The 144,179-nt window shown below is 34.8% G+C and overlaps 7 protein-coding genes, 1 long non-coding RNA gene and 1 other non-coding gene across 10 annotated transcripts in view; 6 read left to right on the top strand and 3 right to left on the bottom strand.

Moving 5' to 3' along the window:
- The first annotated feature begins 6,120 nt into the window (after positions 1 to 6,120).
- On the top strand, positions 6,121 to 9,977 carry LOC120773368 (innexin inx7). Its single transcript, XM_040102195.1, has 4 exons — positions 6,121 to 6,354; positions 6,438 to 6,618; positions 8,913 to 9,444; positions 9,501 to 9,977. The coding sequence occupies exons 1-4, from the start codon at positions 6,121 to 6,123 to the stop codon at positions 9,832 to 9,834; spliced, it is 1,281 nt and encodes a 426-aa protein (XP_039958129.1). The 3' UTR covers positions 9,835 to 9,977.
- A 26,348-nt stretch (positions 9,978 to 36,325) lies between these two features.
- LOC120773374 lies at positions 36,326 to 37,221 on the bottom strand. The gene has a single exon (XM_040102203.1). The coding sequence runs from the start codon at positions 36,922 to 36,924 to the stop codon at positions 36,499 to 36,501; it is 426 nt and encodes a 141-aa protein (XP_039958137.1). The 5' UTR covers positions 36,925 to 37,221; the 3' UTR covers positions 36,326 to 36,498.
- Positions 37,222 to 53,740: 16,519 nt separating this feature from the next.
- On the top strand, positions 53,741 to 86,792 carry LOC120773370 (innexin inx1). 2 transcript variants are annotated; one of them, XM_040102197.1, is made up of 6 exons: positions 53,741 to 54,442; positions 72,194 to 72,798; positions 77,645 to 77,752; positions 85,605 to 85,760; positions 85,828 to 86,180; positions 86,248 to 86,470. In XM_040102197.1, the coding sequence occupies exons 2-6, from the start codon at positions 72,550 to 72,552 to the stop codon at positions 86,468 to 86,470; spliced, it is 1,089 nt and encodes a 362-aa protein (XP_039958131.1). In that variant the 5' UTR covers positions 53,741 to 54,442; positions 72,194 to 72,549. The 2 variants fall into 2 exon arrangements, with proteins under 2 accessions (XP_039958131.1, XP_039958132.1); XM_040102198.1 differs by lacking the exon at positions 53,741 to 54,442 and having other exon boundaries at positions 72,550 to 72,798; positions 86,248 to 86,792.
- An 830-nt stretch (positions 86,793 to 87,622) lies between these two features.
- LOC120773371 (ras-related protein Rab-21) lies at positions 87,623 to 88,975 on the bottom strand. The gene has a single exon (XM_040102199.1). It carries the CDS (start codon positions 88,773 to 88,775, stop codon positions 88,092 to 88,094), a length of 684 nt encoding a protein of 227 aa, XP_039958133.1. The 5' UTR covers positions 88,776 to 88,975; the 3' UTR covers positions 87,623 to 88,091.
- Positions 88,976 to 89,320: 345 nt separating this feature from the next.
- LOC120773780 lies at positions 89,321 to 96,603 on the top strand. Its single transcript, XM_040102869.1, has 8 exons — positions 89,321 to 89,521; positions 90,858 to 92,219; positions 92,302 to 92,693; positions 92,750 to 93,026; positions 93,620 to 93,787; positions 93,852 to 94,850; positions 94,903 to 95,273; positions 95,337 to 96,603. Exons 1-8 carry the CDS (start codon positions 89,405 to 89,407, stop codon positions 96,178 to 96,180), a joined length of 4,530 nt encoding a protein of 1,509 aa, XP_039958803.1. The 5' UTR covers positions 89,321 to 89,404; the 3' UTR covers positions 96,181 to 96,603.
- On the top strand, positions 89,817 to 90,635 carry LOC120773373 (protein CutA homolog). The gene has a single exon (XM_040102201.1). The coding sequence runs from the start codon at positions 90,009 to 90,011 to the stop codon at positions 90,534 to 90,536; it is 528 nt and encodes a 175-aa protein (XP_039958135.1). The 5' UTR covers positions 89,817 to 90,008; the 3' UTR covers positions 90,537 to 90,635.
- Positions 96,604 to 107,810: 11,207 nt separating the features above from the next.
- Trnam-cau lies at positions 107,811 to 107,883 on the top strand. Its single transcript has one exon. It is a non-coding gene; the product is annotated as a tRNA-Met (tRNA).
- Positions 107,884 to 128,107: 20,224 nt separating this feature from the next.
- On the top strand, positions 128,108 to 128,629 carry LOC120773377. Its single transcript, XR_005705153.1, has 2 exons — positions 128,108 to 128,265; positions 128,348 to 128,629. It is a non-coding gene; the product is annotated as an uncharacterized LOC120773377 (long non-coding RNA).
- Positions 128,630 to 130,461: 1,832 nt separating this feature from the next.
- Positions 130,462 to 144,179, bottom strand: part of LOC120773779 (protein ANTAGONIST OF LIKE HETEROCHROMATIN PROTEIN 1-like) — a 33,705-nt gene continuing 19,987 nt past the window's right edge. Inside the window, exons 2-3 of the mRNA XM_040102868.1 lie at positions 131,099 to 131,285; positions 130,462 to 131,040 (exon numbers count right to left, since the gene is read on the bottom strand). Of these exons, the coding sequence (XP_039958802.1) occupies positions 130,462 to 131,040; positions 131,099 to 131,285 (766 nt within the window). The remainder of the gene's footprint in view (positions 131,041 to 131,098; positions 131,286 to 144,179) is intronic.

Below are 144,179 nucleotides of genomic sequence, written 5' to 3'. Positions count from 1 at the left end.
TATCGGGTGATTTTTTAAGAGCTTGATAACTTTTTTTTTAAAAAAAAACGCATAAAATTTGCAAAATCTCATCGGTTCTTTATTTGAAACGTTAGATTGGTTCATGACATTTACTTCTTGAAGATAACTTCATTTAAATGTTTAATCGCGTAATAACGTCAGGTGGTCCATCTCGGAATAAAACGATCTTTTATGTAACTTTTTCGAGTATTTTCGGCCGGAATAGCCCGAATTTCTTCGGAAATGTTGTTCTTCCAAAGCTGGAATAGCTATTATTTGTGACTTTGTGACTTCACAGCCCCACAAAAATAACAGTTCAAATAGCGTTAAATCGCATGACTTGATATTAACTGCTCACAAAACTCTGGTAAAAACGTACTGGTTTATGTGGTTTGCACGCTGGTGAATCATTGACTGCATTCAAAGATGCTGTTGGACGCAACGTTACGGTGAATGGCGATCGCTATCGTTCGATGCTAACAAACTTTTTGTTGCCAAAAATGGAAGAACTGAACTTGGTTGACATGTGGTTTCAACAAGATGGCGCTACATGCCACACAGCTCGCGATTCTATGGCCATTTTGAGGGAAAACTTCGGAGGGAAAACTTCATCTCAAGAAATGGACCCGTAAGTTGGCCACCAAGATCATGCGATTTAACGCCTTTAGACTATTTTTTGTGGAGCTACGTCAAGTCTAAAGTCTACAGAAATAAGCCAGCAACTATTCCAGCTTTGGAAGACAACATTTCCGAAGAAATTCGGGCTATCGCCGGCCGAAATGCTCGAAAAAGTTGCCCAAATTGGACTTTCCGAATGGACCACCTAAGACGCAGCCGCGGTCAACATTTAAATGAAATTATCTTCAAAAAGTAAATGTCATGAACCAATCTAACGTTTCAAATAAAGAACCGATGAGATTTTGCAAATTTTATGCGTTTTTTTTTTTAAAAAAGTTATCAAGCTCTTAAAAAATCACCCGATATAATGTCTTAAGAGATCGTCTGAGTGTGAAATTTTCGAAAAATCGATTTTTCTTTTGTTGCATTATCGCATAGTATACACCGTAATAAACATTTTCTCAAATTTTGAAATCGAAATTCAAATTATTACGGTCGCTATAGCGTTTCTTGCAGAAAGTGGACAGAGAGTCTTTAAACGCGTTTTTCTCAGTTCCAATTTAGAAAGAACATTTTTAACATTATTCTCTATAGCACTATGGAAGCTTCTATTTTTTTTGAAATCTTCCTATTTTTTTCTACGAAAAACTTTCGAAAAAAAGGTCCAAATTCGAAACTTTTTGTTCAAACTGCCGCCATTTTGTCAAATTTCAAAAAAAAAATTCTCCATATCTTTTTCCTACAGATTAATAATCTTTTTGAAATTTTTGTTTTACGTGTCATTTCAACGATATATTTAACTATTATACACCCAATAAATAAACATAACAAAAATCATTTTGTATTCTTCATGAATGTATTTATTTATAAAAATCCAAAACAATTAGTTAATTTAAACATTTAAAAAAAAATCGCGACAATCAATGATTTTTAGCAGGGTCACACTAAGACGATCCCTTCAAATGAATACCAGGTATTCATCAGTGGTTATTGAATAAAAAAGTTGCCATGTGTATGACTTGCTTTTCGATGGTATCTTGTCTATTTTAGGAATCAATTTACAGGTTCAATACTTTCTGAATACGTTCACCATGTTCGAATTTAATTGATATTCGTATGATCAAATTAATAATGGTAAATTTAATACGATCGACTAAGCAATAAAAAGGGCAAACGTGAACAGCACGACTAAATTTTGACTAATGCTTCGATCGTTACTTGATTTCATTTATAATTATAATAAATTGTTTTGAGTTTCTGATTTGAGATAACTTTAAGCAGAAAAATCTTTCTCGCCGCCAGGTCTCTTGGAGGACCTCCTGAATATCGGCTATGCCATAAAGAAAATCCTAAAATGTTAAAGAGCATTAAATTCTGCAAATACACATTGTTTTCAATTTTAAATTCACAAAAATGCATTTTTTCTGACTTGCAAGGGGATATAATCCTTTAAGCAAATTGGAGCCTAAGAATATGATATTGAGAATTTAATTGGAGTTGAATTGGTGCTGATGTGAAATTAAATTATTCCGATAAGGATCCAAAGAAGCTGTTTATCAACTTAAGCAGTCGTCCTTCGGCAGGCTGTTAAGCAAACCTTCTTTGCCACAAATTAAAGAAGAAGCTGGGCCAAGCAGATAAAATAATTATAATTATACATATAATGTTGTATATAATTGATGAAATATTATTTAAATGAATTATTGCTGTTATTGCCAACAGTAATGGAACCAAAATAATTTTTTGTGGTCTTTTTTCATTCATTGTGGTATATAATTTTTAAATAGGTTTCCTTTGATATGGTGCCTATAAAAGCGAAATATTTGTCGGTAATGACCATTGACACAAAGAGGTTGTAACTCACTTTCGTTCCATATTTTCTACACTCTTATCATTTCAACTACAAAAATTACATTTATTGCTTTATTGGAAAAAGCTGGGTGAGTGCATTAAAAATATTTGATTGTAAGTTTTTATTCCCTATAATTTCACGTTTTTCTATTGAATTGATAGAATTGAATAGCACTTGAATGCTAACAAAGACATGAGGACTTTAGATAATGCAAAAGTCAACAATTGTTTACAACGTTTTATTATATTATAAACTATATTCAAGTACCATTTATATGTATGTCAATACAAACATACAATATTTGTTCAAAACTGCATTAAGGTGTGTAAGTGTACACGAGAATTATTTGCAATGGCATATAGTAGAGTAAATTAAATGGTCACCTACGAGCGACCTTTGGTTTCTATGACAAGCTCTTTTTGATAAACATATGACAGGCTATTAGAAAATAATTTAACTATTTTTTGAGACAACTTTCGAACGAACGTGATAGTGCGCACCACGTACTAATATGTTGGCCCGTAAACTAACTGGTTTCAATGGAACCACATTTTTTATACGGCAAATTTACAATTATTTTAGAATACAGAGAGTGTTTAAAGTTATTACATCCATTAGCCTTCTAATATAAAATTTTATATGAACTCAAAGATGTATTTGTATTGCCAATCTACCACCACACATAAATAAGATGAGGTATCTGTGTGATTAATATTTGCTATTTCTATTGTTTCAAGAAGGATAGCAAATTATTTCATTGCTGATGTAAGGTTTTAAGTCGTCATGCATGTCTTTTACCACCAATTATGTCGCCAAATACCCAGATATCGATACAGGCTATCGCTGGATGTGAATAAGATGGTAAAACATCCACACCATAACTTTGGTTCAAAATGTACTCAGGGATTTAATATGTCATCAAATGACGTATCATCGAGGAATGACAAAGCAATTTATCAAAGCGATGGATGCCGAAGGATTATGTTTTACTGAGGTATGGGAAAGCTGAAAGATGGAATATTTGATACAGCAATTACTGAAAGATAAAGATTTTATCAAAGTTGTGCAAAATATGCAGGCAAACCGTCAGACTTTAAGAACAAATTGAGTATCAAGTTACATTATCTACGTAATAATCTGGATACATTTTCGGCTCATTTTGAAAATTATAGTAAAGAGAGCGGTTCAAACTGGATGCAAAAGTGATGGTAGGATAACATCAAGATAGTTGAGATTGTCAATCATGACTGCTTACTGCCTATTCTGTAACTCGATTTGAAAATCAATTTACTCGAATTCGGATTTTTTATATTCTGTAACTCGATTTTCGGATTTTCAAGCCAATTTTCGAATAAAATATTCGTTAGCTTTTGAGTTGTAGAAAGCAAAAACGAAGATTGTACGTATTTTTTCTGGCACAGGGTGGTACAACTTTCGCATAATGATAAAGTAGATCCGAATTTCGAATAGAATACATTTTCGAATCGAGTTACAGAATAGGCCCCCTGGTCCATAAAGGGATATTGCTGCCTATAACTCTTCTTTCAATAGTCTGTTTTGAAAAATCACGCGTGAGTCATATCAAGCTGTCATGTTATTTTTGTTTAGTATTGTTAGTCATTTGACTAAACAACGTTTACAAATCTTTCAACTTTATTACGAAAATTTACGTTCTACAGGGTTTGTGCGGAAAGTAATAGGAGTGATTTTCGTCCGCTGCGACTGTTCTTTAAAGCGTGCGCGCACCGACTGGATTCGGTAGAGGACATTTCTAGCTAACGAACGAGCGGTTGGTCAGTTGTCTCCGAGCACCTGGATAGTCAGGACAAACATTTTCGCGCAACGTGTTTCTGTAAGTGGTGCAAGCCGAAAATGCAACGTTCGTTAGAGCAGAGATAGAGATTAAATTCTGTGTGAAACTAGGTAAATGTGAGACAGAGATGTTCGATATGATCAAGCAGGCTTACATAGATGTTGCCTTAGTATGAAGTGGTATGTTTTTGTTTCACCAGGCCCTTTTGGAGGGCCGGGAAAAGGTCGCTGATGAAGACCGTGCTGGGAGACCTGCGACTTCGACAAACACCGACAATGTGATTCGTGTGCCCAAAGTTTTGAACTCAGACCGTCGACGAAGTATTCGTTTAATTGCCCAGATGTTAAATTTATCAAAATTCGTGGTTCATGACATTGTGACGGAGCACTTGAAAATGCGCAAAGTGTGCGCGAAGATGGTACCAAAAGTGCTCACTGACGACCAGAAATTACGGCGGGTGGAAGTGTGTCAAGAAAATTTGAACATGTGGCATCTCAAATGCCACGAAGTTTGTAACACCCAGAAGGAATCGTCGGAGACCCTATAAAATATATATATAAATGATCAGTGTGTTGAACTGAGTCGATTTAGCCATGTCCGTCTGTCTATCTCTCCGTCTGTCCGTCCGTCTGTCTATATATATACGAACTAGTCCCTCAGTATTTAAGATATCGTTTTGAAATTTTGCAAACGTCATTATCTCCTCAAGAAGCTGCTCATTTGTCGGAACGGCCGATATCGGACCACTATAACATATAGCTGCCATACAAACTGAACGATCGGAATCAGGGCCTTGTATGGAAAACTTTCGCATCTGACGTTGTATCTTCACGAAATTTGACATAGATTACTGCTTAAGGTAATAACTTCATCTCCGAAGAAATTGTTCAGATCGGATTACTATAGCATATAGATTCCATACAAACTGAACACATAGTTACTAAAATAAATGCACCTGTGAAGGGTATATTAGCTTTGGTGCGGCCGAAGTTAACGTTTTTCCTTGTTTTTTTATTCAATATTCGACTTATGGACTAACTTCTACTAATAACTGTTTATAATATAGCTGATCACTATAAGCAATTTGCATATCAAAACAAGCTCTAATCGATATTTTAAATAGATCCTTCAAATTCTTCCAAAGATGTTAATTATATAACATGTGAATTACTAAATGTCAAAAATATAAATTGTATGCGTTATTTTTCATTTAGATACATATGTCTTCATTTATTTATAAATTTGGCATCAATTGCCAAAATCGAGCTAACTTTATTGGCAAATAAATCAAAATATATCAATTTTGTTAAATTAGCACCTTTGTGCTACTTTCAGCTGAAGCACTCATCAACTGGCTAGCGGTTAATTGGACTGATTTATCACTCAATTTTATCTTATCGCCGTGTACAGTATGAATGAAATGTGTAGCAGAATGAAAGCAGCAATGATAACACGTACACAATTCGACTCAATCGAAGCAGAATTGATGATAAGGTGTGATTTTCTTGGTAGTAAATGAAAATATGGCTAGAATAGCTGGGCGAACAAAAAACTCCGACGTAAGTCTTCAGTACAACATTGGCAATAATATAATGTGGATTGCGCGCATATTGCTTTGAAACAAAAAAACGAAACGCGAGTGTGTTGCAATATCAACGACGACAAAAAAATATTGTTTGCGAAAAAGTGTTCACACGAAATATAACGGTACAAAAATGCAAGTGAATTGATGTCTACGTCGGCAGTACGCGAATTTAGAAACTTTATATGCGCTATTTGATGCTTTTATTAGCAAAAATCGAAAACAAAAAAACAAAAAAAAAAATAGAAATCGAAAATGTTGAGCGCTTTTAGTACGGTTGCACCATACTTGAAATTCAATCCGACATATGTGATCGTCGATAATTTTGTTTTTAAATTGCATTATCGATGGACATTCATAATTTTGTTGGTGGCCACCATTTTGGTGAGCATGCGTCAATATTTCGGTGAACATATCAAATGTATATCGGACACCATACCGCCGCATGTCATAAACACATATTGCTTCTTTACGCCTACCTTCACGCTGGTGAGTGACGACGTTTAACTCTACTGCTTACGAAAATTTGTTGTTAGTATGTGCTTATGTCAATTGTGTGTTATTATTATCAGGTGCGTCATCTGAATAATAGCGCTTTGGAGAAGGGCATCATATTTCAGCCTGGCATTGGACCCGAAGAGTCGCAACATGAAGAAATCAGACGGCACGCTTACTATCAGTGGGTGCCCTTTGTACTCTTCGGTCAGGCATTGCTCTTCTACATCCCGCATTTCTTGTGGAAAAGTTTTGAAGGTAAGCAGTTTATTGAAATACAATCGGTTGGTCGTAGGTCAATTCACTACTCACTTTATGTGTACCCGTTCGGTCACTTATCGCTAAAAACAGTAAGCAGCTAGCATAGAATGAATGAGTGAGAATGATATCTTTATAATAGTTCAACAATTTATGAGTGGTTTAGACGCTCAAAGGCTTCAACCTTCTCACTACAGCAACCTTATGGCTAGCTCTCACATGTATTTATGAGAATAAGTACTGTAGACTCATTCTGAGGTAGAATGACGGAATTTTCTATAACAATTTGTAAGCTATTCCTAAAAGTCTTGGATTATTCAGTTGATAAGAAGAATCTTTTAACTACTTTTATAGCTATTGCAGCTAGTAGAGTCTGTACTCCATATACCGTGGTTCATGAAACATGGCATTCTCTGTACCATTTTGACAAATATGAGCCGGCCTGAAAAAGGACAACATTTTCATTTTTTTAATACACATTTTTACCATCTCCTGCTTTCCAAATATGCTCCTTTTGAGCCAATACAAGCATGCCAAGGCTTTAACCAATTTTCCCTATACTTATTATAGGCCTCGGCTCGGATGCCTTACAACAGCATATAATTTTTAGTGGCTTCAATTAACTCATGGCACGATACTCTTTTAGTTTTGAAAACAGCAAAAAATCACAGGGCACCAAGTCTGGCGATTACGATAACTGAGCTGTGATTCTCGCTTCATGTTGAGCAACATCTTTGGCGTGACTTTTTCAGTTTTTTGCTTATTTTTGGAGCGCCTTCGCTAGAAAGTTCTATCATTTCGACATCATCCTAAATTATTTCGTTGGTGTACGGTTCTTAGCCACGGTATTTTATGCGACTTTTCCTAGACGTCGTTTTTGAAAAAGATTCAGGTCTTTTGTTCGAGTTCATCATTGATCCGTTTAGTACAATGTGTTGAGCCGATCCAAAACGAATGTTGAGACTTTCTATTATCTTTTTGATGCCAACATGACGATTGTTTAGCGCTGTTTCCATCATTAACAGAGGTGGAGGCCAGTTTTCGATGACTTCACGATTTTAACTCAATGCTTTGTGGCACTCAAACACTTATTTTCGTCCAGTGTAGGAAAATTAGTTTTAACTATTCAGTTTGCGCTCGCAGTTTAAATGGTCCAGTCGGGGTCAAATTTGATCAACCGGTATATTTTGGTTAAGAAAGAATATTTTTGAATTAGATGGCATAACTACGTTAGGAAAGCAGATTTCTGAACTTTGAGTACAGTCGTATAAGAAAATTGATAAGTCCGGGTCAAATTTGATCAAATGGTATATTTTGGTTAAGAAAGAACATATCTGAATTAGATGACATATCTTCGTTTGGAAAGGAGATTTGTAAGCTTTGAGCTCTAAATAATTTAGAAAATTAATAATACCAAAATATGTAACTATATGTAAAGTACTGGATATTTTTCTTAAGACAACTTCAGGCAGACACCACTTCTTCCAATGGCTTCCTTTTATCCCACCTACTACATAATCATTTGAAGAGCTCTAAGCGAATTCATCACATTTTGCCATATTCGTCTAATAGAAAATTTTTTTAGAAAATCTTCTTTACCAACCCCATCAATGCATTCGAAATTTATATAGATTAAGACCACGCTTTTGTTTTATGAATATGAGAAAGAGGAAACCACTTCAATCTTCAGTAAAAATAAATCTTAGCCAAATTTGGTATGAAATAAGAATAGGAATAGAATTATCCTATTCTAACATAAGCTCTGAATACCTCAAAAAAAGTCCAATTTCACTACCGCTTTTAGGCTTTTATGAAATGACTAGAAAGTAACAGGAAGATAGAAGAAACGATTTCTAATTTTAACCCACTTGTTTGTATGCTATATGTATCTATTTATTGGGAATAAAAAAAAACTGAAAAATCGCATATGCGGGAAATATTCTACGTATAATTCAGTACAACTTTGGAAACGATGGGTGTAAAATCCATCCAGGCAGACATTTTTAAGGCGAAGTTTAGCTTTCAGGGTGAAAGCGAGTTTTAGCGTTAGATATCCGCACGAAATTTGATTCACAGATGCATTTCATTATTGTATTGATTATTTCTCTGAATTGGCTAAATCTGAAAAATATAATATACATACATATATCTGTCAAACAAACGATTATTTAGATTTCTTTTGGAAAAATTCTAGCCGACCTAAGCATCATAATTATTCTTAGTGAACATACTAAGCAACAAGTTGAGCACTTAGTACTCGTATTAACTTTTTGTATTCCCCAACATTTATTTAGGTGGCCGTATTAAAGCACTCGTCTTCGGTTTGCGTATGGTCGGTCTCTCACAGTATTTAAAAGATGAAAGTCTTAAAATTGGAAAAATCAATATACCTTCTATGGAGGAGACGGAGTCACGTGTGAAGAATATACGTCGTGCCATGATCGATCGTATGCGCATCAATCAATCGTGGGGTGCACATCTGGCTTTTACCGAATTCCTGAACTTGCTGAATATTTTACTTCAAATTTATTTGACAAATCGTTTTCTTGCCGGCGCCTTCTACAGTCTGGGCGTTAAAGTTATACGAGAGCGTTGGACCGATCAAATGGATGCGCTCGATGTGGTGTTCCCGAAAATCACCAAATGTCATTTCCGGAAATTCGGTCCGAGCGGTTCACTACAAATGCATGACACACTCTGTGTTATGGCATTAAATATCATCAACGAAAAGATTTATGCGGTCCTATGGTTTTGGTATCTGTTCGTGTTGATTATGACGATAATGGGACTAATTTGGCGTTTGAGCACATTTTTGTTGTATAGAAAGTGAGTATATTTTTCACATTTTTTATTTATTATTACTCATTTGTTCTTCATTTCAGTGTTCGTTTTACAAAATTAACTTTCGCCTACTTTGCAAGGCCCGGTCGCATCGATGAACAGGAATTGGCCGCTGTGGTGGCAAAGTGTAATTTCTCGAATTGGATGTTCTTATTCTTTCTACGCAGCAATATTTCCGAATTTCTTTTCAAACGTGTGATTTTCCATTTAGCCAGCGAGATGCCTGATCCTGAGAAAGACAACAGTATCAACGCTTTCCTGGATAGAGAGCACTCGGCAGCCAAGGCGGGACCAAGTGGAGTAGCACATACAATACAACTTGATGAAGTCGATACTCCGCTACTGAGTAGTAAAGTTGGTGCTAAGATTGATTAGAACTCCACTATATTGATTTTTGTATGACACAGCAATTTAGATATAACCTTGAGGTCAACGACTTTCTTATAAAGTGTATAATTTAAGTTTTCCATGTTTTTTTATCTCCAATAAGTTACTGGTTTTATTTCTAAAACTAATCGAAATTAAATAAAAAAATGTAATCTAAAGCTGATAAGAGATTTTTTTTAGGGTTTGAAATATATATTTTAACTGGTTACTGTTTGGTGGCGACACACGCTCGCAAGATGGGGCTAACAGATCGAGAAAACTGCAGGAAATGCCTAGAATAAGATACCAGATAAACAATAAAGCATCTCTTGTGCACTTGTCCCTCATTGGTAAGACTACGCTGTAAGAATCTGGGGTTCCCACAGTATGAAACACTGGAGGAGGTATCGACAGTGCGGCCGCAGAGTCTGTTAAAATTCGCGTCAAACGCAGACATCCTAAACGATAACTACTCCTCTAGTACTTAGCAAGTAAACTACATCTGGTATCGCAAATGATCAAACTAGTCTATGCGTGGCTTATTAGCCTACCAGACTAATCTAACCTAACGATAAATAATGTTAAAACGCAAGGATAAGCCTTACTGCAATGACAGAAAGAGAAATCCTAGCACCGTTTAGAGTGAATCCTCAAGATAGCTTCAGATACTGACATAGTTCTAGAAGATAAGGTTAATGAATGCTCTAGCTGCCAAATTTCTACGACTGTCGAGTCTCAGTAACCGGAATAGACTTTCATCTAGCCAAAGACGGGCAACTCGGTGGAACTTTTAAAAACTATTTGGGGAATCAGTAACAAAAGCAAACATATTTTTTTATGTGATACAGTTAGATGAATCTTCTCTATACGGAAAATACATTGCCGAGTCCACTTTCAAACCAAAAAATAATAAGTTTTGTCACAAAAAAACTATGAATGAAAGTATTTTACTTCGTTCAAGTATAATATATAACCTTAATGTCCAAAATACTTTGCAGAATGTTTCGTTCGTGTTCTAAGCTGTTAACACATTTATTCATATTTGTTATCACAAAACCTGCAGAAATCACCAAATTACCTTGAAAATGGACCAATTTTTGTGCAGATATCAACATATCTGAAAACATTACCAAATGAATGTAAAAAACCATGACAACTTTGAATTGAACGTCGGATAACACCTGTAACACAATATCGTGCGGCGTGGTTGCCCATTTGTGTTAACAGCGAAAAAATATTAACTGACCCAAGAAAATATAAAACTAGTGTGGGCAAAAAATAGTAAAACTTTTTAATTTAAATTTCGCGCGAAAACCAAATTAAATATTCATACGCTTGTCTTTCTGAAGTACATAAAGTGCATTCGGTGATTTTTATAATGAGTGAAATTATCCAACAAAAATGTTCCATTAAATTTTGTGTGTAGAATCACATTTCTGTTGCCGAAACATTTAGAATATTGGTAAAGACCTTCGGTGATATTTGTCTGTCGCGAGAAAGTGGTTTTGATCGTTAAAAATTATTCAAAGAGAGTTGAGAACGCATTGATGACGAACCATATCTAGGACGGTCATCAACATCAACTAATGATTAACACATCAATAAAATAAAGGAATTGGTGCTTACGAATTAGAAAGATTAACAGTCAGAGCTATTACTGGCATCGTTGGAATATCAGAAGAATCAGTGAAAATCATTTTGAAAAATCATTAGGGCCTAAGGACGATGAGAGCACATTTGGTTCCAAAATAAGTAGATTTTTTCGAAAAACAGGGTCGCATTAACGTCAGCAAAACAATGCTTTTCGACTACCAGGAAGTCATGAAACGTATTATTACTAGCGATGAGTCTTGGATCCATGCTTACGGCCCGGAAGCAGAATCAATCGGCCAAACATCGTGGCAAAGGTGAGGCGAAGCCGAAAAAACAACCCAAGGTAGGTCAAAAATCAATGTTGACAGTTTTCTGCTATTATCGAGGTGTGGTGCACTCCGAATTCCTTCCGACCGTAAAAAGAAGCCGGAATTATGGGGCGATAACTCTTGGTTTTGTACATCACGATAAAGCACCGTACTGCATTGATTCTTCGTGTTCTTTGCCAAATTTTCAACCAATATCCTGCCGCAACCACCGTGTTTACCTGATTTAGCTCCACGTGACTTTCAACTATTCAGCAAACTCAAACAACCGTTCCGGGGAAATTGTTTGGAGTCTATTGAAGACATTAAACGTGATTCTCTATGCGCATTGAAGGCTATTCGAGAGTTGGAAAGAACATTGGCACAATTATTGATTACTGAAAGGAGGACGACATAGATTTTGAAGAATAAATTGAGAATTTTAAGATTATGAATCAAGACTTACTGTTTTTAGCTCATAGTAGTAATTCTGAAATACTCCATAAACAAAAGAGATAAAAGAACAACTGAGGTCATGACTAAAATTTTCAAAGTTTTGGTTAAAAACGCCTTAAAGAGTCGTTAGTAAACCTATATGTATACATAATGTTTGTTGGAAAGAACCTAAAAAAATCCGATAAAGTTGTGTTTTGTGAATCCCCAGTACAAAATACAATAAATCAAAAACCAACTTGTACACAACTCTTTTACCGAATTTGCCACTTTTTACAGAAACGAGTTGCCTCAAATCTGCAATCAGTTAATTTATTATTTACAAAAACTGTTTTGTTTTCTTTTTCTTAAATCTTGATTTATTTGTTTATTTAAATACCTATCCAGTATTACTGCTATATTGCAATTTGTTTTATTTTCTTGGCAATTGAATTTGGCTGTTTACCGTTTCCAAGCACGTTCCCAACTTGAGTGCCGGACTCAGCAATTCAGAGAGCTGTCTTTTTGACAGATCGTTTGAACGCGCGTGACTTGCATTTTTTGCACTGTTTACTTCAAACTTTTTTATTATAATTTTTAAGGTTTTTATGGCCTGTAATTACATTCGCAAAATGTTAATTGTACATTTAAAGAAAACCCATTTGCAAATGAAACCGGTTTTATTTATTAATTTACTTTATGGATGGCATTTATAAGGGTCAAGTCATGATTTTGATTCTGATGGACAAAAAAGTATATCTAATTGGTTCGAGAATCATGTTGTTTTGAAGAGTAAAACAAAAATAAAATATAAAAAATATGCAAAAATAAATCGAGACTTTTTAGAAATATTAAGAAAGAGAAATGTTTTTAAAATTATGGCTGATTATTTTGTTCATGTGCTTTTGAAATTCTCAACAGGCTTATAAACAAAAACTAAATTTAAAACTGTTCCCTTACGCTAAGTAGGTGTGCTGCGAATGGCAGGCACCTTGAAGTAGTGCATGATCTTAGGATGCACGACATTCTCGACCCGTGCCAACCGGTGTGAATGGTGCTGCACGGTACTCAGGCAGATCAATAGAGAACGTAAGTATGTTTACGACTACTAAGATATAACTGCCACCTTATAAGCCAGGCGTTAGGCGACTTCCATGCGTTTTCGCCTGCATTTGAATGGAGCCTTTCCAACAGCAGCCCGCATTGGAAAGTAACGGCCTTAATGCGTCATGGGGTTCTGATGAGGATGACTTTTGCGTTCCTTGATGACCCAACAGCACATCGTTATGAACCATACTACTACAAAAACAAAAACTCCGATTCAGCTAAGAGCGGCCCAGGATCTTAACGAATATTTAGCTTTCTGAATGCTATATGGTCTGAGGAGCGTGCGTTGTTTGAGGAACATGCCAGGAACGACGAAGAGCTTCTAAGGAAGCTGAGAAGCTCTCTCGAAACAGGGCTACAGGCAGTAGTGTTACCACTTTCCCTATCTTAAAGAAACAGAGAAGTGGTAACGCGGCACCCGTTACTAAAAGGAGGATAGATGACGTCCTGTTAACGTAAAACATCGAAAAGGGGGCGCTTCTACCTACACAATCAGAACAAACCGCGAAGCGCAAGAACAGATTGATAACACCTCAGGAGATACCGAACTCCAAAAGGCGGAGAGGCAACATTTCGCAGGCGACTGTAAGTCAACACTCCGCCCCAAATAAACAACCCCAAACTTATCCGACGGTTAATAAATATAGGTAAAACTATCACCTCTTTAGATTAAACACCTTTCCGAGTTCCCTAGTTAACTAAACAAGCTAGGCTCGAAGTTTTTCACATTGAAATTAGATCGCCAAAATATTACTTCTAAAAGAACGCAAGCCTTTGTTAATGAATGGGGTTAGAGATAATCCTTAGAAAAATATTTTGTTTGACGATTTAGGAATAAATTTTGTAAACCTACTTATTTCAATAAAAAACAAGTACAACTTTCCTATATACCTAGTCTAAAAGTATGTCTAATGCTATCAGCACTAATACATACGTACAGAGGATCAACCAAAGCTACAAGACTCAATATAAGTTAAATCCACACTTTTCAAAATGGTGTATTTGTAATCAAAATAAAAATAATTGTATATGTAAATATGTGCTGGTGTAGGTAAAACTGTCTGAATGTGATTGCAATGAATTTTGAAAGCTGTTTCCAGTACACCATAGCAGCTTTCGTAGGCGTTGTAAAACTAGCTTTGTCACACCTGCGAAATATTCATACTTCAGTTTGTCATTTTGACTGTCTTCTTTTTATTAGTTTTCAGTTTATAGCAAACTATGAATTCGTCTGTTCAGCGCTACATTTTACGGTCAATGGCAACTTGTTAAGCAAGTTTTTATATCACCCAGGCGATTGTGGTTTTAGAGTAAAATAAAAATCTGAAATCTGTGAAAGTAAAAACAAATAAACACAAAAAAAATATTGCACATTAAAAACAAGCGGGACTATAACAAGACAAAAAGCTAGACGAATTAAAGCAATAAATTTTTACAGCTTATCTAAGCAAATCGAAGCACTAAAAACGAGTTTCATTTAATTTTTGCATAAAAATACATGAACTGAGTATTTGGTCAAGTCTATTGTCAATGTATTGATGTCTTTTGTCAATGTATTGATGTCGAATTCAAATTAAACAAATTTAGAACTGATCTTATAGGACGGAGAGAACTTGAACATTTTTTTATTGGTTTTCTGTATATGTAGTTTCTAATATATGTAAATGGTTAGTCAACTTTGGATTAACTTGACAATTGCTACGATCTGATATTATAACAGTGAGACAGATCTTCGCCAAACAAACCTGATATCAAGTAAGTAAGGTAAAAGTTACAATTCACCATCTTTTCAATATTTTCCACAATACAGCTCTATTAACAAGTAAAAGAGAGCAAGGATGCCAGGAATTTTTCTTATCCAGTGGTATTTCCTCCTTAATTGATGGCCCATTTATCAATTTACTTGAATTATATATGATTCATCAAATCTTATAGTATATAAACTATCAGTCAATAATTTCACTCAATAATTGTATTCAATTGGCCGCTCAAATGATTTGTTTCCAATTTGTGTTAGTACGAAATATATTCTTATTTCACCCGAGCCTCCGTTTATTTTACTATTAAATTAAAATAGAAAAATTATAGAAAGCTATTTTGGTCACTGTTCGCAAGATGCTTCATTTAGGTGAGTATTCGGATTTAGAAAGAACTTGCTCTTTACCACTCCAATTAATTTGACCCCATGGATGAAAAAACAATTGTCTAATTGAACGCAAGGTGCTCCATAAACCCCTTAGCACATACATATAATGGTTCAAAAAGAGCCTGGATCAACGAAAGCTTTGAAAAAATATTTATCTCACTGACGAAATATTTTTCATAAACCTCTCCATACCACTTTACCAACTTCTCAAGACTTATCCCGACCCCGAGAAACCTTAATATCATACCACCTCACCAACTTCAAACGCATGGATCAAGAAAAGTTATGGAAAAACATTTATCTCACTGAGCGTAATATACTTCACAAGCATCTCAAAACTTATTTCGATTTTGGGAGAACTTGATATTATACCACTTCATCAATTTCGACAGCATGGATCAGTGAAGGTTTAGAAAAAGATTATCTCAGTGAACGAAATATACTATATAAACCTGTCCATAATACTGTACCAACTTCTTAAGTCTCATTCCGACCATGAGAGACTTTGAGTTCATACCAGTTGACTGAATTCAAAAGCAGGAATCAACAAAATTTATGGAAAAATATTTGAGTCACTGAACAAAATATACTATAGAAACTTCTTGGGACTTATTTGGATTCTGAGAGAACGTGACATCATACCGCCTCACCAATTTCGACAGGATGGATCAGTACAAGTTTTAGAAAAATTGATCTCACTGAACGAAAGATACTATATAAACCTCTCCATACCAACCCACCGGCTTCTCAGGACTCATCCCGACCCTTAGAGACCTTGAAATGATACCTGAGAGACCTTGAAGTGATGCATGGAAATTTATTGAAAAACATTTGCCTTACTCAGCGAAATATAATCCATAAACTTCTGACCTATTTCGATCCTGAGAGAACTTGATACCATATCACTTCACAAATTTTGACAGCAATTCAATAGCATGGATCAGTGAAAGTTTTAGAAAAATATTATCTCACTAAACAAAAGATGCTGCATAAAACCTTTCAATATCACTTCGCCAAATTCGACAGCATGGAAGGAAACAAATTTTAGAAAAAGTCTCTTTTTTTTTGAAAACGACATGCTCTATAAGCCTCCCCATACAATTTAACCAACTTCAGCAGCATGATTCAAGGAAAGTTATAACACAAAAACAAATTATCTAACAAAGCAAAAATCAGCATAAATCTCAGCATTAGTCTAACACCACTAACTCCTTTTAGACCGTTTAGAACTCATCTTGATCCCAGAAGAACTTGCGCAACACCATTTCACCAACTAAGTTTGAGAAAAAGTCAAAAAATTATACATTTTGAATTTCATAGAGGCATATCTCATTAAACCGATCCAGAAAAACTTTGCAACCACACTATTACTGATGAATATTAGGGCTTGCTGAGTTTATGTGCGACTTAGCCTTGAAAGAAAGAAGGTGGACCTCAAGGGTTCCAATAATACGACGATTCCGTTTCTTGTAAGCTTCTTAGCATTGCTGTTTACAGCGAATATTTATGAGTTAACTACGAAATTTTCAATTCAGTAAAATTTTATACATATATATTTTTTTCTAATTCTGGTCGTCTTAGGTCATCGCTGCTTTAAACCGGGTCACCTCAGCTGGTTTTGGCGGCACTTGATAGGCTTGGCGCGTGATTTTTGATCTTGAGCATTGTGAACTATATATGTATGTACATGCTGTAGAACACGTAAAGCCTATTTATATAAATTCCGCACGGTTTTTGTTTCTTGCTTGACTTCAGAAGTTGTAAGTGATTTGAAGTTTTCATGATTTCATCGACAAGTTTTGTTATGCTGAAAGCAGGCCAACACGAATAAAATAAAAAATAATAAAATCACGAAAACACGCGAAGAAAAAATTTACAAAATTTGTCACATCATCAAAAAATGTTGGAAAAAAATATTAAGCAGAGCTTTATATTTTACCAACTGCAAAGACATGCTAACATTGCAAAGATATACATACATGCTTACATATTTATGTATATAGAAACCTGGCTTATACACCGATGACTTTTGTTTATTCGCTGGGCATACAAATAAGGTACTTTAGCAGTGTTTTTGTTGTTTTTTTTATTTTGTAAAGCGCTTAAGAGTAGTAGTCGTTTTTGGCTTTTTTTTCTTTTGAGTTTCACGAAGTGAATGACCGAGTCATCAAATTTCTGGCTAAAATAGCAAAACGAAGAATGAGCACATGGCATAAATACTATTTAAATACAGGTAGTATTTAGTTGTTGAAATGGTTTAGTGTTTGGTCTTATAAGCGGCTGCGAAAGGCATAAGATTGAGCTCGTGCTGTGCTCGAGCCTAGTAATTTATTTTAATTAGACACGAAGGAATTGCTAACAAACTGGCTAGACTAATTGGTTGTGGGACTAATTCGTACGCCACATTTAATTTATATATCATCAGCAGAAGAAACTTTGAACTTTTTAAATTAGCGCTGGAAATAATACAACAAACACACGCACATAAGTATGAAAAACATATTAGGACTCGCTCGTGATCTGCGGCGAACTTGCGCTCGCAGAAATTAATTCATTTCTGCAGAAAGTATCGTAGCTGTAGTGACAGTGGCAGTTTTGCTGTAGCATAACTAAATTAGCATTATCAGAAGTATGCAATGCCAATGCAAAGTACAATTAATTGTCCCACATTTCGTTATGAGATCGCACACACAGCACACATCAGCGCGAAAGGTGCATCTTGGCAACGTTCTCAGACCCACATTTTAGAGTGGCGACTCATAAAGAACGCCAGTGATGATCAGCTTATGTGCCCTCATCCAATACAGAGTGCACTTGTGCCTTGTCTGCAGAGTTCTTATGCAAATCTAACGCTGCTACTTGGCTCAATTAGCTATGTAGATTAGCTGCACTCGGCTATGGCTCGTCTATGGCCCGTCTGTGGCGTGTGGGTGTGCGTAGTTTTCTATTGGCTTTATTGTAATTTATTGCAATTTATTATCAATTTATATGTAATACGCGAGTATATGTTTTTGTAGTGAAATATTTGCATAAGTTGCAGCTTTGGCATGGCTAATTGTCCCCAATTACTCGAAATACTCAATTTGCATCCTAAATATACCTAATTCCAAACATATGTAAATTCATTTTATTAGTTTCTTCAGAGGTGAGCAATTCATTTGAGGTTAATTCCTTCATTAACCTCTTGTAAAATGAGTGAAATGGTGAAAATAGTAATTAGTGGCGATTGAATAAGAATGCAAGTGTTTTGAATTGCAAATTGTTCACGCCAGTCGTGGAATTTTCCATGGACTGCTAATGAACTTGGTAATAAATCAGTGAGTGGAACAGCGCACCATTGTGGAAATATTCACGGGCAATTATTTCTTCAAATACAATAATTACAATAAAGAATTATGATTTTCATATTCAAAAATAAAATACGAATATATTAAAGATACCTCATCAAGTAAAAAAATTTTCTAAACAAACTCTTCACTTCGATCTTTCAGTTTGTATGGCGGCTATATGCTATAATTGAGCGACATCGGCGGTTCCGACAAATGCACATTCAGAAAAGGACGTTTGCAAAATTTCAAATAAATTCTCAAAAACTGAGAGACACAGAGAAGACTGAAGGCCACAAGAGAAGAAGCTCTTCTTAATTGGCGTAGACACCGCTTACGCGATTATAGCCGTGGTAACAAACTTAGAGACTAGTTCTTTATATATTGACAGACAGACAGGCATGACTAAATCGACTCAGCTCGTTGTGTTGATCATACGTATATATATTTTTCATAGGGTCGATGAAGGTGCCTTTTGAGTATTATAAAAATCGTGGCAAACTTAATATACCCTACTTACAGTATAGAAATGAACCCACGGGTCAATTTAAAAAGGTTAAAAATAATTTTCAGCTGAGCTTTACAACCATTTTAAATAGTTCGGATAATTTGGGAATTTTAAAATTCAACTAATTTCTAATGGATGAATACATCTGAATTTTAAACTGTAAACTTTTAAGAGCGGATGAGTTTATTTAAAGTAAAGAAAAACGGTTTTATAACTGAGTACGAATAATGAGATCGAATAGCAAACCGTTGGACTATAGCTGACCTGCACAAATTCAGCGGCTCAGCGGTAAACGATCACAATATAAGTATCCTGGCTTGACACATATGTAGATGCCGCTACTAAAATTAAATCTATATAAGTTTTAGTTACCCTCAACTTTGATAAGGCGCATGTATAAGTTTGTCTGCTGCCTGAACATTAGTTTTGAATTATATCATTTTCAGCTGCAGTTTGTTTGTTATTGTAAAAAAATTTAAAAAAAGAAATGACGAAAACATTAAAAAAGTCCACAAAATAATTTTGGATGGCCGTAAAAGTGGAGTTGTTCGAGATAGCATGCATTCTAGAGATATCAACTGAACGTGAATAACATATCATTCAGAGTTTTTTCGTCGATATGTGGCCATGGATAAAACATGGTTCCATCATTTCCTTTCGAAGACCAATCGACAGTCATCCGAGTGTACTGTCTGTATTTTGGGATGCGCATGGAATAATTTTTATTGATAACCTTGACCAGGAAGGATCATCAACAGCGACTGTTACATAATGTCTGTTTGAAGGACGAAATCGCCGAAAAAATCGGCATTTGAAGAAAATGAAAGGGCAGATATTCATGAACTGGCCTTCGAGTGGTTTTCGGTGATATAATATATACATAGATCTGGCTTACGGCGTCTATTTCAGATCTAAAAAAAATGCTCACTAGGAAAAAAATTTCGTCGAGTGAAGGGATAACAGCAGAAACCGAGGACTATTTTGAAGCAAGGATCAAATCAAAAATGGTATCGAAAAGTTAGGGGGTCGATATATTATAATCAGTATAGCACCTTTAAAGGGAACTACGTTGAATAAAATAAAAAAAACTTTCCCACAAAAGTCTGCGTTACTTTGGTAGGCCGGGGACTTTTCAATTAACCTGTTATCTTTAACAATCTTCCTGATAACTCCGCCATCTCAACATCATATCTCCTATCAGTTTACAATTTATTTTTTCTAAAATGAAATCGAATAACTTTAGAAAACAAATAATTTGGAGAGACCAAGGTGCTGACAACAGATTGCTGCCAAACGCCAAACCAAATTGTTGCTCAAGGGATTCGAACTGATAATTAATTAATTGGGCTCTCGGAATTTATTTGCCCAAAATCATTTTTAAAACGCAATGACAAAGCATTATCATTATAATAAAACTAAATGCTCGGCCATAACATAACATTATATGCGTTTGATTTGTACTTACAAACAACATGTCTAAAAAAACACCCTTTATAAAAGATACGTTATAAAGTATTATCTGAAAATAGATCTTATTTCTAATGATACGAATCTTGAAATTGCCTCAGAAACATATGCGTGCGTGACGCTCACTTATAGATCGGCCTCAACCAGAAGCTCCCAAAATTATGCTACAAATAATGGAACCACCGTATCTATGCAATAATAACCAAACGTAAAAAAACAACTACATTTACTAAAAGTAGTGAAACCTTCTTCGATTCCAAAAAATAAGGAAGCCAAACTGATCAACAACAGGATAATTAATGCTGCATATTTAAATACGCTCAGTAAGTGCTTCACTGCCAGGATAATGGACCAATAAAGACCAAAATGCACAGCACTATTAAAGTTAATTGTCTGTCTGACCCAAATTCAAATTCTAAGAAATTGAATTCATATGCAAACATATATATGTACATATATAATATACATACATATACCCAACTATTTCAACATAATGTTTTAATAGAGAAGGAAGTGCCATTCATCTCTGTTATGTTGTACACATTTATCACGTAGGCATAAAGTATTTTTCTTTGGACAAACAAAACCGTCAGCACATCTAAGGAAAACGGAGTACATATGCGCTCAAGGTCAGTGTCAGCACCGCTGTGTAGACGAGAGAGAGCAGGCAGCCAGCGGGATGTTGGCAAGCAGCCCATAATCCATGTCGGCCTTTGAGTGCATTTTCGGACTACGGATACGTGCATGCTTCCTGCTTTCAATGCAAAGAGCATGCATTTATGTATACTTATTTAAATGTATGTGATGTATGTGTATAATGGGAGCTTTCCCTAGCCATTTAAAAATAAATGAATGTATACAAAGTCAAACAAACGTTGAAGTAAGAAATGTGCATACATAAAATGCTGGAGAACTGAAACCCGCATGCATTTAAAAATCATGCTGCCACCAGCATTTGGAACACCCCACAATTGTATTCACAATAGAATATGCTGTTTGAAAAGTTCCTTGAAATTTGGAAAATGAAAGATTGGAAATGCAAAGGTGATACATTTTCCAAGTAATTGTCTTTTATTTCTTGGGACAATTTCGATTTTATGGCTATACAATGATTTCAAACATCTCTCCAAAGTTTGAAAATTCTACCAGCAAGTTTGTCATATCCCTCTCATAGATTCAAAATGCTTTCCAAGTAGTTTTGATTGAAGTTTAGAGACTGTAAAACAATTACAAGGCCAAACAAGGCATCTTAGAGTCCCTTAGTGCCTTAAAAGGAGAGATAGTATACCTTTTCGAAAATCGTATATTTACAGATTATCTTCATAACTCTAAATAAGTATACATATACTGTTTGTTCTAGGTTAAATGGAGCTCAAAATTTCACCTTTTCAACACTATATGGTATGACACAATGTGATTGGTAGCACTGGGGATATTCGACTTCAACGACATCTATCGACAAAATACGTAAATACTTTTTGACTACTCAATATATCCCAAAAGTACATACAGCAAAAATGTAATTTAAGACATCTGTAACCAGAAATTTCAGGCACTTTTCCAACAGAATATACATACATAAGCATAAAAATATTTAGAATATGTGCAACGTTCGTTTTCTCTATTTCTCCCTTGACATTGACAAGGAAAATGCGTCGCTATTTTCGTACTTCAGAAAACACATTCAAATGAACACTGATGTGAAAGAGAGTATACATACATATACTTATGTACGATATACATACATAGATCCACACATTCAAATGTCTGTGGGCAACAAATTTTATGCTGTATTTACGCTGTCTGCCCGGAATAACGCTGGCAATTGACACGGTGTGCGCTAAATATGTTTCTACTTTGAAATAGTATGCATTTGCTTCTGGATAGAAGACACTAAGTCGAAATGCAGACGCATTAGCACATTTTCCACTTCCCATTTCCACGAAAATGCGCGTCATTTCCCTCTACGAAGCGTCGAGTAATTGCACCAGCGATTTCTACGTGAAGACGTGACGATGTTGCACGTTGCATACATACAAACATAGGGGATGTTTGGTATTTAACATAGTAAAGGTAAAGATGAAACGCACCACTAAATCTGGCATAAAATAAAATGCGTTTTCAAAAATAATGCTGCATGTGCTCAGGCTCTCTCGACGGAAGTATAGAAATAGAAGAATCAAATATTTCAAGTTGACAAGAGTATTTATCTGTTGAGTGGAAATGTCTTCAAAGGAGTGAATTTGAGTTAGGCAATGGAGTGCCTGTTGTTATCTTCCTGAACAGTTTGAAAATGACTGTATTTATAATATAGTTATATCAAGTAAGCAAAAGGGTAAGAGCAACAATAATTTTAAAATATATGATTATAATTATTTAAATCAACAGATCAGATTAGAAACTATAGATGAGGATGTAAACACGGTTTAGTTAACTTGCGTACGAAAACTAGGATTTTTTTCAAACTTTCTTCGTCCCAAGGACTTCTTCAGCCTTAAGCGGAAAGTAACCGAAGACTTTTATAAACATTTATTCTTTACTGTCTTAACAATTAGGTACATTTTATATGAAAATTATTGCACAATTTCAAAAGTCGATCTTTAACTTGTGGAAGTTATGGCACTTGAAAGTATCTGGCATCGAACCGACCGACCTTTAACAACAAACTTTAAACGGCTTTTTCAAAAATTATTTTTTGATAGCCAAATATTTGAAAATTTGGTCACATAACCCAAATTTTTTTAAAACCTCATTTTCATAGTACCTTTTGAAATAAATTATATTAATTTGTATTTTACTTAATCATATATTTAGGAAGACATACAGAAAATTTTGTATCATTCCGGTGAACATTTTCGAAATTACAAGCAAATTTGAAATAGGCGTTTCAGAGCGCTTGGAAGTACAAGGCCAAATGTTAAACGCGTTTTTCTCAAAATCGTGTTTTCCAAGTCGGTGACCAACGTTACTTAGAAACGGCTAACCCGTTTAATCTAAAATCTTAATACGATTTATAAATGTATTTTTTAGTAATTAACCGAAGATTTTTTCTCACCAATAAATATATTTTTTTTAACAATTTAAGGCCGAAATTTTGGTCAAAAATCGATTTTTTTAGAAACCGCCACTTTGTCAAAAATTGTATATTGCTTATATAGTACTGAATGGGAAAGTAAAACAAAAAATTCAGAGTATCCTCCGGAGAGACAAATTCCAGCTACTCTTAGCATCTTATAGTGAGAATTGCAGGCTCAAGAAGCACCCGTTCAACATGGTTATAACCTTTTGTGCAAAGAACCGGGCTTCCGACATGAAGCCACAAATTCATTAGCACCTGATTCTAGACGGCAAATCAGTATCCAGTCTATATATCCGAATAGGAATTACATGTACCTTAGGTCACAATGCCAAATGCTCTTACATAAACATAGCTCATATATAGGGAAGAAGAGCATATCTTGTTAGTAAGGTAACTTTAAGAGACTCGCATACCCTACCACCGTGGGCAAAAAATAGTAAGGCTTTTTAATTTAAATTTCGCTCGAAAACCCGTGCGTCCAAATATTTTTTTTCTAGGTTATTATGACTGTCAGTGTCATCTGTGCCAAATGACACATTAAAACACTCTTTAGTGTTTAGTATACGCTTGTCTTTCTGAAGTACATAAAGTGCATTCGGCGTTTTTTACGATGAGTGAAAATATTTTATAAAGAAGTTCCATTAAATTTCGTGTGCGGAATAAAATTTCTGGTGCCGAAATGTTCAGAATGTTGGAAAAAAATTATTCAAAGAGGGTCGAGAACGTGGTGACGTCAGCCACACGGCCATCAACATCAACTGCTAATCAACACAACAATAAAAATGGAAAGGAATTTGTGCTTGAAAATCGACTATTAACAGTCAGAGATTTTACTGGCATCGCTGGAATATCGGGAGGATCAGTGAAACCCATTTGGGCCTAAAAAAAGTGAAACACGATTGGTTCAAAAACCACTAGATTTTTTCGAAAGACAGAGTCGCGTTAACGTCTGCGAAACAATGCTTTCGGACTACCAGGATGCCACGAAACATATTATTACTCCCGAAGAGTTTTGATTCTATGTTCACGACCCGGAAACAGATGATCAATCGGCCGAACATCATGGCAAAGGTGAACCGAAGCCGAAAAGACCACGTCAAGGCAGGTCAAAAATCATGGTTAAGTTGACAGTTTTGACCGATTATCGAGGTGTGGTGCATTCCGAATTCCTTCCGACCGGTATTCCTAAAAAGAGGTCGGAATTATTAGCATTGGCACCAGGATAATGCACCGCATTCGCCTGTTTTAGCTCTGTGTGACTTCTGGTTATTGAAACTCAAGCTCCGGGGAAACCAGTTTGAGCCAATTCAAAGGATTAAACGAGAATCGGTACGCGGATTGAAGGCTATTCCGGAAATTGACTTTAACAACTATTTCGTAGATAGGAAAAAACGTTGTCACAAGTGTATTGGGGCCAAGGGAATTACTTTGAGTGGGATGACAAGAAGAATAAATTAAGAATTTTAAAATTATGAATAAAAGCTTGCTATTTTTTACTAATATTTACATAAGAATATGACCAATTAATGCAGTTTAGACGACTACGGTTGAAAGAACTAAGCTCACCGTCCACAAAATAATTAAATAGTATGTATAAGTAGGGCCTTTGAAGAGCGTATAAATCATTCACCAACTACCTTTTTGAAATCATGTTCCATATTATGTAATATACCAGAAATATGTTAATTTGTTGAATTTAAGCTAGCCCTAGCACAAGTCCTAAAAAATATACATATGTATCTCTTTTAGAAAGAACAACAGTAACAAGATTGGACCAGAGAATTTAAAAGTACTTAGTAAAAGTTATATGATTTTGTAAAATAACAACGCTATTTAATTATATTTACTCCCTACAAACATACATATGTCGGATGTATGTATGTATGTATTCGTACTGTCATCTAAATAAGAAAATTCCATAGTTTATAAAAACATTCAACAAACAAATGTCATCAACTAAGCAATTGGTTACAGTTCGTACTTGGTCGTATCATCGCATTTAAATAAATAATTATATGATAATTCCCTAGTTCCACAACGTACAGAACATAATCTGTTTAAGTATGTGTTTACAGACATACTTTGTTGTTTTTTTGTTTTTAATTAATTTCACGAAAAATTCTTGACCTTAACGGTCAAGTACAATTAATTGCGACAACATAACGGCAGCACGTTAATCAATCTAACGCTAACGAAAAGTATATATAAATACATATGTACATATATTTACGAATACAAATAAATCGAGGTATTTACAATATACCACGTAGATCACAATCAAATAGGTCAAAATGAGCCGAGTTTAGGAATTTGAATGAGTAGGCAATAGTACTAGATCTAAAAAAAATATATTTCTTTACGAACGTTTACATAGAATTATTTTGAAAATAAAATGAAGTGAAATTACAAATATGCGATTTCAAAAACAAAATTCCACCGATACAAGAAACAACCACGCGTATTATCAAGCGAATCATGCAAACTTAATTAAACAACAAAAACAACAAGTAAGTTGATATTAAGTTAGTAGAAAATCACGAAAATAATGACGCAAATATAAGTTGGTGTGGTGTCGTCACTAAACGTCGCACATACATAAGTATGTAGGTACACCGGACAAGATCATCAACGGGCATGTCTGTCCGCCTGGCTCATACAGCACACATCACACAATCACATAATCGTTAAATGCAATCAGCATCGCAGAGGCCGTGTTGTGAATGAGGAGCAAGTGAATGTCAAGCGTTCGTAATTACATAGATTAAATGTGATATAAATGTTTGTTTGTATGTGTACTCATATATAGTAATATTTATTTAACAGCATGTGGTAGTTAAAAAATAATATATATTATATGCTAAAAGCAAGACTGTAGTTAGTTTGAGGATTTTTTGAGGGGTAATGAAGGGTTTTAAATTATGTAGGAGTGACACATGTAAAGATGGTGAGAAAAGACATTTTAAATACCCTCTCCACTCGAAATATTCATCTCTATCTATCTATGGTAGAAACATAATACTCTGAAGAAATATAAGTAATAACAACTCCTACTACCGTTTCTCGAAAATGTTATATTGAAGACAAATCACTCTAATATAACTCTTACTAAGTATATTGATATAACTATAGTGATCTACCTATATTGATCCAAAGGAGAATTAAGAATGGTGGATTTCAATAAATGAAATATATTTTTAATACTTTAATTTTAGGCCTTATAGAACACAACTAGAAATTAGAGATAATTTATTTATGTACATACGATAGTGCTTCCGAATTGATCGGAGATCAACGACATGAAACACCATGTAAGGCAACATAACCTAAAGTAACTCCAACAAATGCGAGAATATATCTAAACTCTCGACGTAAAATTAAGGCAAGGATTGAAGATCATGTATTTGTTGAATCTTGTTGGTTAAGATATGTATATACAAATAGTAGGCCCCCAAATTAAGATTGACTTATCTCGATAAATTTTATTGCTCAGGCTTCCAAAAAGAACGATGAAGGATCATGCCCAACAATATTTGCAGCTGATCAGTCAGTATAAACTTAACTTTCATGTCAATGTTTGTCAACATGTTTCCATTATTTTACTCTGGATTTGAATCGACCGCAATTTGGAGTGGACATGATACCAAAAACATAGTCCAAATCGAAAAAGAAAGTGCTGTTTCATCGAGACAATCCATAAACCTTACCGCAATATAATCAGTGAAAACCGGAGCAAAATTGAAAGGATTGGGCTTCCGCATACATTAGTATTCTTCGAATCTGGCCTGCAGTAACTGATCTCAGATCGCTAAAAAAAAGGTAGCTGGAGAGCAATAACCGAGATCCAAATCTTTTTCGAAGCAAAATACCGTTCATACTATAAAAATGCTATAGAAGGGCTTTTGACTTTGTGGTGAGATTAGGTTGAAAAGTTGCTCAAAGCCTTTGTGTTACCCATAAATTCCTGAAGGAGGATCCCGATATCCTTATGGAGTCACGACCGAGTTTTGAGCTTATTACAACTTTATAAAAGCGTTTATTAATATCTACCTGAGTCCCTTCGCTAGATTCGACTAAGGTATGTCCAACGAGATATTTTAATCTGAGTCTGGTAAAAGCCACAAGATAATTCCTTTCACCTTCCGCCATACAGTTTTGGCAAAGAGTATCCGTCCCGCCTATGAACCTATTGAACATAGTCCAGTCCTATAATTATGGCGAGATTGACATTGCTAAGAGCATGTAGTTCGGAGAACCGCTTTTTACTCTCGGTCGGCAGAACCTCGCACTCGCACAAGTTCTGGTTGTTGACCAGCGCTTGCTGAGCGCACTGGAGGTTCATAAGTTCAAGTCTAGAACACATGAGGTCATCGGAAAACAGACTAGCCATCCAACGGATGAAACTGGAGAATGCATCCTCCCTACCAAACACTCAATTATTGTGTTGTATGTACTGACATTAGACAAGCGGTCTTTGAAATATGAACAAGAAAAAGTCTGATAAGATTATTTATTTATTGGCCACTCCAAAGGCGGGAAATTTACTAACTGCAATTATTTTAAAAATATGGGAATTGTTGAATAATACTTTTGAACAAAGCTTCAAGTTTGAATTCCAAATTTTTTATGACAAAATTATAAACTCCTTTCTTCAATTGTTCACTATTTTTAAAAGAAAAAATAATTGCTGTTTATAATTCTATGACCAGCTACTGTATTTGAGCAGATAACCACAACGATATAAAACAAATAGACGTAGGTACACATGTAGATATGGTAGGTGCATTCGCATGTGTGCGTTTATGTAACCCAATTGTGGCTTTTATATCGATTGTAATTTCTAATCCGATTGTTTAAAAATAGCTCAAGGCAACTTTAATTGATTGCAGATTCGTTATTTTTATTACCTTACAATTGGGTTTCAATTATTTTTTGCTATTCTCTTTTTCAGCTCTGGAGTGTGCAGGTAGAAATACATATAGACATGTATTTTCACTAATCCGCCTGAAGGCAATTCTACACAAACAAATATTATTAATTTTTGCTTTTATGTTTATAGGTCGGAATAAATATGCATGAAATAACATTTTTTGAACTGAATTTCTCCCCACTGAGTCAGGCTTTCATTACTATAAGCACAGTTGCATTTTCTCTCCGATCATAAGTATATCTGTATGTATATTAGATCTGACTGATTTTTTTTATAAATCGCGTATGCGGGAAATGTTTTACGGAAATGTTCATTCTGAACAACTTTGCCTAAGAGAATTAAGCGAAATTTAAAAATTTGAAAATCGCTGGCCCGAAATCGGTTCAGACCCTTAGTATATTAGGCAAAGCTGTTCAGAATGATCCATAGAACATTTCCCGCATTTTTTCGTTTGTTTGGCTTTCTGTAAACCAACCCGCTCTAATGTATGAGTACTCGGTTTGAGAACATTTTTGCGAATTTCCATTTCAATTATCTCAAAGAGATTGAGTGCATAATTGTCCGGAAAATTGTCATTTATATTAATGAAGTGATAATTAACAAATTTAATTTAATCTTTTAAAGCACCAGCTGTTGATGGAAAAAATATGAAGTATTTTCTGTTAAATAGTATTTTCTGTTCATAAAAATAATGAAACGTTATAAATAAATTGCACGTTGTGCGATAAATCATAATTGACAACTTTATGAAGTGATAAATGAGTGCCGTAAGTGGCAATTGAAGTCGGTGGAACAGAACAGCATACAAATATAATAACGCCAGTACGCGATAATAATATATGGACGAAATTTGCAAATACATGGATCGAGAGCAATCAATCAATTGTACCAAATCTGGGGTTATTGCATTATGTGCCCTACAAGTTGTGTTCTGCTAGTTTATACAAACATACACTTACATTAATTTTTTAACTTTTTATATTATTTTACATAGAATCTTAGAATAAAAAATACAGAAACTAGTTTAATTTTTTCACCTCGCCGATCCAATTTGTGGTAGAAACTCTACTAATAGTAACCCATATATCATAAAACATAAGTAGCCAATATCAAAAACATAAAAAAAAGAAACTTTGTTGGCGGTGAAGTAAGAACCTCAGATTATAGGGAAGAAAAGGACGTAGATGTCTTAGGGGTAATATACCCGGCCGATCGGACCTAGACAGCAATGAAGACGGATCGTCAATTGGCAAATCCGTCTTCAGTTTGGAACGGCCGTTCGACGAGAAGTGGGACGCTAAGGGTAGGACGACGAACTGGCGCTGTTGGAGATGAACCGGAAGAATGAAATTTCTTCAGATTAATAGCCAGCATGAAAAGGCGGCATCCGCAAACTTATGAGCAATTATGGAATTTCTGGAACTAAAAGTTTTACTCTTGGCTAATCTTCGCAACGGCGACACGGTCACCGTCAAAGTAGACGGCAAAAAAGGAGATTTCTGGATAATATCAGCCTATGTACATGCCGCACGAGAATGAGGCGGAACCACCTCTCATGGTGCTGAAAAAGTCTTTACAGGAAGTACGGCTAAGGGGAACCGAGGATATTATCGGTTCTGATGCAAAAGTGCGTAATACAATATTAGCTCAGCGAGCGGCAGAGGAACCCCCCAGGTGGACATTGGAAATCCGAGCTTCGTGTAGACGACTAGTTAGCTAAAGTGATGCAACTAACGATTGGGCGCTATATAAGGCCGGATTGACCGAAAGTCAGAAATAAGGACGGGGACAGTAGCTATACTTTGAGCAGCCAGGACACTTTTAAGCTTCTTCTGGACGCTCACTTTCAGAGCAAACTTTCTCATGGGATCGCACCTCTCGGAATGTCAGGGACGGACTGCGCAACCTTTTCGAGCCTTTTGAATGAACGTTTCCTGACATGGGTGATCACCTGAATCGATTCCTGAATGATGGACTAAAGAAAGAAGGCAACACCCGCACAACTGGATAATATACATATATTTTGAAATTTCATACACAAAATGTAGTTTCGAAAACTGTAGTCATTATTAGGATATAAATTGTAGTAGAAAATAGTAAAATGCTTCGGATAGATGTATTTGGGCTGGCGTTGTGCTAATGGAATAAAAATTCCTCTCCTATTGGCAAAATCTGGCCGTTTCTGAGCGATTGGCTACTTCTGACGGTCCAATTGGGGACAGTACAGTCCAATTGTAACAATCCTGCAGACACATCACAAATCCTTCCAGACCGTCAACCTTGGATTGGCCACCATTTGCGCCCGCTCCCCACGTTGCTATCAGTTCTTCTTGGAATACGTTAGCATCAAGCAAGTGAAACTAAAACTTGTTAGTCGACAAAGAAATCCTTTGTTTGTTTAAAACTCTTACTAACCGCATGAAGCGCTATTATTTAAAATCACCGATACTATTTGTTTTTCGTCAAAAAAGAATCGAACTAGCACCACAAAAAATTTTAAAATATTCAACGAAATTTCCCAAATTTGTAATGTAAAAAAGTTTTCATAATAATTACAGTAGTTTCATAAACCCTCCTTACCACACTATATTAAACGATCAGCATATTGTATCAATATTTTTATAAGCAACATCGAGCCATTCATAAGCGATTGCGAGTGAAGCCCAACAACTGTCACACCAGTACAACATATTTGTGTCACCTTTGCTTGGACTTGATAACTTACACTTTTACCCACAAACATGTGATCTACAACACACACGAAAGCACAATCAAAGCGATCAGTATGTAGTAAAATTAAAATACCACATTTGCTACAGCAGCGGCAACAATTTAGTGGCAGCAACCTAAATGCGAATTGGAGTGAATTGAATTGGAATGTCATTGTATGTACTCACTTATGTTTGTGTGAGCAGAGAGTTGATCGGCGCTGCCACCAACGATCGTTTTACATGATCGATTTTGCTGTGACAGTGCGACATGAAGCATTTGTTGTTTATTCATTTGTATGTAGGTTATAATGGCAAATCGAAATTGTTGCTATGTTACTGTTTGCTGTTGCTGCTCACATTGTGGCAGCGACGGCTGACAACTTTCAGCTCGAATCAGCATACAACTTTCATACAACAAATGCACTTTAATGGGCGGCGATCCACGCAAAGTTTTTGTGATTTTCTGTGATTTATTTTATTGACTTCTTTTCAATTTATTGTTTGCTAAATTAGCGTCAAGTTTAATTAGCAATTTTTGTTTTTTTTTTTGTAAAATTCACAAGTCAGCAAAACGAAAATTTGAATACTTTTGTGCTGTTTGTATTTTTGCTCAACTGCCGTCATTATGCTAAGCAGCTGTGATCTTGCTAAACCGTAAATTAGCTAATAACAAAAATAAACATGACAAAAGTTGAGAACAAAAAGCCTTCTAAAGACCAGCGAAACAAACGGCTAGGTTTATTGCTAAAACTATTTTATAATCCTAATTTATTTTCGAAGTTTCATGAAAGCGGTGAAAAAATCAGGTTTACAGGCAACAAATTATCAAATACACGTATATCAATTAATTTATTTATTTATTAATTTTACGAATTTAAAGATGTAATTTTAGTAAACATTTTTTTTTTCTTCAATTTTAAAATCAGATCGCCTCGCTATGCTTGAAAGAAAGATGAGTTAATAATATGGAGTTAACCAGTTCTTTACAGAAAGAATGAAATTACTTGAGACCTAAAGAAAATTTGATTTTTATTTCATTTATATAGTTTCTGTGAGGTCCAATTGAAAATTATGAATTGACAAGAATCACCCTAACTATTAGAATGGGCTGCTTTAAATATTGAATATTTGAGATAGTTAGGTTAATTCGTGTAAAATCAGGCAAGACTGTGGAAGGGTCATATACAGTTAGAATTTTCAAAAAATCAATTTTTTTATCTTATTTTCTCAATCGTTTCGGTGAACATTTTCGAAGTTACACGCAAATTTGAAAAAGCATTTCACAATAATTGGAAGTTCATTCCTAACTTTAAACGAATTTTTCTCAAAATGGTGTTTTCAAAGTCGGTGACCAACATTATTCGAAAACAGCTAAACCGATTAGTCTCAAATTTTAATACGATCTACTTAAATACATTTTTTAGAAATTAATCGAAGATTTTTTCCCACCGATAAATATTTTCTTATAGACTATTTAAGGCTGAAATTTTGGTCAAAAATCGATTTTTTTTTGTGAGAAACCGCAACTTTGACAAAAAAAAAATTATTTTGCCTATTCCTTCGATTAATTACTAGATTTAAAATTACTTTAACAAAATCTGTTTGGTTTTTTTTATTTCAGAGAATTCAGTTCAGAGGTACAGTGGTCACCCAAAACGTCCTTTTCGAGAAGAACTCCCAGAGATCAGAGATAGTTCCTTTCAAAAAAATATTTTTCTAACACTAAGTCTTAAAATACAGCTAAAAATGCCATTATCTGTATAAATTTTTAGATCAATAAATTTAAAAGTTTTCTCAGATAAAATGCTGGAAAATTCGCCTTCTAACTGTATGTAACCCATTAAAAGTTGGCGTAAGTACGTGCAGGATCGCCACTACATGTGCAAGGGCCCTGCAGCTTGTCAATCACACGGTCTCAAAAAAACTGCTGAACGATTGTTCGCCTCTTGACAGGTCACAACCTACTGACATCACATGTATGTCATATGGGCATAAGTAACGACGATACATTCAGAAAGTGCAGAGAAGTAGGTGTGAACTCGACTTAGGTATCAGCAGAATCGCAGTCTAAAGGACTAGACGGAGTATCAGATATCAATCGCTTTTAAAGGACGTAAAAGGGGTTGACGTTCTGTATGACTTTCACCCCAAATTAAACAGAATTTCCATCTCGCATTACTAAGGGCAAGTAGTTCTATGTACATATATATACCCAGTCAGTATAACCTAAGCTAACCTAATATACCGGGCATATTCAAGGTATACAAATAAAAAACAAATTAGAAACCTCACAATTACAAACCAAAACTTTTAAAATAAGTATGTACATACATAAGATACATAATTAAGTGAAAACCCCATAGCATCTTTTCCGAAAAGCTCCGATTTTGGTTCTGCAGGACGTACGAGCATTACTTACAGGATTAGATTTAAACTTGTAAAAAAAAGTCTTGGTTTTACGAATACTTTGTACATTTCTGATATTTATAACGAATATGTGTATGTATGTATATCTACCTCATTTTTCAAAAAAGTAACCTACTTTTCAGCGCGAAATGATGACCAACTAGAATAGAGCAGAAATGTTTCTAATATTGTGATACGCAGCCACGTAAAAAATACTTAAACTTTATTTTATGGCCCAGAAATTTAAAGCTACTATCGCCCTAAAAAATAAGCTTCAGTTTCAAAATAAGGTAGGCAATGTTTTGTTTCAGTGTAGTAAAAAAAATTTCGAGTAATAATTAAAAAAGTATATGTTACCTGGTCTACGGAAAGGGGGCTTAGGTGTCAAAAAATCAATTTTCACTTTTTAGTCAGTAAACGAGTTGTTTATTTTTAACAGCTGTTTCCCAGAAAACTAGTTTTCGCACTTAGCTCCCTTTGCGTAGACCAGGTCACATATACAGTATTACTTATTTTTGATAGCATTTGTCATATTTTTCAAATATCTTGATATTTAAAATAATTATAAAACCCTTTTATATGTCAAAAAGTTGCCACTTCTCTGAGGAACGTGATGACTGATGAGAATGTAGCCTTAATACTTCTAATAGTGCCTTATTTTGGCACGTAAACAATGTATTAGTATATAATTTTGAGCCTTAAAATAATGTATGACTCATCTAAACAAAGATTTAATCTCAAACTAAGGCGAAAAATATTCTGATTGTATGTATTGAAACAGATTGATTTCTAAGAATTATTTGTAATCAAAAATTGAACACCCTTTACTTTAAAAATATTCCTATAATCTGATAATCTTTATCAAAATAAATAAAATTAACAATATTCTTAATCATGTATATTGTGTTTTGGAAATTAAAAATATATGATTAAGAATATTTCTAAGAAATCAATCTGTTTCAATTTAACTTTGTAAATATTATTAGATTATAGGCATATTTTTAAAGTAAAGGGTGCTGGTAAGTATCATATTACTATATCCATAAGTTTAAGCACTGATTTAAACTTAATTGAGCGTCTAGTGGAAAAATTTTAATCCACGGGCAAATCAGTCTCTCTCACATCATTCTCAAGCGTTGGGCATCTCGGTGACGTCGTTGTGGCGAATTTTGCGAAAAGATCTTGGCCTACATCTTTACAAGATCAAATTGACGCAAAAAGTAAAGCCGCTTGACCACTAAAATCGTCGTATATTCGTGAATTGAGCACCAACTTGAAAATGATCCCAGATTTTCATCAAAAAATTATCTTTAGCTATGAGGCTCATTTCTGGCTGAATGGCTTCGTCAATAAGCAAAATATGCGTTATTGGTTAGGCAGCAATCCACACGTACTCAATGAGTCCCCATTGCATCCTGAAAAAATTACGATTTATGAGCTGACGGAGTCATTGGACCGTATTCCGTGATGATCAAGACCAGCAAGTTAATCTGAATGGGAATCGTTACCGCTCACTTATAACCGAATATTGTATTTTTGGCCCGAATTGGATGATATAGACTTGGACAATATGTGTTTCCATCAGAACAGCGCCACAAGCCACGCAGCGAATGTCACAATCGATTTATTAAAAACCAAGTTTGGTTAGCGTGTTATCTCACGAAATGGCCCACTCAATTGACCTCTTCGGTCGTGCGATTTGACGCCATTAGACTATTTTCTGTGGCGCTACGTCAAGTCTATAGTCTAGTTAACAAGACAGCGACGATTGATGAACTTTGTACGAATATCGAACCTGAAATTGTAGGAGTATCGGCCGATTTATACTTGAAAACCATCGAGGCTTCTTCAAGCGTGCCCATGATGGCCATGCAAAAGAAATCGAAAACCTCGATATAAAACAACTTCATAATAGAATTCTACCGCTAATTTAAAACAAAAAGAAATACAATCTTCATATAGCAGTGCAACACCCTGTTTTTCGTATTTTTCGTAAAGAACATTCTATAGTATAATAAAGGGCACAAGCATGAGCCAATTAAAGCAGCAATCAACAATCCGCTCGAGGTCAAACGTTCAAATAATTAAAGATTGCGTCAATTGAGAAACCTTAAGTCAGCAAAAGCATCTCTGATAGTTACAAAGTTTTAGCATTTTTATAAGAACCAATTCATAATACAAGTGTAATGATAAAGATTTAGAAGTGACGAAGAGAAAGAGACTGAGTACCGACAAACGACACACTGAGCTGGCTAAGAGAGTGAGCTGAAGAGCGGCACAGTGGTTGAGTGATTGAGTAAACCCGGCTTAAGTCAAAACGCACGCCTTACACAGAACTACAAGCCTTACATTGACATGACGTCACTGAGCGGGAGTTACAAGAGAGCTAAGTAAATCTAGGCGTGTACAACTAAGCGAAGAAGAAGATAAAATATAGTAAAAATAATACACAAAAAATTTCAAGAGTAAACATTTTATTTAAAACAAATTTAAGTATAAATTTTTGTTTACTGTAAACTAATTGTACGTAAGACTTGAAAAATAGAAGGCACTTTCTTACAGACCACAAATTAATTATAAAATAGCTAATTACAAAGATGTGGAACTATGAAGCTTAAAACTAAATATTTCGAGTTACTCATGCGCATAGCTTAGCGCCAGCTTACTCAGCAATGCCAAAATCTGGCCAAAAGTAAAGTCCCGACGATTACAGCTAACCACGGTCTCATGCCACCCGCTGCATTGCAGCCATCCGTGTCGCAGGTAAAGATGCAGGAGCGATAATCCATGCGATCGCCTTTGTTCTTCACATAATCACAGTAGTTGCCCAAATCCTTGGAAGAGCAGAAGCGTTTCGCACCGATGCCACCCTCGTAACGTCCAATGTGCTTAATGCAATACTTTGCCTCGTGCACATTGGAACAGTTCTGTGGCTGAATATCGGGATCGTCGAAGCGTTCGAACCATTCACCACACTGGAAGGGTGTTTTGGTGTCAGAGGCGTCGCAGACATAGCAATTTATAGCCAACGCCGTGCCACTTAACGCGACGCAGATTAGTAAAATTTGTACCACGATTTTAATTGAACACATTTTGTTGGTTTTGTTTTTGTTTGTGAATTTTATAGCACTAGCGCGTAAAGCAAGCAAAGGTCAACGGCAGCTCGAATAATAAATTTTAAGTAATTAACTAAGCACTGCACAACAATAAATAAGACAAATATTATTACGAAACTTTGGAATAAACAAAACAGCACAGCTTGGCTCGGCTCACAAAGCAACACACACAACTCGCGCAAATGATGGACGCAATGGGCACGGCGATGACCGTAGAAAACGTCAATAGCAAACCTCAAAACGTCAAAAGTAAATGAAAACACAGAGTAAAACCGACAAATGTCAATTGGGAACTGACGTTTCTGGCCGTTTGCTTTTCACCTACATTCACATGCTGGCCAACCAACCATCCGACCGACTCCCTACCAAACTCGGTCTCCCTCAGCCTGACTTAACGTCACTTTATTTGGTTCCAGATTGGCTCATTTGTGTTTGTGTGCATTTCACATGACTTTACTCTCTTGCCAAACACATGCATTTGGGTCAATGTAAAAACCTGGCTCTCACTCTGGGCTTCGCTGTGACCACCAAACCACTCAACGCCGCTTGCCAACTTTGCTCGGAGCGACTTAGCGGTATATACGAGTGCACCGTGCTATCGTTGTGTGTGTGATAGGCGGCTAGAAACTAGCATGCGCTCGCTGCTCTCCCTTACTAACTTCTAGTGTTTAGCATTGAAAAGAATTAGCTGGTCTAGCGGCACTAAAAACGGTGTGCATAACAGTGTTGCTGTGTATGCTTAAATCAACAGATTTTCATTTAAATTTTTATTTTATTTCATCTATTTCTGTTATGATTTTAAGATCATTGATGCGGTTTGTTAAATTTTCTGAAGACATTTATAGTGAGAGGATTATCTATTATCAGTTAATCAGTTAGTAACTCGATACGATACAATAGATCTCCTAAAGGCCATCGCCACCCACTCTGCCTACCTATATACAGTACCTTCAGTATATTCCTCCACCTCTTCATTTTCATATTAAGAGTGGATTATACAACATTATGGGTCCAATTACTGAGTACTGGTTGCCTCTAGTAGCTTTTATGTATTGCTAAGTTCACCAGCTTGAGCGAAAGGGTTACTGTCCTATAATAATAGTACTAACTTTTTCATTTTTATCCTAATAAATTTAACAAAACGGTTTGATCTGCGTTAGTAACAGTTATGTCAGGCAGTTCGTGTCATGTATACTCAATTTTCAGATCAAATACTGCCGATTTTTCCACATATTAAGAAATAGTTGAAAGAAAATAGTAATTTCGATCTCAATGATCTCTCGTAATGGAGCTGGTGCTCAACCTCTATGTATGTTTACTAACCTTCTTAATGATTTTTGTCGATTCTTCTCATATTTTCTACTCCTCTACAGTATATTATGATTACATGACCTAAGCTCTGCTCTCTGTTTTAAATTTACCACAAGTCTTACTTTGGATTTCAATGCTGACATCGGTAAAGGTTCTGTATCCGAGAAAAAGGATTGCGGCATTTAAAAGCAGTGAACTATAATACTTGCAAGTGGCAGTTGAAAATAAAAAAAGTCAGTCCTTGAAAAATTTAACTTAAGTCTTAGAACTAAATGTAATCATTAGAGAAATCGATGCCTGTATTACCAATTAAAAGCTTCTTTAAACACTTGATGAAATCTGAGCTAAATGGTAACCCTCATTAAACCAATCAAGTAACCACAGCACGGTGAAGAACATGTTTACATACCTTTTGTGTAATCATTTCTAACACGGTCATCTTAACCATAATTGGCATATAAATACCTAAACTCTTTGATGTATCAGCGATACTATAAATTGGCAACAACTTCATTAAAGCAGACGCATACCAAGTTATTCTAGTAAGAATTCTAGTAAGCTATTACTTATACTTATATGCGCTTAAAGCAGCTTGAAAAAGGTTTTATTGCCAAACATTTGAAAGAGATAATCTTCAAACAATAAATGCCATACTCGTATAATGTACTTTTGAATGATAATAACCACTTCCCAGTGAATTTGAAGTTTCTGTGTTTTTTCTTTAAAAAAGTAGGGAACCTCGAAAAGGATCACCTTTTACATAAAATATGTTATAATTATTAATAAAACAAAAAGTCGCCATAATTATAAGGACTAACTTCAAAGAATGATATACTGGATAGGATACCGTCTTATCTCAATTCCTTCTGTAAAAACTTTTTAACTAAACTGGTCCTTGTAAACTGCGAAACCTTGAAGAAATTGTAGAAGGAGTCAACTTTATCATAACACAAGCATTTAAGTGGCACAAAGTGTTCAGTAACGGTCGTGAAGTCATCGAAAGCTTGCTTCCTCCATCCTTCTCGGTTAATAATATAATAACATCGAAAAACTTTATGAAATACTTCTTGAGAATTTTTTTGGAATTCCATAATATTTAACCTAGTTTATAAAATTTCTATGTTAACAACCCCCTTTAGCTGTTACTGTAGCATACCTTTAACATAAGTTAGACCCTAAGGGAATTTCTATCATGAAAATACTTCATATATGTAAAATATTATATATGTGACCTGGTCTACGGAAAGGGGGCTGAGGTGTCAAAAAATCAATTTTCACTTTTTAGTTGATTCGGATGGAAGATGAGATGTAACAGCTGTTTCTCAGAAAACTAGTTTTCGCACGTTAGCTCCCTTTTCGTAGACCAGGTCACATATAATGAAAATAACTAGGATGTCTAGGTTTAATACCTGATCTTATGTGTCAACTCGCGGCCATCGCTTTAATCAGCAGTTTTGAGTACTAAACAAAACTTTATTATACAATGTGACAAAAAAGTATTTTGCTAAGATAACAGGACTATCCTTAATTACTGTACAAAATTTGAGCTCGATTTGCCAATCAGTTTGTTTACAGCAGCTGCTTAAGTCGTTACCCCTCAGTATTGATTTTTACAATGGATAAAAATATCGAACAAGAATTTATCTCAAATTTTGTATTTCTAATCAAATTTCGGGAATTTCAGTCATTCAACCTCTTCAACTCATGAAAATATTGAAAAAGTGAAGGATATGGTGCTTGAAAATCAACAGGCAAGTGTTAGAGTGAAAACAAGAGTTTGAATGATTTTGGTGGATATTTTGGGTATGAAACGTATTCTTGCTCGACTCATCCTGATCAAATTTTTTCAAAAAGAGTACTATAAACAGTTCTCTTTGGGCATGCTTGATCATGTGAATTTCGTTCCCACATTAATGGAGAACATTTTAACTGCCAATAAGACATGGGTTTATGAGTTTAACATGCAAACAAGTCAACAGTCATCGGAGAAAACACGAGCCAAAACCAAAAAAAAAAAAAAACAAAAACACGAGGTCATTATAAATTTGTTCAAGAGGGAGACAGGGTCAATAAGCCGTATTGAGGCATTTGCGTGAGAACATCCGTCGAAAACGGCCGGAAGTTGTGGAAGAATAATTCATGGATTTTACATGATGATAATGTACCATCGCATCGAGCTACGATTGTGACCGAATTTAAAGTCGAAAACGCAATGAATACCATCGATCAACCAACGTACTCACCAGACTTGGCGCCGTGTGATTTCTTCTTATTCCCCAAACTGAAACTGCTGCGCCGTGGAACCCATTTTCAGTCAAAGATAAAACAAAAATCTTTGAAGCTGAGCTGAATTTTCACAGATGGTACAGTGGTAGACATTCGTATAAGCGCACACATATATTTTGGGTTTTTAATAAATAAAAGCTTTAATTGTTGCATTTAAATATTGAAAGTTATTCATTTTATTGTCTTACAGTTAATTTAAAATTTTTATCAACTCAACAGTAATTAGTAAAAACTTAACATAATTTTAAAGAAATCTGGATTTTTAAGGAGACATTCATTTAAGCGCACTCCACATCTTATGGAAAATAAAATAAAACTCGATACTTTAACTTAATCTTAGTACTTGGTATGGCCACCCCGGTTTTCAATAACAGCAAAAATGCGACTTGGCATAGACTCAACAAGAGTTTTGAGCAAATCTCCGCTCAAATCAAGCCAACATTGCTGAATTGAAGTTTTAAGCTCATTGACGTTGCTGTATTGACGCCCATTGCCGTAAACTTTCCCTGCCATTACACCCCACAGATTTTCTATGGGGTTACAATCCGGACTGCATGCCGGCCAATCAAGTAAAGGCACTTCTTGGCTCTCCAACCACGCCTTTGTTTGCCGAGAAGCATGTATCGAGGCATTGTCCTGTTGGAATACATATTCGATTTCCGTTGCTTGCCTTACAAATGGAATAAGGTTTTGTTGGAGTAGATCTGTGTACGCTGTGGAGTTCATGCGGCATATTATGGGTACCAGGTTAAGCCTAGAATCATAGCAAAATGCTCCCCAAACCATGACGCTCCCGCCTCCGAAATTTCGCTTCGATCGCACCACATTTTCTATGGTTGGATCGTGCCAGTAACAACTGTAGCAATCGGGTCCGTCTAAATTGAATTTTTTCTCATCCGAAAAAATAACCCTCTGCCACTCCTTTTTCCAGGACATGTATTTTTTAGCAAATCTTAACCGTTATTGCTTGTGTTGTGTTGTTAAACGTGGCTTGTTCTTCAATTTCGTCCATTTAACGTTCGGGGAAGTGTTGAGCACCCTGGCGATTTGACGAGGTGTTACGTCGATCTCTAATTTTGCTTTAATTTGGCTGCAATTTAGTTTATTTTTTGTTGCTTCATGGAATATTTGCCCTTTTTGACGGAGTGTCAGTTTTTGATTACCCTTTGTTGACGGTTTTATTCCATACTTACTGCCTTTTTTTAAAAAATTACGGATTACGTTCTCAGACCTCTCTATTCTCCTTGCAATCGCACGATTTGAGTACTTCTCTTCCTTTAACAATTTAACTGACACCCGTTCTTCTTGCGTCAAATAAGATCCTTTAGGCATGATCTAAATTACCAATTAAATACATGTAAATACAAAATTTTACACTAAAAAGCCCACTTTACCTTTTATTTATTATCTACCGTCTAATGAAAAGCAAAAAAAATTTACGCTGCAGCTACTCTTTTAAAAAATATGTATTTTTCTAACATGCGCTTATACGAATGTCCACGTTACTACTGGGATGCTTCTTTTATTGTGATTTGCCTACTTAAGCAAGTACCGTTACATGCCGACTTACTGGCGCCAGTCATTGGTATATAATATAGCATTACAGTAATTGACATATCAAAATCTTTTTTTCGAAATAATCTGCTTTAAATATGCTTTTTCGAAAAATTTCATTGTGCGCTTATACGAATGTCTACCACTGTATGTAATAAAAAATATTATAAATAAATAAATAAAAAATCTATGAAAATTCCATATAGACTTACATAAAAAGCCAAATATCTCGAGAAATATTAGTGACAGCGATTTTGAGAGCGGATCTTTTCTGTAGCAAATAAAATTTCCTACAAGTTTGTCATGAACATTTTTTCTATAGCTCTTGTCATTTACGAGATATATACAAAAAAAATCCGAATTTCGTGGAAAAATCAGGTTTAGAGCCCTGTACTACCTCGCCGGTGTGAGCACTGGGCACTTTTGTAGAGTGAACAATTCTGAAAAATATGCGCCTAAAGTCAAAGCGATGCCATAAAATACCTCTAATCTGTAGGAATTTAAAGATAAAAAATCACGATTGTAGTGTATTTTCTATGGAAAATTTTTACTAGCCTTAGTCCAGTTCTTAATGTTAATATTAAGGGCTAAAATTTTTAGGGAATTTTTTTAGGGTATTTCCAAGAAAATTTCGTGATGGGACTGAAAAAAATTAATAGTTCAAAAAAAAATCCTAATATACATACGTACGAACGTTTAAAGAACGTAAGAATGCAGACAAAAGTTGAGCCTGTTGTATGTATCTGCCGGCTGATATTTGGCAACTTGTTGCTGCCACATACAAGCAGCAGACTTTTGGGACCTGTTGTACTTAAATGGCTTTGTCAAACTAACATTAATACATACGTACAGTGTATACATGCACCGAAGACTTTGTACCTTTTTGTAAGTGTTGGTCTTAGCCCAAGGCGTAACAACGAGAAGAGAGAAAAGTAAGGGAAAGACTTGCAACCGGTAAAACTACATTCCCACCTCTTTTCTTCTCTAAATCTATTATTTTATTTATTTTCCAAACTATTCGTGATACGTGACTGCAATGACATTTTTGGCTAACGAAGCCAGAAAGAAATAACAGACCTAACTCGACGCCAGACAACTGTTGAATGCTAATGGTTTTTCACAACAGCAACCAGCATAAAGATTCTTTCTTCTGTATATTGATATTTATCGATTGCGTTTCTGTTTTGGTCGCTTATTTATTACAACACATTTTTTGGAGCGAAACAGACCAAACCAATGCGTCTTTTTTAACGCACGACTGGGTTTGTTTTGATATTGTATTTCTCGTCAAATGCAAGACAACATTAAACTCTATCAATTGAAAATACCAGCAGTTTGGTGTTGTAATGTTTGCTTTAACGACTGAAAATAGTAAAACATTTGCTTTTTAAAAGAAGTGCTAAAACTTTAGCTTTCAAGCATATATACACTAGTTTTTAGCAGAAGTACACTGAGAGAAATGTAAGTGAAATTACAAATTTCAAAAGCACTGAGGTTGGTCACAGTAGATTCGGGAATAATTTTTAATTTCAAGGTTACTTCGTACGTCAACCCGCATTTTAAATAATTTTGCATGTCAAAAATGATTTTCCAAAACGCAATTTTCTTAGAAAATATAAATACTTTTTGTCGATTCTCAAAAATTAAAGTATTTCTACATGAAAAAAGCGCAACTCAATTGCGCCTACGTTAGAAGACATCTATCGCCCTGTTGGGGCGTAGGTGAAATCATTTTGTTTGAAGAACATAGACAACGACAGAAAAATAAATTGAACTAATTTTCTGGAAGGTATGATAAAAAAGCAGAACAGTTCCATAAGTCGATGAAATTATAGAAAAGCTTGACCAGGACCGTCACGTAAGCAACCAGGACATCGCTAACGAACTTAACATCTATCATCAAACGGTTTTGATTCATCTGAAAAAAGCTGGCTACAAATAGAAGCTCGATGTCTGTGAAAAATTTAATGAACCGAATTAACATCTGCGAATCTTAGCTGAAACGAAATGAAATCGAACCAATTCTGAAGCGAATGGTACCAGGAGACGAAAAGTGGATCAAATACGACAATAATATGCGAAAAATATCATGGTCCAAGCGTAGTGAAGCTCAACAAATGATCGCAATGCCAGGATTGACGCCTCGAAAGGTTACGCTGAGTGTTTGGGAGGATTGGAAAGGAATCATCCACTTTCAGCTGCTTCAGCCTGATCGAACGATTGATTTACATTCTACATGATCAACAGAAAGGGCTTCGTCTTCCATCAGGTCAACGCTAGACTACACACATCTTTCATGACTCGGCAAAAACTGGGAGAGCTTGGCTGGGAAGTTTTGATGCATATGCCATATAGTTCTGACCTTGCACCATCGGACTAACATTTGTTTCGGTCAATGCAGAACTCCCTTAATAGAGTTAAGTTGGCTTCAAGAGAAGCCTATGAAAATTACTTGTGGCAGTTTTTCGCCGAGAAACCAGAAAAGTTTTACACAGAAGAAATAATGTCTCTAGCGGAAAAACGCCAAAAAGTGGTCGACTAAACTGGTACATATTTGGTTCATTAAAGTTCATTATAAATAAAAAAATTAGTTGTAGTTTGATTTGAAATGCGAAAAGACTTTTTCGACTACCCAATATATTGTGTTATTACTGGCAACGCACCCGAGTTCTTTGTAATGAGCATCTCTATCTCATACATCCCAGTGGTCTTTAATCTAAAGAAAGGCTCGCTAAAAATATTAATTGAAAAAAAAAATGTCTTTCAGTGATCATTTCATGAAAACTGCTGGCAGCTTTTTTAACAAATTGAATGCAAGCTGCGTTGCCCACTTCGTTACACGGGCACTGTAGCAGACAGATCGTGTAGTCGGCTCTGTTCTTGAGTTCAATAAACTATCTGAAAGAACAGTACGTACAAGTTTTCTTGGTTCGATTTTTAAAAGCATACGCCGCTGTACATATTTATATATACACATAAGTATGTGGGTATATCTGTGCGGATATTTACAAACAAGAAACTTGTGCTTCTAACTACATACTATATATAAATATGTATGTACCTATAGAACATGTAGCATACATACATACCACGAAAGCGCTGGCATTCGTTGTCACTTGTACGCGTGCAGCATCCATCGTTCATAAGGATTTTTCCGAGAAATAACTTGCAACTTGAGAGTTTGGCGGGTGTCTGCATTTGCCGCCATGTTTTTGTTGTTGTTGATATGTTGATGAAGCTGCTGTTATTGCTGTTAATGCAATTGGCCGTGGGTGCATCTTGTTTTTCCTGTTTTCCACTCAATCGCTTTTGGTTTTTATTTATCTCGTCGACACTGTGTGTACTCTCGTGTGTGTGAGGTTATGTTGCAAGCGTTGGCATTGCAACTTTGCTGCTCACTTTTTATAAAATTTAAAGTTTCTGAATGCCACACCACTGTTCGCTGAGTTATGAATTTGAGTGCATATTTCATATAAATGCTTTTATTATCCAATATATAAGATATTATGATTTTGTTGATGCGAGGAAGAACTTCAAATGCAGCTGGACACACATGCCGACAAGCACAGGCGCATGAACAAATATCAGTTCATACAAATATAGGGTCCACAGCAGCCGGTTTGTTCGTTCGCTTTGTTTTGTGGTTGGGTTCTACGTCCTGTGCGTCTGTTCTTCTGTCTGGTTTTGCGTCTGCGTGCTGTGTCTGCTGCTGCTACTACATTGCATGTGGCATGTTAGTTGGTTTATAATAAGTATGTGTGTATGTTTAAATATGCTTATAGCATAGCCATGCTCATTCTCATGTGCGTCTGCATATGTACATACATACATATGTATGTTGCCCCCCACTTCCGCTGTCAGCATATATGAATATTCCTGCTAATGGTGTTGTTGTTGCTCTTATAATTCATTTTATGCTCAATATGCTCATTCATGCATCTTCTTAATTCTTGATTATTGCATTTGCCGCCGTGCCCACAGCAGACTATCACTCCTTTATTTTTATTAATTTTCGCAGCTCTCTTGCAGCTGTTATTGAAGCGACGGGCTGACTTGCATTGTGGCATAGACACGGTTCCTGCAACTTAGTGTGCAACATGCCATGCTGGAAAGTGGAGAATGTTGTGAAGTGGCATTGAGTGCTTTTTTGAGTGATTTTGGAATATATCTTGTGGAAATTCTCTGGATATTTTTATGAGTATTAAGGTTTTATCGAGGGTGTTATGTTAACGATTAAAGCTCACCGTCAAGAAACTAATTGTACCTTATCAGTATGGCTTTAGACCGGAAAATCAACAACTGACCAGATATTCACCAAGCGCCAAATCTTGGAAAATGCCCATGAAAAGAGGATCGACACCCACCACCTCTTCGTCGATTTCAAAGCTGCTTTTGACAGCATGAAGAGAACTGCCTTCTTGCCGATACTTTTACAGTCGGTGAGTTTACTTTGGAACGACTTTTGTACATATACAACTTTTCAGATAATGTAAAAAGTAGTACGATTTTAAAGAAGTTTAGATTTATTCACAAAAATATATTTTTTTGGGAAGCCATCGTTTTATCAAATATAAAAATTATTTCAAATCCTTCGATTATTATCTGTCCAAATCAATTGTAATAACACATTTTTGAGAAAAACTTTCTCATCGCCAAACACGTTTTTCTGAAGCACTTGTTGGAGATCGGCCATGGGATCTGGGATATCCAACCCTTTCTGAATATTTTAGACCTATCAATTTAAAATTTATTTTAAAAATTTAGTGAAATATTTGACGGCAGAGTAATTTTTCTGCAGTTGCAGTTGAACAATATTATAAATGTATCCATCACATCCCGGCAAGTCGAGACTACACGAAACTCCAATATACAGTATTCAATAACTTTTCATGGAACTAGTATATACATACTTTTGAACACTTATGTCCGAATTAAAATAGGAGCAGCTTAAAAATAATTGAGGACATTTGTGTTAGTCGTAATGCAATTATGATCCAAATGTCGAAGTTATTTGTATCCTGATATGCTAGATACAGGAAGTTGCTTTCCACCTGCACAACTTGCAAAAGATAAAAATAAATGCGAGTTTACACAATACCAAACGCGCGTTAAAATAATAAAAATACCGGGACTTAAATTAAATTCTATATTCACGCTGAGCATTTTGAATTCGCCAAGTTTTACAAACTAAAATTTAATGTGAGTCTCTGGTAACACAAAGCTAAAAGGCTTTCATACAAAATGTACATAATCAAAAAGGAGGAGCTTGAACAACACACTTTGTCGAAGAAACCAATCACATCACATTTGGTTTTATAATATATAGCAGGTCAATTGAAAAGTGCCCGACCTAACACTTAGATAGCGATACTAAAATTGAATCCATATGATTTTTAGTTAGACACAGTTGACTCTAAGGTTTGGATTGATCAACATTATTCGGACTCTACCCCAGGAAAATCAATCATCAAAGATTGGTAAGGTAAATTTAGGCACGATGAAATGAGCACTGAAGACGGTGAACGCATTGGGCGCCCAAAAGATGTGGTTACTAACGAAAACATCTAAAAAAGACCACAAAATAAAAAAAAACCAAACAAAATAATAAAACCGAACGTGTATAACATATCATTCACGAATATTTGGGTATGAGAAATTCTGTGCAAAGTGGGTGCCGTGCGAGCTCACTTTCAAAAAAAAAAAAAGAAAAGTGTTTGGGAATGTTCAAGCGTATTAAGCCCGAGTTTTTGCTTGGATATGTGGCTTCGGAGTCCAACAACAGTCATCCAAGTGAACCCGCTCAAAAGCGTGGAAAAATTCAACAGTCGGCTGGCAAGATTATGGCATCTGTATTTTAGGATGCGCATGGAATAATTTTTGGTGATCACCTTGAAAAAGCAAGAACCATTAACAGCGACTAATACATAGCGATGTTGGACCATCGCCGAAAATTGGCCGCATTGGAAGGAAAAGAAAGGACTGTTTCACCAAGACAATGAATGGACTTTGTTAAAAGTCCGTGAAAACGATAGCAAAAATCCAATCTATGGCTTCGAATTGTTTTTGCATGCTCCGTATTCTCCAGACCTGACACCTAATCACTATTTCCTATTCTCAGATCTCAAAAGAATGCTCGCTGAAAAGAAATTTTCATCGAATGAAAAAGTAATCGCCGAAACTGTGTTCTATTTTGTAGGGCAAAGGACAAATATTACCACAAAAAGGTAACGAGAAGTTCGAGGGTTGCTACTCGTATAATCATCATATGCTGAATAAAAAAACAAATTTTGCCAAAAAATGTGATAGTAGACCTGGAAATTTTCAATTGACCTGTAATATGCGGAGAAACAACACACCTATTGTCTATTCAATGTAAGCCGATCATGAATTTCACAATTTACATTAGAATGGTAGTGACGCTATCTGTGAAAAATTGGTGGTACCAACTCAGAAATCTTCTTCGGTTCATGCAAGACAACTTTACCAAATATCATCACGTTACGATTCTGCAAAGGACATACAGACAAACATTCATTGATATATATATATACATATATATATAGATTTAAATATTGTATTATTCATTTCCGAAATAAGAACTGCTAATGAAGATTTACCAATAAAAGCCAGTCACTTCCGCATTCATATTATATGTATAAGTACATATGCATGTGCGCTTATATAAAAAATAGGTGCATAATGCAGTAAGCCCGGAGCACAGTAAAGATCGACTAATGTAAGACCCATGAGAGATTCCTTTTAACTTATAAATTTTCAACTAACGTCCGGAAATTGGTCATCTGCCACATTTTGTAACAAAACTAAAGTCTAAATTGAAATGATTGATCGTAGCCTCCCATTTAGGTACAGCAACCCCTTAAAAGAGCGACAAATATGCACATGTGTGTGCCTATAGTTCTCAATCAGCAGCAGACGCATTGTCCTTTGCACCTAAAATGCATACGTGCGCCGCAGCACGTCGACACGTGAGGACAAACCCACAAACAAGGCTGAGTAATGGATAAATGCATATCGGCGGGGATCACACGTGGTCATGCATGCAGTAAAATGAGTTGAGTAGCTCAATTGCAGCGGCGCCGCTGAGTGATGTGTGCGTGTTTCGTTGCATGCGACGCTCAGCATTTCAACGAACGCAACTACCAGAGATACCGCTAGTGTTAAAAGTCGTAGTGAAAGGCACAACAACAATAAAGCAAAATAAAGAGGCAAATGACGTACGCAACAACAAATAAAAAGAATACGAAAAACAAAAGAAGAGATAAAAATACAATAAAAAGACGGTAGTAAATCAGCAGAAAAACAAAGAAGCAAATGCAAGTGCAGGCAAAATCAAAACACAAATACAAATATAGCTATTGACTTTACATGCATGTGCGTATGTACATACGCATGCGCATGGCTATATCAGTAAAATGTGTGGTCGTTAAAGTGACTTCAACTTTGACATAACAGTAATTTAAAACCTGCCTTCGAGCATTTCCAATATTTTGCATTTTATTTGTTAGTAACTGCAGACAAAAAAAAATACCAAAAAAATAAAGCAAGGAAATATCAGCAGGCGAAGCGAATTGGAAAACGATAAATGTATGTCAGTGAGAAAAATATATTGTTAGCAATTTTAGCATAGTCAAACAAGGGCAACCGGCTTTCTTTCTTTACAACAGCTTAGTTTATGTCCAAGTAAGGTGATAACAGGAATGTAAACGATTTAAATTGTAATTCAGCGAGTTAGTCGTAAATCCAATAATTTTAATGACGAATTTTAAGGATATCTTTAAGTCTTTCTATACGTTTATTGCATCTTAAGTAAGCTTTATATAATTAATTTTTCAGTTAATGCTTAATTTTATTCGATTTTAACTATTCAATAATTAACTTGAATAAAAAATTTTTATTTACAATTTTGGATTAAAACTTATAGCACCAATTAATTAACTATTATAATTTAAAATTTATTTTTTAAGTAATATTTTGTTATCGTGCGTTTAACTAAAAGATTATATAGCGTGATTTTTTATAATTTTTTTAAGAGTTCCAAGGAACACCATGCACTACCGCCTTAAAACTGTTTCAATCCATAATTTTTTTTATTTCAGAGCATACAAAGATTTCCGGATATATTTTCACCTCTTAAAGCTTTGGAAAAAATACTTTAAATATATGAAAGCTTCATGTATCCGAAGAACTTTTACAAATTGTGTAATAAGAGCCAATTTAATATGCAATGGCGGCGGTATTAAAGTTTTGGGATCGGCAATTGCTTCCCATTTAATATTGTATTTCCCACGTCGTAATCCGCTCGTACCGGCCAATATTTTAAGCTGTAGTGAGCAGCATCATTCCTACTATTCCGCAAGGAAAGATAGCAGGAGGATTTAGTATACCCCTATTGAACCTTCTTGAAGTATCCAATAACATTCCATTTGTTTTCCATATATGTATTTAGTGTCGTAATATTGTTTGAGATATGCTGATTGTGCCAATGGATTAGATGGAAATTTGTTCCCATTGTGTAGTAACACAGCTTTTAAACTTTTTATTGCGCTTTCAATCCAGTTGTATGACAAGGAATACTAATTTCTTCAAATAAACTTTTTAGGACGTGACAAATACAGATTACATCTTACTTACTGAAGAAGCAGGAAAATGTTTTCACGTCGTTTTCTTTGATGGGGTATTCGAACATTAAAACTCAATAAATATCATTGCATTAATCGCGATACCAATAACTCTGCTTTATATTTTCGTAGATTTAAGTTTTATTAAATCGCTGAAACCGGCAGAGTTGTTGACACATGGTATTTATGGTTCAGCTTCCAGAACGAATTGGGAGTGTATTCGAAGGCATAATGTTGGCCTTGGGTATGAAAATCACAAATGATAAAATCGCTCTAATTGCTTAAAAAGCAAATGCAGTTGAACTTCCATAGCTCGAACTCTTGAATTGGCAATAAAAGTCAAATTTCATTAAAATTTTCGTTCCTTAATTCGAAGTCTCTTTAACTCGATTTTTTTTTGTGGATTATGATGATTTGAGTTAAAGAAGTTCAACAGTATTTTCGATTTGTAATCATCTTTTCCCATACAATTTACTTACATAATCAGGATATTATATTATGTAAAACCTATGCGAAAAAAAAAATTGTTGATCTGTGTAATTAAGGAGTTACATGGGGTTCCCGGTATGGTATATAATGTTCTTTATGTAACAAGAAACGAACCATCTTGCGTCAACTATTAGATACAAACAAAACGAAGACCATGTAAAACCGATGTTAGTGTTGACAGAACCATAGAGAAGAGCACAGCCGAACCTTTTATGTTGGGCAGAGAAATTATGATTGAAATTAAATACCAATATGATGTGGACGTTTCCATAAAGCTTGTAGGAAGATGACTAAACGAAGCTCAACGCTTTGGACGAATTCCTGCTTAGAAACGCCAGATCAAAATTCGACTGCAAGGCCCACAGAGACAACCCAGCCAAATATGCTTTGAAGCTACGAATATGCAATATAAATAGGTTTGGTACAGATGGAAAAATATTAGTACGTCGTCTTCAAGTTCAAGCCCTTAGCCCTAGGTATACCAAGAATACCATGAAAAACGGCTGTGGATGTATCATGGTATGGTGCACGGTTTCATGGCGTTTTCGTCGGGTCAATTGTTTGAATAAATGGTGAAATGGACTGGATTGAGTAATTGGATATACTGAAAAATAAAATGGAGCTAATTGTATTTGAGTCCATGCCCATAAACTGGACATTTGACATTGCCGTTTTCGTCTTTTTTTTATGATAATAGAATATTTATTGTTTTAGTCTTTTAACACTATTAAAGTGAATAATTTTTGAAATAAAACGCATGCCCTTTAAATTCTTAAGTGAAAAACTTAAGGGGTTAGGGGTAGTCAGACGCACGAAAAAATGAGAACTTTCAGTATTTTTGTTTTTGCTATTAAATCGTGTTATTTTACAAAAGTAGTAATATGGCATTATTATAGAATGTGTTGACTTGAAGTCACGAAAATTTCAAAACAAAATCAAAAAATAATTTACAAAGTTATAGTTGTTTGTATTGACCCAGGTCCAAAAAAGGTACTTGCGGTGGCAGCCATAAGTCCTTGGAGATTCATCTAAAATCAATCGAACAAAAAAAAATTAGTTTTATTAATAGACAAACTCGGGCCTGATCGAAGGATTTTTTTTTTCAAACATTAACAAAATGGCGGCCTCAGGAAAATTTTGTCTAAATTTTTGGGAAAAAATCAACAGTTAATTGGTATTAAAAAATCGAAAATTTTGAAAAAAAAAATCCTTCGATCAGGCCCAAGCTTATTATGTATTCTTCTTTGAAGTGCCCGACCTCTCTTTGTTAATTGCTCAAAACTAATTATTGGATCTAAGTGAAATTTTCAGAGAATATTTTTAAGAAATTACACTTAGCGAAAATGCAAAAAAAAACATTAATTTTTTGATAATTCTGACTTCCCCTAGCACCTTTAAAAAAAAATAAATGATTTTTATTTGATGACCAAACGAGTTGTTTATGCATCCATGGTTATAATCGTAAAAAACTGGAGTGCGTGGAATATTCAATTTCGATTTTTTTTTTCAATCGGCTCCAGTTCTACTCTTGACAACATATGAATCACAACTTCTTAAAAAAATAATTGAATCAAAATATACGTACATACATATATTTTATTAATTTAAATGTTTTTTATTGTAAATCTAAATCTTAACTTTCCTAATGATTCCTTGTTTTCCTTGTACTTTCCTTGTATTTTGATTTTCCAATTTACTTTATTTCAAATTATTTTATCTCATGCTGGAGCGCCTACACAACACACTCACTCATTGAGCGTGTGATTGGTGAGCAACTTTGCATGCTCAATTGCCGCGCTGAGCGCCGCTGGCCGTCGAAGAGCGACTTAAAACGTTAGTTTGGGGTATATTTTACTGTAGTTCTAAATCTCTGTGGGCAATCGTGCTAAAACTGCCAAAGAATGACAGATGTTATGCTTACATACACGTGTATGTGAGCATGTGCGCCTGTATGTATGTAACTTAGCTGATTGCACCCTCCATTATTTGACAGTGACGGCCATTGAGCGGCTTCTAGCGCTGAAATATGGTTGTTTGGCATTTTTGAGCGCTTTCGAGCGTATGCATACGTGCACTAACACACTCTCAAAGGCACACTCACACACTTGTCTGCAAGAATACAAATGTACCCCTATAAGAGACAATGTTGACCAAATGTTGTACGTACCAACAGACAGACTGCGCTCAACTAAATCCAAAACACAGAAAAACTGACACCAACAACAACACCAGCACTAAAGTATTTGTAAGTATGAATTTTCGAGTTTCGTTTCAGCTACTCTTCGTCTCTTGATTTGTATGCGTGTATGTGTGTGTGTGTGGACGTGATGTGCATATGTATGTATGGATTTGTTGTGCTCAGCGCTATTGCCACGAATGTTTTTGTTGCGATTGCTGTTGTGGTTGTTGTCGTAGTTGTTGCTGTTGTTGTACGTTTTTATATGTTTTGTGTTGTTTCTCGTCTCGTTTCAAGCTTCTTCAACATCAGCCACTGTACAAGCAAATTAGTGTAGTATTTGTGTTGCACAGTACTCAGAGCTACCCAGCACAAGACGGCGCGTGAATACACACAGTGTCGAGCCAGCGTATGAAACAACAAGCCCACCGCAGCAGTCGTTAGGCTAGCCAGCGAGACTCTAGCATGAATTGAGCACGATTACGAGTTATTTATACAAAATAATAGTAATAACACTAATAATATTAATTACATTTTTCTAAATTTTTATGCAACGAATTTTACAACAACAATAAATGGTGTTTAGTGAACAATAGAAAATATTACGGGTAAAAAACGAGTGTGTTTCAAGGCGTAAAATGTGGCCATGGATGTTTTTCTGATATCAATCACGGCGATCAAGTGAAGAAAATACACATAAATATATAATTTAACTGTATTTTTAAGATCTCCACGATTAGCGGTCATAAAGTGTCAGAAGCTGCGATTTGTTTGTGAACGAACGGAAAGTGGCGCGCTACGTAATCCTTATCAGCCGACAACTTCACCAACACAACATACATACAAACATACAGAGACATTAGTGCGTGTGTTGCTACAACAAACACACACAAACCGACAGTGGAAAAGGTGTGCGCGCTAAGCTTCGTATAAACAACAATAATAAATACAAATTGCGCATGCAAGGATTTGCTACTGCGGCAAAAAGTTTAAACACATCCTAGGCGCCAATCAAGCGTGGACAGCTGCCATTAGTTGTGTAAGTATGAACAGGCATGCCGACATTTGACAAGCACTGTATTATTTATTGCCAGTAAGAGCACGAATTGCATCATGATTCATAGCTATTACGTTTTTCATTTAATTATTTGTTATAAAATAGCAATCATCCGCAATTTGTTCGATGATCGTCATATTTTCTCACCACATAACTTTGTAATAATTAATTTATGCAACGACAGGCGAAGTCTGTTTGTTGTCGCTTTGAAGATTTATTCACTGATTTCTAGCACGGACAACACTAATTAAATTACATTCAAGTTGCGGTCGGTCACTATTATTGCATAGCCAGTTCGCCGCTAAACTAGTCAAGCGAGTTTGGAAAATTTTTAAACTACCGAAATCACACGCAATTAACTGCATATTCGCGCCAAATTATTTGCCATTCACTAAAATAATATTACACTATAGCGAGTTGTGGCAGAAATTAGATTGCCAACACATAGAAATAGTTATAGATTTGAATGTATGTATGTATGTAAGTATATAAAAAAAAAACTTATGACTGAGCACTCAAGTTTTTTTATTCTAGAATTTATATTGAAAGTTGATTTCTAATCAAAACAAGAGCAGACTTTCATTTCGGCTGCACTAACGTTATAATACCCTTCAGAAGAGCATTTGTTAACGCAACTACATATGTATATGTATAACTAATTCTGAAAACACAATCGTCAAATGGTCTGCATATGGCGGAAAAAAGTTTTGCTGGTTCTTTCTAACCATGTTGTTTGATATCAAGAACCTGCAAATCGAATTAAGGTTACTTAAAAAAGTTGTATCTTGATTTGATCGGCCAGTTTGTATAACACCTATGTACACATATATTATAGCGGTCTTTTTTCAACAATTCATTCGAAGATTATAGCATTGTCTTGAGCAACAATCTACGCCAAATTAGGTGTAGATATCTTGTCAAACAAAAAAATTTTACATACACGATTTGATTTGGGTCGGTCAGTTTGTATGGCAGCTATATGCTAAGTCGTCCGATATCGCCGGATCCAACCAGCTTTGTGAAAAAGAAGAATGTGTGCAATATTTCAGAACAATATCTCAAAAACTTAGCATCCAATAAGGTATGCACATACAGACAAGTTTGGCGAAATCGACTCTGCTCGCCACCGTGATCATTTATATATACCATAAACTTTATAGGATCTCCGATGTTCCCTATAGGGTTTTACAAATTTCGTGGCAAACTTGTTATACCTTGTTCAGCGAATAAATACAACTATTGTATAATCTATATAAACTATATTAATATGTTTCATTTCATGTCATGCTTACATACGATGATTTATATGATCTATAGGATCTATAAAAGCAGTGTATCGGATTTTGCTCCTTTTCATATAGTTTCACTCTATGTGGACTTTAGGATAGTTTATATTTCGGCAAAATGTATTTTTTTTTTTAATTTTTGGAAGTGTTTAGAACCTCAACCTGATCGTGTTTGTATACTGTTTTGCTTCCCAAAAAAATTTTAGAGTTCTACTGAAGAACCAAATCATGCCATTTGGCGCTAAACTACATACTAACAGCGCATTAAAAAAATACTAAAATTTTTAGAAGTAAACTTATCGCCTCAATATGGGCCTAAACAAGCAATATTTAAATTTAAAGCAAACCTAGCGTAACCTAAAGTAAATTATATGCCCCTTTCAGACCACAAATGTTTATTTTTAATCTCAATTCATTACCAGAAACCTCCTCTCCTCACACAAGTTTGATAAATAATTTTGCATGATTTCGAAAATATTTCAAGTTGAATATAGTATATACATACTTTCGCTTGAAGCACAGCTATGTAAATACTTAGCAAACTCTAAAAGTAGTCAACTACCTAAGGCTTTTCTTGAAATTTTGTAATATGTTAAATAAGAATATGTTTGTCTTTATTTTCCACAAATATTTCAACACTTTCTACACAACCAGATAATTATTTAGAAGAAAATTCCAACTGGGATCTTGGAATACTTGCTGATATTTATAGCCAAGAGGTATTGAGTTTCAAGCAACTTTTGCAGTGTTTTAAAAATGCAAAATAATTGCTTTGGCACATTTTCATATTGTAATTATGAACATTGTTGCTTACCAAGGCAAGAACACAACGCTCGTATGGTTACATGTACATTAGAGCGGGTCAATGTTTTTCCTATAAATACATAGGTGTACAATTTGATGTTCTATTGATCATTCGTCGGAATCTGGCAGATGAGACAATTATATCACACACATATATCCTATATATAACCGCTTATTCAGATTTTTTAAATATCGACTTAAAAATCACTGGTTCGAAACCGATTTTAGACCTATTGTCGCTCAAGCAAGGTTGTTTCGAATGATCCGTAAAACATTTTCCCTCGTAACCGATTTCAAATATCGTTCAGATATCTCAAAAACTGAATAAGAAATTTTTATAAGCACGAAAAATTGAATTTCCTCTAAAAAATTGTTTGCTCGAGACCGGCTTTAGACCTAAATTCGCTTAGACAAAGAATGTTCAGAAGACCCGTAGAATATCTCCCCTCATAACCAATTTTTAATTTCTGTATATCTCAAAATATGAGGAAAAATTTTTATAAACACGAAAATTTGAATTTCTTCTAAAAAATCGCTAACTCGAAACCGACTTTAGACCTATGTATATCATCTTAGAAAAAGTTGTTCAGAATTATCGGTAGAATATTTCCCACATACGCTATTTTTCCTTTAATTTGGCTTTCTGTAAATCAACCCGCTCTGATGTACATATATACATACATATGTATGTATGTATATGTTAAGTAACTTGCTAATTATATGCTAGAATTTCCAGTAATTTGATAAGCTATCGCTTGTTGTGGCAAATTGTAATCGTTTCGGAAGTTATATTTATATTAATGCATGAATACAAATGTACAAACATTTAAAAGTTGTAATATAAGATTTCTCTAAACTTAAATTCGTTTCTCGAAGTAAAATAGTTTATGTTGTTGACAGTTCTACTAATAATCCATAGTATTGTGGTCGAAAAACTTCAATAAGATTTTCGTTATTATCCATAAACTTAAAAAGCCGCAACTCCTACCGAGAGTCATGGTTAAGAGAAGCCTGAAATTATGAGCCCAACTAAAGATAAAACAACATCTCAAAAGCATCTCTCTTTAGTAATGTAGGTCCATGTAATCACCGCACAAGCCGTTGGTATTCAATATTCACAAAGCTTCCACCTAATAAATTTAGAGGGCGCGCTTTATTCTGCTTAGAAACTCTGAGAAAGTTTAGTTTCAAAAAGAAAACAAATTAACCTTTTAGTTTGCAAAAACAAAAGATAGAGAATTAAGTTTTATTTCTCCTGCGCTTAATTTCGACCCTTGTGCATTGTTAATTTAAAAAAAAAATGGAAGAAGAAACCCCAAAATAAAACGAGTAAAATAAGAGTAATTTAACAAAGACGCCACTATAAAATTTTCCTCTAAGAGACCAAAGAAAAAATTGCAAATATCACCTTATCAATAAAAACGAAAAGTGAAGTTGGTTCGAAGATGAAACGCTGATACGAAGAACACGCAGAACAAATCTAACGAAATGAAAAAAACCGCTAATGTTGCGATAACGATTGAGGATGTTAAACACACTCTGAAGTATATCATAAGTAAATATTTATGAAAGAAAGAAGACAATATTAGAGACTTTAAGGGCTGTAATCTGCTCCAAATTATTGAGCGACTGTTTTGGCAAACTTTTCAAGACATTAATAGATTGAAAATTTGTAGCAGGTCTATCTTTTTTGGGAAACTATTTCTAATTTACACATTTTTGTATGTGAAAAAGACATAATATACGTATTTGACTTAAATATAGCATTATACTTTTCACTTACCCCTCGACGTGATCCATTTTACACCTGAAATTATAAAAAAATATATTTTTTAAATTATTCCATTGAATACAGCAAGTAACCACTAAAAACTGTATAAGCAAAAACTAAGTAAAAACATTAGCAACAAAAGTAGTAACCTAATATTTCTAAAATAAACCACCAGAAAGCTAAAATATTAAATTACCCCACAAAAAGTTAGAAAAAATCACACGAAGAATGTTTAATAATAAAAACAACAGCCACGAAAGCAGTGCCACAGCAGCTATGCTAAGTTACTACGATGAAACTAGCAGCGTATGAACAAAAACACCAAATTCCAAACGCTAACACAACAACAAGAGAAAGACAACCGCAACATGTCTGCAGGGTATAGTATAACAAGAGCAGCTGCTGCTGGTCTCTATGGTGGCTGCTGAGCACATTGTTGTTGCTAACTCCAACATAGTTTACCACCTATAATATTTATGTTATTGTTGTTATTGTTATTGTTATTAGATGGTGTACCCCTTTTGCGGCTGTCCAGTCAACTTTAAATGCTACCTTTTCCACTCATTTCCTCTAGTTTTTTGGTGTTTTCTGTCTGGTTTTTTTACTTTTTTGTGTTTTTATTGTGAATTTTTGTTGCTGGTTGTCTTTCTCCTTGCCGCACTGCTTATTGGAACACCACACCATTTGTGGTCAATTATACAAAGAATTCATGCAACTACCACAAAGACAATAACAACAGCAGCAGCAGTAAATAGCCAGACAATAAAACAATAAAAATGAGAAATGAGTGCAGTCTCAGCGCAGCAGCGATGAAATGACCGAAAATATGCACAACAACAACCACAATTTCAGTATTAGTTTTTTTTTTCGGTAGACATGCAATGCATTTCCGTTTCACTTCCAAACGTTCGCAGATCTAAACGTAAGAGAGTCTGTCACAGATGTTTTTTTTTTTTTTGTTGACAGCGACTGGAGTCTACTTCAGGATAAAATAATTTGGATTTTATCGTAAGGTAATATAAAATGCGGCAAATATGGCGTGATTAAAGGATTTTTTTTCTGGAGTACACACCTGAGATAGTTGATGTGGATAGCTTCTTTGCAGACATATGAATTTTCTTATTTGAACTTAGACTGTACAGTCCTCTACTAGGCAATTCATACACATATATATCTTCAAAGAAGCTATCCACATACACTATTTCAGGTGGGTCCTCCGAAAGAAACTTTTTCTTAGTAATAAAGGAATACCTCTTTGATATTATTTTTTTTTTAATTTTTGTCTGAAAAACAAGGAAAAACACTAACTTCCCTAGCACCGTAGGTATAATGTCCCTCATAAGTGAATTTCTTAAATCTTTAAAAAATCTTTTTTGGTTTTGCTCAGTCATTTTGTATGGCATCTACATGCTATAGTGGTCTGATCAGAACAATTTGTTCGAAATTTGTAGGTAATTGCCTTGCGTAATAATCTACGCCGAATTTCGTGAAAATATCTTGTCATATAAACAAAATCGCCATACAAATGTTTGATTTTCAAGGTTCAGATCGTCTGTGAGCTACCATCGCCGCTTCCATCATACAGAATTTGTCCGGAAAATAATGAGTCGATTTAAAAAAATGTATTGAACCAATCGATACAATGCTTTAAAAACTTTCAAAATAGACTCTCGTGAACCGCAGGGCGTTGTCTTGGAGCAACTTCTAGTCGGCTGCGATGTCTTGTCGGACCCGATTGACCTTTCGTTTGAGTCTCTTGAGGACTTCCACGTAAAAGTTGGCGGTTTGTCCAGGAAGAACAAATTCATGGCGGATTTGCTCATTCATCGCCGACCTTTCCCGGCTCTTCAAAAAAGCCGGGTGACACCGAAACAGACCACTTTTTGCTAAAGCAACACCTGCTTAAGCCTGCTTGATCATACCTCTGCTCTAACGAACGCTGCTTTTTCGGCTTGAACCACTCGCAGAAGCACGTCGCGCGAAAATGTTTATCCTGACAATTCAAGTGCTCGGAGACTACTGACCAACCACTTGTTTGTTAGCTAGAAATGCCCTCTACCGAATCTAGTCGGTGCGTGCACGCTCTGAAGTACAATCGCGGCGGAAGAAAATCAGTCCTATTACTTTCCAGACAAACCCTGTATGAGCAACTTTTTTGGTGGAAAAGGACGTGCACAAAATTTCAGAGCAATGCCCGTCAGTTTATGAGATATAGATAAACTGAGGACCTAGCTCTCATATGTACGGAGAGACAAGCATGGTTAAGTCGTCGCAGCTCGACAAGCTGATTTCCAGTTTTTCCTGTGGGTTTTACAAACTTCGTAGCAAAATTAATATACCAAGTGAATGAATTAATAAAGGGTCTTACATGTTTTAAACGACCTTCGAACTTACTGAACTCAATAATTACAAAGAATTTTACTTTTTTGTAAAAGAGAGACCATGAAATTATTCTTAAAGCTCTTGGTTGTTAAACATTTATTAAGAAATTGTTGTTGCTGCGATATCAGAACCATAAATCAACTAATTATATTTTTAACTAAAAATTATTTGGTTGAAAAATATTTAAAAAGCGCAAAAAATATATATATTCGTAAAAAAATACAAAAAAATACAAAAAAATGCTAGAAAAAATGTTTAAATAAAATTATTTTATTTATTGACCAAAATTAATCTATATATACTTGTAATATATTTTAAGGAAACCCACAAATAAATGATATTCACAATAACTTATTGCTCAGCGCTATAACTTAAATGCACCAGTAAGGGTTAATGCATTTATAATATAATATATTAAATAATGAATTAATTGGCGCACTGACGAGTTCAACAGATGGCAATAAACTGTGCATAGTTTTCACTTTACGAGTTCACAACAATTTGTTAATTAGACACTTAGGAATTTTATTAATAGCGACAACAAAAGCTTAAATTTGCACACATCGGTGTGAAAAAATTTAGCAAAAAATACAAATATGTATGTGTTTGTATAATATATATAAACAATTTCATTCATTTATGTTTATTAATTTAAAAAATTATCGTTTTATCGACTTGAGAGAACAGGGTGTAATTACTTTATTGTATGCAAATTTTATAATCGTTTTCGGTGCTGAGTTTCCTCAATTCAAAAATTATCACCTGGCAATGCATTACCGGTAAGCAGAAATTTCTCATGAGAATATTGTATCATTGGTTTGCCGGAACAAATATTAAGCTTGTCGACAAATCTAATCAAATTTGACCCGGACTGACCCAATTGAGCTGAGTGCGTAAACAAAATCTATAAAAACTGTTTTCTGTGATTAATACAAGGGCTTGAAAATCTTTGCGTTGGCATTAGAGGGATAGCAGAAGATCTGAACATCTCTTATAAAACGACTTATCATATTTCGGTTAATGTTTTGGTTAATGATTTGGTTAATAATTGGGTTAGTGTTTTTGTTGATTTTTTATTTAATGATTTGGCTAATGTTTTGATTAATATTTCGGTTAATGATTTAGGTAATGTTTTAGATATGAAGCATGTCCATAGACTCGTACCAAAAGATACGAATATTTTGCTAAAACAAAGCCGAGTAGCGGTCGCAAAAGAGAATCGGTATTTCTTTTTTCTTAAGATATTATCACATTTTTTTCAAAAGACTTGACGCTTCACTTCGAGAAATCATTATGGCTATTACACATCTTTATGCAAAATAAAATACTAAATATTTTTAATTTTCTAAAATCGGATTTTTACAGCGTTCCATCAATTTCCCTTTCATCCTAACTTAAAATAGTTACAGCATTCAATTAAATATAAGCACAAGTAGCAATCATATTTGCATAAAATAAAAATAGTCTTGTTCAAATACTTTTTACAACAACAGAGCCACATATGATGCTTCAAAATATTCATGCATTGTTATTGCAAAAATAAAGAAAACCGTAAATTGCATATTCAATTGATTTCAATTAACCTTTAGGTGAGTCATTTGACCACAGAACCATTACTAACCGTTACTGCTACAACAACAACAAGCAGTGCTATATTTTCGCTTGGCCTGCAAATATTTTAATTTATAAATTTTTATAAAATATGTTAAATGAAGAGAAGCGTACGCATAAATACATACAATTACTCACACGTGTGAACTGTCGGTGGTCAATGCAAATTGGCAATCAAACTTTTGTAGGCAAGTGTGTATGTATTTGTGCGCAAAATATAAATAAACAAATTGTTAGGCATTAAAGGTAGTTTAGTGGTTATAAATTAAATAACAGTGCTGCAACCGCAAGGGGATCACAAACATTTGTGGTATTAGTTAATCTGTGGGGAAATTGCGAATGCACAAACTCAAATAACAACCGAGTACAGTTATGAATGCAATTGTCACTTTTTTCATTAGCAGAACTAACGATGTGTGAAAAGTTTATTTACTTAATTTGCAGCAGAACTTATTTTGGTTTAAAATTATTTGTGAATTTTGGCTTTGCGGTTTCGGCTTTCGTAAGCGGTGTCTACGCCAGTAACGAAGAAGAAGAAGGTTTCGGCTCATTTTTGAAGCCTTACTCGCTAGATGGTTGGACAGTTTCGACGTCATATTCATGAACTCACGATTCGTCACCAGTACCGATGCATTTGATGTATGTAAAGTCTTCAGCTACGTTGTCAATCAACTCTTTTGTGATCTTTACAAAAGATTCAGGTTCAATATTGACACGTTTCATACCCAAAAACATTGACTAAAATGTGTGAACTTGATCCGTATGAGTTGATGGGAACCTCTTCTAAATCTCTGATGCAAAACCGACGATTTTCAAGCGCTGACTCGCGTGAAGCAAGTTTTCGATGACTTCATGACCTTTACAAAATGCTGGAGTCACTCAAATACTTATGTTCGTATTAGACTCACGTCAAAATACTTAGGCATCATTTTTAACGACACCGATTCCCTTAGAAACGCAAAATTTCAAGCAAACTCGTTTTTCAAGGTATGGAACAAATTTCACAGGAACATATTAAACATTTTTATCACTACGGTTTGAGTAAAGGGACCAGTAAAGGGACAGGGAAAATATGGGTAGTCGAAAAAGTCTTTTCGTATTTTGTCAATAGATGCCGTTGCAGTCGTATGTATATCTCCAGTACTACCAATCACATTGTCTCAAACCATATAGTCTAGTGAGATTTTAAGATTCTTGTTGTTCTTGCTTAATAAAAAAATAAATTCGGTGAAGTTGAAAAAAATGAATGATGTGAAAGATGCACCTCGCTCTGGTCAACCTATCCTTGAAAAAGTCGATTATGGAAAAGAATGTGACGGTCACATAAGCAGCAGCCATGAAATTGCTAAGGAACTTAACATCTATCATCAAACGGTTTTGATTCATTTGAAAAAGGCTGGCTACAAATAGAAGCTCGATGTCTGTGAAATATTTAATGGACCGAATTAATATCTGCGATTCTTTGCTGGAACAAAATGAAAACGAACCATTTCTGATGCGAATGGTTACAGGAGATGAAAAGTGGATCAAATACGACAATAATGTGCGAAAAAATCATGGTCCAAGCGTAATGAAACTCAACAAATGAACACAAAGCCAGGATTGACTCCTCGAAATATTATGCTGAGTGTTTAGCGGGATTGGAAAAGAATCATCCATTATGAGCAGCTCCAGCCTTGCCGAACGATTGATTCTACATTTTACTGTCAACAACTGAAGCTATTGAAGCAAGCAATCGAAAAACATGGTCAAAACGGATCAATAGAAAGAGCTTCGTATTCCATCAGGACAATTCCTGACCACACACATCTTTGATGACTCAGCAAAAACTGGGAGTGATTGGCATTATAAATATAAAAATAATATTAAGTTGAAGTTTGATTAGAAATACGAAAATACTTTTTCGACTACCTAATATTTAAAAAAATGTAAAGTACTTTATTAAATAGTCATAAACATCAACTTTTAAAAGTTATAAAAATCTCAAGTTAAATCTTTAAGATAGTTGGTCGTTCAAATGCCAACAGCAGCAATCCCGCTTAGTTGGTCAATCAAGCAGACACATTATTAAAGTAATAATTTATTTAAAAAAATTACAACTTCAGCCAATATTTTTAGTATACCAGTTCTTAATTCAACCTTCTTCAAATAAAAAACCAGACCTGTCATTGATTCGCTATTTTTTTACTCGTTGATGCCAGCTCCACTCTCTTGACAACAAATGTAAATGTAAAAGTTGTTCTTGCTTAATAAAAAATAATAATATGTGATGCAAATAATGGGAATAACTGGACAACTTATTCAAGTAGTATAACTCCTTTCTATTATATTCAGTTTATACTAGTTATTTGTTCGATTCGCCACTCTCTAAGATTAGCTTTTTAACTGTAGTATTTGAAATACTGTTATGAGGAGCTTGAAATGTCGAAAATATATTGATATATTTAAGTTGCTTGAAAACTATGTCGGGATCTTACAAATGTTTTTAAACCCATAAATCACATTTGAATTGAAATAAGAAATATCTGTTACGACTATCTTCTCTTTTGCCTCTCTTATACAGCGAACTCACCAACTTAGGTTATGTATGAGTGGCACGTAGAATATATACATAGTTCTCAATAAGACAAGGTCAAACAGCATAATTCATACCACTCTCACATGCTTTTGAACATAACATATAATCCAGTTATGCAACCTTGACATTGATCGGCATTTAAGTCAGTTAAACATGTTGATATTATACATATGTATGTATATATGTAAATTGCATAATGAAACACAATTTATAACTTATATATTTCCACCTTTTATCAACCTGTTTTCACGCCCGCACAACTGACATAAAACACAAGCATTTGCAATAAAAAAAATGCAAGGGTAGAATGCTTAAATCTACAACATCAGCAATTACCGCACAAGCATAAGTACATATGCATGTATTTACTTGTATACACAAAAATATAGATGTAAAAATATATATGCAAGCATTTAAATATTATATACATATAGTATGTATGTATGTGTAGTTGCAGCAGTAAATTTAAAAACACCTAACAACAATTTCCATTACCTGTTGCACACACTGCCATATCAGATTTGTAAAATCTACCCACAAAGCTTTTGTTGCTATTATTACAGAGCCACAGTGTGCCGGTTTGAAAATCAGTGGAACAAAAGCACGAGTGCAATACTTAGCTTTATTGAAAAATAGAAAGGGAGTAGTTAATATTAAAAAATATTTATGGAAAATTAATAGTTTTTGATGAAGACAAAATAGTTTTAAAAAATTCCTCAGGAGACACTTGGTGGCTATTGCACGTATTTTTTTATTACTTAAAACATGATTTTCGTTAAGGCAATATGACCAGGCGATATTGCCTCGTATGGATATCACTTTTCGCCCAAAAATTTCGCAACCACTAGATCGATTATTAAAGCTTTGATTCTGAGAGTTAACGAAAGTATGGACCAATAATATCTCGCTAACAAAACTACCAATACATTAAGGGGTTAGAAGAGATTATAAAAATCGAATTTTTGTATTGTTTTATTAAATTTTACAACACCTCTAGAATATTGTCCTAAATTTTCAAGTTGATCCAAGTAATAGCTTTGGAGATACAGCCTTGAAAACTTGTGCGCTCGAGGCTAGCTAGGCTAAGTGTGCCGTCCTTAACCGCGTTTTTCTCGAAACTGTGTTTTTTAAGTCGGTTGGCAAGATTTCTCGAGGACTACTCAATCGATCTTCATGAAATTTTACAATAAAAAATTCTAGTAAATTGTTTCATTTTTTATATGAGGAAAAAATTGTTGAAAAAATACTGTTTTTTACCCGAGGAAAACCATGTAACCCCTTAATCATATGAGCATGTGCATAATTCTCTCTTCCAATTCTTGTGTGACGGTAATTTATAGTGCAATTATCTTTTCTACACAAAGGTCACGTCTAATGCATCGCTCCAAAGCAGCTGGACTGGCATCAATTTATGCTCAAACAAAAGTGTAAAGATTTGCACATTATAGAGCCCAATATACCCACTATATACGCGAATATATCCAATATGGCATACATATATACATATAAAATTACTAATATATATATGTATATGTATGTATAAAGAAATCTAAACATTTGAGAAACGTGACAAAAAGATGTATTTCTACAGTAACTATGACTTGTGCAGAATAGAAGAACTGAGTAAGAAATGTATGTACATATGTACATAGTATGTATATTTGTGAGTGTGACATTACAAAAACTATGTCTGTATTATTCTACAAACGTCTGGTATGTAAGTAAAAAAATTATTGAATGAACGCTCAATTGTGAATTATAAAATAAAAAAAAAATCATTTAAAAAAAAATTGATTAAGTAAAAAAGGTGATAATATTTGAACTTCTTTGAGTTTGGTTAAAATTTTGCATTTCCAATGGAACCACGGCTATAGAATCATTGAAACTGTTGTAGAAGTACTTTGGGAAGTCTACAAACAAAAACACAAAATCATGAAGTCAGTGGAAGTCAGTGGAAGTCGCAAAGCCATCGACAATTTGATTCATACGAGTTGTCCAGCTACCGCTGTTTAGAACAATAACAACTAAAAAGTGAAAGGAACAGTCCTTGAAAATCATCGCGTTGGCAGTAGAAAGATAGCAGAGGATCTCAACACATCTTATGACACGATTTGGGTGTGAAGCATGTCAATGATACATTTATACCAAAACACCGGAAAAAGAGAGGCTTGACAACATAGCTGAAGACCCCTAATTTATCAAACGCATCTTTACTAGTGAGGAGGCGTGGGTTTATGAATATGACGTCGAAACTGTCTAACAATCAATTCTTCTTTCTATTCTAAATTAATGTGGCTGGATTTCGTTGAATATTCCTGTGATTTTAAATAACCCCATATTAGTGTAATGGTGGTAAATCACATGATCTAGGGGTCAATTCTGTTCACCAAAACTAAAGAGTACACTATCAGGAAATGTCTCATGCAGTAATTGAAGTTTCACAGGCTATATGACATGTAGCATCGTTTTGTTGAAACCACATATTGGCCACATCAATATCTTCCTATTTCGGTAATGTACACGATTCCAGCACCAATAACACTCACTGCTTGACCAGTCTCAATTAAAAAAAAAATATGGTTCAATTATGCCTTCAGCGCAACACCCACACCAAGCAGTGACACGTCGGGGATACATTTGTTTTTGATAATCAAAAGAGGGTTTTCAGAACCGCATTTTGACGATTAATAAACCCATCAAGCGGAAAATGTGCTTCATCACATTTTGCCCGAAAAAACAGCATCTATTTGTTGATGAAATTTGCAATATTGTTTAATAATGAAGACACATTGTTCTAACATGTAACACTTCACCTTTACTAAGCCTAAACTGTCTTTACTGCATAAATGGCGGCAAATTTAAATCTTGCGTTAATTTTGAGACACCCTTTATATACATAAGTATATATAATATGTACATATACATACATCTATGTATATAATATAATTTTAACCGCAATAAAAGCGCGTCTTTTTGGAAACCACACATTCTTTTTACTTGACATTAAAAAAGTACCACATTGAAAAACCAAAACCGCGCATTTCAGTAGAAATGAAACTGGAAGTGCGCTAAAGATTTAAATGACAAAAAATCAGTGCCGAAAGTGATTCCAAGAAAATTCCACAAACACCAGCTGTCATTGTTTTAAGCAAATGATGCTATCGAGCGTTGTCCCTCAAGTTGGTGAACAATTCCAAATGACGTGTGTTAATTTTGTTGCTACTCAGACGAAAATAGCATTGCCGATGTGTAGGGGGTGACAAAGCCATAAACAGCAAAAGTAAACAAATGATAAATAAAAAAAAAACTATTTTCTAGAAAGAAAATGTAGACAAAATAAATGTCTAGAAGAAACTATTTGTAGAAAATATATACATACATATTTGAGTTTCTTTATATTTATTTTAGTTTTTTGATTGCAATGCGACTCAAGAGCAGACGCTAAAATCACTGAAATGCGAGTTAATTTAATTTTCAATCATTGATTGCGCAGACCAAAATTCCGATTTTTATTTGCCATATACATATGTACATACATACATACGATATGCACACATTAAAGTACATGTAAGTGATCAAAACCCGCTTATAAGCAGCAATAAAAATTAAATTAACTGCGATTTGACTGCACGACTTTATACACGAATAAATGCATACATACTTACATACGAGTATACGAATCTTGAAAAAAATCTACGACAGGCAGACACAGTTCAATTAATAAATTCAACATAAAGTATTTTGAAAAAAATTAGCATTCTGCCTTTAATTTGCGATTCAGTCGTGCGCAGCCGCAGCAATTTACCCAATTCACTTGCGCCTGCTTGCTGTTCGCTGACGGCAAAGTGCAATGCACCGTTGACTCAGGACGCTACTGGAATTTTTGGCATGCGCGCGTCAATGTCTGCTTTTTGATTCGTTTATTTATTTATGTTTCGTATTAGTTGCGGAAATAGAAATGGCATGCGCAACAGCCGGCTAATTTACATAAGAAAATGCCGGCGTTTATTTTACTTAATGAAACTCAGCGTTACTTTCTGTGTTGGAAGCGAATTTCGCAAAAATACACGTGCAAATGTCAGCCGAATAGCGTCTATTTTTGCTACGTCACCTATTATTAGCGATTGCTTTTGTTAAGCCTTAGCAACACACAACTGAATCATAGCGACGATTTAATTATGTCATTAGCGTCACAATAAATTGACATTTTCAAGTTTTTATCATAAAATAACAAATTGATTTTATAAATATGTGCATATTTGCTTATACACCAACACTATATGGTATGACACAATGTGATTGGTAGCACTGGAGAAATACGACTGCAACGACATACGAAAAGACTTTTTCGACAACCCAATATAAATATTTTTATTTTATTTTTACAAAAAAACTATTACTAATTTTATGGTTAAATTTCCAACTGAAAGAGAGACTTCGAAGTCATCAACGAAACATGGTATAATTTTTTCAATTTTTACTTATTCAAAACCGAGATTTAGAGTTAGGTTACATCAGTCTGGCAAAAGCTGGACAGTTGAAAAGAAAGTGCATAGATGATTCCACCTCGTTCTTCTTCATATAATTTTGCTACTTTGCTACGATGTAGCCTTTCAGCATGTGAGCAATTTGGCCAGTGTCCAGTCAAACTACTTACCACTGCGGCTGAACCTTTCTAAGGGCAAGTAGTTCAGAGAATACCTTACATTCCAATTTGGATCCAAAGAATATCGCAGCCGCACAAGCTTTGCCTGTTGATTAGCGCTTGCAAAGCTCTGGTAAAGTCTATATATCGTATGAATCGGATATGAGTGCTCTCTATAGCAAGCTCATCGATCCTGCAGTTTCCGACAATACCGCTATGGCCAGGAACCCAACCAAGTCGTATAAAACAAAGGCTTGTTGCTACTGACAAATAGGTTGACTAGTATGAAGCGCACTATCAGCAAGCTGAAGACCAAGTATTGTCGCTTAGCCATCGAAGTGAATACACGCCACTCCACTCTAAAGGAAGCTGCTCTTCCGATTATGTTCAATTTTAACTACTTGTTAACCATATTACTAAATTTTATCGAAATGCTTTATATTCTAATCGTTTTTGTAAGAAAATGTACGAGGAGACAGATAAATTGCAAGAACTGATCATACTGGAATTTCTGTAATGGTATTACATTTCTTCCTAAAACTACTGATTTTATATCTTAAAATGATTTCAATTGTTCAACAATTTACTGTAAAACTCAACTTAGCCACTATTAAGCTTTAAAAATATTCCTACGAATGTAGTATTTTAGAATTCTCATGAGAAAATTAAATTTTGGGGTCATAACAATAAAATCTACTGTAATCGTTTTGCTTGAAGAAATACAGATGGCACACATTGCGTCACAATTTTTTTATGTTTTCACAGCTCTGACTAACAAACTTGTCTTCATGTCACAAAGAGATAACAATTAATTTATTTTTTATTTTTCAAAATATTTGCATACACAAGTTTTTAAACAGATATGTAAGTATTTTTATGTTTTCTGCTAGATAAATAAATATTGTATATTTGCTTTAGAGTGAGACTGTTAATTTTATAAAGGCATACATACATACATACATTCTATCAAGATGTACTATACATAACTCACGCATGAGAAGTGTTTATTTTCCAGAAACTATCATGCGACTAATATGTTTACTGTTTTGTGGAAAACAAAAAGTGATCAGTCTTAATTATTTTGAATTCGAAAATATTGGAAGTATTTTTCTGAAAATTATAATTTTAATGTTTTAAAAGTTTTCAAATGAAGGCGGTCTTTTTAAAAATACCGCGACAATTAAGGGAACTGATTTATTACCTATTGGACCAAAATCGTTTCCAAGCGTGTTTCAGATTTTTAAGAATTATCGCTGGCAATAGAAGTACGTATATATAAGAACTTAAGAAAATCAAATATAACAGGTGATCCAAGTAGATGTACTTTTTTCAATAGACTTTTTTTGGCAGATCGAACCTGAGACGTGTCATGCTGACGTCTTATTTTTGTTCAACATTGTTTGACATTTTATCATGGAAAGACTTTCGTCTGAACAACATTTACAAATCGGTCAACATTATTTCGAAATTTCAAGATCTGTAAAGAATGTGTTTCGCGCGCTTCGATCGGCCTACTGAGCGCACTATTCGCAACGCCAACACCCATTTTTAGACTTTATTTATTTGATAATATCCAACAGAATAGACCACGTCCAACACGCAGTGAAAAAATATAGCAGCCGTAGCTGAGAGTGTACAGGAAGACCGTGGAAAGTGCACCGGAAGATTTCACCACAACTCAGACTAAAGTATAGAACGACCAGCGACTGGCGCATCTTAAGTCGAGATCTCAAATTGAAAGAGTACAAAACAGAGCTTGTGCAAAAACTGAAGCCGCTCGACCATAACAAGAGACCTCGATTTGCTCTACGGGCTTCTGGAAAGTTCAAAGAAGATCCCACGTTCTCGTGACTAATTTTGTTTAGTTTTGGTGTTTGTGAGCCGATGGAATCATCGGTCCATATTTCTTCAGAAATGATGCCGATGAGAACGTAACCTTTAATTGAAGCCTGTGATCTCGGGGACATTTGGTTTCAACAAGATGGCACCACTTTCCACACATCGCATCAATCAATGAACTTCAGTGAGCAAATAATTTCATATTTTAGGCTGGCCGATTGGCGACCAAGATCGTGTGATATCACACCGTTAAACTCTTTCCTGTGGGGATATATAAAGTCTAAAGTCTGTGCGGACAATCCCGCTTCGATTCAAGCCTTGGAAATAAGAATCATGCGTGTCATTTGCCAGTTACCAATCGAAATATTCGAACGAGTCATTGAAAGTTGGACTCAATGGATGAACCATCTGAGACGTAGCCATTTGAAAGAGATAATCCTCAAAAAATAAATGCCAAAGAATGTTCTTTCGAATGATAATAAACATTACTCGTTAAAGTTGAAGTTTCTGTATATTTTCTTTAAAAATGTATGGAACCTCGAAATGGATCAGCCTTTACATAATAATTTTTCGAATAAACGTATTCATAAGCGCAACATAACCTTTCTTATATATAGAGCAAAAACTTTAGCTGCATGAACTCAAGAACCATTAAGTTCCTACGATAAATTCTTGAATGATATATAAAATGGAAATAATATGCATTGTTGATTAAGTAGTTCATAAAATTGCACTTCACCATTATTACTAAGAATTTACGAATTGCTAATGAAAAGTTCTAATTAAATTTTGCATTTTCTTTCTTCTCTACTTGCAGCTGATATGAACTTGCAACAGCCTTTGATGTTTCTACGTCGCATATCAGCATACAATTGCACTTTATTAGTGATTCATTTTCTCCATAACTCAAACAACAATAACAACGATTGACCTACGGATTTTGCACTTTGAATACAAAAAAGTTCGCGTTCGGTTTTTCTCTGTTTATGACTCACTGCCTTTCCGTATCGGCGCTGCTTTCAGCAAGAACAAATAATTCAAGGACTTACACTATACAACAAACTGCCAATAAACTATTTATTAAATATTTTATACATCCTGATCCAGACACAGAGCAAACTAAGCAATTTTCCACACATCATTACGTCACTTAGACATAATTAATGCAACAAAATGTATAAGTTGCTAGCCGGTTTAAAATCCTATCTGAAATGGCAGCCCATTCAGACGGACAATGCCATCTTCCGCCTGCACAACTCATTTACGACCGTGTTGCTGCTCACCTGCAGTATGATCATTACGGCCACACAATTTGTAGGTCATCCGATCAGTTGCATAGTGAGTGGCATACCGACTCACGTGGTGAATACGTTCTGTTGGATCCATAGCACATTTACGATGCCAGACGCATTCAAGCGACAGGTGAGTGAGAATCATTTACAATTACTACATATGCATCAATTCTTATCTACTCAAGTAGATTTTACGTAAGCGTGTTCATATGTTTATGAGTTTAGTATACCGCGATGATATTGTGTTACCATCGCCTAAAGGCGGGTTCTCATATTTATGTACGTACATATAAGTTTCATGTAAAGCTCGATTCATAATATCTAGGTGTATGTTACTAAGTGAGCGTTTGCATATCATAGGGTAAAAATACATATTTACATAGTTGCATATAAGTTATTTGAAGAAAAGACAGTATAATAATCGCATCTACACTCGTATAAGACGCGTTTTGCCTTTTGCGAAGAGCACATAGAGACGCAATCAAAAGTAGTGAAATACGAACTGCGATCGTTTGATTGACGTAAATTAATACTCAGAGAGTTTGCGCCGTAGCTGAGAGAAACCAAAAATCACAAAAACTACTTATATGGAAGTTTCTGAATTAGAAAGCGAACTGCAGATCATCCACTAATTTTATAAACACTTATCTCTAATAACAGATGCATCTTATAAACAAATATAAAAGAGTCTTTGAGCTTTACAGAGCTTTAAGTTCCAACCAAAAAAATTCAAGATTTTTTTAAAACAATATTGAACAAATATAATTTTTATTATACAGAGAAATTTTAATTTTTGAGTCATGAAGAAATGCTGGATATAGATTTCAAAGAATTCAAAAGACTAACAAAAATATTATGTAAGACGCCTGGTGTACAGATGCCTGTCTACTAGACATGGCTGCTATAAGAAGATGGAAAACAATGAAGCTGAAATCTATTCATACAAAATTCGTATTTGAATTAAAGATTTCTAGAAATAGAAGGGATGATGCTCTGGAAAAATTAGTAAAAAAAAAAAACAAAATTCGTTGAAGACACTTAAATTACACTTACTGCCCTTTTAAACATAGCACGACATTGTGGTCAGTTGTTTTGCTGCGAACAGCGCTCCAAGGTCAGTGAAGTTTGGCATATGAAGGGGTCCGAACAAAAACACCCCGAAATGCCCTCTTCCGTTACTGAATTGCTGGAAACTTACATCACTTCGTCACAGAAGCTATTAATGGCGACTTTTCCTCTACTCACATACCGACGAAGGATATGTGAATGGGGAGGAGTCGCTAGAGAAGATACGCAAGCGCACTTTTCACGGATGGGTTGAAGCTTGGAGGGAAAGTTGTAGGGGGATATTTCTGAAAGAAGTTCTACGACAATTTTAAATTTGAGCTGGCAAACCAATGCAGTATTTTTCAAGGAGAAGTGGATGCTATTAGAGTAGCGGTAGGCGTACTGCTTCGAAGTACAGCGCCTTTCAGAGAGCTGAACACAGGCTCTGACAGCAGATCGACAATACTAGCGCTGAGCTAGCTAACTATGCGCTTAAAGCTAGTCAAGGAATGCATGTATTCACTAGAAACTTGATGCTGCCTCAGAGTTGGAGCTCCATTGGCGTCTGACGTTCTAGCACTGGTCCACGAAAGGTCCGTGTACTTAGCAGTTGTTGGTTTTATGACCTAGAGTAGAAAATTAACAAAGTTCATCTTGCTGCAATCGTAGGGCTTTTTACTGGACATCGTCTAAAAGCATTCATGCGGCAAGGCTAAAGGCTAAACCAAGCAAGTTTTCAAAGCTGTATGGAGTATGGTGAGTTTGAAATATCCAGGTATTGTTGAGCATTTGTAAGATTGATGTTAAAACATCTTGGCAGCTTTACCTTCAGCGAACCAGGAAACAGGCCTATCTATTTTTAAGGCGCTTTAAACCCCTAAGGATCGACTTCATAACCTATCCTAAATGCATACATACAGAACAAAAGTAATCGGTACTATCAACGATCCAGAGTGGCATAGTGGCCACTGGTATTAATTAATTTATTTATTTTATTTTTTTCTTTAATTAAATAATGGAAATGAAAAGAAGAGGTATTATCACAACTGAATATAAAATCAATATTTGACAAGCAACACTTGACCTCAATGGTTTGTAATGTAATGGCTTATGTATTTAACTATATACATATTTACATAATTTGCATACACGTTTTTAATGAAAATGAAGAAACAGTGAATTTATGAATTATTAAAAACACGTTGCGTTCCGATACCGATCAAACACCGCACACGAACGAATGTCAAGAAAATATAAATATATAATGGATGTTGCATATATGAAACAGTATGTACATATATAAACATTATAATGATAGTAGCGCCAATGAATTGAATTTTAAGCAGCTAAGCAGACATGCCCCTATCCATGTACCGGCACTGCCGGCTGTTGTGGTCTCAGTACAACGAAGCCGCACAGCTTTGTTGGGGGCCAGCATTTTGTGTTTGCTTTCGCAATACCAGAAGTACAAAAAATATATAAACAAAACACTAAAAAAGAGTGCTTATACAAGAAATAAAGGAAATGTTTGAAAAAAAAGATTTGAATTTTGCGCGGCATGTTTCGTATTGTGTATGTTGGCGCACATCTATAGTACTTCATAAAAGAACTATTCTAATTCATTGTAAGTCTGCAAGAGGAAACGCGAAACCCTCAAGCAGCAATCAAACTTTGTTGGTTAACGCGCACCGCCTCAAAGTATTTGGTAAGTGCTTCGCGGAATGGGAAATTGGATACCTGTGGTGGCGCGCATGCGTCTAGGTCGGGTTGTGTTGGGCACTGTATTTACAGACATACAAATGTTTGTACGAATTTATATGAAATACTTGTGCTTGTGAAGATTTTAATTTAACTTGAATTTGCGTAGTTGACAGGGGCAAGTGTTTACGTTTTATATGTTCAATGATTTGTACTTTTTATTGCGCAGTCTTTGAGGTAACTGAAAGCAAAATAGGCCACGTATTATAAAAAAGAGAGATAAGAAGTCGAAAATCATCCAAGGTGGGGTTGTCCGAAGGATTTTTCTAAAACAGGCGAACTCCTGCTCGAAGTCCAGATTTAAATCCCATAGAAAATCGATGGGATCTTTTAGAAAAAATACGGAGGCAGCGCCATTTTACTAGCAAAATCCAAATGGAACAGATACTAATGGAAGAGTGATATAATATAGACCCATCCATAACAAGAAAGTTGACCAAATCTTAGTAGTCCGAGTGCTGAAAAAGCTTTTCATAGAAACTTTTTTCGGAGGTCCTTCTAGAAATGTGCTACGGAATCAAGAAACAATTTTTCAAAATGAACCGCAGATTATTAAACTACATAACCTTGAAGTCATTGAACAAACAACGACATATTTTTTCGTTGTGTTGAAAATCTCAAAAAGTGATGATTTGCAGAAATATTAATTTTTTGTTTCCATTTGAAGAAAATTGCTACAGAGTCGCATAGAATGCTTGTCGCGGTTTATGGTGATCATGCTCTATCAGAAGCAATATGCTAAAGATGATTTCACCGATTCAGAGATAATGATTTTGATGTTGGAAATGAAAAACGTGGAAGACCGCCAAACAAATTTGAAGACGCCGAACTGCAAGCAATATTTGATGAAGATTGAGTCAAAAGCAAATGGCAGCCATGTTAAATGCTGCTCAACACACAATTTCAGACCATTTGAAAGCTAAAAGAAAGATCCAAAAGTGTGGAAACTGGGTGCCCCATGAATTGAATGACAGATAAATGAAAAACCAAGAAAACACTTGTGAAATTTTGCTTCAAAGACACGAAAGAAAATCAATTTTACATCGAATTGTCACTGGCGATGAAAAATGGATTTATTTTATGGATCTTAAACCGAGAAAATCATGAATTAATCCGGAGCAACCATTAACATCGACTGCAAAATCAGATCGATTCAGTAAGAAGGCAATGCTCTGGGTTTTGTGGGAACCTGGGGAAACTGCTAATACTAATCGCATTGACCGAAAAACGACCAGAATGTGCCAGAAGGCACGGAAAAGTAGTTTGGTTACACGACATTGCACCTGCACACAAGACAAAATCGGTTCAGAATACAATTAAATTACTTGGCTTGGAGCTGCTACCCTACCTGCCATATTCACTAGACTTAGTCCCTTCCGATTACCATCTGTTTTCATCGAAGAGGAGCCGAAGCCGAGACATTACTCCATCAGTTTTCTTGTTTCTCGGCGAAAAGCTGCTATAAGTAAATTTCACAAACAAACTTTACTCCATTAAGGGAGTTCTGCATAGAACGAAACAAATGGTAGTCAAATGTTGCAAGGCCAAGGCTATATGGTGGATGCATCGTACTTCCAGCTAAGCTCTCACAGTTTTTGCCGAGTCATCAAAGATGCTTGTGGTCTAGCGTTGTCCTGATGATTTATTTTCATAATAATTAAATGAAGCTTAAAATCTCATCTTTCCAACACTATATGGTATGACACAATGCGATTGGTAGCACTGGAGATATACGACTCCAACGGCATCTGTTGACAAAATACGAAAAGACTTTTTCGACTACCCAATATTTTTACGATTAAAATTTAAATTCAAAATAAATAAAATTTACCACGCCCTAGAAATTTTTTCTAGACAAAGAAACAAAATGCAACAACATGCGTGTGCCCTAATTAATAGACGCGTTGCGCATGCGCAACCGATTGCAGGTTAGGTGAAAATTAAAAGAAGTTAGGTGTGTCGAAGAGAGCTGAATAATAATTATTATGCAAACGAATGCAGTTAATTTTAGCGCAGAGGAGAAAGAAATCTTATTTTTTTTAAATGAGATCCACGCATAGCAATAAATATTACGCCTTCGTAAAAACTACGCAAATTTCTTTATAAACAATGTATGTCGCTTTTAACCGTTTAGTAACAAAAACGACTACAATTTCTCTAATCTCTAACAGGTCGGCCGTGAAGTTGCTCATCCTGGTGTTGCCAATGATTTCAACGATGAGGATGCCAAGAAATACTACACATACTACCAATGGGTCTGCTTCGTACTCTTCTTTCAGGTAAGTGATTGCCACAAAAAAAATAAATTCACAAATAAAATAAAGTAATAAATTACGGCCAGCAACATCATCAGTAGAAACAACAGCAAAATAAATGTTGCCTTTTAAGGCTAAACAATTTCTGTGCTTAACAGACTCAATCCAGCGTACATATCCCCCTTTGGTTAGACGTCACTCAGCCTTTGCCTGTTGTGAAAGCGAAAGAAAATGTGGCGATCTTGCCACAATAATGGGCTGTCAAGTGATCTCGTTGATTGGTTGAAACTGTTGTTGCCTTTTGTGGTGACTCGTGTGTGTGCGTGTGTGTGTGCGAAGCAAAACTGTCGCAAGCGCATTGCTGTGGGCATTTTTCTTATTTTTGCTGTTTGCTGTTACTGGCGAATTGTTAGAAAATATCAGCAACATATTTGGTGTGGGCACCCGAGCTGCGCACTGTCGAACATCGAACATGCCGAGCAGTAGAAATGTGTTTGCCTGAAGCCATTGTCTGATGACTTATTTGATGAGAATGAATGGCATTCGAGTTTGGAGAAGAAAAAACATTGTAATGATCAGAATGCGGGTACTAATCAACGTCCAACTCGAAGAACTGCACTATGCGCATGTGCAACGATGAGCAGTTAAATGCTGACAATATGATATATAGATTCCGTTTGCCCCGAAGCTATAATACCCTTACCAGTTGCAATATTTATGGCATATGGTATAAAAATACTTTTATCAGAATTCTAATCGTTCAGTTTGTACGGCAGCTATATGCTATAGTGGTCCGATCTGGAAGTTTACGAACAATAAAATATGCCAAATTTCGTGAAGATATCTTTTCAAAAAAGAGCGCTTTTCATACAACGACTTGAATTTGATTGTTTGGTTTGTATGGCAGCTATATGTTATAGCAGTCCGATCTAAACAATATCCCCGGAGATTATAGCGCTGTTTTATATAATGATATTTGCAAAATTCCGTCAAGATACATTGAAAAGTTTTCCATACAAAAACTTTATATTCATCGATCACTTTCTATGACAGCTATATCCTATAGTGGTCCGATACCAATGCATTCGACAAAATAGCAGCTTCTTAGAGAGAAAAGGACTTTTGCGAAATTTCAGTTCGATATCTCAGAAGTTAAGCAACAAATTCGCCGACATACATAGCTAAATCGACTCAGCTCGCCATACAGATCACTTATAACTATATAAGTTCGTCGTTGCTTCCCTTAGGGTGGTACAAAATCCATAGCAAACTTAATATTGGGTAGTCGAAAAAGTCGTTTCAATCGTACATCTCCAGTGCTACCAATCAAATTGTGTCATACTATAAAGTGTTCAAAGGAAAGGTGAGATTTCAAGCTTCATTTAGCCAAAAAATTAAATTCGGGGAAGTTTGAAAAAAAGTTAATGCTGTTCAAAAAGAGTGACAATAATGAAGAAATTCGCCATATTTTGAAATTTTTGTATAAAAAAAGAAAAATGCCATGCAATACTCCAATGAAATTTGTGAAGTTTACGGATATCATTTCGTGTAGCACAACAATGGTTCGCTCGCTTGCGCTCGGGAAATTTCGATGTAAAAAATGCACCTGGCTCTGATCGACCTATCGTTGAAAAAGTCGATGAAATTATGGAAAAAAATGACCAGACCAGATCTGATCACATGAGCAGCTACAACATCGCTAAGGAACTTAACATTAATCATCAAACTGTTTGAACCATTTAAAAAAGGCTGGCAACAAAAATAAGGCTCGATGTTTGGGTACCACATGAATCTTCTGAAACGAAATTAAATCGAATCATTTCGGAGCAAATGGTAACAGGAGACGAAAAGTGGATCAAATACGACAATAATGTGCGAAAAAGATCATGGTCCAAGCGCAGTGAAGCTCAACAAATGATCGCAAAGCCAGAAATGACGTCTCGAAAGGTTATGCTGAGTGTTTAGTGGGATTGGATAGGAATCATACACTATGAGCTGCTCCAGCCTTGCCGAACGATTGATTCTACATTTTACTGTCAACAACCGATGAGATTGAAGCAAGCAATCGAAAAAATGGCCAGTATTGATCAACAGAAAGGGCTTCGTCTTCCATCAGGACAACGCTAGATCACACACATGTTTGATGACTCGGCAAAAGCTGGGAGAACTTGGCTGGGAAATTTTGATGCATCCACCATATAGCCGTAACCTTGTACCATCGGACCACTATTTGTTTCGGTCATTGCAAAACTCCCTTAATGGAGTTGGTTCCAAGAGAAATCTGTGAAAATTACTTGTCACAGTTTTTCGCCGAGAAGCAAGAAAAGTTTTACCCTGATGGAATGTCTCTAGCGAAAAAATGACAAAAAGTGATCGACCAAAATGTATCATTTGGTTCATTAAAGTTAATTATAAATATAAAAAAAGAATTAGAAGTTTGATTAGAAGTAGGAAAAGCATTTTTGAACTACCCTATGAAAACTTGATTAAATTTTTTAAAGAAAAAATAAAAACAATTCATAATAGTTAGACAAGGGTTGGAAAAAATAACAAAAAAAAAAAGTAATAATTACAAAATCAACTGTGATGTTCATGACGTTGACCTCTTAGCACGTGCAATTGTCTATACATACATACATATACACATATATTAGTGAAAACTACCGAAACTACTCACTTAAGCTGTCAAATTGAGTGGAGTATATGTACATCAAAATCACAATAACCATAAGAAAGAGGTCACGAGCACAGCATTTTAATGAGTATGAAAGCTTCCAAATTTGAATACAAAAATATATCGGCGAGGAATAATAGTAAGGTAAATAGTTGAAAGCAGATATGATAGCAAAAAAACGCCTTGAAAATACGCAGCTCATAATCATAAAACAAACGGGTGCGCACACGCATATTGAAATGCTTGTCAAGCTTTTTTGCATTTGATTGATCACGAAAAAAACAAATGCCTTGCAATCATTTAAAATGAAAGCTAAACAGACTGGCGTAACAATTGAGAAATGAAAATGAATTGAAGTTTAATTCGAAAGTACCGTTGTTAGCTAGGTACATAAGTAAACCAAGGTGATCGGAGGTGAACGCTGAGCACTTTTGGCACATTTGCGCAATAAAATATCCACAATTATATTTTTCACAGCTTCGCCACATCAAAAACATATACAAATGCGAGTACATGAAGGCCCCCAGCGGCTGTTAGTGCTATATAAAATTTATTTCGTATCCAATTAACGATCATAATTTCGTGATTTTCTGTAGACGACCTGTGCAACTCAAGATTACTCACATACATATAACTACAGACATTTGTGTGGCTTCGGGAGCTTCAGAACAACGCCACACTCCTCTGGCTCATGCTTGAGAATGATTACTTAAACGCGCTATTCGAAAAAAGTTTCAATTTCATATCAATTGAGTTTAATTGAGTGCGTACAGTGACTCCGAAATTCTCAGCGCGCACGTTTTGTAAAAAATATGAACAAACACAAGCACATTTCTAGATTTCTCTGTATGTGTGCGTAAGCGTGGCTCATCAAATAGATTTTGGTTTGTGTCTTGTGTGTCTCTGGCCGTTTGATATAATAATAAAATTTTACTAGTAACCAAGTTGAAGAAAATGCTTTTGTGCTTACTAGCATACATACATATATGTATGTATGTATGTTTATGTATGCTATATAATACTCTACACATACATACAAAGCTATCAACGACATAATGAGGCTATCATCCGGTTGAAATGCAGTAAACCGCAAATGAAAGAAATATAGCCACACTATAGTGTACTTGTACATATATACATGCATATGTATGTCTGTATGTATGTATGTTTGTAATCGCAATTGTGCTCAATTTAATCACAAAGACACCTTAGTTGTTGTTGCATGACAAATTAGGTTTTGTGTGTTGGCTTAGATGGCAATTTAAGTGATCTTGCAATGAAGCGAAAATAAAATCATTAAGGTGTAGTTGTGGACAAGTGTATTCTCGTGATCTTTTAAGTACATGAAAAGAAGAAACTTTCCAGCTTACTATGGAACTTAATTAGCGGGTTATAATAACAAGTGATCTTTTAATGCGCTTATAATAGCAGAAATATTGACCGGAGGAACATCTATTTAAATTAGTTGGAAATTGAAACTGTCTTATGGGATATTTTATGTACTACAACATCTGATCAAATTTGACCCAGACTGACAAAAAAAAAAAAATACATTTGCACCCTTTTTAATGCAGATACTTATTAATGCCTTTAGAGTAGGCTTCTGAGCCAATACAAATATTGGGTTCTTTGGTAGATAAATGGACATCATATTCATAAACCCACGTCTCTTCAACAGTAGTGATATATTTCATGAATTTGGAGTCCTTAGCTACGTTGTCAACCCCCCAAATAACTTTGAGGAATGCTGCCGAGTAGACAGTCTTTCGACAGGTATATACTACTATGAGCAAAAAATATTATGACTTAGTTCATAATTATTAAATTCTAAATTTATTCTTCAAAATCTATGTCGTCCGCCTTAAAGTATTCCTCGTGGCCCCAACGTTTGTGCCAACATTTTTTCCAATAAGTTGTTAAAGTCTATTTCCGGAATAATCTTCAATTCATGTAGCGATTCACGCTTACTTAGTGTCGTCAAAATGGTTTTCCCGGAGCGGTCGTTTGAGTTTGCTGAATAGTCAGGAGTTTTTCAGATCTAAATCAGGCGAATAAAATGATTGCGGCACGATTTTGGTTGAAAATTTGGTGAAAACTTACGAAGAATCAATGCAGACATACTGCATGCGACGGTGCATTATCGTGGTGCAAAAACCAAGAGTTGTTGGTCCATAATACCGGCCTCTTTTTACGATTAGCTTCGCGCAAACGACGCCTAAAACTAAAATAGTATTCCTTGTTGACAGTCTGACTGGTCGAAGGGAACTCAATAATCGAAGAAAACTGCGAACATAACTTTGATTTTTGACCTACTTTGACCTGGTTTTTTCGGCTTCGGCTCACCTTTTGCCACTATATTCGGCCGATTGATCGTCTGTTTCGGGGTCGAAAGCATGGATCCAAGACTTGTCGCCAGTAATAGTACATTTCCTGAAATTCTGGTCGTCGAAAAGCATTGTTTCACAGGCGTTAATGCGACGCTGTTTATCGAAAAAAATTTAATAATATTGATTTCCATTTTCTTAGGCCCAATTTATCTTTCAAAATAATTTCACTGACCCTTCCGATATTCTAACGATTGCAGTAAGATCTCAGACTGTTAATCGCCGATTCTCAAACACCAATTCCTTTATTTTATGAACGTGTTGATTATCAGTTGATGTTGATGGCGATCATGGAGTGGTTCGTCGACAATGCGTTTTCGACCCTCTTTGAATTTTTTGTATCATCCTGAACGTTTCGGCACCTTGCTTTTCTTCCCCATACATTAGTTAGGTTTGCATTGTGACCTAACGTCTATTTACTTCTTATTCGGATATATAGCCTGGATACTGATGTGCAGTCTAGAAACAGTTACTGGTGAATTTCCGGCTCAATGTCGGAAACCCGGCTGTTTTCACAATAGGTTCTAACCATGTTGAACAGGTGTTTCTTGAGCCTGCATTCCCATTATAAAAATATACCACATGGGAGGTTAATTCTTTTTGCATCTAGTGAGGCTCTCACCACCACCAGCTCCGATATGGTATCACGACCAACCGCAGGGTTCCGGTTCCACGATGCTAAAAGTAGCTGCAGAGTATGTTTTGATTGATTACCATGTGGAACGGTGCGAGTTCCAGAAACAACATTTAAATGAAATTATCTTCAAAAAGTAAATGTCATGAACCAATCTAACGTTTCAAATAAAGAACCGATGAGATTTTGCAAATTTTATGCGTTTTTTTTTAAAAAAAGTTATCAAGCTCTTAAAAAATCACCCGATATTTAACTTTGTCTTACTTTTTATAAAGTTTTCGGGTAAAGAACTTTGTAGTTTACCGAAAGCATTAGTTCTCGACAGGAAACAAACACACTTATTGATGTATCTTCCATTTCTCAGGACTACATATCATAACTTCAGTGATATACATAGGTGAGTTTACTCGCCAATTAGAGCCCTTAACACCGCTATTATATAACTACAAATCGTAATGCGGGTTATTTGACAAGAGCAAAGCCATCCATCACCCTTAAAAAGGCGAAGCAAAGTGTTCTCACGAAAGTCATGTCTATGTAACCAAAGCAGGGATGGGTTTTTATCCATTCTAAACTTTCACCTATGCAACATTCGCCAAATTCTTCTTAAAACAAATATTCTTTAGGTATGATATCTTGGGTACGTAAATTCAAAAATAATAAATATTACCGAGTCATAATTAAAAACTAAGCACTCAAAGCAGAGATTTTTCGACATTCCCACCATATAAATCAAAGTTCGGAATTCCAATTTCTAGACAAACGGAGGAAGTTTTGAATTGCAAGACAATAAGAGACGAAAACGACACCAAAAATAGAATTAACTTTAATTAAATCAAGTTAAATATAGTAAAAAATCACAACAACAAAATAAATCGTACACTCATGAGCTCACGAAATTCAGACAACTGTCGAATTTATTTGGCACTTGGCTGTAAAAACAACGTCTTTGTCGTGCATGTGAAACAACAAATAAATTGAGCAGACAGACAGCCAGACATGCATGTTCTGATTTTAATTGCTTGTAAAGGCAGTAAAAATAGACTCACGAAATCAATGCCAAAAAAGCGATCAAAAGAATATTTTAAAAAGTAGTTGGCCTGAAAATTTCACGGACCAAACATGGCAAGATCAATGACCGTTTTTAACCGGCTTCGGTGCTGGTATTGTGTAATGCCAAATGCGGCGTTACAGTAGTCTTGAAAAGCGGTCACTGGAAGTCTTTACAAGCGCGCAGGGGTGATTAGCAAGTGTTGCAATTGAAGGTGACAAATGTGGTTTGCGGTTGCTGAGGGAAACGGCGAGAAATTGAATACTGTGCCGAACGTTTACGATCAATGAGGCGTGTTTTAGTAAAAAGATTATATTATATGAAATTTTCAGACAAGAATCGAAGGCATAATATTTTTAAAAACTACTTCGATTTTTCAAGCCACCCAGAGGTGTAAAATTTTCAAGAAAAACGACTTGAGGCCGACTTTTTGTCAAAAACCAGTGTGATTAGTCCTCGACGAAGACTTACCGATCTAAACGGGATTAGATCACCTAATAACAGCCCTTGGCCGAATAAAATCCGGGTCAATTCCGATGCGTAGAACCGGCTGTTGTGGGAATTGAATGAGTCTCCGCATGACACTGGTCACCTCTTTGCATGCCCCTCCAACCTCACTCATCTCTTTGGCGCGATCCCGTCGAAACAGCACGTTTCTTGGGCCTTCCGTTAGATGACGTCGACGAGGTACCCGTTAGAACAACAACAACAACTAGTCCTCGACCATTACTCTATATCACAAACAAAAGTAGCTGTCATACAAACTGAAGAATCAAAGTCAAGTTCTTGTATGGAAAAGTTTTCCAATTGACAAGATGTCTTCACGAAAATTGATATACACAGATTATTGCCCAAGCCAAAGCTGCAGAAATCCAAAGAAATTTTCCAAATCGGACTTTTTTTCGCCCTTTATACAATATGTCCGTCTGTCCAAAATGGTACATTTTTTTATTAGTATAAATAGAACAAAAAGGTAAAATTTTATTTTTTATACGAAAAGACTTCTTCGATTACCCATATTTATGCAATACAAGCAGCTACAGTGCGCAATCGCCTGCAAATATTGTCTACTGATAAGCCTATGCCTACAAATTACCAGCAAAAACACTTATTCTGTAACTGCATACTTTTAGGCTATCGCTTGCTATACACCAAAGTTTTTGTGGGACAAATTCGAAGGTGGACTAATGCGCATGATCGTCATGGGTCTGAATCTAACGATTTGTACGCGTGAGGAAAAAGAGGCGAAGCGTGATGCCTTATTGGACTACCTAATCAAGCATGTGAAGGTAGTTTTTGCGTTTACACATACATATGTACATATATAACATTTGATAACAATTATATTCGTTTTAGCGCCACAAGCTGTATGCCATGCGCTATTGGGCCTGCGAAGCACTCTGCTTTGTCAATATTATTGTGCAAATGTATTTGATGAATCGTTTCTTCGACGGCGAATTCATGTCTTACGGCACACGCATCATGCAGCTATCGGACGTGCCACAGGAGCAGCGTGTCGACCCCATGGTTTACATATTTCCACGCGTCACCAAGTGTATCTTCCATAAATATGGTGCTTCCGGTTCGCTGCAGAAACACGATTCGCTATGCATACTGCCGCTGAATATTGTAAATGAAAAGACTTATGTATTCATTTGGTTCTGGTACATGATTATGCTGGTGATGTTGATCGGCCTGCTACTCTTCCGGTAAGTTTGCGCACATAAAACATGCGTTTTCAATTAAAAACTATTTTTTTTGTTATTCTTTTTTTAGCGCTTGCATCATTTTCATGCCCAAATTCCGGCCACGTCTGCTCAATGCTCGCAATCGCATGGTGCCCATGGAGATCTGTCGATCGCTCTCACGCAAATTGGATATTGGTGATTGGTGGCTCATCTACATGTTGGGACGCAATTTGGATCCTGCCATCTACAAGGAAGTAATGAGTGAATTTGCCAAGCAGGTGGAACCCTCAAAGCACGATCGCACCAAATAAGGTGTGTGGAAGAGCAAATGGGAAAAAGCGAAGGGTAAAAAAAAAGGAAAAAAATAAAGAAAAAAACACTGTCTGAAATCGTATAAGGAATAACCTATAGTAGATTTTTCGTATACATACATAAAATACAATGAGTGTACACACAAGCAAAAAAAAAAGAAATGACAATCTAATGTAGTAATTCTGTGATTAAGAATTTTTTTAGAATTCCAACTAAAAATGTTTAACAAAAGAGAGTAGTTTTATGAAACGACAAGCAAATACAAGGTTTTAAAAGCTTATATACAAAATCAATGATCACAACTCGAAATATAAAAAAAAACAAAAATAAAACTAAAAAATTCACCAACATAACGGTGCGGAATAGTAAATTAGTTTATGACCTGGCATAAATACACAATTGTGCATTTCATGTGTATAAATGAGAATTATGTATTTAGTTGTAAGTTTTGAAATTTAGTATATCTTAACTTTATTCAAATGTTCGCTTTTGAGTCTTTCAATTTTTATATTTAACATAAAAGTTGAATTAAATATATATATAGATATTTTATCATTATGTTAAGTGTAGTTGATAGAAAACAAAAGAATTTGCATATTTTTATAATATTTTATAAGTAAAAACTATTTTAAGAAAATACAGGAACAATTTGATAATGAAATTGGTTTATACAAATATGTATGCTATATAATACATATGCGATATTTTTGTAGACTCTGCAAAATGATTGTTTTATTAATGTCAAATAAGTGAAAAACACATTTGGAAATCTCACAAATACACTTTGTTCGCTTCTAGAGGTAAGTAATGCACCCTATACTCACTTCCACCAAAAGTCTACCTAGGTATGTATATAGATGTAAAAAATACTGAATATAAAACACCATACGCAAACAAAGCAAATATTTTGACTTATTTATATCTTCAAAATATAAATACTTCAAATATCAACTCTTTTTAGTCAGACACTTGTAGTTGTGCAGGTTGGTGACCACTACAAAGAACTCACAATCATGCAGCATACAAACACGTATGCGTATACGGTCTTAACGACAGTGATAAGAATAAGATAAGCGCACAGATTCGTTGCTTAATTCAACAGTTGCATGAATCATATTTAAAAAAAAAATATAAATAAAAAATATCCATTCTTTCAAGTCTTTTGTAATTTCTTTGCTGCCATTTGAAGCAGAGAACTTTAATTGTATTACAATAATAACAACAAATGTGTATTAAAAATAACAAGCTTTAAATGTATCGAAATTTGAAAGTAATTGGCTATTAGATCAATATAGCATTTAGTAAAAGTAGAAATTAACTTTTAGTTTTTGTTCGACAGTAGAAGAGTGTATGGAATTAGATGTTTAAAAAGCATACATTATTAGAGCGTTTTTTATAGAAAAAATATTAAATTTATATTTTACAATAAGTTTATCACAATTTAATCTAGCGGCGGCTGCGTCGGCGTTGGCGTTGTCTACATCGTCGTAGTATTTTTTTCTCATCATTTGCATTTACACACTCTCATTAACATAATTACGCTACTTTTGCCACCCTTCCCCTTTAACAAGTGTTTTGTAGTTTGGGTGTTTAGAATTTAATTAAATAAACCCCACTATTTTAACCAGCACCACAGCATGACCTATTCGTTGTAGGCGTTTGTCTGCCCTCTTCATCGCCATCCTGTGAGTCATCCTCAACTATCAACCGTTGTGACGTACGTCCACCCTGCATCAGACGCAATGAACTAGTTTCTTGTTCGCGTTGAGTATGACGTTGTATCATCAATTGTGTAAGCGCTGTGAATAGCTCCTCTATGCCTTCATTGGCTTTGGCAGATGTCTCGAAATAGTGTGCCCCCACACTTTCGGTATATTCTAATGCAACATCTTGTGGCACCGTGCGTTGTGCATCTAAATCCGTCTTATTGCCCACAATTGTTATAACAATTTCAGCACCCAGCATACGTTTAAGTTCTTTTACCCAATTTTTTACCTTTTGAAAGGAATCTTCGTCGGTAATATCATAAACGAGTATGGCACCATGTGATCCACGATAATAGATAGGTCCGAGAGCATGAAAACGTTCCTGACCAGCAGTATCCCAGATGTTAAGATGTGCTCGGCTACCATCCTCTAAAGTTAGCTTTTTGGTTAGAAATGAAGCCTGCAAGGTGCTGATGTGTTGAGGATTGAATTTATCTTCGACATAACGTAAAACGATTGAAGTTTTGCCAACACAACCTTCGCCCAGTAGCACCACTTTGAAAGTCTTGAAATTAGAACTGGTGTTATTCGTTGGCATCTTTGCCTTTAAGTTTGCAAGTAGCAAAGCTACGTTATTATTTAAACTATTACGCAGTACGTATATATATTTTGTTAATTAAATTGCAACAAGAATCGCTGTGTCAACAAATTGGATTTCGATATCGGACACCTCCTTTTCAGTATTGTACTTTCTTTTCTTATCCATCAAGTATATTTCCATCTGTTTTATTTACTATTCCTTCGCAAATGACGTCTTAAATGACAGCTGTGATTGAAAAGAGCACTGCCACATCTCAGGTTAGAGCTTTTACAATTTTTATTATAATTTTGGCTTTGCTGAACAATTGCCATTAATTTTGTTAGACATATATACTATATAACTAATATAATAGTTATATAATAGTTATAAAACAGTCATTGAAAAGTATTTTAACTAAGTTTAGTATTCTCTCGACTTTAGTTTTAGAGACCGATTTTAATGGTGAACAATAAAATTACTATGGAAAGAATTGTCACATTTTACATCGCTTTGGCAACACCAAAATCTGGGAACAGTGTTGTAAGTCAATCCGTTTGTTATTGTTCCGCTAGCTGTCGTTCGTTTTGAGAGTTGTAAGTGAATTTTCGCTATTTCAGCATCAATTGATTAGAAAAATACTAAATATAATGAATTTTCGCGTCAATATAAGTATATGCCGTGTCTGCATGAAATCGGACGATGGCGTATCACTTTTGGATGATGAAGAATTGTGCGAAAAGTTTGTGTTTACAACACGTTTGAAGGTAAATATTTTGTATATCTAACCGTCTAAATTCTAGTACACGAATTGACGATGTACTAGAGAAGATGGCCGCGCAGAAAACTCTTTTACTAGTGACAACAGGGTCGTTCAAATAAGTGAATACGCAGATGTACCCGGTTCATTTAATTTGCTATTATGATAAAATCATGTACAGTGAAATGAATATCATCTTTTTGTACATTTCCACCGATATTATTAAAACATATACGTTCTTCAAATTTAAGAAGCATTTCGCAAATTTATTAGAAATAACCAATTGCTTACTGCTGCTTTGACAGCCTTTAATCATGGCTACACATACATGCTTGTGTGTGACCATATGTGCTTTTAAAAAGCTACTCTGCTACGAAATACGAACTTCAGTACAATCAGCAAAATTAATCTGGTAAACATAAACAAAAACACCGGCTTAAATTAGCTATTTAAGGCAGATTTTAAGGTGGACTTTGCCAATGAGCACATTGTAAATGCAATCATTCATACGAACGGTGCTTTCCCGGAGTTATACACCCGCATTTTTTACTTCTCGAAAATTGTTGGTGACCCTCGTCGTTGCAGCGAATATTTTAAACGCAAGAGCAACAACACAATCATATAAATCTTGTGGTAGCACCCTAACTACCAGTTGTAAAGACATGAGTGATCCTACTGCTGAAGACTCATATACTGCAGGCAGCAGTTCGGTGGCATTTGTGACAACACCAGATGACAAGTTAGCCAAAAAATTAGCACAAGGTTTAGTGGAGAAGAAATTGGCTGCTTGTGTCAACATAATCCCGCATATACAATCTATTTACATGTGGGAGGGAAAAGTTAATGAGGATAACGAATATTTAATGATGATCAAAACGAGAACTAGCCGCATGGACGAAGTAATCAAGTTTGTACGTGAGAACCATTCTTACAGCGTGGCGGAGGTTATAACCTTGCCTATTGAAAATGGCAATGCACCTTATTTAAGTTGGATTGCACAAACTGTGCCAGATAAGAAGTAAATAACAAGCCAACAAAAGGTGAACAGAAGTCTTTGAAACGCATTGTGAAATATTTGCATATTATAAATTTAAAAATAAATTGAATTACTTTAAATGTTATCTACTTGTTTGTCTTGCAAATAGAATGAAATATGAGATCAGTGAGGTCAAGTAAATTTCTAATCATTGAAGCAGTAATTGCCGTAAATAAACGATTTCGTTAAAAATAATTTCATTCTATAATTGGTGGAAGGCGTGAAAATCGCTAACTATTGTAAACAAATTAATAACAATACTGCGATTTCACTATATTTTATTGTCTTTTTCGTTTTTTTTTTCCAGCTCACTGAAAGTGATGATATGCCCTCGTTAATTTGTTCTAAATGCTTAAAACGACTGCGAGTAGCCTATGATTTCGTAAAGTCAGCCCACGACTCGGAAAAAAATTTGAAGGCTTTTCTCGAAAAGATTAGTAAAGACTTTCAATTAGTAACAAATAACGCTATTGAAAAATCAAATAACAACGAAGATGAGGATGATCTATTGTCAAACATTCTTGATGAAGAGAATACTCACAACAAAACGGAAGCTTCAACGCAAATGCCGGCACAGAAAGATGAAAGTGCAATTTCTGCCTCCGAGACGTCTGGTAGTGTTAAAAGTAATAACAGAAAAACTGCTATTGGAAAAACGGAAAACAGTGTCGATCAAATAACACTGAAGACCACAAGTTCTAGCTTAGGTGATACATCGGAGGATATATCAAAAGACATACACAAAAATAAAATGAATTTAAATGTTAAAAAAGGAAGTGCAGATAAAGAAATAAAAACTTTCCCGTCTTTTGAATCCGATATTCAAGTAGAAATAGAAGAAAACCTGGATGATATAACAAACTGTGAAGATGAAACACCAAAAGAACATTCACCGGAACACGAAATACAAATACTTGAATACACCGATGAAGAGTCTCAAACCGAATTAGAAATATTGGAAGAAAATCTTCAACCAAGTGACGATACTGGAAACAGTCTTGGTACAGAGGAGCCGCAACCACAAAGTAGCGGAGGATTTCTTAAGGAATATCAAGCAATGCTTGATGAAGATGGCGAGTTTTTGAAAGATAATAGTTCCATACACGAAAAAACTACTACAGCTAAAGAATTGCATTACTTTGATGATAGTGAAGAACTATTGGATGACCATGATATCGAAATGAAATGTATGGTCGAAGATAACCTAGATGAAGAACAAAGTGTTGACACCTCATCACAGGTGCGAACTGAAGTCGCCGAAAAGGAAATTAAAAGTAAAACACGTAAATACCAGGCGAAGACAAATGTTCGTAGTCCTAGCGCTAAATCAGCCAGAAAAGGCGATACGTTGAATACAACAAAAAGATTTCTATGTTTTAAATGTAATCGGGACTTTAGCACTAAAACAAACCTTACCCGACATATGGCAACACACGAAGGCAACCGACCATTTCAGTGCAATGTGTGTAACAAAAGCTTCACCCAGAATGTATCCTTAAAGCAACACATGTACACACACACTGGTGAGAAACCATATCAATGCGAGGTGTGCCATAGAGGTTTTACACAATGTAAAAGTCTAGTATTTCATATACGCCGTCATACTGGCGATAAACCATTTCCATGCGAAAAATGCGGTGCACTCTTTCGGCAAAAAGATGGCCTTAAGGTAATGTTTACAGTATTTTAAATGATTTTGAAAATACTAGTATAACAAATAAGAAATTTCAATTTATTCCATCTTCTATTAGACGCATATTCTTAAACGACATACAATCAAGTCGAAACGTGGTAATATGGAGCTAACAACATGCGCCATATGCAAAGAAGTGTTTGCTGATAAAAGTCTGCTTCAGGAGCATATGAAAAAACACTTAAACGACTATGTGCGTGTTGACTCTGCCATGTCATGCGCGAATCGTGAAGGAACGACCGAAGAAAATTCAGACATGCTACTCGAATATATAGATGATGATCCTCTACATGATAAAGCAAATGGCATTACTGGCGAAAGCACATCGGAGAGCACAGACGATATTGGCTCTTCAGCACATGTCGTGGACTTAATGACGACGTCCGCTTTGGAACCGAGCCGTGCTAAGAAATTTCAATGCCGAAAATGTTTTAAATGCTTTGCAATTAAGTAAGTAAATGTATATCATAAGTTTAAAGTGTTCATTAATTTTTATCTTCATCTAGGAAAAATTTGCTTCGTCATTTGACCACACATGAACTATCCGTTGAGACTGATTTCGTTTGTAAAATATGCGAACTTTGCTTCGCAACCAGTGAGGACTTAAAAGCGCACACAATAAAAGAGCACACTAACTCTACCGAACCCTTCCAATGTGAACTGTGTGAATCCGCATTTTCTAACGTTGTTGAGCTAAAGAAACATATGGATTTGCATAATACCAAAACAGATAAGAGCCATGGATTCGTTTTGTTGCGAAAGACTTTAAAACTTACTAATTTAGTACGATAAAAGCAGTTATTTTTAGCAAAAATATTGATAATAAAATATGAAATCGCTTACCGCTTAATTTATTTAGTTTTTTATTTTAACACTGTTTTTACACAACATCTATTAATCACTTTGAAGAAACGCGCAAATTTTTTATATGAAAATATTATACAATTATATAATAAAATACCGTTAACTTCTAACAGAATATATTAATATTGGCGGGACTTTGGCTTCAAAACACATCCTTACATATGTACTTAAATTCAGTTTGAGGCCTGTTCGCTTAATGACAATTTGTTGCAGTACACTTCACAGAAGTTGGTACACTGAAAAGACTGTAATATTTACAATAACAATCTATATAGTTTACATACTGCAGCACAACTAAACAATTCCTGTGTTTTATTTTGTTCGAAATTAGCTAACAAATTTTGTTTAATTGCATTTATATTTCAAATAAATTTTAATTTTTCCAATTTGAAGCAATTTAATTCGATTATTTTCGAGGCACGCTACTATCGATTATTTTGGTCACTGATTGGTAGTTGGCAACGCGGTCAGCTGTTTTGTTCTTTCTGTAATTATGTTGTTGGATTTTCTCAAGTAAACAAACTATTTGTGGCAAATTTTTAATAAATTATTCGAATTCAATATTCATTTATAAAGAAAATATGGAAGTATGTCGTATTTGTGGCGGAGCTGAAAGACTCAAGTGTTTTCACGGCGATGAGCAATTGACGGAGCTGCTAAGAGTTTGCGCGAATATTGCAGTAAAGAAAATAATTTTTATTCTTTGATATAATTTTTAACATAAAAATTGTTTTTTAATTTCAGATAGAAGAAAATGACTTTTTACCACAGCATATATGCGAGCAATGTGAGAATGGTTTGCGTTTTTCTTACCATTTGCGAAAGCAAAGTGAACAAACCGAAAAGCGGTTGCGGCAGGAGATGCAGACACAAACAAATAGTACGACAATTAATATTCTAGATGAATTTGATCCTAATGAAGTGAATGCATTTGATCAAACGGCTGATGTAATAAGACACAAAAGTCTGATTTCAGAAATAAACATAAATATTTCGACAACTACTCAGGAATCGAATTGCGTACTTATCGAAGAAAATCACACACAGGAGATAATTGAGTCCACAAGCCTATGTATGGAAATAAAAGAGCACCAGAGCATTGTAGAAATATTAGATGAAGATAATTTACCTGAATTAACAGCCGAAGAGCGCCTCAGGTTAGATTTGCAGAAGCGCGGTGTCGATATGCAAAAGCGCTTGGTGCCGATAGAAAACGTTCCGTTAAATGAGATAGTACATGAGGTAATTGCAGAAAAGCGAATTCAACTGGATTTGGATACGCACACAGATGTATTTAGCGATATGGAATTGCCGGCAGACAAATGTTTAGAAATTTTAAATAATGAATTTAACGAAGTTAACGATGAGGATGATATTATTGAAGTAATTGATGATGATTCAATGCCAGGGTTAACAGACGAAGAATTTTCTACCAAACAAGTATGCCAAACACTAAATGCATGCGAATATCAAGATGAGAACTTTGTAGAAGAGATATTGTCTTCAGACGAAGAAAGTCAGTGCAACCAAACTGATGTAGTATATGAAGAAAACTCTGATGGCGTTGACGACTCCAACAATATTGATGATTGTGAAATGCATTTTATGAAGGAAGAAAGTAGTGATTTCCCTGGCAATGAGTGCACTGAAAATGAGTCGGTCACAACACAAGAAATTGAGAAGGACGAAACAACAATAGGTGCCGATGGTGAAACACCTAGTGATGCAAGTGCAAAGGAACCTGTAAGTATTTAAAATGTATGTATATAATTTTGTTTATATTTCTTCTATTTAGTTAAGCGAATACACCTGCTCGACATGCGACTTAAAACTGCCTACATGGGCAGAATATTGTGGGCATATCAAAACGCATGGTGATAAAAGGTTTCTCTGTAAGATATGCAATACATGGTTTCCACTACGTAGCAGATTGGAAAAGCATTTACTGTCTCATGAAGACAAACAAGAAAAACCGGAATGTCCGCACTGTGGACGTACATTTCAGAACCGTTATAATTTAAAACGGCACATAAATGACATACATGATAGTATTGCTCACATGTGCGTCATTTGTGGTAAAGCGTTTCTTGGGTCTGATGTGCTCCAAGTTCACTTGGCCACACATATAGAGGATGAGGAGCTTCGATGCGAGCACTGTTCAAGATGGTAATTATATATATCTTGGAACTTTTTCGAACAATGATTAATTGGATTTGGTTTTAATTACAGTTTCAGTAGAAGGAGTACCTTGACAAACCATATGAAAACTCATCTAAAGTCTGCAACTACAAAAGAAAGTGAAAAAGTCGCAAAGAGTGATGTTAAAAACACCGCAGGAAAAAATGTTTACTGCTGCCACTACTGCGGCAAAGAGTCCAAACATCACTTCACCCACAAAATGCATATGCGTATACATACGCAAGAGCGGCCACATAAATGTGATGCCTGTGATAAGGCTTTCCGCACAATGGCCGCGCTGATTACACACCAACGCATACACGAGGATGTACGGCCATATCAGTGTGAACACTGTTTGCTCTCCTTTCGACAGCAAGCCCATCTCAAGGAGCATCGCATGATACACGAAGGCATTACACCGCATAAGTGTAGTATTTGCCAATTGTCTTTCACTAAAAAGAGCAATATGCTTGTGCATATGCGTATACACTCAGGTGAAAACCCCTACAAGTGCGTGATATGCGATAAGCAATTCAAAAAAGCCGCGCTATTGCGAAAACACGAAAGCGAAGTGCATAACAAAAACACAACTGAGGAGCAAGCGGGCGATAGCCCGTTTATTGATTTAGCAGAAGAGTTGGTGTGCAGCGATAGCAACAGTCTGGAGGTAATAGAAACGGAAAATGCCTCGTCCATTGAAAGTAGTGCCATAAGCAATGTCGGAGATGTTCAGCAGGGCTTCGAAGAAATGCCCGAAGTAATTAGAAATGCAGTTTTAGAACAAAATTATTGTAATAATCCTGTTAATAATGATTCTGAGGCAGTGGACAGTGGCGTGGTGTTGGTGGTGGATGATAACGCGAAATTTAATAGCTTATTCATTATGGACGATTAAATTTGCTTCTTAGTTAGTAGTTACATAATTTCACTAAAATTTTCGATTTCGAAATTTAAAACTAAACTTTTCGCGTTCAATAAATGGTTCTTTAGTTAGCAGCGAAAATATTTAGAAGTTTAGAAGAAAAGAAGAACATTTTTTTCTTCAATAGCATGCAATCTTAACAATGTTATATATGGTAGTATATACAAACTCATTTTTTTAGTCATTTATAAACTGCCTAGGTATCCAGCGTTACCCAGGCCACTTTTAATGCGCATATTTCATATTCTCAAATACATATATATATTTTATAAGTCTATCATTATTAGTGTCACATTTATAAAGTTCTTACGTGTAAAAAAATAGTTCTTTTATATCTTTAATAAAAAGTGTTTTGATGTCGCATTGTACAATAAATATTAAGAATTTTAAACTTTACACTAATTTGAGTTTATGCACTCAGTTCTTTGTTAAAAGAAGCGTTTTAAATTTAAATTTTATAAATTTGTAACTATAAAAACTACCAAAAATTTTGTATTATAAATTTTACTTTCTGGTTTTAAACATTTCAATCATAACAAAAATTACTATAAAAGATTATTTCAAAACATTACAATAATTCTAAAATAAAATGCAAAAATAATATCAAATAATGAATTGCTTCTCCATCAAAATGTTATGACAAACATCAATCAAATTTTTTTATAAAAAATCGTCGACTCACCAGGGATTTCGAAACTAGTCTTTATCCTAAAGGGGTACAACAAGTGTGAAATTTGGAAAAAAAACGATTTTTAATATTTTTTTTGCATAATTCGATAATCTATAATTTTTAAAAATACTATCTTAAATTTTTAAAAAATCATTATTTTCGTTAAAGGCTTATACAGTGTGAGCGATCAGCTCTGCATATACATATGTATGTATGTATGAATGTATATTTTTCAAATTCTTGAGTGATTACTCGCAGAAAAATGGTTTTATCACCATCACCATCAAATTTCTGCATGTTTTGTATAAAATAGTTCTCCAAACACTGAGCTATCAGTTTTCGATCTAATAAAAAATCGTAATTTTAAGTAAAATTCAACTTTTTTTTAACAACTTTTGATTTTTTTCAACCATATGTTATCGTACGGACAATATTTTCTAGAAGAAAATACTTACAATGGTCTGTGGAGTAACATTTGTTTTTAGCGCAGACTGAGATCGCGTGTAACTCAAAATATGTATGTATATCTAATTATTAATTTTTTTGTAATTTAAATTTATTTTTTTAATTTTTATTTTATATCTTTTTTTAAATTCTTTGTTTTTGATTTTTAATTTTTTTAGCTTTTTATTTTTTATGCTTTTTTTAATTTTATTATTTTTTATTTTTATTTAATTTTTATTTTTTTTATTTTATTTTTATTTTTTTTTTTTTTATTTTTTTTTTTATTTTTTATTTATTTTCTTTAATTTCTAAGAAATAGTTTTAGGCTGTTATTAACCATTTTAACGATAGTCAGGTCAACGTGACCAAAAAGCATTCAGATTTTGAACCCACCAAGGACAGATACTACTCTAAATTACTTCAGGAATGTTTTCTGTGCTTCCAATACACAATGAGGATCGCATGCTCTCAATTAAGGAGCATAATGAACTTATCTAAAAGCAGCAGTTTCTGCTGGGGTGCCTTTGTATAAATCATCCCCTGCTTGTAGCGGAGCTGCCTCCTAAAAACATCAAGAGGTCCAATCCTTGCAACAGCCGGTTCTACGCACCGAAATTGATCCGAATTTTATCTGGCCAAGAGCCAATCGGCGATCTAATCCCGTTTGGATAGGTAAGTATTAGTATTAGCATCAAGAGGTTCTTCCTCAATTACGTCGACGACATAAAACAATACGCCGACCAGACTTCGGACACAATAAATTGCAGATCGCCATTCAGAGTAGAGTCATAACCACTTTCATCGACTCCCTCTCAGTGAATGGCGCTCTTGGAGTCAAACTACCACTCAAGAATCGAGAGTGACCCTAGCGCAGCTTCGTTCTGGATACTGTAGCATGTTAAACTCCTACTTATCTAGAATAGACACATCTAATATATGTATGTCCCGCTTCCAATGAGTGCCTGCATGACACTAACCACCTCTTTGTATGCCCACCTAGCCCTCTGGGCCTACCGTTGGATGACCTCACCTTCTTTTCTAGATTTGATAAGAAGAAGTATTGTATATCTGCGTTATGAGGTCTTTAAAACGTCCTTGGTTAGGAACTTCGCTTAATTAATTTTATGTTGATGGCAGGTTAACGATAACTCCCAGTTTATAAAATATTGGTCACCAACACTGAACTTCTAAATCAGGTATGTAGATCTTCATACATAACTAAGATGGGGTATCGACTAAGAAGTCACCAAGTTCTTAGTCAAGGAAGTAGAGACTTGCTAGAGTCTTGTTAGGTGAAAGATTAAAGCCCACCGTCAATAAACTGATTGGACTTTATCAGTGCGGCCTTAGTCCTGGAACATATATTCACCATGCGCAAAATCTTGGAAAAGACCCGTGAAAAGAGGATCGTCGATTTCAAAACTGCTTTTCACAGCACGAAAAGGAGCTGCCTTTGTGCCGCTATATGTGAATTTGGTATCCCCGCAAAACTATACTGGTGTGTAAACGAACGTTGAGTATTACCAAAAGCCTCATCCGGATCGGAAAGAACCTATACGAATGAGCTGCTACGCTGGCTAGGTCATGTCGTCCGAATGGATAAAAACGGTTCAGCTCTAAAAGTATTCGACGCATTACCGGCCAGGGCAAGACTTTCACTCCGTTGGAATCACCAGGTGGAAAAGCACCTGGCTACACTTGCAATCTCTTATTTCCGCCAAACAGCGAAAAGAAAGAACGACTAGCGTGCTGTTGTTAACTCGGCTATAATCGTGTAAGCGTTGTCTACGCCAATAAAGATGAGAAGCTTTTACCAGACCCTAATAGAGTAATATACATACATATATTGTCTCTAGAATACAATTATAAATCACTGTAATCCCGCAATCGAAATCGTGTTTCGGGATTCACTACTCATGCCATATTGGTATCAACAAAAAAATATGTAGCATGAATTTAGGCATTAGCTGATTTAGCATTTATTTACATATATACTTATATATTTACATATATACTTATACACATACATGTATTTATTTGAAAAGTTGCTTAAGCATATGCTTTTGACGTGTTAACCTCGAGCCTCCTTAAAAAGTAGAAACAAACAAAAAATAAAGACAGAAATATAGCATAAAGAGAAGCATAGAAAAGAGAATGAGGAAAAGCTATACAGATAAAGTCACAAGAAGGGAATAAGTGAGTTAAAAATGCTAGACAAATGAGCATTTCACGCGTGTTGTTTTTGCTTTCTACACATTATGCGATTGGCGCCAAAATTTCTTTATGCAGGCGCATGCGCTTAATTACAACAACTACCGATTTTTTATCATGCTATTTTGTTGACAAAACAAAAGTCAGCTGTGCGGCAATTGTTTTGGGATATTTTCGCGCAGTGTTTTGGGTAGTTTGTCACTCACAGCGACCAGCCGGTGGACTACAAAACTGCTCCAACGAGTCTGATGGCGCTCAGTTTGCAACGGGTATTCAAACGAAGTGTGCACGAACAAAACGGGAAATTGAATGCGGCGCAAGGCGGCAATACGCGATAATAAAATTGCTTGAAGTTTAAAAAAAAATATATTTATTTTTGAAAAAAAAATTGAAATAAAATGTTTTGAAAAAAAAAATTTAAATTAAAAATATTTTGAAATAAATTTTTTTTTGAAGTGCTTGGAAAAAAATAAAAAAAACACAAAGAAAATAATATTCTTTTTGGTTTGTCAAAAATTTTTTTTTGGAAAAAAAATTAAATTAATAAAGAAAATTGTTACTATTTGCAAATGTGATTTTGTTAAAGTGTCCTTGCTTTTAAATAAAATTTAATTTTTTTATAAAATGTTCCAACAAACGTTAATTTAAAGGTTAAAATAATTTTTTGAACGCAGTAATTTTAAAGAAATCTACAAAACAAAAAAAAACCAAAAAAAAAAATATTTCAGAAATTATATTAATTGAGTTATAGCGCTGCTAACGGTAATTACCTTTGATTTCATTCAAATCCTTCATTTATTAAATTGAAGCGTTTCCTACGCTACCAAACCGCAGTTTAGTTTTGTTGCATTTTACACACTTTGTTCAAGCAACTAATGAAAAGTAAAGCTTCACGAAGTCAACGTGCACTTGTGCTTGTGTGTTTAAGTGTGTTTAGCCAGCACTAAGGATTAAGTTCATGTAAAAGTAGCAACATATTTATTACGCGACCAAAGCAGCGTCGACTTTTTGCCTGCTTTATGGATTAATCCGATTACTTGTCAAAACAAAATTTCACGCAGCAGCAACAACAACAACGAAATCTATAAGAACTGCAGCAAAGAAAACAGCAAGCAGACACCATTCTATACCACGTTCACATAATAAAGCCAACTTTTCACCCTCGACGCACTTAAAGTCATTTCGGTAGTTTCGATCCTCAACTTGTTTGCTTAGTTTGTCTGGCGGTGGCGTGAGTTATTAGTGAAAATCATATTGTAAGTGCAAGTTTCCAAGTGTGTTTGTGTGTGTATTTATGTGGTGTCTACATATATTCATATATTAAGTTACCAAAAAGTTATAATAACGACAAAAACGCATCCCCGCTTTGGGCCCTCCCACTTTTTACGGTTCAAGGGAATTTCATTTGTTGGCTTAAATCGTTGGCAATAAAGGTAAGTGACGTTTTGTGTTTAAAGGCGATTGAATTCGCATGAAAATACCTAAATATATATGTCTTTATTGTCATGCTTGGGTTTGTGCGCGTTTCAAGTGATACGGGTTGACGATGCGTATGAGTGACCTTTTGTTGAGTTTGATGAGTTTCTGACAACTTATTAATTCCAATCATGGCGTGGCTTACACGAAATCAAATCAAAGAAATAAATGATTTAAAGGTTAAAGTTTTTATATATAAATATTGCTGAGGGAAAAATACTAATTAAACAGAAAGAAAAAATAATAATTTTAAATAAAAAAAATCACAAACTTTTCCAATACTAATTAGGATATATGTATTTGTACACTTTGCGCATTCTTGTAGTGAATTTATTAAAAACTCCGCCATTGGCGATTTTCTTCATGTCCACAATTAATTCTTAGCCAAGCTTACTCATTTTTTTTTTGAAACTATATTAGTGCCGTCCAAGCCGAGTCTGCAGACATTAAGGTTGCAGTAGATGTACTGCTCTCCGGAGTGCAGTCTCCAGAGAAGCGGCGATACTAGCCTTGAACTCATTAACACTGCGGCCAGGATTGGTCAAGGAATGCCTAACCTCGCTATCACCTCGCTTTTCACAGGCCAATGCTCTATTGGCGACCATGATGTAAGGTTGGAAATCTTACCAGAGTCCATCTGATGAGGCGGAAACAACTCAACACTTCCTTCTTGAATGTCCCGCGCTTGGGAGATCAAGACTTGAACACTTGGAACCGCATCCCACCGAGCTGGCGGGTGTGGAAATTGAACGCCTGTGCAAATTTCTTCTACTAAGAGTACACAAGAGTTCTTTTCTATGGCTTCACAAAAGACTACGTAAAGCAGCCTTTTAACTTAATCTAATCTATGTTAGTTTTTAGCCAATAAGCACGTTTTTCAAAATATAAATCAGATATGGTTAAAAATCAATTAATCAAACCATAAAAAATATGTTCGAAAACATATTTGGAGAATCCATTTTTAGATATTGATATTTTATCATAAAAAAATGTTCGAAGCAAGCTCATAACCTCGAAATGTTCGAAGGAATATTCGAAATTTGTGTTCCTGTATTCCTGTTCCCGTTTTATACAAAATCTAAAATCTGTAAAATGTAACCGAAATAGTGCGAGAAGTGCATAAATAAAAGCATGATTCTTCTTCTTCTTGATTAGCTTTATCGTCTAATTGCTTTTGGTCGCGTCCATAACACTATACTTTTTTGTCTTTCTTCCTTTTGCTCTGGAGTCCTCAGATGTGGTAATTCAAATTTTAATGTCTGGAGAAACGGCCTCTATTATTTTTCGGTACCCCAATCACTTCTTTTTGCAATCCTTTCTTCACGTTGTTTCACAAATTCTTGCTTTGTCCTCCCAAACAGTTATAACTGATTTTTATATTAAATATACAAAACAGAAGCAAAATTAGCTTTTCTTTTAAATCAGTATCCAAATTAGGGAGGAATAGGTTATATATTTGAAAAAAAATATTTTTTTTTTTGAAATGTGTTAGTAAAACTATCGATAAATCTCTTCTCAAAATTCTGAAACAACCAATAAAGTGAACAGCTTTACTTCAATCCCTTTAGGTACTATTTTCAACGTTTTTTGAACTTGATTACAAACTAGCTTGAATTTTTAAAGATATGATATATCTATTTCGTCACCTAAAATGCAAAACAACGAATCGTCAAAAGAATCAAAATTGAGTTTTTTATTACTTACGATTCACTAGCATACAATTTTCAGCTTTCGCTATCAGATATAACCAATATATAACCATTTTATAACCAAAACTGAAATTTTGTTTGAATAAGAGTGGATTATATTATGTCGTTTTCCTTCGCCAGTAAACTTATGAGAAAAGTTATTTTGCATTTTAGGAGACGATATATCTTTATAATATATATATATATATATATATATATATATTGATCTTTGTGAAAGATTAAATTAAAATTTTTTTTTAAATTTTCTCCTGCAATAAGAATTCTATAATCCTTGATGTTTTTCGAAGAAAATTTTCAGAGATTGTATATAATTGTATATCAAATAACTTAACATATTTATAAAATATTCCAAAAATTTCAATATATTATATTATGAAAAAAGTCATAAGAATCCCGTCCTAACGCTATTTCTGCTCTGAGCTAAAAAATATACATAAAATTCAACTCTAGCAGCTTAAAATAATGATTTTTATGAAAATTAAGGCTTCCCTTTCAAATCGGTTGAAAAAAAAGTTTAGTAAATATCTTAACTTTCAATGATATCATAAATTTAAAGCACAAAAATTAAAATAAACAGCAAATATGCGCATTGGACTTAAATTTGATCGATGAGAGTAAATAATATTAGAAATATGCAGCAAAAAGGTAGCGACTAAGCTAATAAGACACCAGTTTGAATTGGGGAAGAGCATAGATTTTATGACAAAAATATTTGAAAAATTCATTTAAAGTTGCGGTATGTGATTTGAAAAGGTATAATCTATAGAAATTTAAAAAGTTTATTGTTTTTCAATTCTACAAAAGCCGACCCCCTCACCTCTGCTCGCTAAAATAAAAGCACCAAAGCAGCTGTCAATAAATAAAGTGAATGCCGGGTTGTGCCAAAATATAATCAAACAGCTGAAAAAGACGACGTTATATATAGCACATATGTACATATGTTTGCAAATATAACATGTACTTCTAATGAATATCGCATATCGATCATGTTTTACAAACGCATACCATAAGCGTATTGCTAATATTGATTTTGAAAAATTTCCAAGGGAAAAACCAAAAAAAAACTACAAACATTATCATATAAACAGCACTTTAAGAGCAAAGGCGAAATTTTAACGAGCTGCAATGCGAAGGGTGCACCGCGGGTTTTATCCAAAATAGACAGCAAACTGCGGGCAACCCATCATAAATAAGGAGAGAAAGCAAAACAAACTGATTGCCAGATGCAATCAAATATTTTTTGTTTATTTCTCCAACCAAATGCATTAGTGCTACAGTACACTCAGTTGGCACTTCAACACGCCGCTGGTCAACTTATAGCGTGTAGTTCGTGGTGGAAAAACAAAAACAAAAGCAAGGGCTAACAAGAAAAACATGGAAATTTTCCCTGCACATATTGCAAAATTATGGCTAAATGTGTGCTGTGTTTTTTGGCTTATTTATGTGTAACGGTTTCACATGTTGCTTCATTGTTTTCATTTCTTAATTGCCCCTGCTAATAAGGTGTGTGCATACAAGAGCAAACACACAGCGAGGGGGATAGCGAGAGTGTGAGGGGAGTGCTTATTAAGGGCTAAAAATAAAAGCCCCCCACTTACAGATTGCAGCGAATAAATATAAAGTATGCTCACATAAAGCAGAAAGTTACAACATCTCCACACCTTGAAGACATGGTAATGCAGCGAAGAGTGTGTGCTTAAGAATTAAAATAAAAAAAGAGCACAAAATAAAAACAAAAAACTAAAATTAGCATGGAAATAATTTTAAGAAATGGTTGAATTCTGAATAAAAATATGAACGTAAATATTGAATTAATTAATAACTAATAATTTCATTAATTAATGATTTTATTAAATTATAATACAGTTAAGCTTCCATTACTTGAACTTCTATAACTCGAAGTTCTCCATAACTCGAACTCTTGAATTGGCAATAGAAGAAAAATCTCATACAAATTTCCTTCCATAACTCGAAGTCTCTCTAACTCCAAGATTTTTCTGGATTATGGTGATTCGAGTTAGGGAAGTTCAACTGTATTTGTTAGTTCGAAAAGGGTATTGAGAGATACATATATAACTCTCTTGAGGGATAACTGGAAAACCACCGTCAAAATAAATACATTTATGTACCATCTGATCTAGATCGGGACTAGGCCATTTAAACAGCACACGAAAACCGAATCGATAAAATTTTTTCTCTTAATGTTTTGGGTAACAGCATGTCAATGCTAGACCAGCATCTATTGCGAATTGAATAAGACGTCGAATCTGTTCAACTATCAATCGATTATGGCACGGAAAGAAATATTAATAGTTTATTATGTTTTGTTTGTTGAAGACATTGCTTAGGATGTCAAGCTAATGTTTGTAAGTGAATGGCTTATACTCAAGGGGTTACATGGGTTCACGGGTTTCAAAAATAGATTTTATCTTATTAAATTCTGCAAAACCTCTAGAATATTGTCCTATATTTTCAAGTTGATCTGATTAATAGTTTCAGAGATATAGCCTTAAGAACATGTGGACTCGAGGCTAGCTAGGCTAAGTGCACCGTCTTTTAACTCGTTTTTCTCGAAACTGTGTTCTTGAAGTCTTCATGAAATTTTATGCAGGTCTTTGAGATACAATTTTTAAAGATTTGGGTGAAGAATTTTTTTTTCGATTACAACTACTTGAAAAAAAAAGGCGCGAAGTTTTCAATGTTTTGTTAAAATGTCTGCCAAAAATTCAATTTTCAGTCTTTTCTCCTTCGTTCAAGTTCTAAGTTAAGGTTTTTACTAAAACACGTATTTACGTAGTTAATCCTGTAAAGAGTTATCTTGCCAATGCGGGCGCATCTTTTTACCGAGAGTCACCGCCAATGGTGTCGCAATGGCCGAGTTTAAAATATTTGTTTCAAAAAGTTTCTGGATTTCTTTGTTAATAAGTATATGTTTGTAACAATAAAAAATGGTAATACTCTATTTTATTTTTTATATGATAAAAAAATGTTGAAAAAAGGCTGTTCTTTACCCGAGAAAATCCATGTAACCCCCCAAAAAACCTGACCAGTTGGTTGTTAATGGAAAAGTTCAGTAGTTCGCGTCCTAAGTAAAATAAAATTTGAGAACTTTACACATTTTTTTTACAATCACGAAATGGTTTATTGATTTTTCGGTTTTTTCTTTCACAGAAAATTATCTTAAAATTATCGACCGGTCAGGTCAATTTAACTCTTAATAGGAATACTCACTGAGATAATATACCAATCGACACCTAGTGTAAAGAGAATATCGTTAAAAATTTTTTAACTGGCTCGCCGATATATGAAGCCTTTCAAAAGATTTTTTTCCAGAAGAAAATCGAATATCGGATTAGTTAAAAATGTTGAAGTTCATTTTTCTATGCATGTATATAACTTCTAATTTCATATAAAAATAGGTATAAACCGTTGAATTCTATTCACTATTGAAATTTTTATCCTTTTTTACATACTATAGTTTTTTTTAGTTTCGCTTTTGAGAACGCAGCATGTTCACTTCATTTTGTGCACTTGTTTACACTTTCACTGTACAAACATTTTCTTGCTTAACATGTTCTATACATTTGTACAGGCTAATATACTGTAAGCACTGGATGGTGCCCTGCTTTGAAGAGCTTTACTTCTGGGAATTTGTAAAAACAAACTTTGTTGCAGTGCTGATGCTGCAGCGATTTTTTTGTGTTTAAAATTATTTTTGGACATACATATGTACATAGGTACTGGTATGCATCTAGTATGTACATATATACCAAACCGTTACGAAAATGTTTAGTTGCATGTGATGCGCTAAACTTTAGAAAGCAGCGATACGAACAAGCAGCATCGATAATTCAGAATCAACGAATATATGGATAGAATGGCAAAATGCTGGAACACTTTTAAGTTTTTTATACATTTTTGACAATACAGTAATTACATTTTTTGGCGATACCTATTCGGCATCGTTTTACAAAAGATGCAGGTCTGTTGGAACGAGCCTAGCATTGACAGGCTTCAAACCCAAAACATTACCAAAAATGTTTTGAGTTGATCTATGTATGTATATAAAATTTTGAGATCATCTGCTATATCTCTAATGCCAAGAAGTTTATTTTTTTAAGCACAGTTTCTTTATTTTTTTCGATGTAATCATCATTAAGGGGTTATTTTGCGATTTTTTTTGCCAGAAAAACTTTTGGTGTCGCAAGCAAACGCTGCCAAACACACATTAATTGACATATAGTATGGAGATAGAACTTAATACATACATATGAACTAAAAGTTGTACAAATAGAGGAAAAAAAGGTGACGATTTGGTTTTCGTGAGGTCAAATTTAATCAGTTGGTATATTGGAGAAAGTTTTAACAGCCTGACCAATTTTAATTATTCTCTGATTCTGGTGTTTGAGGATTATTATAGGTATCTTTGATGGGCCTTGAAGAATTCCCTCAAATTGCCTCTTTTTAATGAATATTCGTGCTAAATTTGAATCCGTAATTTCGAATATTTGCGAAAATTTTCGAAAGAAGATTAAATAATTTAAAATATATAAGCATTCTTACGGACATCTGTTCAGTTCACATACATACATACATATGTATGCACATCGTGTACTGCAAAAATGTGAAGCCTTTGTTGATTTAATATTCTTTTGATAAAACGCGAAAAAATATGATCGTGGACAAATAATTAAATTGTAATTATAACTACAAATATTTGTGAAACCTTTGGCAGCGTTATCTATCACACGATATCTATTCTAGTATATGCGTATGGATATTAAGCACAAGCATGTGTTCTAATGCTCACTGCATTAACTTAAACAACATTGAAGCGCTCATATATGTAAGTATTTATAAATATTTTATGTACTATATGTTTGTATATTATATACTTCGACGTTTGTACATATTAACCAGAAATCATATTTTTTAGTGCAGCCCAAATATTAACAAAGTTAATATTAATTAATAATATATGTATATAATTATATTTTAATAAATAATTAAACATTTGATTTTATATCAATAGTTAGAATGCTTGTGCTCTATGGTACAATGTAAAAAGCTATTTGGCCGACCCTGCCCATATAGCCTCGGTGGCGCAGTAGGCAGCGCGTAAGTCTCATAATCTTAAGGTCGTGAGTTCGAGCCTCACCCGGGGCATTAAATTTTTTACAATTTTAATTTTTTATTTACAACAAATAATTTTCAGAAAGATTTATGAAATATGAAAGGAAAAATATTGTTTATATATTTATTTTAATATGACCTGTCAATATATTTACAGACATATCCGTACTAAGAAAACAGAGGGAAACTGGCTGCTTAGGCCTTCGTCCCAAGGAAAAATACTAAGAACTAAGGCATCAAAAGAAAAGGAAATGTATATTGTATTTAGAAATATGAGTTAGGACCTAAACTAATAAATTAAATTTAAAAAAAATTTCAATAAAAATTATTAATTGTTTAACAACATTTTTTATTTTCTTCTTGATTTCTTATATTTATTGTTTATTTTTATTATTATATTTGAAATACATAAAATTTTTGTTTAAATTTCCTAATACATTTTCCTTTTAATTTATTGTTTTTTTACAGTTTAATAGACAGTTCCACAAGTTTTGTTGCTAAAATCTGACTTTAAATGAGCCCGCAAGCATTTGTCATGCACATTTGTCTTCTTCACACTATTACCTTTCCAATACAAACACAATATTTAGTATACTATGCTATAGCTGTTAGCGAAGGTCAGATAAATTTCGGGAGCGAATAGCGGCACATATTTTAGAACGTGAAAAGTTTGGCAAAAGTTTCCAAAACATATAAACAAGAGTGAAAAGTCTAGTAAACAGCCCGCAGAGTGCGAACTTGGAAGTTGAAGAGATTAAAGTTTATTGAGATTGATTATTTATTATATCGAAAGGAAAAACTTATACCAAATAATGAATAGAGAATTCGGGTGTGCAAGTCACACAATGAGTGTATTTTTCACTAAATTAAATAAACTCTTTAGATATAGTAAGAAAATTTATATAATGTGAAAAAGTATATAATGTCCGTAAGAATACCATCTGATCAAATTTGACCCGGACTGAAAAAAACCAATTTTTTGGGGTGTTGGGCGATTTTAAAATTATATTCATAAACCCAAAGCCTTTTATATAGAGTAGTTCAGGTCATAAATCGACAAGCTCTTGTTAGTGCACGAAATGTTGTCCGTAAATCTGTTTATCAGACGAAAAAATACTGTGAAACATGATCTCAAGGCTGTCTGATAGCTTTGCTCTTCCAATTTCCATACTTACGAAGTGGCTCAGTTTCAGTTGAAGTCACAAACATACATACATATGTATGCACATAAAGTATGTACGCACATATTTCTATACTAATACACCTACACATATTTACAAAACACACATACCTCTCAATGTTCTGCTGTGCAAACTTTGAATCCTCAACCATGTTTTTTAAATCAATTTGTCACGCGAAAAGCAGCGCGTAAAACCTCCGCAAAAATATAACAGTATTTGCAAATAAGTGAATACAAATTACACCACATAACGAGGCATTAAAACGCAAAAAAAAATAATAACGTATATATATATGTACATATGTGTGCGCATGTGTTCGAGTAAATATAATAAAGAAATTACTTCATGCGAAGGAATTGGAAACTGCGACGCCTGCAAATATGCAAATAAACTTAGTCAATATTTGCTTGTAGTCGCATATATACAGATAACTACCATATAATATGTACCAATATGTTGGATTAAGAGCGCTGTAGAGCACACAAAAGATGTTCGAATGATTGGAACCAAGGCTTGAATTATGGCAAATGGTAGGTTAGAATTTTTCAATAAATTGTGAACAAATTCACAAATGAAAGTCTTACAAGTCTTAAAAATTTTCCAAACGACTCGTACATTTTATGCAAAGCTTCTTATAACCTTTGGACACAAGCTTGTAGGATAACTTCTTCGCAAAACAAATAGATAAATTTCAAACTTCCTTTTTTTTTGTATATAGACTTATCTTCTTTATCAACTTTCAGATCCGCTTCACTCTCAATTCTTATTAAAGCAGCTCAAATAGTTCAAGTTCTTATAGCATACTGTCTATCTCTTAGTTAATTTTTTCTTATTGTCAGATAAAAACAACTTCATAACTGGCTTCCAATTACTTAAAAACGCTTAACTTAATCGAGAAATGATAGAAGACCATTTTTGTAGAAAAAAAACATTTCCTATAAGATCATGAGCTTTGCAATTTAAAATTAGTTTTTATCATTTAGTTTCCTACAAAACTTATTTAACAAAAATGGTATCAAGTAGTTGGATATATGGCTATATGTAGTACTAGATTCCAGCTTAGGGAAATTCATGAAGCTACCTGGTTGCCTCTGGATCGAAAAGCCACCAACCAACACCATCATGTTGTGATAGACGGAAGACACGTCTTCAGTGCACGTCAACAAACACAAGGAAGGTTCGACGTCGAGAGACTGCAATCACAACAGACAACGGAACGATTTTCTAATCGGCTTGTACTCCTGCTCTCTTAGAGCACTCATCAGCAACTCGGTATAAGTGAACTATGGGACGGCATTTCAATTACAATCGAACACAACACGTGCTGAATGGAATAGACAGTTCAAGAGGGAATCGAGACGCATTTGCAGACACCCCAAAGGTGATCTAGTTATTGACGCCCAGAGCATAGTGAAATTATTAATGGAAAACTTCTCCAATCTGCTGAATGGCAGTGAAAGCATAACATCAGGAGTTAGTGAACCCGATTCCCCAATCGATGCATATGGAGCGGAAGTAACCGATAAGCAGCATGCATCAGCTTCTTTATAGAATATTATCGGACGAAAGCATGCGCGCCAATTGGAATTTAAGTATGCTCTGCCTAATCCACAGAAAAAAGATACCCCACAATCTGCGCCTACTACAGAGGGTTAAGCCTCCTCAACATCGCGTATAAGGTTCTATCGAGCGTATTGTGTGAAAGATTAAAGCACACCGTCAACAAACTGATTGGACCTTATAAGTGTGGCTTTAAGCCTGGAAATCAATAGCTGACCAAATATTCATCACGCGATAAATCTTGAAAAAGACTCGTGCAAAAAGGATCGACACACACTACTTCTTTGTCGATTTCAAAACTGCTTTTGACGGAACAAAAAGGAGCTGCCTTTATGCTGCGACTTCTGAATTTGGTATCCCAGCAAAACTAATACAGCTGTGTAAACTGTCGTCGATCAATACCAAAAACTGCGTCAGGAGCGGGAAGGACCTCTCCGTGCCGTTCGATATCAAACGAGGTTTCAGCCAAGACGAAACCCTGTCAATCTACTTCTGGAGGAAAGAATTCGAGCTGCAGAACTGAATAGAGAAGGTACAATCTCCTATAAGAGTACCGCTGGCGTACGCCGATGATATTGATATCATTGGCCTGAACAACCGCGCCTTTAGTTCTGCTTTCACCAGCGTATACCGCAGTCGAGGGAACGATGAGCTGTACGAGATATACCACGGCATAAGAAAAAATAAAAAACCGTTAGGCGGGAGACCTTCACATTACAATTAAAAGTTCATATTTGGAAAGGCTTTTTAGAGCTTGTAGGTTCAGGTTCAGAGTATTAGACGTAAAGAAAAACAATCTTTTTTTTATCCACCCTAATAATCACCCTTAATATTGAATTGAAATGTCAAAAATTAGTTATCTGAATCTGAAACGAACATATAACAGCATAAACTCAATATACTATCATAATCAAATACAGAAAGCATAGCAAGTGCTCACATATACATATGTACATATAATATTTTTATACGAAAACTAGCGAGCGAATCAAACACCGCTAATCTTACCAGCCAACTTCACTCTAGCCGAACCATTTGAAAGTCCCCAGGAAAGCATATGAGTGGGGCTGGTAGTTCTAACTACTTTTTAAAAACAAAAATAATAAATTTTCATGAATGCTTTTACTAATTTGCAATAGCGCATAACTTGAAATTTCAAATTCGATTTTTCATCCTTAGATTTGCGTAAACACTCGTACCCATTTTTATCTACAAGTTGGCAACTTTATAAATTTTATCCTAAACACATTTCACTCAATCATCCTCATCCTTAAGTATCCATCATAGAGCTTTCGAATAACTAATGTCCATGCACTATTTCTGTTTGTGGTCACGAATGTTTGAAGTTTACTTCATTTTTGCAATTTATGCTTGGCTGGAATGCCTGCAAGCAGATATGGGCATGTAGGTGGGCGGGTAGGTGTGTCAGTTGAACGTATTTCACAATAAACAGGGAAAAATAAGTAAAATTTTGCATGCACTGTTACAATGCCCCACAGATCCATATAGCCACAAGCGGATATACCTAAGCACATGTGTATGTACGTTTGTTTTCGTATTTGAAAAATTGTGCCAAGAGAAATTTTTATCTACTTTGCTGCTTTTCACCGGTGCACAGACAGATTCAGCTGTTGGCTGCATTCAGCAATATTTCTACATATTTTATGCAATGCCGAGGCTTTATGACACAACACCAATCACACAAATACATATGTATATGTGTTTACCCAGGACATAACCAAGTGCAAATATTCATTCATATGCATATAAATCAATTTAAAAGCAAATATAGACGCACTAGGGACGCCTTGTTAGGGATTTATAAGTATAAGAAAAGCCAGGAGAGAAGAATTTGTAGCACAGTGGTATAGCATAAAACAGCAACAACCAAGAAATTTGGTAGTATGTGCCTCAATAGTAATGGTCTACAACGCCGTACATTTGTTTACGTATTCGCCCGTTTGCTTGCTTGTTTCTTGGCCATAAACACATGCGAGCATCCATTCGGTGGCAAGTTGTTAGATACAATATTTTATTTATGACAAGCAACACGAAATATTACCAAGCAGTCAACAGCCAGTAGGCAACAGTTGCTGGCGGAAGGAAGTGCAAGCTCAAAATTGCACATAAACACACAAATACTTGGGTAAGAGTGTACCATTGACTAACAATGGAAAAAATAAGCACACAAGTTGTGCTGTCGGCCGCACCAAACATGCAAATTTTGATTTGTTCTTCTTTCGTCTCCCTGAATGCCTACGACGACAGTGGAGGAAAGAATTTCGCATAATTGAATTAAAATAAATAACTAACAAAAGGATACTGAGAAACGAAAAATCGTGCCTTTGTGCTGATAAACTTTCCGTTGTGTGGAATAAGGCATACGTGTGCATGTTACGAGCATAAAATTCTTTTCTATTGGGGGAAAGGAAATTAATATAAATAATGCTGTGAAGGAACACATATGCAATTAGCATATATAGATATATATATTTTGAAATACTTTTAATATTTACATACTTGAATTTTGCAATTAAAATATTTTGAGCTTCATTTCGCAACTTTCAATCAAATATTGTATAAAATAAATAAATATATGGCGTTTCCATTACTTTTGTACTCTCGCAACATTTTGCATACTTTACTCATCTAACGGTTATATGAAAATAACACCACAACTTTAAACCACACTGCAAAAAGAAACAATAATAAAAGAAAATATGTTCACATATTTTAATTCAAATCTTTATTATCACCTTCAACTTTGGCTCTTTATCGTTCTAACAGGTCAGTAGAAAAATCCTTGGCCAACCTTGGTAAAACAATTTTTTTTGGCAAAATTCGTTTATTTTATTCAGTTCCCTTCAAGGGTGACGCACTAATTACAGTGGGCCTTCAAATTTTCGATACCATTTTTGTTGTTTGTTTCAAATAAGATCTCAGTTTTTGCGATCACCTCTTCGACAAAAATTTATACTCTGTGAGCATCCTTTTGAGAACTGAGAACAAGAAATAGTCACCGGGAGCTAGAGCTGGAGAATATGGTAGAAGGTGAAGCAACTCGGAGCCCGATTCATGGATCTTTTTATCGTTTTCAGTGACTTATGACACGGTACCATACAAATTTGGAGCAGGTTTATCATATACAGTCCACTCGGAAGACTGTCGATCGGACTACAGAGTGAAATGATGGAGCCATGTTTCATCCATTGTCACACATCGACGCAAAACCTCGGGTTCATGTCGCTTTGACAGCTCCAAACACTGCTCCGAATCATCAACTCGTCGATGATTTTGGTCAACAGTGAGCTCGCGCGGCACACACTTTATTCAGAGTTATCTCATACACAAATATTCCGAAATGATATAAGGTTCGGTTGATATCTTCACAGTACCTATTTCCAAAGAACTTGCTTCACTCAAAATGATATACTATATACATATATATATTAGATTCACAAACTAACGTTTTCACAGATCTCAAATCTGTACCTCTTCTTTTAATTGATCTGTTAATGTTGCTTGATGAATCTAGCGCTCGAGCTACGTTACCAAGCACTTCTTTTACAAACTCTACTCCACGTCGGTTAACTAAAACAAATGAGGTCTTAAAGTACGTGTGTAGAAATAGAATAAATGAAATGTATTGAGTCTTTCCATAAGATATATTGAGATCCTCTACTATCTTTATTATAGCCATTAACAGATGAGGCTGGGCGGTGGTTGATTTAAAAGCCCAAGAGACAAGTTTTTGATGACTTCACGACTTTCGCTGAATACTCACTCACGTACGTGAGTTCGTGATAAAATAGACTCCCCGAAGAATTTCTGCAACATTCTCTTAGTTCAAATTCGTAGCCCATTTAAATACCGTTAATAGAAAAGTTTAAAAATGCCTTAAATGATCACAGTAAGGTGGCCATCTATTGACGTCTTTAATGTAAAAATTATTGAAATTTGACTATAACATTTCGAGGTCCCAAATGGCTATGACTTTATACCGATAATATTGATTAATTTGCACAAGGACCCACTTCCTTTACCATAGCGGTTTGAAAAAAATCGACTATTATTTTCATATTTATGGGATTGGATTCAAATTATGTTGATTTACTATTTTTATGATTTTACTATTCACTTTTTATCATTTAAACGCCATAAAGAATAGTCTTGGAGGCCAAGCCGCTGGCCCACGACGCGTGGTAATGTGCTCACCAAAACTTTCCTTCAAACCAAAGGTCATCCACATTAACATTCTGCAACTTAGGCTCAAAAAAGCCATTAACCATGGCTTTCTAGCGTTGCCGATTGACTGAGACATTAAGGCCGACTTTTCGAAGAAATGCGGACCATTGATTCCCTCTGCCTTCAGAACCGAACAGTTACTTTTTGAGAATGTAACGGCATCTCAACAATATTTTGCTTATTAACTGACCGCTTCAACCAAAAGTGAGCTCCAACGCTGAACTAAAGGTCGAAAATATTCCTTTTTGTCGTGCCTACAAACATCATGTAATCCCTACTCCCTGCGAAAATTATGCGGAAGGTTTTAAGGTTTATAAGAAATTCAAACGTGGAGATACCATAATCTATAGTGCACTATATGTCTAGTTTTACTCAATGCAAATCTCCCTATGCTCTCAAAAGTAGTTTGCATGCCATAAGAAATAATGATGAGGTCAAATTCCAGAAATTATTACAATCCATAGGTGAAAGTGAAAGGAATGGTGAAACATATGAGCCTAAGTTATTTTTTCAAAATCAACTCAAGGATTTGATACGTCAAGTTAGGAATGATAAAACAATTTGTCAAAACGTTGAGTGTGGAAGATTATGTCTTTAGTGACATGTGAATAAATTTTCAAAACTTTCTATTATTATCAAACTATTTGATTTTTACCAAAATAATAGGGTTGTATGAGGTATTTTTTTACTAGAAAAAACGATTTTAATGCCTAAATGGTATTGTAGGTTTATGGTGTGTTTTAATAAGCCAAAATCAAAAGAAGAATAATTACACCCTTATACCCAGCGATGTGTACCAAATGAGCTCTGAAAAATCAGGTAAGACATTTTTGGCTCAAATACTGCTACATGTCCTTATTGCATATTCCAAATCACTGTACTGAATGTCGTGGAACTGTTACATAAATCGGAAGGCGACAACTTTGGTATTTTGTATTCAAAGCATTAGTTCTTTTGACTTATTTTTCAAATTTACGCAAAGTTCTCAATTTATGCATGTAATATTATGCAAACCAAAAATCGACAGGTGCTGAATATAATTACAACTACACTAATTTCCTTTTTTGCATAAATTAAAAAGTCAGTTGTTTGCTGAATATTATTTACAATGATTTAAAGTCAAATGGAAAATTTTCTCTTTTCCGTTTAAATTAAATTCGCTATGCAAAAAAACGTGTATGCTTCCGTTTATGAGTAATAAATTATATTAACTGAATTAACTAAAAGTCTGCGCTGAATGGCTTCATAAATGCACAAAAAAACTTATAACGGTAATAATTTACAGCGTGGCAACAAAAAATGGTAAATATGCATAGAAGACAATGTGCTGAATTGGCGCTGAATAGCATCAACACATATATTTTTCTCATTTGGCGTGCTGCGACCATAAACCGCATTGCTTCTGAAGGCAATATGAATTAATTTAAACATTTTTGTTGTTGTTCTTGTAAATAACAAGCAGCGGGTATTAGCAATATAAATTGCAAACTTTAAATATTTCATAAGCACTTCCATGCTCAGCGAGCAAATGCAACAGTTAATTAATTCCAAATTTTAATTAACAATTCAAACCCTAAAAAGGATTAAGCGCAAGCAGGGCTAAATGCTCGTAAATAAATACGCAAGTTCGTTTCGTGTGTGTACATGTTCCCTTAGCATTTGTAGCAGCTGCAGCTGCTCGGTTAGCCAACTTGGTTGAATGATTTGACAAGCCAAGCTCCCTGTAAGCCCCAGCATATTGAGGTTGAACGTGCCAAAGTGGTTGAAAAAAGTCTACAAACGAAGGCAGCTACAAAGGTGGGGAGAGTGGCGAAATTATTTTGCAAAAATGCTAAAAACGAAAATGAGCAATGGCAATCCGCTTCGGAAACCACACATACTGGCCACCAAAGGGCGTGAGAAGTTGCGAACACTCGGTACATGGGCATGTGTACAGACTTACAGACATACATATACATATGTAAGCCCCATATTTCTGGAGTTTTGGCAATTGCTGGTAGCCATTCGATAGCCAAGCTGTTGAATTTCGTTTTGATGAAGATAAGCGCTGGGCGCCAGGATTTTTGAATAATGTTGAATGATGGCCTGCGGTGGCGTATGTGCAACCTTTCAGTATGTGCTTTTCGCACACTAAGTTTGTGCAAATATCGAAATTAAGTGGTAAAATTACTGTCATTTGAAATTGAGTGCCGTTTGCTCTAAAATTCTGTCGGCTGGCATGTGAATTAGAAAATGTTGTCATAAGGCCATATGGTTTGTAGAGTAAAACGTAAAGTTAGTTGGAAATTGGTGTGGAAAACTAGTTTAGAAAAATTATGCTTAAGTGAAGTAACTCGATAAATTTGTATTTCTAGGTTAAGAACGTTTTAAAGAAATTTTAAGACAAATTAATATTTATCTAGAAGATAAAATTCATTTCTTTAAAATATAAAAGTTCTGAGTTAAGACGTTAAGGAAAAATGTTTATATTTGACAATGCCGTGAGTAAGGAAAAAGAATAAAATCTTTCCTGTTTCTCGGCTTTTTCGTACTAAATAGTTACTATTCTAAGATCTTCGAAGCCACATTTTTAAGTGAGACAATGAATCTAGAGACTTGTGCTAACAGATTTTTCGCAAAATTATGGGCTTGTAAATACTAAAGCTTTAGCTTTCAACCGAGAAAATTAGCAGCGAAATATTTATACTTCCCTATTATACTAATCGAACCATGTTTTAGAAACCGAAAATGTACTTAAACCTAAAAAAAGCTGTTAGAAAATCCTATACCTTGTCAACTTGATGGAACCAGAAGTAAAAGTTATTACAACTTCGTTTTCTTTCAAAATCATGAAATCTAAAATGTTGACCCATATTACATCACATATGATTTACTACGACTTAGTCAATAAATCTGAAAGTCTTTGATGGTTTCTTAAAAAGTAACATGAAGCGTCTAAATGATGCAATGTTCGTAATTGGGAAGATCAACAAATGGAGGAGAAATTATAATCTGTCGCAAAAGCGCTTTTATTTTAGAAAGAGAGTACACAGATGTAATCGGACACTTAAATTTTTATGAACATAATAGATGGATAAGGATGTCTTGATTTGGAGGGACTGAAATGTAGTGCTAGACACATATTTCAGAAAACCCAATATCAATCGATTTGTAATAATTTCGTTTCTTTTGTCAGTGGTTTCGAGTTTTCATATCAGATAAAATATTCTTAAAGCACTTCTAGAGTCCTAATGAGTCATCATTAGTCCATACTTTGAAACGTAGTATTTTTTTCAAATGAAATCAAAATCCATTTAAACCCAACATCAGCAGAAACCGAAAAACCCTAAATACGCTGCAAGAAACTGAACGCCAACCCAGCCTAGACTTCTAACTATGGAAAATTTGTGTAATCGTTGTTATTTTTGTATTGGCTCGGGAGCCTATATCTAAAATGATATTAAATGAAGTTATTTTTTAGTCAGTCTGGGTTATATTTGATCACATGGTATATTAGGTATTTTGTAAGTTGAAACAGTTCCGTATTCAAGTTTTGCCACCGAAAGCTTTTTATTTTGACATAATCGTTTGCCATCATAAGAAGTAATTTAAAAATAAGAAAAACACACATCCCAGATCATCTGCTAAAAAGGCTTAAGGGCTACATGGGTTTACGGGTGGTTTCAAAAAACCGATTTTTCTATTATCTTATTAAATAACTACAACATCTCTAGAATATTGTCCTAAATTTTCAAATTGATCCAAATAATAGTTTCGGAGATACAGCCTTGAGAACTTGTGGGCTCGAAGCTAGCTAGGCTAAGTGCGACGTCTTTAACGCTTTTTTCTCGAAACTGTGTTTTTGAAGTCGGTTCGCAAGATTTCTCGAGAACTACTAAATCGATTTTCATGAAATTTTACACAGGTCTTTGGGATACTATTCTTAAATGAAAAAAAAATTTCTTGAAATTTTATTTTTTTGTGAAGAAGTTTGCTAAAAATCAAATTTTCAGTTTTTTTCCCATCGTCCAAATTCTAAGTTAAAATTTTTTCACTTTAGGTGATCCTGTGAGGAGTTATCCTGCTGACGAGTGCGCATCTTTTTTCCGAGGGGTCGCCGGAAATGGCGTTGCAATGGCCCAGTTTAAAATTTTGTTTCCAAATATTTCAGAATTTCTTAGCTAATAGTGGTATGTTTGTAACAATAGAAAATTCGAATAAAGTATTTAATTTTTTATATGACAAAAATTTGTAGAAAGAAGGCTGTTTTTTACCTGAAGAAGTGTAATCACTTAAATTGTTTTTCAAAGCATTTATGTAGGTATAGATACGTATACATATATAAGTACATATGTATGTACATGACATCATGTCGTAACTTTCACTAAGGCGTATATTTTTCGAACTATTTTATATATTGTTGTTAGTTTTATTTACTGTGATGTCGCATAATTTCATTGGAACATTTTAAACAGGCATTAACTAACTGTACGTGGAAAACTCTACATATTGGTATATGTATATATATACTTGTATATATATTACATAAACTGCGTACTTGACTGTCTATGACAGCGCGACGCTTGAGTTGTGTATACGCAAGCATAAATATTATAGAAACAGTTAGCGACGGCAACAATGTCACAAGCAGCAACCGAGTTATAGAGTAATAATAACACATAAGTACGCAAGCTCAAACAAACATAGGCTTACAAACTAAGCAAAACAACAATAAACAAATAAACAAGCAGCCCTGACATTCAACTGATACTTAATAAGTCCTTTTGCGGCACTTTATCAAGGCGGCGAAGCAACTGCGAGGAAACTTTAAATTAAAGTTGCCATTGGGTGGCAAGAACATGTACTTACATACATATATAGCATAACAGCTGAGGTGGCTGCAGTAAATGAATTTACATAATACATTTCTAATGAAAGCATTCAAGGGCTACTAGTTGTATGGCATCGCTGCAGGGTGCACACTTTGCTGCATATTTTTGCTTCGTCTTAAGTTTCCGCTGCGGCGTTGAGTTTCCGTATCGCCGAGGTGCGCTTATAACAGTCACGTGTACTATGGCGGCCGAAGGAGCACTTTTTTGTCTGCGACAATAGTCACGTGCGCTGCGGTTGCCAGTGGATGACTGCGCTTGACTGTCATTCGCGTCAGTGTCAATGTCGTGCACATCCGCGAGTTTTCGTCTTTATTATGTGCGCATCACAACTTTGGCTGTTGAAGTGCTGGCATTCATTTGACAGCTGTCAATTGCATCGGAATTTGTGCTTTTACGTTGATATGATGCTCAGTAAGCAAAATTTGCTGAGATATTTTGTTCATATATTTTATGAAATTACAGTTATATGTATGACTAGGCTTAGTTCTGACTCTTACAACTCTTGTGAATTCTACACGAGGGTGAGTACGATCTGATAGGTGGTGGAGTCTGTCCTTATTGAAGTTGAAAGCTCCATTCTAGAGGCCTAGTATCAGAAAATTCTGTCGATCATTAAAGCGAAATATTGGCACTGTCAGACTTGGACAGGACACCTGCAATTTATACGAATTTTTCGTTTCTAAAATAAGGAAAAAATTGAAAACTCAAAAGCCGAAAACCTTCCTATTAATATTAAGAGTTCATACTTGGAGGTAATCTTTAGAGGTGCCTACCAACCGATTTTTAAGCGTCTAAAGTGAGAAATTCCATTTTTGACCCAACATATTCTTCATATTTCTGATGAGGCAACTTTTCAGTTGTTCGAGAGAAAGGCTATACTCAAATACCTCTCTAAAGTTTTGCACAATTCCATACAAATAAAAACAAGATTTTCATTTATCGGATCCGCAATATGTCCCTAAGGTGCTTTTTATGAAAGTTCGTGTTATAAAAAACTTGATTTCAGTTTCAATTTCCTGAACTTCAGTCATGTCAACCATTCTCTCAATATTATGTCCTAACGCGGCGAATGGTCATCCATTAGTCATTTTATGATAGCATAAAACTGTAGAAATGTACCATTTGTTGGCAATCTAACCCACGTGTACGCATAGAGCGACTAGAAGGATCTTATTGCAATTTTATGAGAAATCGTTGCACTTAAATATTACTCATATGGCATGGTGTACTGCACGATTTCAATAATTGTATATGTACGTATATATATTTAAAGCACAGCAGTAAAGGCTTGATCCTAAATCACGAGTTAAATGCATTTGCATCAAGAAATATTATATATCACTACTATCAAAGTAGCAAAGAATGCAAAAGTGCTTCTCGTTTGAGTACTCAACAGAATATAATACCCTATTGTCCAATAGAACGAAAGTGATGCGTCACTGAACAGCAAATGAAGCAGAATGAGTAGTGAGAAGTTACAGCTGCCAGTGTATTTAATTTACTTATAACTATTGTGAATGGCAGGAACTTAAAGCTCAGCGCAAACATACAAAATAGTTCATATAGAGTCTTTAAGTTGTTTTTTGTTAATATTAGTAAAAGCTCACAAAATTCAAATATATATTACTTATATTAACATTGCAGTCCCAAGCCTACTATATTAGCTAAATCATAATATATTAGGATTTATTAAATCCTTTTGATTGAGTGTTCCTAAATTTTAAGTAGCAATTGCTGAAAGGTCAAAAGGATATGTCTTTATTCAGTCTATGCTCAAGCTTAACCGACTCAATTAGAAATATCTTGATCAAATCACTTGAAATGGCCACAGATTTTTTGATTTTTTGAAATATTTTTTTAATGTAAGGCCGTTTAAAAAAAGAAGAAGCACCTTCACCGTAAAAAAAAGTCATAAAATGAGAATGGTGAAGTTTGAAAAATAAAAATAATGTTTTAACCAAGAAAAAATAAAATTTTTATTTATTTAAAAGATATGCAGGTGTTTTTTAGTAGATGGGAGGTTAAAATATTAAGAAGCAAGTGTATTAAATATTAAGAGGAAATATTTTGCTACAAATATGTAAAACATATAAACAAATACAACAGATTGAGAATTATGTCAACTCACCATGCGTTTAGCAGCAGCTATTTTCTGTGCGTTGATAGATTTATACGCCTTTTGACATCTTGAAAATCTGAAAATGAAAGGATAAATAAAAATATATTCAAGATTGCATTTTTAATTCATAAAGGTGTATAACTGCGAGTACATTTCAATAAATAATTATTAATAGACTTCATTCTAGAAAAACATTCGCGAACTTTTTTCAGAAAAGGGCCGGCTTCAGGTGTTGGCAATATTAAAAGTGTAGCGAAAGGGTTCAACTACATTGTTCGTGATATCGTGAATAGATTAGAAAGGAAGCAAAAATTATACTAAATCATTCTCAATCGATTTTAAATATTTTAGTCAATACATTTAGTCGATATACGCGGTCACCCTAAGAGAAGTATTATGATATTTAGACATACTAAATTATTATAATCAGAAAAGGATTCTCTCCGAATTTCAACTATATATCTCACACATTGACCGATATTTTCTGTAAAAAGTCAACTATAGAGATGATGGTCTTCATAGTTGCCACCTAGGGGTCTAAGGTTTTCGATTTTTTTTGTTACCTTATTAATTTCTACAACACCTCTAGAATATTGCCCTAAATTTTCAAGTTGATCCGAGTAATAGTTTCGGAGATACAGCCTTGACAACTTGTGCGCTTGAGACTAGCTTGGCTAAGTGCGCCGTCTTTAAACGAGTTTTTCTCGAAACTGTGTGTTTTGAGGTCGATTGGCAAGATTTCTGGAGAACTACTCAAGCGAACTTCATAAAATTTTACACAGGTCATTAAGATAGAATCAGATAGAAAAGTATTGCCTCGTATCTGTTTGCAAATTCACGAAGTTTTTCAGTAATTCTTCGCTTCAATTTGATGAGTTGTTGTAGGTAGCGCTCTTCATAAAAGGTTTTACTCGGTTTTAGTAGCCCGTAGTAGCTCACGTTCTTCTTATCTGACTCAATAAATAGTATTACCTTGGCGGCATGGGTATTTGGCTTTGCTGTTGCCTTGATCATAAGATTCACATATGATTTTTGACATTTAGAGTGGTCGTAAAAGGTCCATTTTTCATCACCAGTCACAATCGGATGCAAAAACGACTTCATTTTATAGCGTTTAAGCGGCATTCTTGACATACAAATTCGTCTTTCAAAATCTCTTGGCGTCAATTCATAAGACATAAAATTTCCTTGCTTTTGAAGGAACAAGCGACATACTATTTATTGTTCTGTAAGCAAAAATCATAGTAGGCATTTTCTTAAGTAAAAATACACTCTTCATGGCGACCATTGGCTACCCAAAGTCCTAAGCTCCCAATTTTATAGAATTTTCAATTCACAAGCAAAGTTCCATTATGTAATGCGTGCGCAATGCACATAAATCATGGCCTATAATTCCTAGGAAAATGAATAATTATGCAAACAGGCAATAAGAAACTTCGTAAGAAAAGGTAGCTTGAAGCGTCAAATAGAAACGTCAACCTTGATAAAGTTCGCCATGAACACAGGCACACTTCAGCATCTATAACTATTTTTGTTTTTGTTCTTGTTTTTGCCTTTTGTTTTTTGGTTTTGTTTATCACACGTCAAAGTTTTAATTGAATTCAACGTTGTGTAGCATCTTCCCAAGAAATACGCAAGTCAAATCAATGCACCAACAATGCTGAGCGACAAGCTGCCTGATAAATGCCGACAGCTTAGTTCCTGCTTGGCTGTTGGCAAAGAATGTCTCGTTGATAACTGAATTCAATTTCCAATTTACGCAAATTCCCGAACTGGAGCCGAAGAAAAAATGTAAAAGAACAATCCCAACAACAATAAAAACAAATCCAACAACAATTAAAACAATAGAAGTACAGCAACATCAACAACAAAAGCTGATTTTGTAAAAGTTCACCCGTCAACGGTACCATGATTGGTATTAGAGTAGGCAGAACGAATAAATCATACGCCTCGGCTGACGCAACACACGCGCACACATGAGTACATACATACATAAACAGACATCATACACATGTCTGTCAAGGGAGTGGGTGTTTTGACTAGCATCTGTTTGTTTGTGTTTTTGGCGTGAAATATGATTTTATGCGCGTTCGCGTTTTTGTTTACGTTTTACGTAGGCGCTTGTAACGCTGCAGCGAGGTGCGTGCTTTCCGCGTGATTCGCGCGATTTTTAATTTTATGCAAAGTTTTTGTACTTTTATGAGCACTGCGCTCGCGTTAGTTTTTCTTGCTGCTCGGAGCATTAAAAAATTCTAATTTTTCTATCAAAAATATTCGTGCTCACGTTTTACGCCCTCCCATTGTCGCAATAAATATGCAAAATTCTCTGACAACGTAATCCCTTGATCTATCTGCATAAAACTTGAATTGGACAGTTAGTTTTCATAAAAATATATCTATCAATTTATATTCTCGTTACAATGCTTTTATATGTATGTATTTGGCGCACGAATTTCGGGTGGCACTTGCTATGCATGCTAAGCGCCTTTTCTCTTGCATTTATTACAACAAAATTCTTTTTCTAGTTTTCTCCATGTTATTTCGCCGAAACTATTACTAATCCGTTAAAACGCTTTTTACCCGCATGACGCTTTCATGGGGTTACGTGCCCTGTTATCAGCAATGCTTTCGGGCTTAAAGCTTCACTTGACTGCATTCCGCTTGGCAACGTATGTAGATCACGTGACACGGGTTATGACAGTATGAATTTAAATTTGAGTGATTCATGCGTGAAACTATTTTTCGCATGGCGAATAAAGGCCATTGAAAATTTAAGGAAATTATTTACGGTGCTTAGATTTTTAATACTAAATATTTGTTATATTAAATTTGTATTTCGCAGTAAGCCGATCTATGACTTTCAAAAACTAAATTTTTTTGGCTTCTTTAGGGTCCAAAACCTATATTCAATTTGTATAAAAGTAATATCAAAACCTCAGCTCCTACAACTTTAAAGGTGTTTTTCGGGAAAATGCTTGTTCCGAATCGGACCACGATGGTACTTGGAGGCTATCGTATATATCCACATCATATTTTATCTGTTTCTTAACTGTAAAATAATACGTGTCTTTGCTATAATTAATTTTCTGTAAAGAATTTGCGGATCCTGCTTTCGATCAAAAATTAAATTTTTTTAGAAATCCGCTCTTTTGAAAAAATGTGTAAGGTGGGTTTACGGATTACAAAAAATTGATTAGTTTTATTGTATTATTAAATTCTACAATACCTCTAGAATATTGTTCTAAGTTTTCAAGTTGATCCGTGTAATAGTTTCGGAGATATAGTCTTGAGAAGTTGGGCGATCGAGGCTAGCTGGGCTAAGTACGCCGCCTTTAACCCTCTTCGAGACCCTCGGGTCTGGCCAGGCATATTTTGTTTTTAAATGTTATTTAAATATATTTAGAGTGTAGCAAACGACGTGCGCTTCCAGGTAGCTTCCTAGAATTTTATTGTCTATAGAATTCAGAAAAAAATTCAAGGATATCGTATCGAGAGGTAAGAAATTTCAGAAATGTATCTATATTGTACATATATGAGCGTAAATAGAACACGTATTTCGATACAAATGTTTGTAAACTAGCCTTGGCCTAGCCAAGCACCATTGGTCTCGACCAGGGTTAAACGCATTTTTCTCGAAATTGTGTTTTTGAAATCGGGTGGCAAGATTTCTTGAGAACCACTGAACCAATATTCATGAAATTTTGCCCAGACCTGTGAAATATAATTCTTAAAGACTCTTAAAGACTTGGGCGAAGGATTCTATATTTTTTTCGATTTGATTTTTTTTTGTAAAAATGTCTGCCAAAAATCCAGTTTTCAGTTTTTCTTTACTTTCGTCCAGGTTCTAAGTAAAAATTTTAACTAAAACTCGTATTTTTTCATTTTAAATGATCCTGTGAGGAGTTATCCTGCCAACGTGGGCATATCTTTTTCCGACGGGTCACCGGAAACGGCATCGCAATGGCCGAGTTTAAAATATTTTTTTCCGAAGGTCTCAGAATTTTTTTTGTTATTAGTGTATGTTCGCAACAATAAAAAATTATAATAAAATATTTCATTTTTTTATTTGAGAAAAAACTTTTGAAAAAGGTGTTTTTTACCCGAGGAAACCCATGTAGCCCCTTAAGCAAAGCTCAAACATACGTTCTTGATTACCCACTTTTAAGTAGAGATCTAATTTTTTATTATAAAGAAATTTACCAACTCAACTTAAATAAGGCAGAAATTCATTATCATCATGAATTAAAAAAATGTAGACTGGACAACTTTGAGAATAGTTGAAAATGAAAATGCGGTAAGTTAGGGCTGCCATATTTAAAAAGAAACGTTGTTTTTTTATTAAATTGAAGGTTTTACTAAATTCGAATAATCCGATTTACGTCAAATAATTGTTAAATTACAGTCAAATTACATAAGCTTCTTTCAAGGTTAACTTTTCACAAGCACAAGCATTCGCTATAAACAGGTAGTAATCACCTGATGTCTCATTCAAAAGATAATGTGAATGCAAAATAACCTCCCAACCAAGCTCCCAGAGCTTCTGGCGAATCATTAATAATATGTGTGCCCTGGCGTCCTGAAGGAAAAAAAATTCTCTCCTATTGGCCTTAGACAAATGTTTAGGATTGCTTTCTCTAGACGGTTCCAGCTCTTCTGACATCAAAAGTTGCTCTTTAAACATCAAAATTACCAAAACGGAATCGACGAGTAAAGATTGCTGTGCATGTCATGGTATCAGCATCATATATGCACATTATTCTCCTTTTCATTTACCTGTCTTGCGTTTTCATCTTTGTCGAAGAAAAACGGCGAAATATGAAGTATTTTCTCTTTACTGGTGTTTACGTGTTTATGACTGCAATGCTGAATCAAGCAATCACTGCCTGAGAAGTTTCATTAGTACGAAATATTATCTTTCTAATGGCATATAGTCTAAATCCTTAAAATTGATACAACATGAAGTACAGAACACTAAGGTCATCTATTTGGAAAAATAATGAATATATTTTTTCTGGATTTTATACTAAAGTATGTCAATCTTTCAAACTCCAAGTGCCCAAATAATTGGATGAACAATAATAAAAAAAAATATTTAAATGAACTGGTAATGTGATTTATTAAAAAAATACCTTTATTACATACAACTGCGACAATACAAAAAAATTCAATTTCATTTATTGTTCTGGCATTTAATGAATCAATTGAGTTTTTGTGCATAAATCTAAATTAATATTTACACAAAACTAAAAGCTTATCATGTGACATGCAATAATAGTTATTACATTCAATTACATGCCTGGATACCAGTATTTATTATTAATATACCATGCAGCTTAGCAGTGAAAGCAATTTTTATTGCTATTCCAATGTAAGATATTGTTATATGTATGCTTCGAATATGTATAAAATCGCTGAATGAATTTCAATATATGTATATATTTGGATGAAAATATTATTTTTTATACTATTTCAACCTGATGCTTATGAAATTATAGTCTTGTTTGCTCGACGGTTATTTCTAACAACTAAAACTAATATAATCATATATAGGGTTATATATATCAATATGAAATGGATGATGAGCCGAATACATTTTTAGATGTCCTTCTGTCCGGCTGTCTTGTAATCAATACATTTAGTAAAAATTTAGATAATTTAAGAAAACTTGGACGAAACCTGAAGAAGTTGATTGAAGGGATGAAACTTAATTTTTAGAGGATTTCAGCGGAAGGAAAGTTTGTGATTAAATACAATTTTTAAATAATTGGTTGATTTCTCTTCAGCCTCTGTCGGCAGCTGAAAATTTTGTGCTACATATACATACATAATATGATGTGGTGAATCGTTAGCAATAAAAAACTCAATATCGATTTTTTTGATGGCACGTTGTTTGCATTTTAAGTGAAAGGAATATCCTTTAGGGAATTTCAAGATATACCAAAGGGATTTAATATTATTTTTTAATAAAGCTGAAATCACACGATTGGTCGAATGTACCAATTTTTTGTCATTTATATGTACAGATCGTGTGACAGCCAGAAAATATTTGGCATAAGGCAAATTAACAAAATTTTTGTGCAGATAGACCGATAAAATACGGCTCTGTTGTACCATTCATGTGAAGTGTTGTGCAAATCAAGTAAATACAAAAAATGGACAAATGTACCGATAATTTTATCTGCCACTACATGACCAATCACAGTGACCAATCAATTCAAATAAAGCCAAAATTATGTTTTTTTTTTTATTTTTATTATCCTTTGAATACTTTACACCTGGCTGGAATTTCATTATTTACTGTTTGGCAACTCTATGATTATTAAACTAATAATAATAAATAATTTTTAAACTTGGCAGCACTGATATCTGCAAAAACAATTGATGCACCACTGCTCTTTATTCCATTTGTCCGTTATTAAACAAGTCACTACATCTATTGGTGAGTATAAATATTTATGATATGTTTATATATATTTATTTATTTACATTTTATATATTAATATTGTTCTTTTATTTTTCAGAATATGGATACAGATGAAGATGAAATCTTTGATAATTTGACTACAGCAATATGCGAAAATATATCCAATATGTCTGCAGAACCAACACCAACGCCAGATAAAAAGAGAAAGCGTTTTCAAGTTACGACGGCATGGTCCTCGGAAGATGTTTTTAATTTAATAGAAATAATAGAAAAACATCCTTGTCTGTGGGAATATTCTTCATCAGACTATAAAAACCGACAGAAGAGAGAGAACGCATGGAGAGAAGTTGCAGCGAACTGTCATGGCCGTAGCGTTGATGAGTGCAAAGCCAAGTGGGCGAATGTGAAAACAGCGTACAATAATACAAAAAACAAATTACAGGCAAAGTCTGGTCAGAGTGCGTCAAGTTCACAACCTCATTGGCAATTTTGGACTGCAATGCAGTTTTATCATAACCACGACAAAAAAAACGACTTCATCTGTTTCAAATATAAGCCCTGATAGTGAAAGTTTACCAAACACGCATTTTCAATCCATCAACATGCAATCCAACGCATCAACATCATCGCCAGCTGATACAGCAACCAATTCGCCAGAAGATATTTTAAAACGCGCAACAGATTTGTTGTATGCAGAAAAAGAAGACAAGTGGTATTCCTTCGGCATGTACATAGCGTCGCAAATGCGTGAAATGAATGCAAAAAATGAGAAAGCAGCAAAAAAACTTGAAATTAATATTATGAAGTGCACTATCAGATGCGCTTTCAGAATTAAATGATGATTGATATTTCATTGAATTGTTTTTTCTTCTATATTAATAAAGTTACAGACATATTTAAATCATTAATTTTATTTAACATAAACATCTATATTGAAATGGTATTTCTCCAGCGGCTGTCATAAAATATTGTTCAAACTCCTCACGAATTTCTTTGGCTTCATTGGTTATGTATGTCGTTGGACGTTCCTCTGCTCCTTGTTGCTCATGAACTGAATTGTCTTGTTGATCATTCCTATCTGTAGTTAAACCTTCCAAATAACTGGCATTTTTATACTCTCGCAACAAAGTTGCTAAGGAGAGTATTATAGTTTTGTTCACATAACGGTTGTTTGTAAGTCCTAAAACTAAAAGAGTCAGATATAGGGTTATATATACCAAAGTGATCAGGGTGACGAGTAGAGTTGAAATCCGGATGTCTGTCTGTCCGTCCGTCTGTCCGTCCGTCTGTCCGTCCGTCCGTGCAAGCTGTAACTTGAGTAAAAATTGAGATATCTTGATGAAACTTGGTACACGTATTCCTTGGCTCCATAAGAAGGTTAAGTTCGAAGATGGGCAAAATCGGCCAACTTCCACGCGCACAAAATGGCGGAAACCGAAAACCTATAAAGTGTCATAACTAAGCCATAAATAAACATATTAAAGTGAAATTTGGCACAAAGGATCGCATTAGGGAGGGCATATTTGGACGTAGTTTTTTTTTGAAAAGTGGGCGTGGCCCCGCCCCTACTAAGTTTTTGTACATATCTCAGAAACTACTATAGCTATGTCAACCATACTCTTACAGAGTCGTTTTCTTCAGGCATCTCTATATACAGTTCAAAAATGGAAGAAATCGGATAATAACCACGCCCACCTCCCATACAAAGGTTATGTTGAAAATCACTAAAAGTCCGTTAACCGACTAACAAAAACGTCACGAAACACTAAATTTTACGGAAGAAATGGCAGAAGAAAAGCTGCACCCAGGCTTTTTAAAAATTGAAAATGGGCGTGGCCTCGCCCACTTATGGACCAAAAACCATATCTCAGGAACTACTTCACCGATTTCAATGAAATTCGGTATATAATATTTTCTTAACACCCTGATGACATGTACGAAATATGGGTGAAATCGGTTCACAACCACGCCTGATTCCAATATAACGCTATTTCGAATTCCATCTGATGCCTTCTCTGTATAATATATACATTAGGAACCAATGATGATAGCGGAATAAAACTTTACAAAAATACGGTATTTGAAAAATATATAAATGACGTATAATTAAATCTCGATTATCACTTAATCATGCGAGAGTATAAAATGTTCGGTGACACCCGAACTTAGCCCCTAAACCTTCCTTACTTGTTTTTATTAAAAAATTATGCGTCAAGGCACAGCAATTTTGGAGGCCAGTGTTATTTGGGTCGTTTTATGCTCATTCAGTTGAATTGGTCGATATAAAATTTGAAACCGCTTTGCCATAATGTCAAATGCATTTTCGACAACGCGCCTAGCACGTGACAATCGGTAATTGAATATGCGTTGACCGGCAGTTAAATTTTTACCAGGGTATGGTTTTAAAATGTGCTTTTGCATGCGGAATGCATCATCCGCCACTAACAAGTATGGACAATCACGGTCACGATTTAGCAATGGTTGTGGTAAAGGCAATCTCAGTGTGTTATTGTCCAAAGCTTTCTGAAATGTGGACTTTCCAAAAACGCCGCCGTCCGAAACTCTGCCATTGCACCCGACATCAATATATATAAATCGGTAGTCCGCATCCGCAATAGCCATAAGTACAATACTATTAGTACCTTTATAATTATAAAAGGTACTTCCAGACCGCGGCGGAGCCTTCATCACAATGTGTTTCCCGTCAACTGCGCCTATACAATGGGGAAAATTCCATTTATCACTAAATTTTTGGGCAATGTCAATCCACATCTGTTCGTTATTTGGAACCTTGCAAATATGTAATGTGACATTAATTTATATTTTTGATGTCATTATGTATAGCTACCTGTAAATATTCATTTTTCAAAGCTTTGTAAATTGCATCGCAAACCTCCGGCACAAATATAGATATGGTATTCGGCGCAATGCGAAAGTCAACAGATAAACTTTTGAAGCTGTCTCCAGAGGCAAGGAAGCGAAGTGTAACCGCCAAACGTTCATTTGCTGGTATTGTTTTGCGCATATTGGTGTCACTTTTTTTTTATGTTTGGGGAGACTAATTCAAGAATATAATTAAAAGTGGCTTCGTTCATGCGAAGATAATTTTTAAACAAATATTTTTGATTATTCACTTCACGAAACTAGCGCAGAGTTTTTGCATACGCCCCGTCAGTATTTCTCCTCTGAAGCCAATCTAGCACCCAAACACTTCGCTTCTTCAATTTCGGTTTTTCTTTTATTTGTTTCTTTTTATTAATTAAGTGTACACAAATACACATAATTGCCACTATTTTCTCTTTTCTTGATGAAGAAATCATTATATTTAAAAATTATAAAATTACGTTCAAATATATGTAATTATGTATTCAAAGCTTATCAGCTATCTACTTTATTTAAGATGACAAGCCCAACCATGTGACAGGTTTGCACAAATATTTGTCATATTATTGAAGTGTATAAATCAGTACAGAAAAATTCTGGCTCAAGTACGCCAATCGTGTGAACACTGAAAATTGTATCGGTACACAAAATTTATTTTGTACAAATTTGTACAGAAAAATTTTGTCAAAAATCGGTACATTTGACCAATCGTGTGATCTCAGCTTAAGTCGACTCGTTCAAAAGTTCTTCGATGTGATTTTCAACCTTAAATCGTAAAGCATAATTTTTCATTTTGTTTTATTACTTCATAAAATAAAATATCTTGTTGTTAATGAATTTTTTTTGGAAGAATTGAAAAGGTTAGACAATATATTAGAGTTTCCTAAGTTAACTTTTTTTGCAGTTTTAGTTTTGGCCCTAAAATATGATCTATTGGAACAAGCTTTTTATTCTAAATTCAAATCGTCCCTAATTTTATGTTGAATTTATGGGATTTTTTGCATTTTTTTTATGCAATTCTTCTGCATTTTTTTATTATATTCAAAGCAAATCCCTACAACTCTCAAAACCGGATATTTTGATGCATTTTCTTTTCTGAAGTATTGCTCTACAAAAAGGGTCTGGTTGATTTTTTCCATTATTTCTTTAAAATTTATACGATGTTACCGGTGTACTGGTATGAAATTTTTGTGAAAATGAAATACTACTTAATTATGAATGGGAAAGTAAAAAAATATTCAAAGTTGACCATTGCTTTTTACACATTTTGACCACCTTTCTGGCAATTTGTGGATACTAAGCTAATATTTTATTTTTATTTTTTGAATTAAACCAATCCGACACCCAATTTGCGACTTCTGCTTAGGCATCGAAGTGCTGCTCAACCAATGCGTATCACATCCATCCCGAAAAATGATAACCTGAAGGCGCCAAGTCTGGTGAATACGGCGGGTGGAGTAGCAGCTCCCAGCCAAGTATTTTGATTATATCCTGAATCAATTTTACTTTGTATGCAGGTGATAAAATTACTTTGCCGTCTCTTCTGGCCCATTCTGGTCGTTTTTCGAACAATGCATGTCTAAAATTGATCACTGTCTGTACCGATTAGTATTAACAATTTCACCAGGTCTTAGAAACTAATCCCAACAAACTCAGAGCATTGCCCGCTTCCTGAATCGATCTGTTTTTGCAGTCGATGGATTAACCTCATAGGTTGTTGTCCATTGAAGAATGTTGAAATAAATCCATTTTTCATCGCCAGTGAAAATTCTTGTAAAACTTATTTACATTCGTACAAGTGTTTTTTCGGTTTTCCATTTGTCTTTCATTCCATTCATGTGGCATCCATTTTCCACACTTTTGGATCTTTCCCATAGCTGTCAAATGGTTTGAAATTGTTTGTTGTGCAACATTTAATGATGGCAGCCATCATTTGCTTTTGACTCAAAATATCAGCAAAAGAAGTTCGGTGCCGTCAAAATTTTTTGGTGGTCTTCTACTTTCCGTTGAAACTATCTTTTGCATGTTGTCTCTGATAAAGCATGATCGCCTTAAGCCTTGATACGCATTCGTTGCGACTCTGCGGCAATTTTTCTCAATTGGCAACAAAAAAATAATGCCTTCTGCAAATTTTTTCGGTACAAAATTTGACATTTTCAACACAATTAAAAAATGATGATTTTGTTTGTTCAATGACTGTAAGGTTATTGAGTATGTTTGACAGATGTCATGCCAAAAAAATAGAAACAAAATTAAGGCTTCTTCACAACAAATGTAGTAGCAAAGTTATGTATCAAATGTAATGTGTTCATATAGTACACCATGTCGTATGAGCAATACAGAATTTATAGGAGACTAGTGTGATTGAAACGAGAATTAGATGTATGAGAAATGTAATTCTTGTATGGTTATAATTGAAATTTAGCAGCTTGTTTGCATTGCAAGGGCGAAAAATTCATTCACAGCAAAATTTCAAGTAAGGAGATATAAGACATCGTATTGTATACGGAATATGCTTACTTTGATCAAAGAGGCGAAGAATTAGTGTGATCAATATAAAAAGTGAAAAATTGGGCTTACATATTTAACTATATTTAAATATATAAATTATAACTAAAATATGTAAGTAGAATATTTCAAACCATTTCTAATTCGGTAAAGCGGAAATTGGAAATACTTTCATAAGGCCGATCTGATCCAATCGACTACAAAGACTACAAAACCTTTAACAGTTTTTACATGGCCATGAGTCACAAATTTACCTACATTTATTCTATAAATTTACTTAAATATATTTTTCCTCATCATGAATAAATGTTATAATTATAGACAGCAGTAGACAATATATTCATTTGTGCATGAGGACTTATAAAAAAATTTGCTTTGGTGGAGAAAATTTCAATTTAGACAGAATAATTGAAGTAATATTTCACAAGAAGCGATGCAATTTCCTGATAAATATAAATGAATGCAATTGTACGCCATGAAGGTCAAATGAATCTTCACTGGATTTGTCATAAATAATTTATTGCCTGTATGTGAAAGTAATACCAATAAATAATTGTCGCTTTGGTAAATGGAAATAAAATTGAAATAAAATCGACAAATATAACTAATCCTGAGGACAATGAAAAATACTTCTTCAATAAAATGCAAAAACAATAAAATGTTTGTGTATATGTGTTAACAAGTAACAAATTTAATCAAAAGCATATTTGCAATATTTATTTTCGTAAACACCAACACATACATATAGGAAAGTGACCAAATTAAAGTTGTGAAGGTGAAAAGCTCCTTTGTGAGAGCCATAAAATTACCATTTCATTCAACTAGCCACACAGCAGTCACACAACACACTCATAAACACACACATACATAAATATGTGACATGTATATGTATATGTTTCCTGGAAAATATCAGCAGGACGCTCAATGACAACATTGATTAACATGTCAGCGTTAAATTGCGTATTGTCCGCCTAAAAGCAGGCAATAAAGTGGACACAACAACAATGGAAATGCCGTTTGCTTGGTCAGTCGAACACGAGCGCTCAAATGAACAGCGGCAGAGCACGAATACTGAAGGTCGCCATAAAATGGGGCGAGGGTGAAAAGTACTCCAGTGAGGGTGAAATCAAAAAATTTCCGCTTAAAAAAGTTTACGACACCTTTTTGTTAATTTTTAAAGCTTTTATATGTTTTTCTCGCTTTTTCCCTCCATTTTCGTTTTCTGTATATTAAATGCCGGCGTATTGTACATAGCTGTTGACAGATTTAATTAAAGGATCGCACACCATTTCAAAGCAATATTCACACAGCGGAGGGTATTTTTTATATGTATTAGGGTGTTTCTTAAATATTTATTTTAATTTTAATGAAAATATAAATTTTTTGGTTTTAAATTTGTTGACCAAATCTGAAGCTTTGCATTATTTGAAATCATTGGATACCTTGTTTTTGTTATGATATTAGGTCAACAACTTTGCTTCCGCCGTTTTCCAATAGTCTCTAGGGTCAAGCACTGGTCGATTAAATCGTTTTACTATTTATCGATCTTGGACATTTGTGTCAACACTAACCCAACAAAATATTTGCAGAGATCTGTTTGCGTCCAAAATTTATTCTCAACTGAAAATGTCACTTTTTGAGCCGAATTCTCGACATTTGCGGGAAATTTTAAATTTTAATAAAGAAAAGATTAATTCCAAGAAAAGTGCGGCTGAGGCTCATCGCATGCTTTCGGATACGTACCGTGAGGCTGCCCTAAGTGAAAGAACGTGTCGCGAATGGTTTCAACGTTTTAAAAATGCTGATTATGAAGTCGAAGACCGGCATGGTGATGGAAGAGAGAAGATTTTCGAGGATGCTGAATTGGAATTGGCCGAATCGTTGCAAGTGACACAGCAAGCCATATCAAAACGCCTCAGAGCAATGGGGATGATTCAGAAACAAGGAAACTGGGTTCCTTACGACTTGAAACCAAGAGATGTCGAACGGCGCTTCTTTGCATGTGAACAGCTGCTTCAAAGGCACAACCGAAAGGTATTTTTACATCGCATTGTAACTGGCCAATATTTTGAATAACATTTTTGCAACCGTTTTTATACAATAAAGCCTTAAATTTACAAAAAAAACATCGGAAGCAAAGTTGTAGAACTAATACTATAAGCAAAATATATAAATATTTAAACTGGCAAATTAAGAACACCCTAATATTTACAAACATTCGCGTTTATAGGCGACAAGGAAATTATTCGTCAATAGTGAGCCCATAAAGAGCTTTCGTGCATACGAACGAACCTTCTTTTTCTGTTTTGTGCAGTTTCTCGCCACTTTATTAAATATGAAGAAGGAAAAGACGGAAATTATATTGCTTATTTAAACTTACATCGTACAAACTCTTGATACAACTACGGAAAAATACATCTTATGTACGGATGTGAATACTGACTACGTGAACAGAAGAGCTACGATAGTTTCCTGGCTTTGTATCCCACGAGCGTTAATAATTTTTTATCGTTTTCTTTGACAATTAAGTGAATCTAATGGTTATTGAAATTAAGCTCTGGGCTCGACTTCTTTATGGCTTAAGGTGGTTTTTCGCAAACAATTTTTTTATTTCAGTGATTGATATGTGATTGAATAAGAAAGTGGAAAATTATCTAAGCAATTTGATAACGCAACCTTCTTTATAAAGTATTCTGTTCTTAGTCGAGCATCTTCCAATATTTCTTTAAGTTTTTGAATCATTTTAGAAGTGCGTTGAAAAGGGACAAAATATGTTTAGCAAAAGTTCTTTGCTCTCTCTCTCTAAAACTTAAGAAGTTACATGAGTTTACGGGTTTCTAAAAATCCATTTTTTTATTGCCTTGTTAAATTCTGCAACACCTCTAGAATATTGTCCAAAATTTTCAATTGGATCCAAGTAATAGTTTTGGAGATACAGCCTTGAGAACTTGTGCGCTCGAGGCTAGCTAGCCTAAGTGCGACGTCTTTAAACTCGTTTGTCGATCTTCATGAAATTTAACACAGGTCTTGGACAAAGGATTTTTTCGATTACAACTTTAAAAAAAAATGTTGAGAAATTTTCACAAAAATTTTAATTTCTTTGTAAAAATGTCTGCCAAAAATCCAAATTTTTAGAATTTTTTTCCTTCGTCCAAGTTCTAAGTTAAGGCTTTACCTACTTGTTTTTTTTTATTAACTTTAAATGATCCCTGCCAACGCGGGCGCATCTTTTTTCCGAGGCCTCACTGGAAATGGCGTCGCAATGGCCAAGTTTAAAATATTTTTTTCCATAAATTTCAGAATTTCTTCGTTAAAAGTGTATGTTTATAACATATATACAAATTTTAATAAAATATTTACTATTTTATAGGAGAAAAAAAGGCTGTTTTTAAACGAGGAAATCCCTTAAGGCTGAAAATTATTTCTAAGGTATCAACAAGAGGGTTAAAATCAAAATCATTGATGAACGACATCGATTTAGACATATAAGTCTAATTCAAGCTCAGCAAAAGGACTGAGCAACAAAATAAGATTTTTAAAAATTGTACTAAATAAAACTAGTTTCAGTATTTCTATAACTCGCTGGGTTTAATGATAAATTCTCATCGACTTATATATGGAGAAAGAACAAGCCAACAGAAATTACTTAAACTAAAAAATAAAAAAAGTAAAAGTAAAGTAGCTTACATTCGTTTGATTACTAGAGTTTCCCACACACAATTATATTCCAATATTCATTTAACCAAATTTTCAAAAACACGTTAGTTTGATGATTCTTTAAATTATGAGTTTTAGTAAAAGTTTCCGTAGAATAAACATTTTTTAGAATTGATAAAAAAGCAAACTGTTTCATTGATTTGCGCTGGACTTGTAAGCATTTTTTATTGCAGAAGATTATTAAATTTTATTATTCAGTTAAATTCCTTCAATCTACTTGTGTTCTTTGCTTTTATTTATTTTCCTTTTATTTGCTGATAAAATATATTAAACCTACAGAGACACAAAATAGTGATATTTTAATAAGCTGTTAATACCAACCCAATACCAAGAAGAAGATGTTAATACCAAAGCATTTAATATTTCTTCGCACTCAAAGGAAATTAATTTCCTATATGCAAATGCATCTGTGTGTACGATTCTCTTTATTTCCTCAAATTCTTGTTTATATTACCGAAATGTCCTTGAATATCTACAAAGGAGACTGATAGACCAGCTAGCTATGTATTGAATTTGAGATATGTACCATACGTAAGAGTCGCTGTTATGCAAATACTTGTTGCTTGTGTAATGCACGTAATAACAAAACTACAAAGGGAATTATTCTCTAAGGGCAATGGTGATGAAATAGTTGAAGCGAAATATGAATGTAAAGGCAATATGTACAGAGATATCTTGATTAAAAATAGGAACATGTATGAAGCTTTATCAAAAGATCTCAAAGATGAAAATATGAAATTTTAAAATATGAACAGAATAATAATCTTCCATTTGAGCAAAGGGTCAAAAATAATGTAATTAGAATTGTTTAACTTAAGGTTAAATTTTGTTTTTACTAATTTGTATGGTGGTTTCAAATATGTTGATGGAGTCTCATTTCAACAGTAAACTACTTAGCATGTAGTACTTGATAGTTTTACTATACAGTTTTCATCTTGGGGCTGTTTGGGCATTAAGTGTTACACCTAGTGCACCTCTTCTTCTTATTTCGATGCTTTACACCTTTAAAATTAACGTACTAAAATTTTATTTTGATTTCTCAAACATTTTTTAAAGTAAAGCCTTCTAGAGTGTAGCCGCTCAGTTCAAACAATTAAATCGACTTCATCGGTTTATCTTTGAACGCGTTTTACTCGAAACAGCATTTTTTCATACATATGTCTTCCAATATGTGTTAATAAAAACTTCAAATTTATAACAGTACAGGGTTTGTCCGAAAAGTAATTGGACTGGTTTTCTTTCACCGCGACTGTAGTTCGGAGCGTGCCCGTACCGACTGGATTCGGTAGAGGGCGTTCTTAGCTAACGAACGAGCGGCTGGTCAGTTGTTTCCGAACACATGGGAAGTCAGGACAAACATTCTCGCGCGACGTGTTTCTGTAAGTGGTGCAAGCCGAAAATGTAGCGTTCGTTACAGCAGAGGTAGAGATAAAACTCGGTAAATCTGCGACAGAGGCGTTTGATATGATCAAGCAATCTTACCCAAATGTTGTTTTAGTAAGAAGTGGTGTGTTGCGGTGGCACCAGGCCTTTTTGGAGGGCCGGGAAGAGGTCGCTAATGAATGAGCAATTCCAAAGTGAATCTGTCAAAGGCATCGTCCACCATAAATTTGTTCCTCCCGGACAAACCGTCAACGCCACGTTTTACGTGCAAGTCCTCAAGAGACTCAAACAAAGGGTCATTCGAGTCTGACAAGACATCGCAGCCGATTTGAAGTTACACCACGAAAACGCCCCCACCTCATACCGCCCTTCTAGTGAACAGCTACCTAACCAAGGCCGGCATCCTAGATTAAAGCAATGCATTGGTCAGGTGGAAGGGACAGCTTTTCCACTTTGGTCGGGTTCGAGGCCGACCTGCAACATCTGCCGTGCTGTGGATCTGGCTCCCGGCCGCGGAACTGAATTTTTAATTCTACTTTAAGTCACCTTTAAACCACAGCCACCATGAATCTCACCAAAGGGTCAAACCCAATGAGCAGATTGGTGCGAACTCCAACGGCTAATTGCTCCCCGTGGTAGCAGATTCACGTCTCCTGTCAGACTTTGTAGCTACTATATCCCATCAAACTTAATGACGATTTGGCGCTTGAACTTCAACTGTCTCATTCAAATTCTATAATATCAGTTCAAGCTGAGTATTATAGGACAAGACTACGCTGAAAATCCGAGGCGAGCCAACAGACAAGTAATAAACATACATAATGCATATTGAATTTCGTCGCCTCTTATACCTTAGCGCAGGTAAATTCTACCCCCTGCCCACTGGGGGAATTTATATTACCATGGATGTGGGGTTGAGCAACGCTGAAACCCTTTTTCGCGTAAAGCTTTTCTTTGCAAGTTTCGAACAACAAACAACACTTGTCGAGTAAACACGTAGCCGTGCGCATGTGACGAATCTATCTGTGTAATTCTTTTTAAAAGACTCAACTACCAACTTCTTTTTCTCTTTTAAAACTTTGTAAAGTAATCGTGAATCGTTTTTGTAAAATTTATTCGTATTATAAAATAAAGCTTTTGTATTCCAACGTGCGGAACGGTGGCAAATTACAAACGTGAACTTTATTTAAATAAAGGAAAAAACTCCTACGTAAGTGCGTGGGTATAATTCCCACATGGATGTTTTTACTTCAAAGATCTTGTCGATGTCAGAACTGCTATTAAGAGATCACTCGAACACAACCTAGTTACTTATTGAATCCAACAACCATTAGCAAGGTACTAGAGAACCGAATTAACGGAAGGGTTATAGCAAAATCACGAATAAGATCTTGTTTCCTATATAAAGGCTCAACAGATTACCTTATAAAATGGAATATATTTGTAGTCTGAAACCCCTGTGTAAATTTCGGAAGAAGTCTAAAGCAATACAATATGGCACCTATCTACATCAGTGCGACTGAATCTAATTTTCAATTGAAGCTAATGAATAAAGGATCTAAAAAATTTTCAGCGTGCTCGCTTGTTTTATTTGAAATTTTTAGTGTCATAAATATTATCAAGGAGTCTTCTAAGAGATAATCCGTTGTAGAAAAAACTTAGTCTTGATTTCAACTTACTTGCTAAAACTCTACAACTCAAAGTAGTACTTGTGCACTATATGCGCTCGCCTATACTCTTCAAAAACAAAAAAGAAGAAGAACTGCGGCACAGACTATAAAAGTGAAGAATCATAAGAAGACATTGAAAAATTGTAATTTACAGAAGCGTAAGATAGTTTAAGTCAACGCTACCAGTAATCGTCGCTTACTTAACGCAGTCACTCTTAACAAGTCTGTGAGCTTTCCGGCTTTGTGTCAGCCACTGATTGTACGGTTGCCGAGAATTCCCTTTAAAATATGCACATAACAATGTTTGTGTGAGCTCCTTTGTGCGAGTGAGAATTGTTATTATTGTTTTGCTGTCTACCGTTAACATTGTGCTTGCGACTGGAATACAGCTACACAAACAACAATTACGGAACATATGTTGCCGCTGCATATAAGACATTTGTGTTTAACTGTAAATATGTATGTATGTTGCCACCGTCGAAATTCTGCAATAAGCGAAACACTGTCACAGTCATTGTAGCTTACTAGTGTGCTTTTCTTGTTGTGGTTTGCTTTTAGCACTGTTATCTTTATTGCCAGGGTTGCTGCTGACATCGACATTTTCCACTTGCTGCTGCTGCTGCTGCTATTCCTGTGTGCATGCACAAGCACATGTGGTGAATGCGATAGGAAACGGAAATTACAGATTAGTTTTGAGAATTGCACATCAAAGCAAATGAGCGCAGCGAGAAGTCAGCAATCAAGCAGGCGAATGCACCCGCACACAACAACAGCAACAACTTGTATATGTTCAAACACATATACATATTGACACGTGTATATAGCAGCAGTCGCCCGACATGTTGCAAGTAATTGTTGGTTGTCTAACTGTTTTTTATGTTTACTGCTGCCAGTTTGGCGCATCACACCACAATTGTTGTTGTTGCCATGACAAAATGACAAATCGCAGCGTATGCTCAATGCGCCCATTTAAATCTCAGTGAAATCGTTATGCTGATTGTCACTTATGCGTCTTGTGTTGCTTACGTCTTACAGCTGAGCAAATACAATTTGCATAAGTAGGTTGATACGAGAGTAGCATAGTGTATCAGATGTGTCTGATTGTATGCCATGATGTCATAACTTCACGAAGTGTAAGTGAGTTGACGTCTATGAGGCATATACATATGTATGTATAGTATGTTTGAATTTTATGCAGTTAAGGAATCCCTGCTGGGAATTAAGACAAACAATTTATAAATAAAATTTAACACAGAATAACTCTTGGCAACAAGTGGAACTAAGTGACTGAGCGAACAATTCTGAAGTAAGTCCTCTAGTGAATCGAAATAAAACATCAAATATATAAGTACTCTACACAAGCCAGTAGTAGAACCTATGGTAACTATATCTAGGTATTCCATTCACAGGGACAATTTCAAATAAATTTTGGCAGCACTGCAGTTTTCAAAAGAATAGACTGGTGATATTATGAAAATGTTATTGACTCGACGCAAAAAAGACATTAATATTCGATATAAATTTCAGGAAAGTAGATAGAGGACAGTATTTCATACTGAGAAGAGCAAATGAAGTATAGTTTTGATGTTCCAAAAATTATAGTAAACTTGCATATACATACATGTTCTATTTAAGTAATTATTTTTAATACCATTATTTATCGAAACATTTTGTTTTTTTCGAAACCCCTATACTTTTATTCTGGTTACACATCTCTTAAAAACTGATTGTAAAACACTTAGGGTTATGAAAACATACATCTAAATCAAATTCATATATTCTAGAGTAATGTATATGTAGAGGAACATGTATCGACTATTTCACGGAACACTTTCTAAAGCTGATATAGACATTTTTGAGTTATGTGAATCTCAAACTAGAATTAAGATTTCTAGTTTTTAGAGCGAGATCAGACAGCTCAGACTATTTTAAGGGGTTACATGTGTTTACGGTAAAATCGATTTTTTTTTGTTTTGTTAAATTTTACGACATCTCTAGAATATTATCCTCAAGTTGATCCGAGCAATAGTTTCTGAGATATAACAGCCTTAGAAACTTGTATGCTACAACTATTTGAAAAAAAATACCGCGAAATTTTCACTGATGTTTTTCATTTTTTTTTTTAAAGTATTCCGAAATTCTAATTTTCAGTTTTTTTTCCTTCGTTCAAGTTCTAAGTTAAGGTCGTAACTAAAACACGGTTAACTCACTTTAGGAGATTCTGTAAGGTCCTGCCAAAGTAGACGCATATATAGTTTTATACAAAACATCAAAATTGAAATCAAACTATTAAATATAATTAATATATTTATAAAAAATAGCATTAGACTCTGATTTTGAGTTAGTTTAAGAAAATTTCAAACATTTTGAAGACAATTTTTATAATTACGAGACTGGCAACCCTGCGTTGTGAGAGAGCAATCGTGGGAAATTCTACGGTATTGTACGGTATGGTAAAACGGGCGGTAGAAGCGGTGTTGGCTAATCATTTGCATTGCGCTCTCATAAGATAGGTCGAATCAGCTGATTTGGGCTACCGGTTTACGTTGTTGGCTGTTTTAGTGTATGTTTGTAACAATAAAAAATCCAAATAAAAGATTTAATTTTTTTAAATAAAAAAAAAAAAATGGTGTGAAATTACTGTTTTTACCCAAGGAAACCCATGAAACCCTTTAAGATCTAGATCCAGATCCAGAGAGATCGTATTGTTTGGGTATTTTTCATTCCCAACCTACTTTGCATACATATTTTTAAGAAGGTAATTATCGAGACATGATATTAGATTAGATAACTCTTCTTTCCGGAGATTTGTTTTACTGTTCAAAGAACTTGATCAAGGACGATCACTCTCTCTGGAATAACTTCAAGGCTTAGTTTTAACTAACCTCACACTCGAGAGTTCTATCCAAAAGACTTGATCAAGGGTGACCATTTTCTTAAGAATTTGTCAACTAAAGGTTAAATTACTACTTTAAACTGAGGAGTAACTTCAATTCACAACTTTGGCACCGAACATGTTTCAGAGTTGGCCCAAATTCTATTGAAGGGAAGGAGGTCATTACGCAACTTTGTATCATCACTACTTAAGCTTATTTATTTAATTTCGATTGTGCCGTAGCTAGAATATCCTTCACAAATACAAAAGATTCTTTACAAGAACTTTCATTGATCACTTTGTATGACAGCTACATGCTAAAGTGAATCGATCTGAAAGTTTTTTCGGAGAATGCATAGTGGCAATCCATGCGAAATGTGACGAAGATATTTCGTCAAATGAAAAAGTTTTCCATTCAAACACTTGATTTCGATCTTTCAGTTTTTTTGGCATTAAATTCCTTACCATTCTATTTCCCTGCAGGGATTATCATGAAATGTCTATATTCGTATTTATAAATGTATTTTTAGCCTGAGTATTCCCACTGAATTACACATGCCATTCATTATTTGGTTGCCCTATGGTATTACATCAAAAGGGCTTCACTTCGCCTACACTCGTATGTATTGATTTACATAGTTCTCGTTGACATTTGCCGCTTGTTTTGATGGAATGGAATTATAAGGATAATGCTCAAGTGTGTCGTGATATTTCAATGATACCATATACTTGTATTTGTGCTTAGTCGTGGAAGTGGCTCGACTAGATAAATTGCTTATTCGCCGAAAATAAATTAAGTTCTGATTGCAATTATAACCATGAAATTAGTATGAATTTATGTATATTACTGATACCGAATATGATTGACACATTGCTTTAATTGTTTTGGAGGA

The sequence above is a fragment of the Bactrocera tryoni genome, chromosome 4 (genome assembly GCF_016617805.1).
Source record: "Bactrocera tryoni isolate S06 chromosome 4, CSIRO_BtryS06_freeze2, whole genome shotgun sequence".
Classification (NCBI taxonomy): domain Eukaryota; kingdom Metazoa; phylum Arthropoda; class Insecta; order Diptera; family Tephritidae; genus Bactrocera; species Bactrocera tryoni.
Note: the sequence above shows the minus strand (reverse complement) of the source record. Positions and strands in the feature narration are given on the sequence as shown.

What these genes read in the sequence shown, in the direction of transcription:
- LOC120773368 (XM_040102195.1), top strand. Translation starts at nt 6,121, where the DNA reads ATGTTGAGCGCTTTTAGTACGGTTGCACCATACTTGAAATTCAATCCG. An exon ending in TTACGCCTACCTTCACGCTG is followed by an intron (nt 6,355 to 6,437) that starts GTGAGTGACGAC and finishes TATTATTATCAG; the next exon opens with GTGCGTCATCTGAATAATAG. An exon ending in ACATTTTTGTTGTATAGAAA is followed by an intron (nt 9,445 to 9,500) that starts GTGAGTATATTT and finishes TCTTCATTTCAG; the next exon opens with TGTTCGTTTTACAAAATTAA.
- LOC120773374 (XM_040102203.1), bottom strand. Translation starts at nt 36,924, where the DNA reads ATGTGTTCAATTAAAATCGTGGTACAAATTTTACTAATCTGCGTCGCG.
- LOC120773370 (XM_040102198.1), top strand. Translation starts at nt 72,550, where the DNA reads ATGTATAAGTTGCTAGCCGGTTTAAAATCCTATCTGAAATGGCAGCCC. An exon ending in ACCTAATCAAGCATGTGAAG is followed by an intron (nt 85,761 to 85,827) that starts GTAGTTTTTGCG and finishes TATTCGTTTTAG; the next exon opens with CGCCACAAGCTGTATGCCAT. An exon ending in ATCGGCCTGCTACTCTTCCG is followed by an intron (nt 86,181 to 86,247) that starts GTAAGTTTGCGC and finishes TTCTTTTTTTAG; the next exon opens with CGCTTGCATCATTTTCATGC.
- LOC120773371 (XM_040102199.1), bottom strand. Translation starts at nt 88,775, where the DNA reads ATGCCAACGAATAACACCAGTTCTAATTTCAAGACTTTCAAAGTGGTG.
- LOC120773780 (XM_040102869.1), top strand. Translation starts at nt 89,405, where the DNA reads ATGAATTTTCGCGTCAATATAAGTATATGCCGTGTCTGCATGAAATCG. An exon ending in TGTTTACAACACGTTTGAAG is followed by an intron (nt 89,522 to 90,857) that starts GTAAATATTTTG and finishes TTTTTTTTCCAG; the next exon opens with CTCACTGAAAGTGATGATAT. An exon ending in TTTAAATGCTTTGCAATTAA is followed by an intron (nt 92,694 to 92,749) that starts GTAAGTAAATGT and finishes ATCTTCATCTAG; the next exon opens with GAAAAATTTGCTTCGTCATT.
- LOC120773373 (XM_040102201.1), top strand. Translation starts at nt 90,009, where the DNA reads ATGCAATCATTCATACGAACGGTGCTTTCCCGGAGTTATACACCCGCA.